Source organism: Aulonocara sp. 'chitande type north' Nkhata Bay, linkage group LG20 (genome assembly GCF_057382095.1).
Source record: "Aulonocara sp. 'chitande type north' Nkhata Bay isolate Kocher_YH1m ecotype deep benthic linkage group LG20, A_spYH_male_GT1.1, whole genome shotgun sequence".
Classification (NCBI taxonomy): Eukaryota; Metazoa; Chordata; class Actinopteri; order Cichliformes; family Cichlidae; genus Aulonocara; species Aulonocara sp. 'chitande type north' Nkhata Bay.
In genome coordinates, this window is record NC_141363.1 from 10,762,745 (window position 1) to 10,905,110 (window position 142,366).

Consider the following 142,366-nt stretch of genomic DNA (forward strand, 5'->3'; position numbering starts at 1 on the left):
ATAGTTGCTTTAAGAAATATACGCAGCTTGCACACACCACTGAAGCAAACGATGATCCTGTATGTCTACACTACAGCTGTTTTTAGCACTGATCTAGGATCAAAACTCCCCTGACTGATGCGTGGATTTTTTGGATGAATTGTGGGGGGGTTTCAGTTGTTGAGGAGATAAAACGTGGAATAGTGAGACGTTGAAAGTGAAGCACAAAGTTTCACCAGGTGCACAGAAAATCCCAGTCTGACACTGAAAGTCAAATCACTCTCTCCTTTGCCTGAAGCAGCTTTTTCTGCTGTCTGAGCTGCGTCATCACCGTAGCGCATCTTCGGTTGATATTTGCATCAGAGGCAAATCAGGCAGTATGTGGGAGAGCCTGGGTACACGGGCAGAGCTGTAGCAGCTTCTGAGCCACCACTTTTCATTTGGTTCTGTTTCACTGCCTGTATTTTTTTAACTAATAGAAAATGTGGGGAAAACAGCCACAAGCACAGATAAAGTAATAATATAGTCCATATTATCTACATTATATCTATCGACATTTCTTCCAACTGAATGGACCAGCGATGGTCACGCTATAACCCCTGCTCCTCCAAAGGCTTCACTTCTATTTTCCTATGCAAATAACTTTGCATCCATGGACTGCCTGCAGGAGACAAGGCTGCTCTGTCATGTTCAGGCCTCTCTTCCTGACCTCTTTTGTTCAAATCAAACCAAGATGCAAAACTGGCTTCTGCCGCAAACATAACTAACAGGCAGCGCCCTTTGTCTGCGACAGTTTCGCACAGAGACGAGCTGCGGGGGAACTGAAAACAGCCACAACCGCTCTTTTAGTGATGTGTGAAATGAATGAAAGAAATGTGATGGATTAGAATTTTTATTTTAACCTGGCTTAGAAGTAAAATCCCTATGATCTGGTTTTATTTATGGTTTCCGAACAATGTGAACGCACTACAACTCACACAAGACGTATCCTGTGGGTGTCATCAGGCCTAATTAACCTGCATCATTCTTTGTTTACCCATCTGCTGTGGTGGGGGTCCCACTACATATGGACTGTATTATCCTATAAGAAGTGTAATGACCACCTTTTTTACAAATCTGCAGCAAAGGGGGACACTCTGGGCAGCAAGGAAACAGCTGGCTGACTACAATGAGGGCAAGATGGGATGGGAGGAGTTAGGGTGGGGATGCAGAAGGGGGTGGTGGGTGCACAAGTTGCGGCATGGGCACGCTATTGAAGTGTTAAGCAGTTAAGGTGTGGCAGGTAGTGTGGGGAGATGGCTATGCACTAAAATGCTGTTCAAATGGCTTTGAGGCAACTGTGGAGTCGCATCAATGATCAGCTGTACCTGGGACACACACACACACACACAAAGAAACGAGCTCCTGTGTGGGGTATTGTGAGCACAAACACCGAAATTACACAAGGCTCTCGTGTGCCCAGAGAGTTGAGCCAAGCTCGGCTGGTGTTGCATCAGTGGGAATCTCATCATAGCAACAGATGCCCACAGTCAGCCTGGGAGGAAGGCGAGAACAGGAGCACAAAGGGGAAAACAAGGTGCTCGCCTCCTGAAAGGAGCAGGTGCATCATTTCCATCGTGTATCAAAAAGCCTATAAAACATATTCAACATATAGTTTTCTTGGATTTTATCAGCACTTTGATAAGAATACACCCAAATCATCACAAATTGGAGCATCAGTTATCATTTACCACCAATGCACAACCGACCCCTTGCTGTTACTGAGATTGTAAAGATCATTTCTGTATCCTCAGATAATCGTCTTGTGAGACATTAGCAGTAAAATAACAGGATTTCTGCTTCTTTGTTTAAAGCAAGGGATGCTGTCTTAGTAACAAAGGTATTGTCTTGTTTGGGGATTTAAATGTTCCCATTAAAAGCAAAATCTGAGGGTGACACTATATGTTTATTAGCCTGTGCTACTTATTTATCATGTGTTTATTATTTATTAATTATTTGTGACCGAGAAGAGACACTGAGACTTCCAGGAAACTTTAAGTCATTGTTGTTAAAGAGAAGCTTTAATCCCATGGGTCACAGTTATCACGATCTGTGCCATTAAAACTAAACGCAGGATCTTTCCTTTTTCCCCAGGAGGACTAACTATACCGTGACAGTCAGTAAACCTGTGCAGCTCTGGAGCAGCTTCATCAGGTTTGATAAGACTAGACTAGATAAGACTAAGACTAAAACAATCCTAGAAGCCTGGATATTTTGGCCTTTGCTGCTACTACTACTATCTTTGAGCTCTTGAAACTAAGTGGGAGTGCAGCCGTGAAAAGCTTGAATCCCCCTTCAGCACTGCGAAGCTATGAACTTATACATGAACTTAATAAATTGTTTCAGGAATGCTCTGAAGCTTTCTTTGCAAATATTGGGCAAAATGCCTCAAATTAAAAGGAAAACAAGTCTATGTGTAATAATTATTTTTTAATTATCCTCCATCCTCTAAACTTTTCCCTTTTCTCATTCCCTTCCTTGTACCTGACCATTTTCGGAGGAATGTTCCTCAGTAATTAATTTCTCTATCACAACAAAGCATGCTCAATCCTTCTTATATCATCTCTCCTTGTTGAAATATCATCTACCTGGATAGAAAAGCTCACAAAACAGAACACTATCAGTCATGGATTTGCCTCCCCAGAGCCCAGACCTCGACATTATTGAAGAAGTGTGGAATCATCTCAACAGAGAACAGAACAAAACGCAGAAACATCTAAAGAAGAGCTTTGAATGTATTGGAGAAATATTCCTGAAAACTACTTAAAGGAATGACTAGAAAGCTGACTAAGGCTGTGTTACAGAGTAAACATGCTCATAACAAAAATACTGACTTTCAAGCTCGTTAGAGCTGCACAAGCACTGTTTTTACCTTATATGCTATATATAAATAAGAATTTTGCACAGCACTGTATATTTGTGCTAATACAATCCTAAAGTTTCTTCAGTGAAGAAACAGGAATGACCGACTGGGGGACGTCTGACAATAAAAACCTCATCTGCTCTGTTTTGTAGCCTGAACTTCTAGCAGAGGATCTCAGGCTACATTCAGGCTCACACGAGGTTTTGTAGGTCAGAGCTGCAGGACATTATGAGGAAAATCCCCATGTTTACTTAAATACTCTTGTTAATAAATGACAGTGTTATTCATTTTTATTGAATTGTTTTTGAGGTCTTTCTGTAGCATTTTGGGCCTGTAAGGTTTGTTAACTGTTTTGTTTTGGGGGGATTTAAAGAAGAAGTATTACTGGTGAAAACATGCTAAATGTTTTTACAATGTATTTGAAATGATGCAAACAAAGCTGCATCTCAGGAGTCGAATAGCCAGAATTATTTGTGCCAAACATCATTCCAAATTTGGGATGGTTCGTAGGTCTTTCACAGGCTCCAAAGATGAACTTAAAGTTGTCCACTGTGTTTGTGAGACATTTAGAGAAGGTAAAGGGAGCCCTCCTGCCGCATTTTCTTTCCCTTTATCTCCCGCTTTATTTCAGCGAGTGAGCAAAACTTGCAGGTGTGGACGTTTTAAAGTTATGTCCCAAAACAAAGCAACCGATGCAGTGCAACTTGTTGATGGGACAACAGTTGTTTAGTGACAGTGTAAACAAAGCCAGGTTGAATACTGGTTTCTTTCCCCAGTGGGCGAGTTGCGTCACTAAACCTTAGCATGAAAAACTCGCAGCATCTTTTTGGTTAACTTCCATCAAAGCATCAAAACTGGACCGCGCAGAGTTCGGAGGGCAAAGCTGCCACAAAGACTGAAGAGTTGAGAGGAAGTGTTGGGTCGGATTTCTCTGTGACTACAAACACATTCTGGTTTTTTGGTGTTTGTTTTACACTTCATCAATGAAACAGGACACAGAGGAATATGTGGACTTCCTGACTCAGGGTGCCACACCTTGTAACAAACAGCTGACTCTCAGGGGATTGTGGATGTGGCAAACAGGTAAACAGTGCTGAAAACACACCTCTGTAGGAAGAGTCACACTGTGATAACGCCACAGATAAACTGTGTTTTAAAGCAGAAAAAGTGACAGAAGACTGAATCATGCTAAATGCTAAAAGAGGCATAATCTGCATTTATTCCTGATCTGTCCAAAATCTGATGGAGCATCAAATAAAAGTTAGTCTAGAACCAAATGATGTGAGGCTGAGAGCTTTGAATCATATGACACTTCCTTCCCCGGGCTCGTTATATCAGACACGTGAAAGTGTACGCACAAACCTATTGTGCTTTCACCTGTTCTTTTCTTTCCCCCCCACAGTTACCAGGCAATACAGTAAACACAGTGAGCGTCTGAGCAAACCTGTAAGACAACTTAAAAACTGGAATATGAAGCAGCGTGCGTCATGTCAGCCATTGGATCCCTACTTAGTCATGCTGATACAGTTCATACACAGGTTCATGAGTTTGAAAACCCCCGGTTATATTGATCATTAGCTTTACGTTCTTCAGTAATATTGAGAGCACATTAGATTAAATAGCACATTTCAAAGAACCCAAGTCAAAGGCCTCAGTGAGTACATGACAGTTTTTTATCAACTGCTTTTTAAAAATGTAGTCGAGGCATTTTAGAGCGGAAAGGGGAGTGTGTTTCCAGAGTGTGCGGGCAACAGCGCCGAGGACTCAAAAGGAGAGTAGACGTTTAGCTGAGAAGGTCTGAAAAGTACCAGGAGTAATGGCATATAGAGATTTGTAGGTGAGGAGGATTTTATTGGCGATTCAGGTGGGGATGATGTGTTGCCAGGTGTGCACTCTGGCAGGTGAGTCCTGAACATACTGTAGCCTGTCCAGGCCTCTGTTAGGGAGATCGAACAGGTGTGAATGGTGGTTTCAGCGTAATGGCCAGAGTCTGAATGGATTTGGTATATGATAACAACAGGAGGGTAGCGTACAAGATGACATCCAGGTTGTGGATAGTTCCTCCATCTTACTGGAGCTGGAAAGATCCTTCCACATCAAGACCAATATAGCAACCACTCGGGAGCCACAGCCAAGAGTTCAGTTTGAGAAAGCTGATGACATCCAGTTTTTGATGTCTTAGAGGAAGTGGAAAAGAGAGGTAACTGGAGAAGCTGGTGCTGAGATACATTATCAGTATAGCTCAGTTTATGGTGGTGGATGATCTGACCTAGTGGAAGCATATAAATTATCAAAAGGAGAGGTTCCAGCACAAATCCTTGAGGTACTCTTTGGCTGACTGGAGCAGAGGAGAAACACGAGTTTCTGCAGTTGAGTTAATGTGCCCCATGACACCGGCAGAGTGCTACACCTGCACTGGGAAACTGTATGAAAAGCTCCTGAAAGGTTCAGGACACAGCGGACAAATTTCAAACCCCTAAATTAACCAGTGTCTTTAATAATTAGTGTCTTTATGTAGGAGTTTTTCTCAGACAGAACACAAGCAGCTATTTAACACTCACAAAAGCTTTAAATCCAACTATCAGTCTCCTTCTGTAACATTGTGAGCACTAATGTTGGATAGATGGTTGGATAGACCTTTAAGTATAACCTAAATACTCTAGCAAGAACTCTTCACCTCACTGGATGGATGGAAAGGAGAGAGAGCTTCAGTTCACACAGGGCACGGAAAGCAGTTTGGTGAGGAAGTGCGCCCTCTGTAGGCGCCCTGAGACATCGCCCTGTGCTTGTTGCCTTCCCGTTCCACATATAGTCTGCCTGACATAATGACATGGATATAAATCATAACATCGTGTGTGTGTGTGTGTGTGTGTGTGTGTGTGTGTGTGTGTGTGTGTGTGTGTGTGTGTTTAAACGTCATTACTCTGATTTTCCAGCTGCCACTAGATGGCGATCTCACCTCATCTCTCTGGCTTTGCTGCAGGAGATGAAACACACTAATAGTGACACACTGGCTGCAAATGTTTGCATGGATGTTGTTCGTGGTCGGTGAAACGAACGAAAATCAGTAAGACAGAGTCAGATCGTCAGAGTGGTATTTATTCTAATACAGGAAAATAACGAGGAGGAGCTGGAACAGAAGCTAAAATCAGAAGGATACGAGACAGAAGAATGCACAATACACCTGAAAATGCCAGTATATTGATCATCATAATTAAAAGTGTGGAAAAGATGGATGGATGCCAGTTCCTTATTCACAAATATTCGAAGTATATATGTCTCCTAACATGTGTTTTCTGTTTATCCTGTCCTAAACATGTTTTTGTATTTTTCTTTCACCAAACCTTCCCATGATCAAAATGTAAGTGAGAAGTTTGAGTTCACATAACAGAAAGGACATCCCCTTTTGCCTTTATTTTCATGGCTACATTGGCAAATGTTAGCTGGGGCCCTTATGCCTGCAGAAGTGCCTTAATTTCATACATTCACCAAGGTACCTTTTGTTCCATATTGCCATGATATGGGTTGTAGCTCAGGTAGAGTAGGTCAGAAGGTTGGTGGTTCGATCCCTGGCTGCTCCAGTCTGCAGGCCAAATATCTTTAGACAAGACACTAACCCTAAGTCGCTCATTAGAGTATGAATATGAGTGAAGGAGGCATTTGTATAAAGCGCTTGAGTGCTCCAGGAGAGTAGAAAAGCACTATATAAGAATTTGTCCATTTACATGATAGCATCATGCAATATCTTTGTCATCTGGACACCCGGGATGTGAATCTCCTGTTCTCTATTGGATTGAAATTTGGTGACTGTGGAGGCCATCTGAGTGCAGTGAACTCACTGGTTAATGTTGAATAAACCAGTTTAAAAGGATTTCAGTTTTGGTCTGTCACCCTGCTGAAAGCAGCCATCACCATAGGTACACTGAACATGCTGCGTTGTGCAGCCAACCTCTTTTGGTCATATACTCCGGTAGGCTGTGATATTTAAATGATGCTCAGTTGGTACTAAGAGGTAAAAAGTGAACAAGAAAAATATCCCACACACCAGGAGGCTGAACCAATGATACAAGGTAGGATGCATCCATGCTTTCAAGTTGACCCTACCATCTTAATGGTAGCCAGACCAGACCAAGTCATGGGGTTAGGTTATTCACTAATCTTACTGAGCATGTGCAAACTGTAGCCTCAGTTTCCTGTTCTTAGCTGAGAGGAGTGGTACACAGCAAATCCAGCATGTCCAAATTAACACTGTCGGATTTGATTTCAACACTATTAAAGTGTCTATATGGGTCCACACCAGAGAGTGTTAATTTAACTCTTTTTGGAGAGTTGGTACGTTAACTGATTTAGTGTTAAACACCAAATCTGTCTGGAGTTGATAATTTAACACTTGGTGTTAAGAGTTTATATATTAACTCTCAAAGAGTATTTTAGTTTAACTACGTAAGAGTTATCTTCTAATTCATTCTAAAAAGCGGGAATTTTACTGTTCTGAACTTCTAGAAATTTCTTTTGGAAATAAACATTTACTAAAAAGATGCAATGGTTTTTGAAAAACATTTATTCTGAACTGTGCACCCCAATTTCAAAACATTTTCTGAAAGATGTAACAGTATACATGTTCTCACTTTCATTAGAATTTTGTTTATCAAAAGGTCTGACATGGTAAATGCAAATAACAGCATTCTCATCACTTATTTCTTCAATACAATATGCATGTCCTTCATTCATCCCTTTGTGGAACTTCAACGCACTTCTGCTCTCCCCCATATTCCATCTTCACAAGCATATCCTGTGTGGAGATTGAATAAAAATTAGTTGACACTAATTAATGGCACAAATAATCCAGTAAACAATTGCAGCACAGTAAAAAAAAAAAAAAAGGAATCCTCTTTGAGCCATTACTTGTGTAAAGTATTTTCCCAAAAGACAAGGACACAGGCAACAGGTAATACTGAACTAAATGTAAAACCTCAACCTTTTTCATTTTTACCTAAACCGTGTGCACAAAACTCTGGAGGGATCTAAATGCTAACGTAGAATCCAGTCAGGACGTCAGCTACTGCTGTTTGCTCGTTGTTGTTTTTTTTATGGGCGATCGTTTTCAGGCTTCAAGTAGCACCATTACACCAACATTTCACATTCTACACATTGTTTTAGGTGTATTTGACCAAAAGTTTGACTGAAAATTCACATGCAAGCTTTTTTTCAAGGCTGTGGTATTTGCCCCCAAACAATACCTTTCAGCTAGCTAAAACAGAATATTATGCTATCAGCGAGCAACATGGCTAATGCCTTTCACACAGCTTTGTCTCAACTCCAAAGAGCCACAGAAGTAAAAGCTAATAACAATTGAAACAATCTTTGAAAAAATAACTTACCAAGCATGGCAAACAACTCAAATATGTAGAGCAAAATGTTCTGAAACGGCTTCACTTCAGCTTCGATTGGAGCCTATGGTGCTGAGGGCGGAGTCTGTGAATTTACTCTGTTGGTGTCATAGCCCCTCTAGGAGTTCAGAGTTAAGAGGTCAAGAGTTAATGTTTCCATTTTAACACCTCCAGATTTGACAGAGAAACACTCATTTTTAACACTCGATTTTAACTACTATCATTTTACACCAGAGGTGTGGACTCGAGTCACATGACTTGGACTCGAGTCAGACTCGAGTCATTAATTTTATGACTTTAGACTTGACTTGAAAAAATGTTCTAAGACTTGTGACTTGACTTGGACTTTTACACCAATGACTTGGGACTTGAATTGGACTTGAACCGGTTTACTTGAAAAGACTTGATATTTTACCCCAAATATAAAATTTAACATGCATATTATATAGAGATTGAAAATGTGACGTCATTCACGGGTAGAACCGCAAAGGATTCTGGGAACTCGTGGCAAGCGGTACTAACGCACGCAGGCTTTCAATTGAAATCAGTCACACAGCGATAAAAAGAAACACAAAAATGTCAAGAAGCTGTTGTATTATTAACTGCAATAGCCGGTCGCATGACAGCCACGGGAAGCCGACGGGTAAAGAGATCGGTTGGTCGTTGAAGAGAAATTGTTCGAGCCATGTTTCCAAAGTAACAAAGAGCCACGGATGGCCTGGATTGCAGCCATTCAAAGACCAAATATAACGTCCCAGAACCCTCCAGCTCACAGGTTAGTCTGCTCCAAGCATTTACACGAAGGTCAGTGTTTTTTAGTAGTTAATACGTCATTTTCATAACATAATTGGTGATATAGGTTACAAGCAAGTCTGGCACTGAACAGAAATTGTCGCGCTATGCTCCTTTATTTATTGTGCATAAATAGTGAATTGTCCTGACACAATATTGCGTTTCGCTTCTGTTATTATGGTACATTGACAAAAACATATACTTTTATTCACAGGATAAAACAGGTTTTTTGTATCACTAATTGCCCAGTACGATTACAGCATACAATATTATTGTCACTGCTACATTTCTGTGATGCTACCAGAAATTATTTCCACTACTAATTAATTACCGTTGAGCTCAAAGGTCCTATTAATAAACGGTTAACGAATGTGTATTTATGACGACGATTTGTGAGACTGGTAAACTTATGATACGTACGATGGTCTTTCGTTCTACACGGTGCATTTCAAGGTCCTGCACCCATCCGTCGGTAAACTGTACCTGGGCTTGTTGCAGTGACCGGAAGTTACTAAACTTCATGAGTGTATGCACTCACTCCAAGAAGCGTATAATTATAAATATGCATATAAATATGCTACAATGAGATAGCTGACTTTATCTAACTAGCAAATGTTTTCCAGGCTACGTTGGTGATTCAGTTTTTTTTAATATGTATGATATTTTTGTCATGCGATTTTAAAGCCGGTCCTACAAGCGCATCCAAGAATAACATGCAGCGTATCTCAGAACTGTCGGTGAAAATTATTCTTGGAGCTAAGTTTAATTGAGCTGCATTTTATAGAGGTGCAATTTCACAATTTGTGTATATTTTCTAAGTTCACTATTTTGTCATGTGTTGAGAAAAACACAGATTAAAAAATTACATGGTCTAATATTTACATTTAGCATAACTGCAACATTATTTTTTCGTTTTTTTTTTTTAAAGACTCGAAAGGACTTGAAATTCAAAGTTTCAGACTTGTGACTTGACTCGGACTTTTACACCAGTGACTTGAGACTCGACTCTGACTTGCCTGACATTACTTGAGACTTGACTTGAGACTTGAGGATAAAGACTTGAGACTTACTTGAGACTTGCAAAACAATGACTTGGTCCCACCTCTGTTTTACACCTCAGAGTTACATTAAAAGAATGTGACTCTGCTTAGAGTAAAATTAACTCTACTTTTGCAAGGAGACTATTAACACCAAAAAATTTAACACTTTTGAATTTGCTGTGTACCTTTGTGCTCTTCTGTTTGTTGTAACAAATAGCTATTTGAGTTACTGTTGGCAGAGTTTGGAGGAGAAAGGCAGTCTGGCCATTCCCCTCCAACCTCTGGCATAAACAAGGCATTTTCACCCAGAAAACTGCCGCTCGATATGTGTTGTTTGTGGCCCATTCTCTGTAAACACTCAACTTGGCTGCGCAGGAAAATCCCAATAGGTCAGCCGTTTCTGAAATACCAACAACCATGACACATTCAAGGTCACTAGAGTCCCCTTTCTTCCTCATTCTGATGCTCGGTTTGAACTTCACCAGGTTGTCTTCACCATGTCTACGTGCATAAATGCACCGAGCTAGCTCCAAGGTTGAACAGTTGTCCATCCATCCATCCATCTTCATCCGCTTTGTCCGGGGCCGGGTCGTGGGGGCAGCAGCCTAAGCAAAGAGGCCCAGACCTCCCTCTCCCCAGCCACCTCCTCCAGCTTATCCGGGGGAATACCAAGGCGTTCCCAGGCCAGCCGAGAGATATAATCTCTCCAGCGTGTCCTGGGTCTGCCCCGGGGCCTCCTCCCGGTGGGACATGCCTGGAACACCTCACCCAGGAGGCGCCCAGGAGGCATCCTTGTCAGATGCCCGAACCACCTCAGCTGGCTCCTTTCGATGTGGAGCAGCAGCTGCTCTACTCTGAGCCCCTCCCGGATGGCCGAACTTCTCACCCTATCTCTAAGGGAGAGGCCAGCCACCCTTCGGAGGAAGCTCATTTCTGCCGCTTGTATCCGCGATCTCGTTCTTTCGGTCACTACCCACAGCTCGTGGCCATAGGTGAGGGTAGGGACGTAGATCGACCGGTAAATTGAGAGCTTCGCTTTTACACTCAGCTCCCTCTTCACCACGACGGACCGGTGCAGCGTCCGCATTACTGCAGCTGCAGCCCCAATCCGTCTGTCGATCTCCGGCTCCCTTCTCCCATCACTCGCGAACAAGACCCCGAGATACTTGAACTCCTCCACTTGGGGCAGGAACTCATCCCCGACCCGGAGTGGGCACTCCACCCTTTTCCGGCTGAGAACCATGGCCTCAGATTTGGAGGTGCTGATCCTCATTCCCGCTGCTTCACACTCGGCTGCGAACCGTTCCAGTGCGAGCTGGAGGCCCTCACCCGATGAAGCCAACAGAACCACATCATCTGCAAAGATCAGAGATGAGATTCTGAGGCCACCAAAGCGAAAGCCCTCCGCCACTTGGCTGCGCCTAGAAATCCTGTCCATAAAAATTATGAACAGAACCGGAGATAAAGGGCAGCCCTGGCGGAGCCCATCACCCACCAGGAACGAGTCCGACTTATTGCCGGCAATGCGAACCAAGCTCTTGCAACAGTTGTATAGGGATCGAATGGCCCGTAGCAATGGGCCAGACACCCCATACTCCCGCAACACCTCCCACAGGACACCCCGAGGGACACGGTCGAATGCCTTCTCCAAGTCCACAAAACACATGTAGACTGGTTGGGCAAACTCCCATGAACCCTCAAGTATCCTGGAGAGGATAAAGAGCTGGTCCAGTGTTCCGCGACCAGGACGAAAACCGCATTGTTCCTCCTGTATCCGAGGTTCGACTAACGGACGAACTCTCCTTTCCAGCACCCTGGCATAGACTTTCCCAGGGAGGCTGAGGAGTGTGATCCCCCTGTAGTTGGAACACACCCTCCGGTCCCCTTTCTTAAAGATGGGGACCACCACCCCGGTCTGCCAGTCCACAGGTACTGCCCCTGATCTCCACGCAACATTGCAGAGGCGTATTTGATGAAATGGCAAGAGCGGGAATATTGGGATATATCAAGTATAAAAGATGTGATGTTAACATGTGAACAAAAAGTCAAACAAATACATATTGAGTACTGAATGATTTTATGTTGTAGTCCACCTAACTAAACTGGCCGAGCTGGCGTTTATCATAGAGGATTAGACAAACCCAGTAACCTTTTTAAAAAAAATAAATATCGCCTCAGCTTTGTGATGTTCAAACAAAAACAAGAAATTCGAACATCACGGCTTGATTTTTGGTCCCACTGTTCTGTCATCCTGTCCTCAGACGTCACCAAATCACTGAGTCATATGCCAAAGCCTTCTGAGCCATAAGACAATTAGGACTAAGAGGAAGCACAAGGCAGTGTTTAACCAGAGACGCTGCTCAGAAACCAGCCACACTAAAAGGGTTACAGCGGACACAACCTGCTCACCTGCTGTTTAGCGGAACTAAGATTGGAGGATGCATCCAGGAAAGGGATCGAGGGATCCATTATTACACACACTTTAAATATTTCAGTCTTTGAACCTTTCAAATCATCTTTGATACTGCAGTGAGTGTTCTTCCATTTAATCCCCCCCCCCCCCCCCCCCCCCCCCTCCTAAATGTAGTCAGGGAGGAAAGTGTGATTGAAATAGTTTTCCTGGTATAAAAATAGTCATTTGGAGTCTTTTCATTTCTCACAGGCTGCAAAAAATCAATTTCTTTGCTGTGTGGGTGAAAACAGGAATGAAAATAGTGTCTGAAAATAAGCAGGTGTGCACTGATGAAGGTAAGGATTAGCAGGGAGACGAGGCAGCAACAAAAAGGGCTTCGAAAATCGAGAATACTAACAGGATCATTCTTAACAATAACTGAGTGCAAAACTTTCCATGATTTAATCCTTTGCTTTGATGAAGAGTCCATAATGGTTCAGGTAAGGATACTGTGGGTCATTCTGATCAAATTCATGACACAGGCCAGACTGAGACCTTGTTACAGGACATTATCATCTCTGTTGATGACACTTTACCCTGGAAATGTGTTGCTCATAAACATTCATTATCCTGAAAATAAGACCTTTAAATTGAACTCAAATTGTATTGTTGACCTATTTTTATTTCCTGCATGTAACTACAAAGATACCCCCGCTATTTCTTGATTTCATCTATATTAAAAAAATAAAACATGAAATAAAAAAGAAAACAGATAACACCATGGTATCATTCGTTCAAGGTATCCACTCTGTCACTATAACAGGATTTTCAGTAACAGGAAAGAGATTTTACCACAAAGAAAGATTATTAACACGTTATTAATCAAATTTTCACTATTATAAAAAGGAAGTGCGATGTACTGTAGGTAAGGTTTTACAGGGTTTGTGTTACTCTAGGGTGAGATCGCTGAATTATCTGGATAAAAATGGACCAAGCATTTCATAAATGACTATATACAGAGAAGATCAGTATTCCTAATGTGGAGCCCTGGAGAACTCCTTCAGATTAGGGAGAAAAAAAACTATTTGAAAACAAATCTAAAGCATTCCTGTCAATACTGTGAAGGCTATTCACCAGTGTCAAAGGGCACATAATAATAATCAGCATCATCATTTGTTTTTTATATAGGCAGCTGAAATTGAGCTACATGTTTGGAGATATGACAGGTGTAAATCGTGGGACTGTCCTCGGGGTGCAATTTCACATCTTTGTACTGTGAGAGGAAACCCAGACAAAAAGTTCTACCCATACACACGGTTCAAACCCAAAACCGCTTTGCTGTGAGGGGATAGTGCTAAGAACTGCACCATCGATCAATCCGAAGGACAAAGTGATGATGCTATATAATAATTTGAATACATGTACAATGTTCCTGAAGAAGTCATTTGTTTTTTTAATCACAAACATATGATCAAAAGCTTTTTTTCAGAGTACTTCTTGTCCAACAATGTGAGTTTGCACTATGGCTAGCACAGCGGTGCAGTGATTAGCATCATCACCTCACAGCAAGAAGGTCCTGGTTCAAATCCTGGCTGGGGCCTTCCTGTGGGGACTTCACATGTTCTCCTTGTGTCTGCGTGGGTTGTCTCAGAGTACTCAGACTTTCTCCCACATTTCAAAGACATGCATGGGGTTAGGTTACCTGGTCAAGTCATCTTTATTTATATAGAACATTTAAAAGACATCAAGCGTCGGCCAAAGTGCTGAACAGAGGAATATAATAAAAATAATAAAAATAGCTAAAAACATTATAGAAACATTGTAAGACATCCATATATGTTTGTAAAAAATAGTGGTGACTATAAACTCAGGTAAGCACAGCTGGGATAGATTCAAGCCTCCATCCATGAGAAGAACCGACGGATATCTGGTCAGCTGAGAGGTTTCCTTTGTTAAAAACAGCATCTTGTCACATCATTTTAAACAAGATGTGTCGATATGACTGGACACATTATTCTACAAATAAAATTTTGACAAACATGCAGCTTAATCTGTGAAATTTGAAAGAATGAGCTACCTTTTCAATCTAAAATATAATTAATAAGTTAACCATTCATTCACAGAGGTTAGCATCTGATTCTGTTGCTGCTGACTCTTGATTTCTGCAAGCATGCTTCAAGTCAAGGGGAAAATGCAGCACACTCAACTGAGGTAAGGAAATCTCATTGTTTAAATTAAGAAATGAAGCATAGGAGAAGCCCAAGTCCTTAGAAAACAGTTCCATATTTATTGCAAAATATTTTTGTACAGAATACAACTGAAAAAACATCAACAGAGGAGGAATGGACAGTAAGGCCAACATCAGAACTCCAAGAGCTGAAATGTACAAACACCAATAGTAACAACTGCTGCTTTAATATAATTTTTATACATAAATTGTTTCCTGCCCTCACAGCGACCTCCTTAAAAAAACAAAAACAAACAAAAAACCACAAACATCTTCCCCTTTTTTTCTAGAACATTATTGCCTTTGCCTGTAAACCCATCACCTTAAAACACCAACAATCCTTAAAATGCTGAAATTTCTGTAAGAAACGTGTCCCTTGATTGACAATGTCTCACAAAATATAAATATATATATATATACTTGTAAAAAGCTCCAAACGATATGGGACTGATAATATTTCAGAAGTGTGTAACATCACGTTTCTTTGAGAACACGAGGAGGTTCAAAACAGTAAGCTAAAGTTAAAAGGCTAACACCATTAGCTCAGCTGCTAACATCAGTAACCGAGTGTGCTGTGATAATATTTCTGATTCTAACCTAAAAAAAAACATGAAAATTAGCTTCTTTTTTTTTTTTAGATCACTTCACACAGCTGGAATAACCGAACGCTCGCTTGAGCTTAGAGGGGTTTAGCATAGTGCGTCTAGGTAATTTCGGGCGTGCATGCCCATGCACATCCTCATGCGATTTGGCACTGATAAAAAAAAGAAAAGAAAAATTCTTTCCTCAAAGCAAATCTCGTGGTACCCCTTGGTTTCTCCAGCTCCTTCTCTGTTACCTTTTTTTTTTTCTTTATACATAAGAAAGGCAGAGTGAGACCGGATATACCCCCTCCCAAAAAAAAAAAAACATTCAAATGTACATCTTTTTAACATTGCCTCTCCCAAAATTTGGGATCTAATGAAGAAAAAAAAAAAGTCTCTGGAAGCTTATGTCCGAAAATAAAAATTAAATTAATATATATATATATATATATATATATATATATATATATATATATATATATATATCTATATATATATATATATCTATATATATATATATATATATATATATATATATATATATATATATATATATATATATATATATATATATATATATCTGCATAAGCCCTTCAAGTTAACACACCAAGAACAGATATCAGGATGATATACAATCCAGAACTCCAGAGGAGAAAGGGAGGCTTTCTTCTGAAAAGACTGGACTACAAAGGTAGACGTGGAAGGAAATACACAAGTGACACGACTACGCAATGTTTTTGCCCTTCTGATTCTAGATCTTACAATACATCTGGTGGGTTTGGTAACAAAATAGCTGTTAAAGTGTGTGCTCGCTGGGTTCTCCGCACCAGCCGTGTGACAGACAGACCGAGTGGTCGCCACACACAAAGTGAAACACAGAAACGAAGCCGACTGGTTCTTCTGGGAAGCTTGGTGGACTTTTTTTTTTTTTTCTCGTATTTTCAGAGGAAAACATCAGCTTTGTTGCAAACATTCGTTTAACTAATGAGAATGAAACTGTGACTTTAGACAAAGTGTTTCTACTTCAGTTCTTAGTCAGTATGCCCAACTCTCCATCCTTTCGTTTCAGTAACCTGTTGCTTTATAATGCTGTGTGTGTGTGTGTGTGTGTGTGTGTGTGTGTGTGTGTGTGTGTGTGTGTGTGTGTGTGTGTGTGTGTGTCTGTCTGGGGGTGGCTCTTTAATTCTGTATGGATATTCCAAGTGCTTTCAATGATTTGATACCCTGAGTAGAGGACATAGGCTTGGGGGTGAACTTCAGTAGAAACCAAAAACCTTTTGGCCGAAAAAGGACATTACTAAGTAATACCACCTTTCACACATAAATACACACCTGTACTCGTAGGTACGTTATAAACCACAAATGTAAGCAGAGAGAAAGAAAACGACAACAAATCACCCATGACGACACGGTCCTTTTCAGCTTTGCAATATGCATATGTTCATGCATATACAGTGTGTATTTCCCCTTGCATACAGACAATTGGTTGGGGATTATATAGAGAGCCTTTAGTTATACCAACTCCCTCTGCAGAGACTAACACTGATTATTAAGAGACTGATACAAATGAGAGCAAACATAATTCACAGGACAGGCTGAGGAGCAAGATGAGAAGTGATTTCTGCGCAGCCTTGTAAACAGATGTGGCCAGAGAGCCAGAGAGGATGATGGGACAAACATCCACTTAAAGCAGCAAAGAGAGGACAGATTACACGAGGCAGAGGCTGGGTGGGAGTGAGGAAAAGAAGTAGTGAGTGAGGGGAGGGGCGTTTTTTTACCCTCCCAGCTTGCCAATCAAAGCAGCGGCGTCGTCTCGTGACTTTGACTGTCGTACTCAGCTAAACATCTGTCCTGGAGCTGAAAATCGAATTAAATTAATAAACACGTTCCTGCCTGCGCTGCTCGATGAAAGCTACTCCGAACACAAGGTGGCCTCTCAGTGATTTAATACAGCATCTGATAGTCAAGCAGCCTGTGGGCTGATCCAAGGGGATGGTTGGGGTTACTGGGGGTGTCCAAAATAACAGCTGCCCACTGCCCATCCCCAGCCTCGCTTCTCTCCGATGCCCCCCTCCACTATTCTCTGGACTGAGCGGAGAGAGAAGCTCAGACAAACAGCTGGATCCGCTCGCGGATGGTCTGCCGGCAGATCGGGCAGGTCTTAAGCGCGGCGCTGCAGTCGATGCAGGAGGCGTGCCCGCACTGGAAGACCAGCTTGATGTGGTTATCGATGCAGATGGGACAGGTCATCCTCTCCTCCATCTGACGGTAGCGGGACTGCAGTTGTTCGAGCAGGTTGTGCTGCTCTGAGTTCTCGGTGCCGGGGCTGCAGTCCACCTCCGTTTGGTCTGTGGAAAGAGGTCATTGTTATTAAACGAGTTCATTTTATGCAGACTGTGCAGTGCTGTGCAAGATGAGACCGTCCTGCTGTACTAATGGCTCAAAATAATAAGGTTAACACGGAGACAGCAGTGTCCAGAACACACAGCTGCTTGCATTTACCATTCAAGGCTGCGTCTGAGTGACCAGACAGCACCACGAATACGGAGACGTCGTCTTTAGGACATCATAAATGAATAAATAATTTCATGAATAAACATTAAGATAACAAGAAACATTTAAGGCTTAAGATTTCGGACAGTAAAGCAGCTAGAACTTACCTTGCCTAATTTTCTTGGTGATTGTGACCTGGCATTTGATGCACTTCTTCATGCGATGGGCACATTCTGTTTAGACAAGCACCGCATTAGCCAAGGATCAATTAGACTCAAAGTCTATTTTTGTCTGTATCAATAACAATACTGTTTGACATTCAATAATGAAAGTAGAGCAAACAACACAGAGAGAAAAAAGGCATAGCCCACCTTCACAGGCCACACTGTGCTGGCAGGGGCAGAAGAGAACCAGAAGAGCCAGCTCGGAGCAGATGAGGCATTCGCTGGGCCCGGGCGGCGTTGGTAGAACCAGGTTGGTCATGGTGTTGGGTGTTGTGTGGACCCGCCGCAGGCTGGCGCTGCTCAGGCCCTGTCCGCATGTGATGGCCTGCAGGCGCTGCAACCTGACACACAACACACAGCTATAACGCCCCACTAAACCAAGGCTTCCTTTTTTAACCTCAGCTGACTCCCACACACCAGCGCTTATTCCTTAGCAACTGTTTTCTGTTTGTCATTTCAATGAAAAATAGCACATAAGAGTGTAAATATGACCGTCAGAATGTTTTATGAACTATGCATCATAAAAATATCAGCCACCGCTTCGTGTACTTCAACCCTAATTTTGCAAACGGCTACCTGTGCTTCTCAGAGAAGCTCTTGATGAGCTGCAGCATGGTGCTGTCTGCCACCAAGTCCAGAGGACTCTTGCCCTTGTGGTTGGCGTAGCTGATGTCAGCACCTTCCATCGCTAGAAAACAGGCGACAGCTGTGCCTATGCTCAGCTCCGTACTCCCCAGAAGACCTGTCGCGTTCAGCTGTGGACAGAGAAGATAAGGGAGGGGAGAGAAATTTTAGACCGTTTTAGAGACGCACTCTTTAAAAACCTAACAGCTGATCCGAACGGTGAGAGCTGAGAACAACTTAAAAACCTCCAGGAGCTGAATTTAAGCAACACCAGGTAACTGAAGTAAAAACAGTGCAACCCAGCTAAGGCTGATATATAATTGCACTCCTAATCAGCACGGAAGAACTCCTAATAACTCATCTGCTGACAGTGGCCAGAACAGCCCTGAGCACTTAAGTCTAGCCACCTTCATGGCTGTGTATGTGTGTGTATTAGTGTGCGCTTGGCAGGTGTCCAGGATGCTGAGAGGAGCTGCAGTGTTTGCGGTCATGTATACTAGAAAGGACGTTCTTCTTCACTGGTGCAATGATACCAACACGAACTGGTGGAACAGCAATTAAAGTGCTGCTCAAAGCAAAGAGTCAAGGTCTGTGTAAAATGAATATTAGGCCACTTCTCGTGAGTAAAAGATTCAGCCAAGTATCAAACAACAGATAAACAAAGTTAGCATCTATCTAATTACCGGAACCTCTCTTTTCCCAGTGTAGGAATACGTGGAAATCATGTGACCTAAATCCATCTATTTCCCATTTTGATGATGTCAGAGCAGTCCTAACGGCTCAGCAAAGCATGTTTGTATTAACAACGTACAATTTGGATTAACTACAAGTAGTAGAATTAGCCGTTCTCTCATTCATTACAAAGTCTCTGCCAGTATTTTCTTTTAAAGCCACAGAACGAGATTAGAGTCAAAGACACAGTCATCTTACGAAATCCTAAATGTTGAGGGCTTATTGTTCAAATGTCTATAGCTTCACTGGGCATGCAGCCCCTGCTTTAAACTATATATGGTATCATTTCACTGCACTCCTCATTACTTTGTCCGCAGTTAACCCCACTCTTCTGCCATGTTTATACAACCTGCCAAAGTCCTTACTCCTTATTTAACGCCGTCTTTAAGGTCATGCCACCTGAGTCCTTCCAACTCCTTCTCACACTCATCCTGCTGTTTACCTGGTAAAGTCAACTAACTCTCTTACACTAAATTAACCCCTAGAACTAAGGGTAAATAGTGTAACACTTATTCATCTATGTCCATCATTTTATCCTCGACCCTTATTAGCCTTTATTTACCCTACTATGAGCCTGCACTTACACTCTAAAGCCCGCAATAATCTTTCTCCAGCTCTAAAGTAATGTTCTGATCGCCATTTACTCTCTTATCCAGTCTATATTTACATCTCTTAGTAGTCTTAGTAACCTTGTCTTTGTCCTATATTTACCTTGTTGCCAGGTTTTATTTAGCCACCATTTCATCCTGTCAAACAGCATCTTTTCTCTTGCTCTCTTTTCATTTGATCCACTTCCAGCAACACCAAGAATTCAACAGTAGAGGATCTGTTAAATGCCAATCTCATGTTTTAAATCTATCCCATCATAACGGGAATCGCAAAAGTTAAAAAGTGGTGAACTTTGGTGTAGCAGTAAAACAGTTTCATCAAACCAGGCGCTCCCCTCGAAGGAATCTTTTAAAAATGAAAAGAACAAATTTAACAACATGCCACCTCCCCCTCCCCGTCAGTTCTCACCCTGCAGTACAGAGACGTGGAGGAACATCCGTCGCTGCTCTCCTCGCTGCTGCTGGTACCTACGGATGGGCTGAGCATAACGTTGGCCAGCTGCGGGCGGAGGAGGGCCACGTGCATGGCCGTGTCACCGTCCTCGTCCTCCATGTTGACGTCGGCGCCCTCGTCCACCAGCAGCTGCACCAACTCTGTGTGGCCCTGCGTCACCGCCAGCTGAAGCGGCGTCTGGTTCCGGTTGTTTCGGATGTTGATGTCACAGCGCCCCTGTAGAAGAAGAAGAGCAAAAACAAATACATTTTTTTTTAAGTTTTACAACAAAAGCATCGGTTTAAACAGGTAAATATGCAAACGTATGGTCAACTCGCCTCCTTGATGAGGATTTCTGCGACATCTTTGTGGTTGTTGAGAGCCGCCAGATGCAGCGCAGAGAAGCCGTCCTCTTTTTTAACATCGACCAGCTGCCGTGCTCGGGCCAGGATCTTTTCTGTGGCCCTGCCAGCAGGACAGAAACACAACACTCAATTAGCCACATCGTTCCTGACTCCTTAAATTAAGTGCTGTATTAGCTGTCTTCGAGCTTGTTGCCCCATCAAACACTCACAGAAACGGCTGAATATTGATATAATGGTAACACTTGAATTGAATGGAATATCAATGTATTTTATTTGATGTTGTTTTATTTATCTACAAATACTTAAACGTAGGGACACTGGAACAAAGGGACAACAAGTCAGGCTTTTACAGGAAACAAAAAAATAGTTATTCAACTGTCCTTTTATTTTACTCAAATATATGTAATAAGGCCTGTTCTCCCTTCCTAAGGTAAAATAAAATAAAATACTATATCAGCAATAACTATGTGACCTTAAAATGAGAAAACAATCAAGCAGGATTACAAATAAGCTGTTCTAAATCTCTACTAAATACCAAGTATAAAGTGAACATCCATCATGCACATCAGCATAATGAATATTAAATAGAGAAGTAAAAAAAAAGGGCCCAAAAAGTGCAATGTATTTATGATGTCAGCTGGGGAAATACTATTTGTTTTTCCACTGAATTTTAATGAAATTACGCACTTACAGTATAAATAAAACGACAACAGCCTAAATGTACAACATTGAGTACTTCCTTAACCATATATTGATGTAGGCTTATCATTATGTGTCTGAATCTGACCAGACAGCGACAAGTGTCTACAACACCACCTTGAGCTGAAGAAAAGGCACAAAGCATAAACCTCTCAGAAATGGAAATATGATCAAGTTTCCTGGTCTCTGAAATGAGCTTGGACTGAGACGCAGCTGCTGTAAAGCCGCTAACAAGCCAATCTGACAAGAACGCTCACCATCATCATCAGTATTCAAACAAACAGTGCACTACATCAAGGACAAATACCACAACCTCCGCCTCATTTACACAGTGCTCAACTCAGCTGAGGACAGCCAAGCTCAAGTTTTCTAACGTGAAAAATTTAAGAGCAAGTTTGGTCAGATTAGAGATTAGAGCAAGTCGTCTTAACTGTGAGAGGTTAACAAAAGTGAAGTTGAAATTCGGCTGCATTCGGTGAAGTGACAATATGGGAACTATTTTTTTATCTTTACCACACTGGACTAATTCTGCAGTTTAAGGATGGACTGCACTGTTGAGTTGCCCTCTGGTCTGTAGCCGAGTTTGCTTTATGACGTGTGAAATTGAAGTCGACAGCCTTCACGAACGCCCGGGAAGCTAGCGTGTCTGTGAAGGCCTCCGTGTGAGGTGAAGCAAACTTTCCAGTGATCGTAACTTAATTTTAATGTCAATCCTGCTGGGTCTCACTGAAAAACACCAGTGGTGCACACATCGATAGCTGGTGTCGAGCAATCATAGTGAAGCTGAAGCAGATTAACAGATGGCATATAAGGAACACCCATCATTATTTTTTTTTAACTCATCCCTTTTTTTTGTTAGGGGAGTGGACACTTTAACCAACATGGCCCTGTATCCAATCACTGTCTACATTGCCTTGAGATGACGCATTATAATTGAGACTGTAGTCTGTCTGATAATAATAAATAAATGTAATTCATATTCTGGAAATAATACTCTTCCAATTCGAATAATGGTTTTCAAAGTTGTGCTTTTTCTTTTAACCCGACTGGATGCAACTGTATGACATCAGAGTAACAGGGACAACTTTAATGCAGGTTTCACTGACCTAACTAAAATTTTACAGTGATTACAGGACTCTTAGCAGCAGAGCGCTAATACATGAGGTCCTGGACTGCTATAAGTAAGCGGCATGTATAGGCACGATTGATGGATGAAGGCTGTTAGGGAGACACTGTGTTAGAGGTCATTGGTATCTGCAATGCAGCTCTATACGTGTGTGTCAGCGTGTGTGTGGTTGAGCTATAAAAGTTAGCTCCAGACCACCTTTTATTAGCTTCACTCAGGACGGGTAGCAGCCGCCTCAGCTGTGTCACCTCTATATCTGCTGTGCCTTTCTTCTCTGCATTTCTTCCATAAGCCTTACTCCTGTGTGTGTTCACGAATATTCAGACTTGAGCTGGCGTTTTGAGGCAGTTTTGTACAAACATGCACTCACGCGCAAGAGCTGGAGGGCATCTTAGGCACGCTGGTAATGACTTTCCTGGGGACTGAAGTCATCATTAGGTTATTTTTGGGAGTTTCCATCATGCTTGTTTGTAGCTTGCTTTTCAATCAAAGCTTGATAAAAGCAGGAGGACTGCTTGATGTACACGAGACGACAAAACAAAACATAAAACGTGGCGGTATTATTAGCTATAAGAGTGACTAAGTTGTGAAATCTAGCTGTGTCAGAGAGTTTACACAGTACTGTCAAGATGAACACTAAAAATGAAGACAAGGGTTTGAAGAAAAAGGGGAAAAAAACTTGCTGCAGACGTGGTGAAAGTGAGGAGAAAACAATAAAGCTATGTTGAGGTGAAATAGAGGCAAGCAGTTTTCATTTTCAAGTAAATACAGTTAGCATCGTCTCTCCTATCGAGCTGAAACCTCTAAAAGGAAATCCGGCAACAAGCCTTGTTTCTTTTCTTTCCCAGGACTGTTTGTGAACTTGGCCTCAAGCCCCTATTTTTCCATTTCCTTATAATAAATAAATATTCTAATAAACAGAACATTCTTGTCTTTTGGTCACAAAAAAGAAGGTCACAGCTGCTCTTGAGAACTCAATCCTCAGGATAGTAAAGCAGCCATCAATTAAGCAGTGGAAATATCCTAATGGACAAATGGACTGAAAACAGACAATGAGGGAAACAAAAGAAGCAGTTTTAGTCTGCTATGTGTATTGGACAATATAGAAACACAAAAAGTAGACAGTCACTGTCCTGCATTAGTATAGTGTAGGCCTGCTGATGATAAATGAAGGACCTGGTGAACCGAGTTGATCCTGAACACTGTAAATCCTGTGTCTCTGTTTTTGGTGCAGCAGCTGATGTCAGGCTAAATGAATGCTGGGGAGAGCAGCCTAAATTCCCAGAGGTGCACATATGACACTTGCCAGAACAGATCGGACATTTATTAAATGACTGTCTACTGCGGCCTCCACTTGCAGGTGTTGCTTGCCAAAAGTCTTTTCCCCGCTCAGTCCACATTTGTCCACACACCGCTCATGTGCAGGGATGTCCTGAGATACTATTTTTCAAGGTCAGTAGATTATAAGACACGTAGGAGGAGCCTGGCTGTGGGAGTGCTGAGGATATGTGGGTCACTGGGAGGAAGTCAGAATTTGAGGCTTTAAAGCCTTTTTTGAGGAGAAAGCCTCATTAACTTGCAGCATTTTTTAAGTAAATTTATAGCAATAAATAAATAGAGGAGAGTCTTCAGGAAAAACAGCCAGCGGACTATAGTAAGCTAGAGTAATGCATTTGTTCTTTACTGACCATACAGATTCATGGACTTTAGATATAAGATACACTTTTAAAGTCTTGAACTAAAGCCTTGAATGAATGAATTGCTTCGGGGGGAATTTACGGTGATTCTGGTATTTTTAACTACTTGCCTTATTGCCTTATTGACCCACCCCTTAAAAAGCCGGGGAAAATCTTCCATGACAAATTTGTGCTATTTGTAATGGAAAATTCCCAAAAGGTTGTTAAGGCCTCAAAGCAAATGTTCAGTCAGATTTGTTGCATTTAGGGAAACAGCAACCTTTTAAAAGTCACTTGAATCTTTAATGCAATATTTCTTTACCTTATCAAAATAATCCAATTTCCACCTAAAGAAAATACAGATTTATACATATAGAACTGCACTCAATCATTTCAAGCAATATATTGTTAATACTCCGGAAATTAATGAAGAAAAAAAAATCATACTACAGACCACATTAAGCAACAGGCAACGCATTACTGAGAAGAATGATGATTGTTGACTTTTCCCTCTACCTTTACATGTTCCTGGAGGTGTGGAGAACAGAGGGAGATACCGGCACACCAACAAAAATCCAGGGAACATTTATATGAAACCCTATCATTGTGAGAAAACTCAGTTATCAACTGCATTTCTGTGTCAAGACTCAGCTTAAGATTAAGAACCTCCAGTGTTGATCAGCCTCAAACCAACAGACAGAAAATAATGGAGCCTTTGTGGCACGTACCACTGAGGCAACTTTGAAGGCTGGCCTTAAGCACTTCAGTGTTGAGTAAAATGGCTGAGCTGATCCTTTTCCAGCTTCCGAACGGTGTCACTTGTACCTCTTTCCCATCCGGACAGTGTCTGTGTTGGTGCAGAGCCGCTTTCAGAATGGGCTTGAATTTCGACAGCGTTGCAAAGTGAAGTTTATGTAACACAGTGTACAGTATCTTCTCTCTGTGCCTCTAAAACAGTGTTACACAGCAGTGACAAAGTCTACAGCCGAATCGTGACAGCTTTGCTGTGTTAATAAAGTCTTTCCTGGGAAAACATGTCTGGCTCATTGTTTAGCTTTTGTTTGGATTTTGGGAATTTTTACGCACTCATGAATCTCAAAACTGCATTGCTGAGAAATGACTAGACTGCATACAGTCCAGGGAAAAGAGAAATAAAAACAACTGAGTGTGTACAGAAAGAAGTGACGCAAAAGTAAATGTTGTTGCATTTTTGCCTCATATTGACAGTCAGCCTGCTGACAGCAGCAGAAGCTGTGTGGGAGATGAGATCTATCTGTAACAGATAGCGCTGAGAGAGCCGACCTTTGAATCCTTATTTGAACCCACAGAAGAGACCCACACATAAGCACACAAGCCTATACACGCACACTTCCAACGCTCACAGATACATGCGTTTAAACTAACAATACACGGTGAAAAACTGAGCAAGGACTGAAAGCTGAATGACGCTAAAGGTTTTTTACTTTGCAGCTGAATTTGTTTGGTGTACATAAAGCTAGATTTGGGGAAACCAAAGCTTTTGATTGATTTTTCATCAACGTGGTGCGAGGTTTAATCCAGAACCAGTTTCCCAAATTCTGAAACATAGTATAGTATCATTAATTTGCTCAGCCCAAAGCAGAACCACTGCAAGAAATTCAGCAACGATTGGCACATGAAACCCACTATGATTTTCTTCCTAAAGAAACTACCAGTAACAATAGTCAATAATAGTCTTTTATTGCTTTGGCACATTCAATTTTGTGATATTTTAAGGCACATGCCCAATACTTCTTAATCTCAAAGTGACAACTGCAAGACTACAAGGCAAAATCTTTTCAAAAGTCCTAAAATCCTCTAATGACACTAAATGGTAACCCCTAGAAACCCCAATTGCATGTTAGAGCTCAAGAAAATGCCTCAAGTGCCTAAAAAAACATTTAAAGTCAAAAAATCTTTTCCAACAAGTTTTGGGGATATTTCCTAATTTCACTTCTGTGTATGACATGTGACTGCGCATGCAGATATGATTACGTCATCCCCACTCACAGTTTGTTTCCTTTGAGGGCAGCATGGTGCAGCAGGTTGAAGCCTCTGTGGTTCTGCTGGGTGAAATCAATGTTGGGCACCACGGACAGGATCTCAATGATATTGCGGAAATCTTTAGCAATGGCGTCGTGGAGCGGCGTGTCCCCGTATGAATCCTGTTAAAGACAGGAAGCAAACAGGGTCAAACTAGCTTTTCAAATTCAGGTTTTTAAATATTTTCTTGAGACTTTAGAAAATAACATTGACATGGTCTATTAAACATCTTCTATACAAAATATTCCGGTGATCTGTCGACTGAACATGATTTCTGTTCACTACAATTTGTTGATCCAGGGAGGCAAAAGTTCCTGATTGCCTATATGCTTCCCCGCCTTTATGAAATGGTCAAAAAAAGCAGATGTACGCTCAGATCACGTGCACATTTATCACACGGAAACGCTGAAAAAACTCTGGGCTGGCATGTTTTTAGCTGAGTAGCCACACCATTGAAGCAGAAAAAAATAAATTAGGAAATTGTTGGCCTGGTTGCAGGCGTGTTAGACCATGTGAAAAATCCCCTATGGGCAGTATGACTGAAAGCCAGAGAAGATTACTTACTGGCTATCTAAACACTTACTCAAGGGTCTCTCTCCACCCCCCTAAACTGACTAGTTTGATAATTAATAATAAGCTCATTCACTCCTAACCAGTAACTGCACCAGAGTGAGTCAAATAGTTGAGTTAATTTAGTTCAAATAAAAGATAAGGAGTAAAAAGCAACACTGGAAAAACGATCAAGCATAAAAAAAACTAACATGTTGGATCATTTTTATTTATGGCTGGGGTCAGGACTGAGCACACAGCCACCTCTCACCTGGAGATTGACATCAGCAGAATGTTCAGTTAGCACCCGCACCACGTCAGTGAAGCCCTTGTTGACGGCGATGTGGAGCGCCGTGCACATGGAGTTGTTCAGGAGGTTGACATTTGCCCCCTTACTCAACAGCAGCCGCGCGATCTCCGCCTGATTACTGGACCAAAACAGACACAAATTAACCCGCACTTGATTGTTCACATTTCTGTAAACTATATTAATTCAAAACTAGGAGACAACAAATGAAAAGAAAAAGAAAAAGCTACCTGCATCTTCAAAAAGCCCAAGAGTTTCTTACCACGACACACAAATATCCCATCTGACTTTTTTATAATTTGGATTATATGAAATCTTTCCTGATCACATTAACGCAGGACGTTAACTGGGTGCCTTATTATGGTTATTATGCAACAGTTCAAGGCAGTCACTTCTGTGAACAGGTGATCACATTACAAGGAAAGGGATTAGCTTGAGCTCAAGTCATTTATCTGTCAGTCACAAGCTCCTGTTTTGGACTTGCAATATGCTAGTCTTTTCTTGTTTGTATTTGGCAAATTGTCTCTGTATATATATATATATATATATATATATTTATGTGTGTGTGTGTCCTTACCCAAAAGCAGTGTAGTGCAATGCCGTGTCTCCATCTTCATCTTTGACCTCAACTGAGCTGTTTGCCTGCAGCAGGGCCTTCACCACCTCCATGTGGCCTTGGTGAGCAGCAACCTGCAGCGCAGTCTTGCCTTGGTTCTTGATATCCACCTGCCATGGGCACACACATCGTTGCAGATTCATCAGAGCTGATGCTAGTCTGGACAATAACTGAGCTCAACACAGAGTGGTTGGAAATAATCTGCACATGAATAACAACCACACTCGTCATACACTTGAACACATAATCCAAATAAGTAGTGTCGTCACAGCAGAGCTGAATGCAGAGATAAATATTTACTCCGACTTCACAGTGTGACTTTTTTTTCCTTTTTTCTTGAACAAAAGAAAAACATCTTAGGAAATTTCAAACATCAATTTAAGTAGTCTAGATCAACACTGAATGAAAAGTGAGTGCGACACAGCTACACTAACACACAGTGGCCAAACTGCAAGGTTTCAAAAGTATTTCGACACTTCGGTGTGTCACTGATGCACAAAAGGAGCCACATGTGACTCAGAGGTGTTTGAGGGATGCCATTTAGAGAAAAAACTCAATACGATAATGAGGTTGTAAAACCCACAGCCTATCTGAGGTCTATCTATAGCAGCTGGGTTTCCCAAAATGACCAGTTGGGTATTTTCTAAAAAAAAAAAAGCACATGTGAACAGGAAAACTTGAAAATTGCAAAAGACAGTGTAAACAATGAATCTCAGGTTTGACAGATGCCGAGAAAATCTGGTTCATGATGAAGACAAACTGCACACAGTGATGCACAGCAAGTCTAGAACCTCACTAAAACACAGGCAATGATCAAAGGGTGAAAAATGATGCCAACATTTTATTCTACTTTTAAACAACTGATCACTTATTGCTTTTTTTTACCCATATTGTTTGACAGCTTTTAGATTATGCCTTATTCTTCACCTGTAATCAGTTAGGAGTGACTTAAGCACTGTTACAAATACCTTCATAAAGAAAATATATTCTATATACAGCATGCCTGGATCAATCACTGATCTGTCCTTTCAAAACCAGTTTTACGTTCTGTCATTCAAACATGCAATTAATGCCTGGAATTATTTGATTCTTTGGCTAAGGTAGCCCATCTGGTTGTGTTGGAGATTTTTCCTCCAAACCATGGGGGAATTGTTGGTTTTCTCTATAATAATGTAAGGTCTCAGCCCTCTTGTGTGTGACCTGAAGATACATATGTCATGCTTTGGGGTTACATCAATAAATTATTGGACAGTGTTTCCACTGCCTGTGTCAGTGGGTGAGGGTGGAGGGGAAACCTTGTAAATCTGTTAACAAGTGAGTCCTATAGTTGAGTTTGAGTTGCATTTTTACATAATAGCACTGACAGACTGGAAAATGTCAGCCTATAATATTGCTGTATCTGGCTCAATAAGTCAATCAGACTTCAACCCAAGGCCTGGAGCCCTGATGTAAAGAGCTCTTGGAACAGACAGTGGACTGCAGCAAAGAGAAGGAGTGCTGCACTAACCTTGTCAGGATACTTCTGCACCAGCTCCCGCACCTTGCTGGCACTGCCATGCGCTGCCTCAATGACTAGCCGACTGGGATTGTCTTGCTCTGTGGACTGAGAGAGCAGCTTCTCCAGCACTGAGATGACAGTACCTGAACAGAGACAGAGTCAGAAAGAGAGGGAGAAGAGGAGGTGTAGGGGTAGGATGTGAAAAGGGAACAGAGGACAAAAGAATTACATTAGTTTTTTCCACTTCAATTCTAATGTCGCACAAGCCTTGCAAAAAAAAAAAAAAAAAAAAAAAATAAGCCATTTGAACTGGTTAACGAATGCTAGAATGAGTCAAAATGTCCCAGCATGCACTGGAATCTGACCACACACATTTGCAAACACACATCAGTCTGTTGTTAGCCTCCCATAATCTGAACTGAACACATAAACAGAGAAGATTTTGTCATGATTAAGAGACTGCTGAGAACTTGTGACATGATGACAAACGTGTCCACCTGCTGTCAAAGTGCAGGATCAGGAGATGCTACAGAGAAAATTTCAGAAAGAAGCATACTTTACACACTGCTGAAAAAAAACAAACAAACTTGATGCCACTGATGCCGCATGGATGAGAAAGGATGCGTAGCAAAGCTGAAATGAGGGAGAGTAGGGGGATAACTGAAAGCCTGCAGGAGATAAAGCTGGAGCTGGTGTGTTAGAGATGAGCCCCCTCTTCCCGGCAGAGGCCTTACTTCCAGATTCGTTGGGGTTCTCGGCCGTCATGAGGTTGGCATCCACCTCCACGGGTTGGGCTGAGAGGCACGCTGGGTTAAATGTCCATGTCTGGCCTCCAAATGCTACCCGTAGGTCACCATCTGCATATACTTTCAACACCTTGCCGACCTGGCCCAGCACCTATGAGAATAACACAATGAATAGGTGAGAAAGAATTGACAATGACAAATAAATGATCCTTACTAAACACCCATGTACAACCTAATTTTCATGAAGTAGGTCAGTCGTAATGTGATGACGTTAAACAACTGGATCCTTTACTTTTGCAAGTAGCACAGTAAACATTGTGCACATAAACAGGGAGAAACCTGAAACCCGGAATATAGAGAATGGAGTAAAAGGGCACTGGCATTTGCCAAAATGCATCGGAAAAGCATTAACTAACATCTAAAATGATGCCATGTTCCAACGTATCTGTATTAGTAAACAATACACAGCAAACTGACACATAAATCCTGACTAGGATATTCGCTGGCTACAGCGGAAGCCATGGAAAACTGGCTGTTGCCCCCGGAGGGTAAATCAACAGATTAGCTGGGTTGCTGGACTAAGTTATGAAACACTGGGTTCAAGTCAAAGTCATTCTTCAAAGCGATCATTACTTCACCAATTTATGTGACTCAAGTCTTCACTTCTGCACACAAGGTGAGGATTTTCAATCCAATTCTGAAAAACCACAGTAAGTTAGCATTAGGAGGCTACGAATATTATCAGGTAAAATGAGCATACAGGAGTCATGCTGTCTGTCCATTCTCCATGGCCAGCCTGCAGTCTCTTCACGCTCTCCATGTCCTCCAATACTCTCACTAATTCCCCAACTCCAAACGTGTTCACCTAAGGGGGAAAAAAAGCAGCCGAAGTCTAAACAAAGTAATTTAGCTGTAATAAACTGTGATATTAAAATAACAAAATAAGTAACGCAGTACCTTGGTGAGTGCCCCAGGATGGAAAGTCCAGCGGATATTGTTGCTGTACTGGACTCTGACATCTCCTCGGTCAGTGATTCTGTGAACCGTCCCAATCCGGCAAATGTACTGAAAACACAAATATGCTATTTAACCCTGGGTCTTCCTCTACATGGCTGTGACCTTAATGTCCCTTTTAGCAGCTGTGATATGAGAGTTGGATGCTCCATTTCTTTCTCCTCTGTTGCAACCTCCATCTGAGCCACTTATATAAATCTTCTGTATGCTGTGTTCTAGAGCCACGTGCATTTGAGGACATGTTTGTGTAAAACATGAAGCAGTTCATATGGTTACAATGGAAACCTGCTGGAAAAACCCAAGGAAGAGCACTATGTACGTCTGTATTGTATTAGAACTCAATAGGGAGTTATTTAAAGCTGCCTATAGTCAACCGGTATTATGTTTTTACTTTTTCTAGCGGAAGGCATTTGTACCTCTGCCATTTTGGGGTTCCACCCTCCGTGGCCCTCCTGCATCTGCCGTAGGATGTCTACCTCCAACAGACATTTGACCTTGTCACCCTGCTGGAAAGAATGGCCGTCTGCACTCTCCTGACGCTGCAGCTCTGCGTGCTCTCCTGGATGAACAGGTGTCAGCGTCAACAAACAGAAACTGACTCGAATTTTTTTTCCTAAGCTAATGATAAAAATAGCTTGGGTTTAAAGCCAGTATGTAATCAGTTTCTCAGTGTTACAGTATTACAATGCCACACAGAAGTACTGATAAGCACTGATATACGACATACAAGACATAAGTTGTTTACATCAAGTTAAATCAAGTTTCTGAGCCACTAAATAACTTTAAACTTTCTAAGGAATGCATACTTGAATAAAGAAAGTCTGTCTTACCAAGTTTTGGTAGGTGATCTTTGTAATAGAAGCCTCCCTGGCCATCTGTCACATATTTCAGGTCTACCTTGCCCTTGTGGCCCATTCGGTAAACATTAGTGGTGCCATTAGACCAGGTGACACTGGCCACGCTGCGACCAGACTCGTTGTCCCAGCCACGAATGTCCACTACCTTCCCAACCTTACCCTCCCCACCTACACACACACACACAAAAGTGCAGAAACAAACACAGATATAATGCAAGAAACACCAGTGCATCAGTTTATGGGAAAAATGGGAAACAAATGCAGTGAAAAGAAAACAAGCTCAATAAAAGAAGGAAAGGTGGTTAGTTAGACGACCGTGGTGTGATGCAATGATCAAAAAATAAATAAATAAACATGAGTGCAAACAAAGTGAGAGACAAACATTTCATTGTAGGGGCTGCCAAGTATCACAGACATTCATTATGATTTTCTACAATCACCGTCAAACACCTGACAATTTCCTCTTTTTGATTTGAGTGAAACCAAAGGACCAAATAATCAAACAATAAACACAAACCACATTATTAATGCACGTGTTGTGTCACAGGATAATTTCAGATCCATACATCCAGCTGTATGATGTAAATAAATCCTTGCTATGCCATTTAAGTCATCAAGCTGCTTCAGCGCCTAAACACACCAACTAAACCAGTGACCTGTAAGACAACACGGTAGGCTGGGAAGACACAGAGCATGCTCAGTGTGTCTTTTATGCACTTAGAGCATACACCATTTAGGCCTGATGAGTGACTTAACCGAACCCCAGGGCACTGATTTCAAAGGCACCAAAAGGACATTTTGACTCATTCTCCTTAGAAAGAAAAGGGAGCGTTGCTATTCTCACAACCCTGGACCAAAAAAAAAAAGAAGAAGTCTAAGGACACGTTGCCATTCTCTATTTCTTTAAAGGGAACGTTTACAGACTTGAATTTAGCCCATCGATGTGGAAGATTACTTTGAATTAAGATTTTAACTAAACATCAGCCAGCGTAGGCTGTTTGGATCTGAAAAAAAAAAAGAACATGCAACAGCGAAGTCAGTATACAGTATATGACAGAGTTAAACTTCAGCCATTCGTGGAGGCAATAAAACACAATTCAATGTCTCATATATTCTTAACTCTCTACTTTATCTAAACTAATCTTTTTTATCTAAACTATGACCACAGACTTCAGGTGCAGGGTCTTTCTCAGTTTATGCCACTACACAATGATGGAAAAGAAAAGGCAAACATTCAAACAACGAGGACTCAACTGGGACTCTCAGAGACGCAAACAGTCAGGCACATCTGTGAGACAGACTTATATGAGTCACCCGCAAAATAAGTACACACAGACACATGCTAACACAACATCTTACAGGTTAATGAGTTGTGAGGTTACAATGTTATTATGGGCTGTTGATGGTAAAACACTTTGAAGAGGAACATTTCCACACTCAAGCATGCACAGAGTTTGCTGAGTTGCCAGGTTATTGGTATCATTAGCCCACACATCACTCACCATCTTGGTTGCCCCAGTCCCAGTCTGGTCCACGAACCACTTTAACCCCCTGGAAGATTCCTTTGAGGATGATTCGTGGGAGGTTCTGCCTCGGTGCCAAGCTCACCCTGTGACAAGAGCATGAAGACGCAGCTGAACAAACAATCATAGAAAATGCTGAAGGGTGCTAAGCAACCCCAAAACCTTCTCCAAATATGCACATTAGAAGTTCTAAAAATTAAAAATTAACTCTCTTACATATTTGTAAGAGTTTGGAATTAGTGGCAAGGCAAGTAAGAAAAAAATGTAACACTTGCAGCCAATACATTTACTCGTGACAAGAAAACATTTGAAGTTACACAAGATATGACAGTGCAGTAAAGAACACATCTGCCTGACATATCAAACAAATGCTACTCAAGGCTGTCTGTTCTGAGAAATGATATCTTACTTAGCAAAGGCCATTTTGTAAAAGGAATTCAAGGACTGTGAATAGCTATGCTTAATAATAACACACACACACACACACACACACACACACACACACACACACACACACACACACACACTATTAAAGCCACAATATTCTCAACACCATTAACCTTGAACACAATCTGACATAGGTGAGCTAGCCGTATCTACAAAATCAAACATACTTTATGGTAAAAATTTGATCAGATCTTGGTGCAAAAGAGCTGCCTATTCCCATACTTCTCGACGAGATCAAAGCCCAGCTTCCTTTCCAAGCAAACAGCTAATGGGATAAACTCCAAATCATATTAAATCCAGTGTGTTGAAAAGAAAAAAGAGCCTTGTGAGAGCCGTCATCCTCAGGGAGTCTCATAGAGACTCTCGTGCTGGGGTTTCGCTCAAAGTTAGGCTTGACTAACTTCACCCCCATCGCTAGCCAGATTTTCAGGATCCCATATGTGCCACAGCAGAAAATAGCAGTGCATTTTCCTCTTAAAGCTAACCAACAGTGAGTGTGGTCTGAGCTTAGACAGGTCTGTGCCGAGAATGATGTGTATCTGAGCACAGAGCTTTCAGCCTAATCCTAGACAGCAGAGCTATCAGAAAGCAGGGCACCACAGGGCAAATCATAGACAGTGCACGTGCTAGCATCCAGTACTATGTGCATCTAGATAGTTATGCACATGCATATACAGCTTCAAACCATGAAGCTGCTAATAACAAATGCCCATTTCCTGATGGCACCATTCAGATTTAGTTTAGAAAGACTGGACAAACTTAAGTATCATGAGCACCTCTACTTATGACAACAATAAGTCAGCTCATTAAGACAAACAAACCTATTATGAAAACATGACCCATGGTTTTTTGAGAGCAGAGAAGATATAAACTGACAGATGTCCCCGTTTTCATGGACAGTGAAACACACGACCTCAGTGTTTCACATGTTTGTTTTTTCAGTACAGCTTCTCTTTCAAGGGATCAAGATTTCTAATCCAGCTTGACCAAATGTCAGCGCTGCTCACAGACAAGATGAGGATCAGGGCAAGAGACCTAAACCTACGGACACAAAAGCTGGATCAACAGTCATCCAAGCAATAGCCTTTGGTATTAAAGCAGTGTAATACACACAAGGATCTACCAAGCAAAGAGAAGTCACATCTGTCAGAAAGACAAAGCTAAACTACGTGTATGTGAAAATACCAGGAGTGTGTCATGCAAATGCATTCAGAGCTTGTATCTCAAAGCAAGTTTAAAATGTCTGTCTTGTTTGCATTTAGAGCCTTTAATGTGTGAGTTGCCCCTTTACAACTGTAAAAACAGCATTAGGTTCCAGACTTATTGGTGATATCTTTAGAAATAACATGTTTTGTCATTATCTAGTACGATACTTGTTTTAATCCATACTTCACCTAGTAACGTACTAATCTTAACACATTTGAGGAGCGTTTTAAACGCTATTTTGATAAGACTGGAAAGAAAAAAAAAATCATTACACATAGTGCTTAGATCCCTAACAAAAAAATGAGAAGGAGAGACAGCTATTTTTCCACCAGAGCTACAACTCTATTCAGTTCTGTCTGGAAGAGGGAAAGCAGCAGAAATCCCTGCAGGACAATAATGAGGATAGTTTGGTTGTAGCTTAAACATGAACACACAGCAGAAAACTGAGAAGTCAGGTGGGGCGGTGAAGGATTAGGCACTGATTTGACCCAATAGGTTCGCATGTGTGGTGCTTGCGTTGGGAGAGCCGATTAACCAGCTGCATACCGACCATCTCCTCGTAAACATATGGCACGGCACGCACATATGCTGCTGTGAGCATGTAAACACATGCCTCTTTGTACCATGTAACATATGAATCTTAACTAAATGCAGGACTCGGCAGGCTTTTCAGCGCATTCGGTACATTGCAAAATTATTCCAAAACAACAGCCAGAGGCTAATAACGACCAGGCTTCATGGCTTGTGAGCATAAAACTTCGCCCTGACTCGCTCCACATCTGAGACCTGTTAAAACATGTCTTCAAGGAAGTTGAAAATGTTAACATGCTAATCCTCACAGCTGAGAATGGTAACCATGCTAATCCAGCTAAATCTGTGTAATTACAATGGAACACTCATGTACAGTACATCCGGCTCAGCTCTCACACCACGTTTGTGACGCCGCTATTATATTGTCAGCATTCTGCAGCCGTTTATTACGCTGACCACCGATTGTCCCCTCAGGCCGCCGATAAGGTTTCTGCCAACGGTATGACAGTAAACTACAAATAGATCAAGCTTGCTTAAGTTGCATTTAAAGCCTTGCACATGTTTGACCCACATGAAAGGAGTCCCTCTTAACTAGCCAGAGCCCCAACTTGAGCTTCCTAACAAAAATCACAGCTGGCACTGCATGAAGTCACAAACATTATGAAGGCAAGTTAAATTTGTCCTTCCAGGCAAATATCAGTGTGTCCCATGACTGCCAGATTATAAATTCATCTTTTGAAATGCTGTCAGTGAAATATGGGTCAGTGTGGTCCGGAAATAAAGAAGTGCTGTGTGTCTGGCATCACATATTGTCGGCTGCTCTTCTACTTCATTCATTGGATGAGAAAAGAAGTGACTTTCATGTGATGATCTTCCAAATCTGTATCAGTGAGAGACAACAATTGCAATTTAATTTTTCCTCCGATTATACAAATCTCCCTTTGATAAGACTCCAAGATATAAATAGATAGCATTATAATGATATGAGAGAAAAACTGTTACTTATATCAAATGATTAAATGATCTTGGTTGTCTTGTATAATTTGCATTCACTACACTGGCTGTGTGCTGACATTATGAGTAAGCTTGCACTGACCAAAAAGACTCCTCTATAAAAATGCTTCTGACATACATAAACAAAAGTTATTTCTAACTTCAAATCCAACCCAATTTATCACCACTGTGAAAAACACAACTGAATAACAAACAATAACATCTCAAAATTTGTTTTCTAAAAGCTAAAATTTCACTTTAAGGGGGCAGGGCATAATTATAAGCCAGTACATAGTTTTCAGAAGTTAAAGGAATGACTGGAATATTTATTGGGGCAACATAAATATATCTTGTAGTCAAACAACTGAAAATATGTTGAGTCACACTGAAGTTCACCGCCATCGAGAACAATACGTGGAACATTGTGCACTCACTCGCTGTGAGAGCCGTCAATGATAAACACCGAACCACTCAAAAGACAAAGAGCTTCGACCGGTTGGAGATTTCATCCACATCGTGACAGGATAAGGTTGGCTGACTCTGATAGGCATCAATATACCATTTGTATTTTTGATTCTTTAAAAGTCATCTCCCTGAGAGCCAGAATTGAGAGAGGCTCATTGTGTTATCACTCCATTCAAAAAGGTTGCAGAAAAGAGCTACAATTTCTAAATCTCATTCATATTATAGAGCCTAGTATTTATGAAAGGCCATTTCAAACATCTTTCAAATGGAGATATTAATCCCACAACATCCTATTTTAGTCTTTGAAATCTCTGTATTTTAAGATTCTGTATTTCTATTCTTCTACACCGCTTTAAATTAGCATCTACGTAATGTGCCATGATCTCAAAGAACCCACACATAAAAGGTTTCTACAGTATAAATAGTAACTAACAACAATGCAAAACTGTAACATTTAGGTTGACGAATCGCAAATGCTACTTACATTTAATAGCTCAAACAATTTAAAGGTGTTTCTCGTCTCAATAAAGTACAGCCTTATTTTCGGCTTTCTAAGTTTAGCCTTGTCTCACTTTGATGTTATGCACCCTGTATGAGATTGCAGCAATGCCTGTTTGGTAGATTTCAATAACAAAGGCAGGTTGCTACTTGAAATATATCACTACTATATATTTCCTAAAATCATTATCTTTGTTAATGTGTCTAAAGAAATCCCCAACTCAATGAAATAAAAAAATGAACTGTCAGTGAGTATTAGTATTTACTTGCCCAGTACTGACAAAAGGAAGGCGCTGATGTTTTAACCCACATGGAGGTTCACAGAAAGGTTTTTATTCTGTTATCTCAATGCTGTTCACAGCTGAGCCAAACAAAATTTTGACCTTAATGAAAATCAATAGTTTTGGGGAGAAACTGAGGAAGGAAAAGAAATGAGTTCCAGCTGGTGTCAGAATGCTAAATGATTACTGCAAAGGCCAGATTTCACTCAGATGTGCAATTGATGTGCTGCTCTGGTACCATACCACCTATCCATAGCAGACGAGTACAGACCTGACCAAAATCTAAAATTCCACTTTATTAACAATACGTCTCATATTTAATTAATTAAAACAGGATTTCACAGATCAATGCAGGAAAAATCAAGCTGCACATTCATAAGCAAAGGTGTAAGAATGCATCTGTTCATCCCATTTTAAAATAATGTGCTGATTGTGAGACTTAATTTTTTTTAATTTTTTTTTTAAAGGGTTTTAATAGAAATCAAGATTACCAAATTCTTGGGCCAAAAAACAAACAAACAAAAAAAAAAAAACTTTTGAGAGGAAGCCATTTGTAAGAAGCCATGATTCATGCACCTATTCTGAGCATTTTTCGGGCAACAGACTCAGAGGAATTAAATGGAACTGTGTTGGACCTGGACGGGACTAAACTATAGAAGAAATCTGGGTCATACATATCACCTTGTTAAAATGAGAACAGGCCATCCAGCTGACATTCAGACAGTGCCTGGAGCAGTTTGGAGCTCTACTGTGAACTGATGCAGAAGAGTGAATTCTGAAGGGAGAACTCACTCCAGTAAATCTGGATACGTAGGACACTTGGAATCAGCTCACTAAACATTTATCCCCAGCAAGGAGGCGTGCAGTTTGCACGATGCCCACTTTTATACCACAGGTGTCTTGTGATGACATTCGTTAGAGTTCGTGCGGGACCAGCCATGCTCTGCTGAGGTCATTAGAATTGTGGCTGTGACACATCCATTTTTTAATGGTTGTGTCACCCTCAAATACTAACATCTTAACACATAGCACAGTAGACTAACTACAGCCGCAGCCAAAGCCCAAACAATAACAATAACAATAACGCTGAGGTACAACATCACAATCACAAGCAATAGTGGCCGCATGATGTTGTTCAGAAGACTCCAACCAGACCTACAGGAATGTATGAATTCCAGATTAAGATTAAGATTTGAGGAAGCCATTATGAGGCCAACACAATTTGAAAACAGCAAAGTAGCAAAGACACCATCATTAGAATTAAATAAGGATCAGCTGTGCTGGAGAGCGAGCAGAGTTGTACTCACGGCTGGGAGTGTGCTGTCTCGTAACGCTCGAAAGCGTGGCTCAGGTCATGCTTGTTGTTCATGTAACACTGGGTGCACAGGTCGTAATCGAAGCACACCTTGCACTTCCATCGCATTCCCATGATTCCATGCTTCTTGCAGCTGTCACAGATGATATTGGAATGACGCACCCCTGGAGTGGAAAGTGAGATGTTGAGTGGGCACAACAGGCTTGATGTTTCTTTTTGTATTTTTGTTACAAAGAAACATATGTTTTGACAGAACATGTCATAACCTTCACAGCAAAGAGGACACTACCATTCATTCCCCCGTGTCTAAGTCAGTGAAACGTTTAAGGCATACGTCACATCCTTGATGATGTTACTTATTGCAGAGGGTAACATCATGAGATGTGCAAAAACTGAGGCACAAACAGCATGTGCCTCAGGCCCCCCACCCCCTTGGCTCCTCATCTCTTCTCCTCCTCTTCTTTCGCTCCATTAATTGAAGGGCAAGTTTTGTGAGGCAGAAAAATGTTGCTTGAAATGGAGCAAAAATGCTAATGAGTCCTGCATTAATGTGTGTGTCATTCAAGTTCAAAACTGAGCTGGATGGCTGATGGCTGAAGATAAGAGATGACTTACTGTACCCCGCTTTCTTTAAAAAAAATAAATAAATAAATAAAAAATACTACATGGATCAACTACATGGATACATTTTTCACTTTTTATCAGAGCCTTTCAAGCTAGTGCTCGGCTTTAAAAATGCTGAATTATCAGGATAAGATCGAGTTCAAGCATTTACATAATTATAAAACGAATCCTGATCAAATGTTTTTTTTTTAATTTAAAAGAAGTATTAGGATTATAATAACACTATAATTCGTAGCAAACAATAACTACCTACACAAATTTGAACCTATTAAAAGCTTGGAAAGTAATCTAACCAAAGGCAACATTTTATTTTGAAGGCGCTCTTGAACATCAAAGCTTCTAGCATTTTCCTAAGCTGGAAAAAGCAGAAATAACCATTTTAACTATGAATTACTGAAAGGACTGAAAACAATACAATAGCATAGTATCGTTTGGTATAATAACAAAACTACAATCACACTGGTGCCATGACTCAAAAGTTTCACAGCAGTTTCATATGACTCTAATGTAATCGCTTACCAATCTGAGCATTATCATAAAGCAGCAGGTCATAGGCACCCTGGTAGCCAGTACGGTAGTTGGTTCTCGTGCCGCTGTCCCACTGCACCACCACCGTCTTGTCTGGAGTTGTAGTGCTGCCCTGACGCCCGATCTCCACCACAGTACCCACATGGCCCTCACCATCATCTTGGTTTCCCCATTTCCAGTCCAGGCCGCGCACAACACGCATGCCTACCTCCATGCTGCCTCTTTTGGGGCCTGGCCGACAGGCTGAGGGCAACGTCTGAGGCCTGGCAACGCTGTCACGTCCGCTGCTGCTGCGCCTCCGGGGCTTCTGAGGTGCAGAGCCGGCTCGTGCCGATGGTACTGCTGGTAAGGACGGCACAAGGGTTGTTTCCGGGAACAGATCAGGGGTGACTGAAGGAAAAAAAGGATAAAAAGCATTGAAAGAGCAGTCACAGTAAAATGCTCCAAGTACAAAAGAAGTTGATACATTCCACTCCTGCACCAGTGTGTTTTACTACATGCCTATCAGTGTTTGCTTGGGGACTTGAATAGCAGCATGCCATACGTCCTATTAATTTCTTAGCAGTGTTTTACTCTTAGTGGTGGATCATTCACTGGAGGTCTTGCTGTGCATGATGGCACACTTGTGGAGAAAGCAGCTGGACATCAATGCTATGCCCTCCTGCGCTAATCAAGCCCTGGCCGGATATGTGCACATGTACACACACACACACACTTAATTCCTTAGCAGGACAACATATTGGCCTCATTCTTGTCCTGAACGTCAACTCATAAGACTGAGCTAGTAATCATGGGGCAAAAACTGAAAACACATAAGGTGAGATCTCTGAAACAAACAAAACAGGCATCTTTTAAGTGACATAAACAAAGTTACAATTTAACAATGAACAAAACTCTGAGTTTATGTAATTGCTAATGAGATAAGTATTTTGTCTCACAAAGACTGGCGCTACTGGTCCAGATACGATCAGGGGTTAAGCCATCAAGTTGAACTTCCTTATACGGGGGTTTCTTAAACACAGAGTTAATCACAAGAAAAATCTTACCCACACTCCCCTAGCCTGGGCTTGTTGTCATATTCTTCATGAACAAGTGAACACTAAGCTATAACAGCAAAAAAATCAAATGCAAAAAAAAAAAAAAATCTCACAGTATTCCTCAGTAAGTAGGGAGTAATCTGCCTAAATCTCCTTAATTAAAAAGAAACAAACTTTTGCCGTAGGCGAATAAATTAATTTAGGTTGTTTTTTCAAAAGAAACCAAAAAGATTAAATTTTGTCTGAAGGAGAAAACATTTCACACAGCTGACTGAGTACACCAGTGGTTTAAACTGATGCTGCTGGGTGTTGGAGACTACAACTACAAGTAAAAGGAAGTGGCATTTACAGTAAGGGAAAGCTTGAGTCAGCAGCACAGAAAGAAACTTCTGCTGGAGACCATGATCATCAGCACACATCTAATTACATCCATTAATCACATGTGGCACATCAGATCTACTCTTTTATACACCACATCATTACATCTCCATCACAATTTAAAGTATTCCTTGTTTATTAAAGCAATGCTATTTAAACATAGTGTGTCTCAAATAATTACCAGGTCCTTTCCTACAACATGCAATTCAATAAAGAAGAATTTGAAGATGTCATATCTTCAGTTCTTTGGAAGTACACATTCTTTTGGTTGCCATTATTCACTGTAAAGCCAGGCTTATACACACACACACACACACGCACACACACACACACACACACACACACACACACGGCCTGCCTCCACATACAGCACTACCAAAGAGGCCTCTTGTCTTGCTGTAATGGAGAGGAAGGAAATTTACTTAGACAATGCAGGCATTGTAACTTGATTGCTTTGGATTTCCAGGAATACCAGTGAGACAACAGCCCTGGACTTACCAATAATGGTGGTAGACCCTAAATCAGTCATTATTTTATACCCCTACAGTTACTGACACAAACAGAGACACTAGTAACAGCAGTCACTAGTAGTGACTGGTTAAACTGGAAGTCAGAACAATAAACAACGCAATAACAGCTTATCTGTGGCATATCAGGCATGATATCTGACGACAATCTCTAAAAGATGATGTGGGTAGTCCATAACTTCCCTGTTCAAAGAAACTATTATTTTAAATTAAGCAGATGATGAGATTTAAGCTTTTTCTATGAACAGCTCAAACAGAGAAAAAATAAATAAATAAATGATCTTTAAATCCACAAGTCTGTGCATATTTGTGGGGAAAAAATCCTTAAACTTTCCAAATACCCTCCATTATTTGTTCATGTTTACACCCAACATGTCTTTTAATATTGAGCCTAATAATACACCCATAGTGTTTATTAAAAGATAAACAAAAACCTTTATATAAGAGGGCGGACAGATGTTTGTAAGAAGCTGAGATTACACTTGCACGCTTATTGAGATTACAATGTCATTTAGGTGGTGACTGCTTAAACATAAAACATATGGGATGTAGGGGATAAAAGGAGGAAAAGCAGGCTGCTTATACTCCATTTTCTGTCCAACGTGACAGCTTAGCCTCTTTTGTGCACTGAAACAACATCCCAGTTATCTAATATTTCAGCGTGCACAGAGAGGAGCTGTGAGGGGCAGTGGACAGCCTTCATGAAGCTTCCCAGCATTCTGCACATGGATGCAAGTAAGAAAAGTGCTGGACGACAACACAATCCTAACTTATTCAGAGCAACAGAGTCAAACTGAAACCCTGGAGGTCAGTATATTTATACCACAGTTAAATCTGCAGTGAAGCTGAGTAAAGAAAAAGCAGTCAGCTGTCTTAGCATTCAGTGTTAGAAGCTCTGTATAATAATAATAATAAAAATACCAACCTATCACCTACATTTAAAACTGTTCTGCTATCCACACATACCCCCCCCCCCCTCCAATACCACCCACTCCACAGCCCCCTCAGTGTTCCAGAGAACCCAGCGTGACTACTGATATCTTATCATTATTAAATAGTGCAGTACTGAGAAGTAGACTAAAACATAGTGAATTCGCTGGATCGCTTTACCTACGCAACTAGGTCATTTCCAGTTTCACAATTTAGTGCTGAGGAAGGTGGTGTTTTTGCCTGTGGAAAAGCTTCATGAAGATATGCACAGTGTGCACAAACGGTGAACACACAGCTAAAAGCTGTACTTGGCAAACATAATTAATAAAATATCGCCATATTCTTTAATCCCAAAGTATTTTTTTTTCTTTTATGTTGGCAGACGGTAGCTTCCAGCCTTCTTCTCAACACACCAACTGCAAAAAAAAAAAAAAAGATCACAGAATCCCAACATCTTAGGCAACAAAGCTGCTGTTTAAGAATCCTGAAAATAAGAGTGAATCCTGTTGAAAACGAATCACCAGCCCTCAAGTGAAGAGCACACTTTTACCTCATGGAAACATTTCAGAAAACGGTGACTACCACCTTATGCTTGACAGCAAAGCGGTACGGATGTAAAAACAATTCAGCATGCTCTTCTATTAACAGCTTCATGCAACTTCAACTTTAAAATTTACTCTATGTTTTCATGTATTACTACATCTCATATGTAATGTTGCAAGGCAAATACAAGACCGTGCCAACAGACTTAATGATGAAATTTACTGTCAGACTTTACTACTTCATTAGTGCTCCACCAGCCAAAATTCTGCTCAGGGACATACAGACAACAGCAATTAGTAGTTGCACAGTACCAATACTGTGTTTACATTTATAGACATATTTTTTAAAAATCACCCACAAATACATTTAAATAAATACCAGACAGACAGTTCTTTCAAACCTAATCAGCGCCTGTAGTGTCGTTTATGATAACAGCAAAAAAAAAAAGGAGTGAGCTCATGGCATGACTTTATGCATAATGTAGGACAGAACAATAAGCTTCTCAATGGTGGTCTAGGTTTGAGAACACACAAAAGATTGTAGCCACAGTCTACGAGTTTTACAAAGCATTACAACCAATAACAATGTGAGATATTCTGAATCATAGTTTCCAGATGTCAAACTCTGGAGTGTCACCACATTTCGACAACTGCAAGCGTATATCTAATTAGAGCGAACAGGTGCAGGTGCAGCATGAGCTCTTTTATTCCAGAGGTCGGCTCTCCAGCGCGCATTCCTTGTACGTCTCTCTATGAGAGGCGGGGGTGAAGGCAGTCATGACAAGGCTACCTGTGTTGCTGAAATGTCACTGCCAATCTGCGACAGAGGGCTAAGACGGCCTGGATTACAGATCTCTGCCTGCAACAACAGATGGCCTAGCTTCCGTCATACACGCTGCTGAGGGCCAATCTGGGAGAGTAAGGTCCGTCACACAAACAACAGGCAGACATGCCAAAATTACACACAGCAAAAACAAACACACACATTTAAAAAAAAAAGTAACAAAAAAAAAAAACAAAAACAAAGAAAAAATCCTCATTGAATTATTATGTGTAGCAGCTGATCACAAAGCAAACAGCAACACTATGTCTAATTTATTTGTGCATGTATGTTGTTTGTAAAAGTAACTCAATGCTAATAGCACCCTTAATTGATTTCTTTATCTCATACAATAAATACAGAAGTTGCAAAGAAGAAAGATGTATATATTACTCACTGGTGATATTTCTTCTGCTAAAAATAGGAAATGCTAGTCAGTTCTTCTGTATTTGTACCATTTTTATTAACTTATTGTTTACTGAAATAAAGTTAAATGCAATACAGCATAAAAAAATTAAATAGGAGAAATGATACTGATAGATACTCTGAGATTTTTTGCTGTTTGTGAATATTAACATTCACCTAAATGTATCATTAAATGAAGTGCAGCTGGGAGCAGGCAGCGATGGTCATAAATCGCACTGAAAAATAGTCCATGATTAGAGAAGCATTTCAGAATCAGTATTAATAGTAAACACATGTCCCCACTTTAACTTAAACAAAGACTGTTACATAATCTTCAGAGATGTAGGCCCACAGCCTGATAAGCTATCTGAAGACATCGATGAAGCAGATACTACATATTTACACTTCTTTATCCAACCATCAGAAAGACCCAGTCCTGCCCTCTACTCACTGAGCAGCTTCAAAATGGAAAATGAGTCAGGAGTATTATTATTGGCAGAGCCAGCACCATCAGATACGTGCTACTGTGCAAAGCTGCAAAGGCCCAGTTTGGCTGCGCGCCCAGAGACACATGTTCAAATTGGCTTATATCCTCGATTTCATTTCTAATAACAAGAGCCCGTTTGCCTGTACTGATATTCCTTTCATCACTGTCACCGGACCAAAATGCTTACCAAAGTGTAATCTATACACAAGAGTTTAATATCAGCTTTAATATCAGAAGTGAGTAAAAGCCTGCTGGAACTAGTTTACGTCAGAAACATCTGGAGGCCAGAGGAGTTGCGGGAAAATCAATAAGGACCGTGAGTAAATAATACCTGTACAAAAAGATTTCTCCAGCTTAGGTGTCGAGATTAAAAGAGAACTCTCAGTTCACCGTTTCAGGTTTCTGCTTGCCCTAGCTTACTTGACATAATCAAATGAGAGCAGGTCATATAGACTTAACAGATACACCAATCTCACAGCCTCGCTACAGATATGAGATATAATATTGCTCATTTTCTTCTAACAGCATTTCCTGACCACTGCGGGCTTCCTCAGAAGGACAACGATCCTTGCTACACAGCAAAAACAGATCTGCAGCAGAGTGCGAAACACTACAAAGAGCACAAGGTGTTGATCCAGACTGACTGAGCATCCACAACAACAAGCCCAACCCACAAAAGACCCCAGCCCAAAATGAACAGGATCCATTATTGTTTGAAAATGTTTAGTTTTACAGAGGGCATATGCCTCAACAAACAGATACTAAAAGTAAGTATTTCCTCTATATTTATACATTTAATCATTTCAGCTGTACATTTTTTTAAAGGTGTAGTTTTTATTTTAATTTTAGGTAACTAAATGTTTTTAGTTACCGGTCTTCACTCATCACTATTCTCCTTGTGGCAGTCACACAGGACATTACCTAAGGTCCTGTATCCATCCCCTCATATGTCAGAGCTATCGCCCTGCACAAGAGGAGCCCACTATATTATATTATTAGGCAGGCGATTTTAATATTGTGGCTCATCTGTGAAGATCTTCAGTTCCACAATTCCAATATATGATGACCATGCACCTCTTAAAACAAATTCACACTAAACTCTTTGTTCAAAAGCATACTTAGAAAGCTTAATGGCTACAGCTTGACTCTCACAGACGTTTCCAGATAAGAAAACTTCAACCCTAGAAACTTTTATAAAAGACATCAAAAAACTCTATGACAGCACTGTACTAATCATATTATACCGCACGATAATGATAGTCATACTCACTTCCCATGATCTTTAGTCCACTTTTGAACATGTCAGCAGCTGTAGGATTCCAGTTTGCTGTGACACCTCAAGCTTCAACTACTTTTATCCAGGATCTACTAGCAAGACCATGTGAAAGCTCCAGTCACCCCACTACCCCACCTTTCTAGCACAGTCTCAGTATTTGGTTTGCTGTGAACTTTGATCTTTGTTTTGGAACATGCAGTTTCTCTCTCTCTCCCTCTTTTTTTTTGGGACAGATGACAGATGTTGCTCAAGAACTACATGCGCCTGACGCCTTATCTGGGGTGAAAAACATACTGATTCGGTAAAGAAATAACTTAAAAAACAAACAGTGCAAATCCCACAAGAAGACTGTTTTTTTTAGGTAAACACATTACTTTGTGCTATAATGAGCACTGTCACATCAGAGGTACGCGAAAGCTTTGATCAGTTCATGTGTTTGCCAAGGGTGATCTTTCATACAATGAGCTGAACTCACACAAGTGCAAGTCCAATCAGGGCAGGCATAGACCTTAAATACATCATTTTAAAAGTCAATAGAGAGTCACATGTGACTACTTGCATTTGATAATTTGATTTTGTATTAATGTCACCTACAAAAACAGGGGGACATTAAGTCTTACCCACTGGCTATACCTGGCTCGCTCCATTCTCGTCTTAAAAGCTAAAAATCTATGCAGTATTCTCCGCATCACAAAAATCCTCTCTAAAAGAGTCTACTTATTCGACATTTTTGACAGCACTCCCTACAGCTCTGTAGTCATTGCCTATACTAATACTGTTGAAGAACTGTGATTGGCTTCCCTGTAACTAAAATTAAAATTACTTACTCAACGTTGACACCTCATACTGAGATTATTGCAAGATCATTGCATCTGCAGGTCAGGACAAACATTTTTCGTATTGTGATTGTCACCCAGCTGTTACACAAAGAAAGAAAAACATACTGGCTGAGTGAGGTAAAGAAAAAACCTACACATAATCAGCGCAATTGACGACAGGCCTAAAGTACAGAATCAATGTGACTCAGCATTGATTCTGTACTTTAGGTATTTGTATATCAAAACATCCAGGCTGTACTAACCTCACCTGAAACATATGAACTTTTAAGTCTTATCTAGGCCAGTGTCCATTTATTTGATCGAGTTTAGTTCGCTTCACCAAGCACGCAGTGTTGTGACAGCTACTTCTAATAAACGCAAATGCCTGTGAGATGGGGAGAACAGTGATTAAACAACCGGCATTTGTGAATCGACACACTAAAATCCAAAAGCACTTGCATTACTTTGACAACACGTACATTAGCGTGATGCAGTGCCTGCAGGCCAGGACAAACATGTTTAGCCATTTATGTGACAGATTGGTTATAATCAAACAAAGATAGCAGCAGCCAAGCGGCCAGATGTCTGCCTCAGCACGACTGCTAGCTTTACTACAGATTGCAAAGACATGTGGCACAATTGTAGTAGCATGGCCGTGGACACATGCTGGCTGCATGTATGTTGCACATGATCAGTTTCTCTGTCTGGGAGCTAAACTATGAAATCAGGAAATATGTCTACCATATATTGCTGGGGTTTGAAATATGAACAGAATGACAGAATGGATTTCAATATTTTACACAAAAGGCAGGTAGCATTGCTTAAATGGACATCACTGAAGCTGCATCACTTGCTACATAATGCATACCCCATTTAGCTGGTTTACCTGTTGGTATAGTGATGTGCAGCAGGGTGAACACAGAGACCGACAAAAACAGGAAGGAGAGGAAGCAGCTCCTACATCCTGCTACATAAAAACATCAGAGAATGAAAAATAAGCTACCAGTGGTCCCACCAGCTTCCAGCAAGGAAAATATAAAACGCCTCTTCAGCACTGACGCCTCGTTCTGATGCACTCCCTGAATGAACCGGAGGAAGGAGGAGGAGGGTATACTGGGGGGCGGAGGAGTAGGACAGCCAGCATGTCTTTCAAGAGATATCATATGCACTTGCAAGCAGACTTACAGAACCAGCATCCTTCTGTAGTGTACAGACAAACAGGCTGTAGAGGATCAGAGCTGAAGGAAGAGGAGAGTGCCTTGCTGCTGGAGGATGCAGCCAGCATTTAGTCCTTTGTGCGTTGTGTCAGCAAGGATTACCGCCGTGGAGGAGGAGGAGGAGGAGGTGAGAGGGAGGAGGAAGGCCAGGAAAAGCGGCTGCCTGATGAGCGCTGCATTCAGCTTGACGTTCCCGTGGTCTCACATAAAAAACAGGCCAATGGGCTTTGCTCTGTAAAGGCTTCCTCTGATGCTATACTCCATCACTGAGGGACGTGAGCATCGGCAGCACGCATGTGAAGCTGACACGCTGTGTTTACAGAAACAAAAAAAAAATAAATGCAAAAACACATGCGCATCAAGCTCTGCATAAGGATGCACAGCCCTCTCTTTCATAGCCCGTGGGGACAACATTCGCTCTACTGCCAATAAGCAGACAAGCAAAGGACACAGAGCAGGGGGGAGGGGCATATGCTTCAGGGGGAGGGTCTGGATATTGTGTTTTGTGTTGGGAGATTGCTCAGGGAAATGGAAAGGGGTGGGGCTGGTTATGGTTTCTGATGAATGGGCATCTGCCACAATCCTCGTTTTTTGTTTTTTTTTTGAGTCGCAAACAGGTTTGTGCAACCACTGCTAGTCAGATAGCAACACCAGCCCAGAGATTCCTCCAAGCTCACACTGAGAAGAGACGGGCATTTGTGTGTGTGTGTGTGTGTGTGTGTGTGTGTGTGTGTGTGTGTGTGTGTGTGTGTGTGTGTGTGTGTGTGTGAGAGAGAGAGAGAGAGAGATTCCCAACCAATGCTTTCCTAGCTTTGAACAATTATCTTCCAATGTGGCTACAGCTGTAGGAGACATCACCAATATGGATCCAAAAGTGAGCCAATGACACTCTGTCCATGCTAGCACACACATGAATGTACAGATAGTAATGCCAAGATGCGAAAAGACAAGTGCAAGCTTAGGAAGTACTTGAGACCCAGCCATATAATGAAGTTTATTACACCACTCTTGTAAACAAAGCTCCTGCTGTCTGTGTAATAGACATATATATATAAAAGGAAGCATTCAGTCACCCAGTTCCTCTTCCAGCAGACGCAAACACACACAAACATGTCATCAGATGTCACCAGACTGGGAGGACTGCTGAAATAAAAGCCTCGTTAGAGGCTGTGAAAAAAGATGTTTTAATATAGCTGCAAGACATGTCTGATCAACCAACTGTCCCAGCAGGTACACTGGCTTTATTTAGAACCTTGATTTTATTACAAAAGACAACAGGGAACAGCAAACACATTTAGCACTGCAAAGAATCAAACGCTCACTTCTATTTATGTCCTGGGTACTCAGGCCTGGAGTATGAGACCAAGGCGTCCTCACTGCTCAGTCCAAATGCGTGCCATGAATGCAAACATACTACAGATGAAACGGTATGGAAATTTAGTGTGATGATGAAAAATTATGAATGTTTGTTTTTCCACAGAGTGAAAACATTCATTCACTGTAATCATTTAAAGCTCCAGCACATCAGCCAAGTCTGATACTAGGTTATATCCAGTGACCCCCACCCCCCAGGAGTAATTCACAAAGCTACAAATTAGTCTTTAGAAAACTGTAGAAACTGCAATGAGCCCAACAAGTGGCATAAATACAGAGGAGGCTGTATCTGATTTTAACCCGTTTCTCCAGTTGCAACCCCTTTACAAGCGTAAAAACAAACAAATGCCAGGTTTGAAATAATAATATTTTGGTCAGATGACTTAACTATGCAACATGTTATGGTAATCAAAAGCTAAATAGAGCATGCAGACATGCAATTAATCTGGCAGCAGAAGAATCATGTGTAATTACAAGAGTGGGTTAAAAAAAGCCTTCTCAGCAATGCTCTCTGTGTTTCTGGACACCACAACCAAATCTGATTAAGTTTCCCCTTACACCCTTAAATGCAAATATAGCCACACTTTACTTTTTAGTGACACCCATCAATCAATTTCTTGACAGATCACAATGGCAGCAGGAAAGCTACCACAACACACAGACCACAAACACCCAGAGGTGGTCCAAGACCAGATGAGATCTAATAGCAGCAGTGTGTTCTTTGTCCAACCCAGGGTTTCCCCAAATTTGATGTGCCCAAAAAACTCAAATGCAAGGCAGTAGGGGCAATCCTGATCAGACACAGAAATCACTTAAAATGGTAACACAGGACACAATGGAGAAGCAACTCCTTCCACAAATTGGAGCTCTTTATCTTGGCTCACACTCAGCCCAGCCACTCCACAAAAAAACAGTCATTTTGGCAATTTACATTAGCAAATACAAGTACACTTTTAGCTCAGGATAACAGAAATAGTGACAGTTCAAACCTTCAACCTCAACCTCACGCTCCATTTCACCATCACTAGCTGTAAAAAAAAAGATTCAGAAACACTGGAACGCCTTGGACCAGCTGATCCTGGCAGCTGTGGTTTTGGAAATGACAGAAAGCTGTTCCCAAAGGGAGAGCCAAAAGAAGATTTAGAAGACCGAGTGAGGGAGGTATTACCACGTGCTACCTTGTGAGGATTCAGGAAGCCACAACCAGACCTGGGAGGGTAACATCCTAGGTCAGGTCATTGTCCAAATTCGTCCATTCTCACATGCAGCACACAATGGGTAATGTCCAATTTCAACCACAATGTTTAATGTGCTCCAAACAGCACATCCACTGGGTAATGGTTAGCGAAGTTCTGGGCTGCAGTTTTCTTCACCTGAGGCGCTGTTCCATCCCAAGAAAAATTCTATTTTCTGGCACAAATGCTGCACTCTAAAACATCAGCAAAATTAGACTGTTTTTGACCTGTGGATTGCTACACTTTGTTAAACCCATTACTGCACTCGTGACACTAACATCAAGCTCTGCTATGCGATATTATGCATGCTTGTCAGCCAAAAATCCCCTTTTTTAGCTTAGTTAGAAAATCTACTTAAAAAGACAAGAAATGACAAGAGATGTGGAAACACTCAAAAGGTCACCATATTTTCCATCATTTACAGAATGTATCATTCCAGCCAACAATGATGGAAACACAAACCATAACAGGGTCACTGAAATCATTAATTCTAATAATTGCTATTTTAAAAAGGCCATGTGTTGAAGAAAGTTTCAAGCTTCTTCCAAAAGTTAAATCAAAGAGCATAATACCTTACCTTGGGTATTTCCACATAATATTTTCCCCATTTGTTCTCAAACGCAGTCAAGTGAACTGTTTCTCTAAAACACTAGCCACAACCGTGATGTAGGAAAGCGAGCAGGCGCTTCAGGTTATTACTGTAATGTAGATTTGTGGAACCAATAAGAGACAGAGACACAGCAGAGGGCTGAAACTATGCTGCCGAGTAGGTGTGGCTGTCCAGTTATATGACCAGTTGCTGCTCCAGTGTGAGGCAGCTGCAACTGAGCTCTGATTCATCACTAACAAATGACCAGAAAGATGACAGGTGTTAAAAAAAACAAAAAACAGTGCCACAGTCTTAGCACCTATCAGGATAACCAGACACTGCAACATCAATGACAAAATAATTTCTCTAACAGTGCCCATCATTCATTCTAATAGTTTTTATTCTTATGCTCCCACAGTTCTGTCTTTTTCAGCATTTTCAGTCAGGTGACAGTGAATATAAAGTTTGACCAATGCTGATGGATACAGTAAAACAACCATGACACCCAACAAACTGAAAGTAAGCCTCCTTGTTATCGACTCCCTGACCTCTCATGTGATGAAGGCGTGACACTAAACACCTCTCACAATTTGCCGGCTTAATTATAGCAAATGTTATACAGATTGTTACACTTTAAAGGCAGTCCAAAACTATTCGCTCTAGCTTAAGTGTGGCTTTTTTGAATTGACAACTGAAGTTCAAGCAGCTTCACCACAGTATAAAGATGCTGTGATTATAACAGGAAAATTAACGTAAGCCTTTCATCTTAAAGGCAGCTGGACAGACTCACATCTGTGTTCTTATTTAGTCAAAACTGTGCCGTGACACACACACAGAGACCTTTTTTCCTCGGTAAAACAGTGACCAGAAATCAGCGTCGCTTTTTTAGGGATGGCTGGATTCTGCGTATTACTAGCTTCTCTAACGTTAATGCTAGCTAGCTAATTCATGTTTGCCCAACCTGTACTGGTATATTAAAAAAAAGAGGCAGCTTATTTTATAGGTGGAGCTACTCACCGGGTCTTTTCCACGAATTTATTTTGCAGTGAAATAAAATTCCATATTGCTGCCTGCTATCAACGCTGACATGGCTTGCTTCAAGGCAAATAAGTATTTACAATACTGAAAGCTTTTGCTGCACACAGCCATGACAACACGCCCATGCGTTGCGTCACTGGTGCTACCTTCACGTGCTCCTCGTGAAAAAGGAAACAAATCTTCATTCAAATACAAACTGTGTATACGATCATCGGCCACTTTATTGGGTATACCGGTTCAACAGTCACGTTAATTAAGATATCTGGACAGCCAACCCATCTTATATTATCAGCTATGGCAGCAACTCGAGGTGTTTGGGTAGATAGACATGGTCAAGACGAAGTTCAAACCAAGGATCAGAATAGGGACGAGTTATGATTTAAGTGACTTTGAACGTGCCATGTCTAGTGGTGCCAGGATCTGAGTACTTCACACTGTTGATCTTCTTGGATTTTTCTGCACAACATGTTGTCTGATTAAAAATGTCTTGTTGATGACAGAGGTCAGGGCACAGTGACTGTAACTCGAGTAACCACTCGTTACAACCAATATATACAGAAGAGCATCTCTGAATGCAAAACAGCACAAACCGGCAACAGCAGCAGAAGACCACACTGGGTTCCCTTCCTGCCAGCTACAAAGAAGAGACTGAGGCCACAGTTCACAGAGGTCAAATTGGACAATAGGCGACAACTCCGCAGCAAGTGTGGGATACTGCCATGTAAACATGAACCTAAATCTCTGAGGTATGTTGTCAGCAACCTGCTGAATTTATGCCACAAAGAATTAAGGTACTTCTGAAGGCAATAGGAAGGTGTAACTAATGAAGTGGCCAGTAAGTGTGTTTTATAACGTTTGACTTCAAATAATAACCAATCACATTTGTCACCTGTGTAGCTTCAGTGCAAAGAAACAAGAACATTTGAAGTGATAATGCTATTTTTTAAAAAACAAAACAAACAAACTTGCTTTAGAAACACAATAAATGGGTTAAAGGGAAAGCAGAACTATTTGAAACAAGGTTATTTAACAGTCGTTCACTGAGCTGACTTATATTTCACGTGTCCTTCTCGTCACCTAAATGAAGTACAACGAGTCACACAAGCTAAATGTACCTTACAGTTCATCAGTATTTATAGGATGCCAACATTTCAATAGCATTTTCAATGCATAATGTTATGGTGCTCCACTGTTTACAGCATTTACCAGATGGGAGTGGCAGTTGTCAACATCCAGTTCATTTGCCCCTCATGTCTCTGGGCTATGGGTGGAAACTGCAGAATGCAGTATGGAGCCATGTAATTATTAAAGTAAAGCTCGGGACAGCCTTCCTAATGAAATTCAATTAAAGCACTCGACTCTTAACTGCACTGTAACTAAGGTTAAAGTGTAAAACTATCAGCTATGTTTAAGGACAAAGAAAAAGGAATACTGCAAACACGTCCAGTAAATAAAAAGTATTCAATTAAAAGAATAAAAATAAAGCTCCTTCTGCGATCTTTTATTTAAAATAACTTTCCACAGAGGCTGTGTTTTATCATCGGTCTTCTGCTAATATTCAAATTAGTGATACTCATAGAGTTTGATCATATAAGACATATAATATGTAAACAATTAGTCTAACACCGAGTCGTTACACCAAAACGTCAGAGAGCGCGTGAAATGTTTAATAACGCAAAGCCTGTGACAGCTTTCTGTGCCGGTTGTCCTAACACCTGTTCAATACTGCCCCCTGCTGGCCAGCTATGACCATGGTTTTTGTTGGGGGACAATATGCACTTGTTAATGAAACTTCAACATTATTGTATTAGAATCATATTTAGTGCCTGCTGTTAGAAATGTAATTTAGTGGAGTTATAGTGGCGTGGAGGAACAACTAGATGTGTCTGTGGGGGTTTTCAGTCATCCGAGTCATATTAAGAAGGCGACTTGTCTTCTTTATGGTGTTTTTGTTCTTTAGGAAATGTTTGACCACTGTGCCTTGTCATGTTAGCCAAGGCACAGAGTTGAAAGAAGAGCCACTTTGACATGATAAGACATCTGCTCTTAACCTCCTAGGACCTGGCGTCCATATATGTGGACATCACATTTTGGGTTATTTAGACCAAAATACTCAATCTTGCTCTACAAGAGCCTGATATCCACTTACGAGGACATTATACTGCTACTGTCCTATCGAAATTTTAAATGAATATCCTTATATGTTGCTCTCATTTTTCTTAGAAACAAAAATAAGGTAATTCTTTGTTTTTACATTCATCAGGTCCCAATCAGCCCAAATATCAAAGAGAAATTAAAACTGCATGCCATGAAAGAGTTCAGGTCTTAGGAGGTTAAAGGTTAAAGGTCCCTCCGTTGAGGATGCCAATGCTCAAGTTTTGAAGCAAGACCACAGATGGTTTGAAAGAGGAATAAGAGGTCAGCTATGTCCATCATTGAACAGAGGGAGCGGCTGCCCCCCTTCCCAAGCGCATTGTGTCATGTGATCTCAATAGATCACATGATAGGGTAAGGCAAGTTCTTCCAATGGTTTCACCTGAAACCTGTGGGTGGTGGTAACGACTCACACCTTGGCTCATGTGATGACAGTGGGTCAATGACCACCTCCTAAGCATAAAAAAAACACTAGAATTTAAATACCTTCGTGTCTCCACCTTTTGGTTTTAGAACTGAGGAAGCCCCTTGGAAGAGAGGTGAAACATCATCATCCCCAAAAAAAGAAACCCTAAAGAAGTTCAGTCACTTTTCTAAGTTCCTTCGACATGTAAATGATCTTTCCCCGTGGTATGAATAAGACTGTGCTACTAGTCATGCCAACTTTGTATCGCTCCAAGAACATGAGAGAAGTGTCCATATTATGAAGCATTAGTTGCTCTGTCATTATGTGTGATGCATTTTCTTTTTCATATTTGGAGGTTGTTTTTTTTCCCCCACCCAATGTAAAACTAAGGATTTCTAAGTGTTTAGTGATGTTTACTTATCTCAACCGATCTGGATTAAAGATGAGTAAGCAATCTTACCATTGATTCAAAGTGAAGACATGGCACATCAGTATGAGTAACTTTTATTACTGACAAAATACTATTAGGCTCTCCAAAATAAAAACCACAATGAACAAATTAAGAGTATGTACCATAATGAGAGGACAGCAATGGTTTACTGATGTTTGTAGGATCATGTTATATGTCATGTCTAGAAATATGGCAACAGTAGGTTTACTTTTAGTCTTTATATTATGAAAATGTTGCCCGCCCCTACAAATCAACACCAACACTTCGTACTTTTACCAACACATTACAGCAGGCTTAATACTCGATAAAAGCATCTTGATTATGTTTTCAGCATCCCGAAGGAGGAGCTAAGTCTGTTCAGGTCATAAATTAAACAATAAATTAAAGCCAGCGAGAGCCTTTAGACAGTTTTGTATGAATACAAATACAAATCAGTACGTAAACTAGTCAGTATTAAATCGACAAAATTTGAATTTTATACTAAATCACAGTAATGGCAGGCTGCCAGAAGGAGCCAGAATGATCCCGAATACATAGAAAAGTCCCATCAGGAGGTTGAGCTTGGCTGTTTTCTGGGGGATCTTGGCGTAGCATCGGCTCCTGAACTGCTTCTCCAGGGAGAAGGCCATGGGCAGCGTGAGCAGAGGCAGTGCCATGCTGATGGTGTAACGGGTGGCGAGGATGCAAAAGAGCACGTAAGGGACAAAGAGCAGGAGGTTGTAGAGGATGTAAGACAGCATAGGTCCAATGAGGATGGCCAGGGTGACGATCCCCGCTTGCTTGTCAGAGTCCATGTCTCGTGTGTTGTTGCTGTGGAGGATAGCTTCTGTGTTGAGGGCCAGCGGGACGGCATACACCAACGGGAGCACGGAGAGGTACCCGACCTGCACCGCGTGGGCAAACATGACTGCCAGTGGGCCGAAGGTAATGAGGATGACTACATCTCCCAGGGCCACATACTTGAGGCCAATGCCTGGAGAAGAAGAGAAAACAGGATCGGTCAAAAACAGCAAATTGAGTTCCACCGAGTCTCACAGTCAAAACTTTGGCAGTACATTTAAAAGAGTATTCCAGCAGTCTGGGTACTGCATTGTTAAAAAGTTTGGGTTAGTCTTAGTTTGGTCAGAATCATCACGATTTTTTTAAGCCTTTCATTAGTGCCTCACTGCCATGTAAAGTCTTTCAAGCCAGTTTGAAAAACTGACCAACTATTATCACACACTCACCAGTACCTACCACAGCCAGTAAACTGCTGTTTTTATATCAGTGATGTTCCCCAACACCAACTTTTTTCCCCTTAGCAGTGATCAAATTCCTAAAAACACATCACCGTTCATTCAAATGATGCATTTTACTTTATTATTTGTAATGGTAAAGTCTTTCAGGAATAAATGTAACCCTACACCTCTGCCTACTTCAGCCTGAGTGGATCTATGAATACCCGACCCCTCCACCACCTCACTGCAACTGACTCTACTTAAACACAATGTTAGAAATTTAAGTGATAGATAAAGTGATCCCTTAGCCTGACTATGTTATCAAACAGCCAATCTAGGAACCCACCAGCTAGTGTGCATACTGAAGCGTAATTTATCATCTGGACATATGGTGACTGGCTGAAAAGTGGAAGGGAATAGTGAAGAGAGTGACAGTGGAATACACATGGAACAGCAGAACTGCAAATAAATACAGAAAGAAAAGCACAGACAGTGGCTGCTTCACAGAGAAAACTTCGCTTTTCGCTGTGGCTCACTGACCAACACCACAAGCTGGAGTAACCCTTAGACCAGTTGTACGACATACTTTGTACATCGCCTCCATCTGACAACAGAAGCTCTCTGCAGGCATCCAGGCCATCCCTGAAGTGCCAGCAGTCAGCGAATGTGCCACCTCTCCTGGACCATAAATTCTGCCTGCAGTCCAACAGAGGCAACATGTGCACTGTCCACTAACACAGTGGTAAAAACAGTTACAAAAGTCCACTGCAGCTACTGTCTGCGTTTTTATTGCGGTTTCTTGGGTGCTTTTCCCCATTCCAACTGAACTTTGCTGTCAGTCCCTTCCTACTCCGGCCTACTTGATGCTTACATCCGCCATTTTCAGCAACGTGACGACGGGAGATGCACATCATGTTACATGGAAGGTTATGGTGTAGGCATCACTGTCCGAATGGAAACACGTACACAGATCCAACACATTTGCAGGCCCATAAATTCTGCTTAAGCTCAACAATCTTATAAGCACTCTGGTATAATCATAGTAAATTCAGGCCAATACTTTGTGTTGCATCTACCGCTCATTATTTAGCAAGGCAGAAATATTTTCAAAAGCCAATAAATAGTTACACTGTCATGAGATGATCTGGTTTTCAGACTGCATTAAAGCAAATCCAGTCCTTGTATGAAGTGTTTACCTTCATACGATTACATAAGACTACAAACAGAAACCAGAAAGCTTCTCATACCAAAACTCGTGTCCTTTGCATTTGCAGATATCTGGTAATAGAAGTTATTCAACATCTTGTGCTGGTAGACAAACATTTTTCCTGAAAATCAGCTCTGATAGGTTGACAGAAATGTTTTGTTACATATGAATCCTGATCACCTGAACTTTTTTTCCTAAAACAAAATAATATCACACTTAAAAAAAAAAAAAGTCCTGATGAAAATGCTTTCTGTTGGAAAGCATAAACGTCACCTCATGAAAAAATGTGACACATCTCTGTCATGTTTTTAAAGAAATGCTTTCTTAAAGGGCCAGTTCACCCAAATTCAACAAACAGGTAACTGTGGGGATGGGTTTTTTTGCCAGTTTTCAGTCATCTGTCTCTTAAACATCTGCCACCAGATTGTGAAATATATTTTTTCAGCGTTGAATCGCACCTCAATGATTTTAGGGTAGATGCACAGTACAAATTATCTGCAAAGCTATGAACCAAAAGTGACCCTCCAACAAATTGCATAGGACAGCTTAAATTTAAGATGTGTGTTGACAAACAGCTAAGCAGTGATTAATACTCAATTTAACGTTTCACTCACCACCGGTGTATAAGAAGGAGCTGGAGAGACCCCCAAAGTAAATTAGGGCTAGGTGCTCCAGCCTCAGCGTAGACAGGAAGAAAAGCAGAGTGGCACACAAGCACCCCAGAGAATATAACAAAGCGCCAAACATAACAACATCCTGTGGTGCCAGGATTTCGTCTACAAGAGTCCTATCATCACTCTTCTTGTGGTCAATCCCTTTGGAGAAGTCATAGTAGGTGTTTACAAGGTTACCCGCCCCGTGAACCACGAGGACGGCCACAGCACACACCATCAGAACGACCAAGTCCACGGAGCCATCCAGTTTGTACGCCAAGGCGCTGCCAAGGGCCACGGGCGTTAGTGAGGCGCTGAAGCTCCATGGCCTCAATGCTAGCACGTAGGCCGCACACTTGTGCCTTACATCCGAGGCAACGCGAGCCATCCTTGACATTTTGTTAGCAGGTGCAGGATGATTTTGCACAGAGTTACTCATACCAGTCGCCCATTGCTGGCCATTATGACCATTCGACCCTGCAAGTAAAAACGTTTCCGCCCTGCTTTGTTTCTGCTCTTTGGCCATTGTCCTTCAAGGCGGTCTGCAACACGAGCAATGTTCCTAAATGTTCCGAGTCTGGGATTTCTGCAAGAAACAAAAAACACAAAATATAAATTTACAAAATAGACACCTGACAGTGTTTACAAGACCACAGCCATCATATGAGCATGTCATTTCCAATACGCTAAACAAAGCCAGGTAGTAAACTTTAGTACTTTGAGGAAATACGTGCCTTTACCTTACACACAAAAGATCCCCAGTTTTAAGAAAGAAATGAATGCCAGCTTCAAGAGGTCACAACTTAGTACTCTTAGCTGTTTGAGTCTGACACATGTATTGGGTACATGGAGATTAAAAGCAGAAGCAAATATAACATATTGAAAAATAATCACCCAAAAGAGATCACATTATACAACAGTAACTCAACACTGAGAAAGCCCAATTATTAAAAAAAAATGTCTATAAGAGAGATTTAAAAAGACAGGGATGGCTAACAGAGTCTTGACTTGAAACCACAAGTTTATGGTATCATATGATTTCAATTATACTTTGACGGAAGTCCAGAGAGGGCCTTAAAAGTCATCATAAAAACAATCCAAAAGTTAAGCTAAACTAAAACAGGAGTGACATGCTATCCTGTTTTGGTTTTGGCGAAGAACTAAAAACTTTTACGCATTTTTTTCTAAAAGTTTCACACAGACTTTGTTACTGACGTCCACAACCACGTCACATCCTCCATCTTCTGGCAAATGTTCACACAGTTTAAGGCTGTTTGTAGACATGTACACACCATGTTGAGTTTGTTTGTTAAACTGCCATGAATTAATAAATACGAATTGCGTGAGAAATAGTCTCACTGAGTTCCGCGAAAGTAACGCCAGGGAATTTATTTTTAAGTGGGTACTTTAAAAGCCAAACTCCGGCTTACTGCCAATGCAAACTTCATTTGAAATTTGGGTGAAACTACCCTCGGGAGAAAAACGGCTCAGGTGCTACCCAGACAAGGACACGGCACTCAAAAGGGGGTAAACAACATGAGGCTAACGACTGAGATTATGGGATTAAAGCTAAGTGCTAGCCATCCGAGCTAATAGCTGTATGTACAGGGACGGAGGGGAGGAAATGTCTGACAGCAGTTCTTACCTGCTATGTTTTCAATATCCCACACACACCTGCACTCTCTCCACTTAAAACCATATTTCTCTTCAAGGTGAGCTCTGTGTTGCAGGAGGCAGTTAGAAAGCTTACGTGTCAGCTTCGACAGTACCCGACTGGCTGGCCACTGTAAAGCCTGCGAGACCAGACGGGTGCCATTTCCTCCGCCACGAGTGTAACCGCGTACAAAGGTCGAAGAAAACAAGCGTCGTAAAAAGGGTTCCGCCCTCCTTTTTTTATTCTTAGATATAAACCCGGATATGAGGCAGAAAATAAGTGGACGGATGGATGGATACAGCACTGGAAAAGTATTTTTATATGTTGTTAGGAAAATGGGAAATAGTTTATTGGAACATAAGCAAAGACACAGAATATAGGGCACAAAAATGTAAAAAACAAAAACAAAATGTGTTTGTAAAATTCTATCCAGCTTGAACGACAATATTTGATGTGAACGCCTTTGTTCTTCAACGCAGCATGAACTGTCTTCCATTTATTTCTTTAAGTCATCTTCATGAATAGTTCAGGCTTCTTGAACATTCACAGCTCTTCTTTGGACGTTGGCTGTCATTTGATGATCCGACAGTACAGCAGTAGTGTTGAGGTCCGGGCTCCGTGGAGGCCTATCCATGACTGATGGTGTTCCCAAACACATTGTCAATGCTTTTACTCCACTGACAGTGTGTTTGTGATCACTGCTATGCTTAAAAAATATATAGCTAACCCGAATACAGATAGCAGATCAATGGTGGTGGAGGATCAAAATCTGACAGGACTTTTTAAAAAATTCCATCTGTTTTAAGAAGGTCTCCAGCACCACTGGCTGAAATGCAGCCCCACTGCAACAGATCCTCCACCATGTTTTACGGGTGGCTGCAGACACTCACTGTACCTCTCTCCAGACCTCCAACTTGTCCAGTTTCCTCAAATATTTAAGGAGACACTGGACATCAAACCAAGCTATGAAACTTCTTTAGCTAATAGCCCTTTGGGAGTCACCATGTTAGGGTGAAAACACTATTTTATGTTTGTCAGACTCTGTTATTTCATCGTTTGTAGATTCAACTAAAGAAAGAAAAAAAGATTTTTGTGTTTTGTTTTGGGGGGTTTTTTGTGAGAAGCAGATGGTAATAAAATGCCTAAAGATACATTTTAAAAATGGTTCTTTGCTAAACTGTGTTATGTGTGAACACAGCACTGGTTCACCCCTTGAGCTAGATGCATTTTTGTGTGCTTGAATGATGTATAGGTCAGTGTTAAGTGGCTTAACAACATTTCTCTGACAATGGTCAGGTACAAGGACTGGACTGAAAATAAGTGAAAAAGCAGCCAATATAAAAAACAACAACAACAACAAAAATAACCAACAACTCATGAAGTCCTTCAGAAAGCCTGGAGAACTATTGTTCAAGACCATTTAAAAAATCCCAAGAAGGCCTGACTCATTGGAAGCAAAATGTAAAGAAATGAGCGTGGCTCAAGACTTTTGCACAGTATTGTATATATATTTATTATGTCATCATCAAACACACACAATGATGTAATCAGGCAAAATGTCAACCCTCCAATGACATATACAATTTAAAGGAAAAAGTGGTTATAGCCATAGTTATCATATGCATACTGAGGTCACAAGAAGCTGTTTGTGCTCATAGCCATGAAAACAATCCAAAACAGATGACTGGAAGAAACAAACAAACTGACAAACACAGGGAAAGAAATCTAACTATCACATGTGGCTTGGCCATATAACAAAGAGTGATTTACTCACCTCAGTTAATCACAGTTAAGCTACTTAAAAAAGAAAATCAGTGTGTAAGTAGAGTGGTTTGTGGTTGGATGAGTGACGCATGAGTTCAAGCGGTCTAGCTTCCAGCCATTTAAGGGAAAAAAGATTAGCCAGGTCTGGCCAGAGATGACAGTCAGCTGGCTGAGGACCTTTCCCAGCTTCACCCAAGGGTGTACTAGAACAACAAACTCAGGGGAAGGTCATCAGACCAGGGGAAAAAGAAAATCTCCCCCTTCGAGCAGTTGGGCTGCACACGATATACTCGGTAAGAAAATGTAAAAAAAAAAAGAGAGAGAAAAAGTTGTAACATTTTACACAAATGTATACTACAAAAATGGATTGGTCGCTCCAGCTACTGGGTTATCTAAGACAAATAATGTGGGAGTGCATTCAGCTACATCACTTTAGAAAAGGATCCAGTGGAATCATTTCTATGAAATAACTTCTGGGTTTGGTCACTGTACCAAATCAAACAGATAAAGCATTTTAATGCTGCAGTAATGCTTCTAGTTTGTTGAAAGTTAAGTTCAGGAAAAAAAAATGTTGATTACCTTCTACTTTTGTTGATCTGTCTTCTTTAGAGCATCTTGGCTTGTCACGGGAAGGAAAAACACGGACAGAATCATTATTAAATATCATTTATGTGTCCTCGGGGCCAAGCATGCGAGTCAGCATGCATAATACTAGAACCCTGAAACTGGCATGACATTATGAAGTATTTACTAATTCGAGAAATTCCACCAATTTTCCTGTCAGTCAGACTGTGTGTCGGGGGAAAAAGCAACTATTTACCAACCGGAGTCAGAGACACTCAAACAAGATTTGACCTAAAAGCCACAAAAATGATCACATGATAGAAATACATCTACGCTATTTAAATACAGAGTCATAACAGGGTCACACAGAGGGTGCAAATGTAAACTGCCATTTAAGTGTCACTACGTCTTGTAGGGGAACAACTTCATGGAACATTTTTGTGATTAGACTCAACCTTATTTTTGACTCACTGCTTATGGTTTGACTTTCATCCCAGAAGCAGCAGGTTTCTCTCAAGTTTAAATTTCTGACACATCCTTTCCTGCATTTTGGTGGATTTTTTTCTGCACCATTTTCCACCTTTTATGCATCATGGTTGGAAGTGTCTTTATGTATGAAAAGGGAAAGTTTAATATCATCAGTACTAAATCAACACCTGTACAGATTTACTCTTCTGTGTTATTTTGTGTCAGCTCAGATTGACAGTGTAATGAACTGACTGTTTACCAAGCTATTAGTGGCATCTTTAATCTATTTAAATGGGAACCTCTGAAGTAAATAAAAAACGAATTTATTTTCATTAATCAACGTCTGAACAACAACAGTTAATTTAAAATGTCGCGTGTCTGTGTTTTGTGATGATTTCTGGGAATCGACTATGCATTTTGAGTCTGGCTGAAAAAGGAAGAACAGACAACAAGTTCAGTTGATAAACTAGGAAGACTTCCAAACTTGGGGTGGGAAAAAAGTGGGTTTTGGACTTTTTGAATATAAAACAAATCTCAGTGATGAACATCCTGGTTTCTTTGCATGACAAGGACAAGCACGAAATGTGCCCGGACATTTTGTTGTTGGTTTCACCCAAGGGTGTACTAGAAAAAACTAAATCTGCAGTTTTTCTGCTTTGGTGTTAACAAAGGGGAATCAGCAGAAGTTGCTGATGAGCAGAGAGAGAAACGAAGCAGCAGTGAGGTCGACCGGAGAGTGACAGAGTAACAGAGTAAGAGTAAGGTTCCAACAAACAGATCCCTCCTTAAAACTGGACACAAATAAACCCCCAATGCAGAGAGGCCTGATACAAATTCAGTCTAGCAAGCACATTTTTTTCCTTTCTAAAAAACACAAACGTGATAAGTGAAGGACTTGCAGATCGCCTCTGGAAACTGTACCTTCGAGAGATTTTAAGCAGTAGTTTTGTTTGCACTTGTCCTCACCGGTTTGGTTTCTTTTCATGACGAAGACAAGCACAACGTGTGCATGGACATTTGCCTGCATGTTGCCTGCTCCAGCACTCCATCTTGGAAAAAAAGGTCACACTTTTGGAGAAAGTGTCAGGAAAAACTGCTGTTGCATGGTAGGGCTCTCTCTTCTCTGAGTCCAGGGACACAGTTTTATCTGAGGCCAAAGGTCTAGAGTATTCAGTTGATGTCCCTGCAGCTAGCTGGACTGATTTCATGTTAATGGATTAGACAAGCACAAACCAGAACCATAAAGGGTTGCCTGTGTCACTGTGCCCAGCTTTAGACAGTATCTGGAGGTGGATAGTACAGAGGAGGGTGGCTTAGTTAACCCACTTCCTGTGGCTCCCTCACAAAAGCTCAACTCTTCTCTCCAAGCGCTGCAGATTCTCCACATCCCAGCTGGACAAAGTTTATCAGACTCAGATGGGCACTGCCCTGCCATACTGAACTTGAAAAATAGAAACTAAATATTGATCCTATCGCACTAGTATCGATCCACTATAGCAGGTTGGTATCATCAATATTTTTGTGACCACCTCAGTTCAGTTCAGTTCATTTTTATTTCAAACATTTCAAACATGTGCCTTCACAATCATTACAAAATATCATTACATCATTTGTTTGAAAAGGAGTTGTCCATACCCCCTCAAGTTTCACCATGTACACGATATTAGTGTCACCTCTGGAGCTGGAAAACTACAAGTAAAATCTATTATCTGTGGTACATTCATTGTTCATATCATACTCTTCTTCCTGGACATGCAAGCTGTAAAACTAAAATAAAATGTTTAAAATAAACACTTAAAACTGTCTCTTATAGAGTAATTTAAACAAAACAGCCGACTAAATAAAGCCCCGATTTTATTCTGACCTAAAAATATCTGCCACGCTGTAAGGAGGAGAAGAATAAACTCAGCAGCGTTACATAAACGTGCAAAAACTAATCTTGCCCAAAAAATAAAAAATCAGCCTTTGACTCCGCTTTGGCTGCATCTCCGGCGGTTGCAACAAGTGGTTTGACGGACGTTTGGTTTTCATTAGGTCGTCTCGACACTGACCCCCTGCCCCGTCTACAGTAACGTGAAACCAGCCCGCTGGCAGGCGCTCTGTGCGGAAGAGAGGCGAGCAGAGCTGATGCAGTCTGCACTGCTTTCACAACCCGGTCGGTCCGCGGGGCTGGACTGCGCTGCCTGCTGCGCACAGCGACCACAAGCTCCCCAAGTAGTGACCCACCAGCAGCGATGCGTGCTATGGCCACGCAGTAGCATTCACTGGAATAGATGGTGAAGCAGTCTTTTGCAGAAGGGATTCTTCTTGTTTTTGTCTCCCCTGGAGGTGCGCTATGGCAGCCATGGTGAGCTGTCAGAGTGGCAGAAGTTTACGAAACGGCGACTGGGGCTTCGCACCTCTGCTGGCTGCTGTGCTGCTCAGCTTTCTGCTTGCAGGGATGCAGCAGACCACAGCGTTTCCCACCTGGAGATTAGAGGTATGCTGTGACCACTTTTTCCTTGCAGCTGCAGAGTCCGGCACATAGTTGTGCTTATGAAGTTATTAAGATGCTGGTTACCTTTTGAAGTCACATAACGCCAAACTCCATTCAGAATTCTGCCCCATTTGCAAAACTGTTTATGTAACAGGAGACTACATACGGGGGTAGAAAAGTAAGGCTTATTGAAAGTTCATGGTGAAAGTGGCAGTAATGGTGAACCCAGCAATGAAACGCTGTTTTATATTGAGAGTAAGAGGTAAGGTAAAAGCAACGCACCATATATTTACCACAAATCCACAAAGGTTATTATCGGCTTTATTATTAGTTGTGCTGGCGGTGCCCACTTGACAATCAGCAAAACAGAGCAGCGGGTATCAGGAAAATACCAGATCATTTAGGAACGATGCACATCATTTTCTTTCACTGTTACATTATGCAAGAATCCGTGCAATTTCAAGCCATTCGTCTGGATCTTCAAAGATATTTTTAGCTGGAAATCCTCACATGAAATCAGTGAGTGATGGTAATAGGCATCAGATTCAATTATGTGAAGTTAGATGAATGCTGCTATTAGGTTATGTCTATGGAATGGGTCTCTGTGCAGTAATATCTTCAGCGAATTGGATAAATGTGTTTCTCCACACATTTCACTCAGTGCCACCCACCCGCTGTGACATAGAGCCTGAGGGATCGCTTTATGTCACTGCCTTTGCCACACGCTCTCATTATGTGTCAGTCAAGAAGCCCGCTGGTGGGGATTACACAACTTCATGAAGTTAAGTAACAGAACAACCAAAGAGCATTTCTCATTGATTTATACTGAAATGAATCGGCAATTATCCACTGTAACATACTTATTATTTCTATATTACTAAACGAGATTAACAATATTTGTTTTGACAATGTTCAGCCTCACTCTGTTTCATTTTAACATGAATATGTGCGTGTTGACAAAAAGTGCGACAGACAGTCTATGTTTTGATTTGTGTACAGAAAATCGCTTTTGTTGACTAGAACCCTCAAAGTCTCTGAGGTTCAGATGAAAATCATAATCCCTTGTTTAGAAATTTCTGGAAACGAGGTTAAACTCTTCCAGACTCCCCAAACGATCCATGTGGGATTTGTCCTCAGATGTTTCGCCCTCTGTCAGCTCTCACCGCCGGCTCTGAGGTTTAGTCTAGAGGACTAGTGGGTTTGCGGTTCATCTTTATTTGTGGCAAACATGCCAGATGAGCTTTGTGGTGAATATAACAAGACGTGACACATTAAGAAACGCGCTTGCTTTAACACCTCATAAGTCACTGAACGCATGACTCCAGCATGTCAGCTGAGGTCGGGAAAAGCAACTTTTGTATAAAACAGTGACCTATGCCTTTAATCTGGTAGTGAAATGTTATATTTAACACCAAACCACGAGAGATCGTGAAGTTTAATAACGGTGTGGGACAGTCTGGCCACCCAAAGTACTATTTTGGAAAGGAAATGAAGGAAGTACTGCATCTGTTTGTCTTGACTGGGTGAAGCAGGAACAGGAACTGGAGGACTGGGCGTAGATTCCAAAATGAAGGGAGAGACTTTGATATTTTCTCTCCATCTTCAGTGTTTTTCCTCAGCAAGAAACTTATATTTATAAAAGAAAATTATATTTGTACTGGGTTTTAGTGTCAGAGATATTATATAAAAAAAGAGGCATGGTACTCAAAGAATCCTGGAGTTGTGGTTTTACAGTAGAATCCAGCTTTATATCCAAGTGACTTCTGAAGGTTTTTCTCTGATTGGCTGCCCCTCACAAACAGATGATGCAAACAGCCAATGGTTTGGGGCTTCGGTGGTTACAATCAGAGCAGAGTGCCTGATATGACCATATTAAAGATATCCACGCTTAATGACATCATAGAGAGGCAAGAGAAGGAAAAATTGTCTGAAACTGAATGGCTCACGGGGACAACTTGTGCATAATCTGACCTTTTTATTTGAACCTTTAGCCATTTTTAATCAGCGCATCCACGATTTAACAGAGGTTGTGTCATTTCTTGCCTGAAAAAATCTAAATGTATCAGTATTTATGCATGTTCTGAATGCTCGTGAAAAAGAATCCCAATACTCTTAAGAATTTGTGGTGTCTTGCTCTCTGTTTTTCACTCAGACGATGATTGCAGTCACATGGAGACACTGGTTAGTTTCACACCCAAAGAGACTTGGCGAGCATGACCCATAGCCTCGTGTTGGCTGCATGTTAGACCCTGAAAGGACATTTCTAATCTTGTTGTCAGACCACAGAAGAAACACTTAGTCTGAAGCATACTGAAAACTTTCACTTTGCTCCGCTCTCTACTATAAAATCTTGTTCATCCCCTTGCATTTCACCTGACACACGGTATTCCTGCTCATCAGTCAGGCTCTTGTAAAGAGCCAGGTATAACAGACCAAGTGGTACTTTTCAACAAAGTCAGGTTTAAGCCTATATTCACCCAGCGCCTTCAAAAGCGTGTGCTGTGCACGTGTCTCCCAATGACTGCCAGTTGTGTACCCTCAGCAGTTTCTCTTTTTAAATGTCTGCCTCCTTAAAACCCCATTAAAGCCATCAGGCAGTGCGAGAAACATTCCTGTTGTCAAGCACAGGAATGGGCTCCTCAACTGAGAAATCGCAGCCTCTCTTCTAGTGCTGAAAAGCGGATTTATTGCTCAAACCCATTTCCATAGAAAGTTATAGATTTATTGCGAGGTGTGATCACTATTATGGAATATCTCTGCAACTCAACATCAGCCGCAGAATATTTATGAAAGCATTAAAACTCAAAGCACCCATAGGCAGCATTTCAGTGTTATAACAGAGTCCAGACTCCAGCTGTCATCCCCCCGAAGAGATATCAGACTCAACATACTGGTGAAAAGTATCAAACTTAATGCAACTTTTTTCTTACTTCTTTCCTGAGATGGAAAGTTGAAAATATAATATTCACTAATGTGACCAGTTGAATCTCATTGAATTCTTAGGAAAGCCAAATGAGTCTTTAGGATTCAGTTACTCCTGTCACAGTGTGAGGTCATTCATTCAAAGTTTCTCTTTGTCCAAGGAAGAAGCTCACACCACTGTGCTGCTCATCGGGATCCGCAAAGAGGCCCGGTCACAAGTACTTCACCTCTCCAGGAACAAGCGCTACACCCTCACCCCGGAGAAGCTCAAATGGGACAAGTTCAAGCTCACATACAAGTATTTATTTACAGCCTGCGATGCACAAAAGCAATACAAATTAGGCAAAGGGAGAGCGAATGTTTGTGCTAAAAGAAACCGAGATGAGAGACCGAGGCTCCAGATTTCAGACAATCGTGCACTATAACTACTGTTGATGTGGGTCAGCTGCTACATTTTCTAATCTTAAGTCACTGTTTGCACTGAACCTTGTCCACCAAAAGTTTGTCGAAGCACCAAAAAGTGGTCTGAATTATCATCTGACTGTGAACACTGTAAAATAGTGAGCACATAGGGGATTCTGAAAGTCACGCCACAGTTGCTTGGCTTCCAAAGAGTTGGATTGAGCTGTGTTAACTGTCAGGAGAAGATCCAGTAACTTTATTCATCCTGGAGCTGTAAAATGATCCGCTAACGGGAAGATTAGATTGAGCTAGAGGAGCTCCAAAAACCGTTGGTTGGTGGTAGACAAACTTTTTTTTTTTAAAACAGCTTAATTTAAGTAATTTTCGCACTAGTAAAATGGATGGTATCAACAATTTATTAAGTTACTGTCTAACTGTGATATTAGAAACTATCTGGTCTCACTAAAACAGAGCGGTGCTGAGGAATGTGGGAATTCTTTTGTGTCTGAACAGTAGCTATTGTGTTTTGGCAGATTCCTCAGCTGTAGAGGAATGTGTTGAGGGACAACTATTAACCACACCGTGCTGTTGTTTCCGAGCAGGTTGCTCTCCTTCCCTACAAACTTGATGAACGCCAGCGATACACGTCGGGGAATCGCCAAGGCTTTTGGCATGTGGAGCGACGTCTCGCCGTTCACCTTCAGAGAGGTGCCGGCCGACCAAGAGGCGGACATCAAGATCGGTGGGTGCATCTCTCCCTCAAAAGATGTTGCTTGGTTAGTTCTGAGTGCCAGACTTTTCTGTTTCTCCCTGCTGTTGTCGCCGCAATTTCTTTGCCTCATTAAATCGCAGCACTGCAATGACATTACCAAGCTTATATTCAACACATATTCATAATTCTTAATGAAAAAAAATGTCTAACAACTTCCAGACATATCAGCTCATGGCAAAAGTCCCCAAATTCTGCTTTATCTGCCCCCTTTGGGTGCAAACTCGAGAGTCCTGCATAAATTCTCAGAGTGAGTGAGAGGAATGGTCGTCATCCTCTGAGTTTGTCATTTGTGATCCATCATCTCCCCACTCCAGTCTCCACGGAGCAGGAATAATGGAGGGAGGGCTTCCCTCCTTGGCTCTGAGCTATTTCTCTCCGTTTCTCTGTTTTGGCAGGCTTCTATCCAGTCAACCACACAGACTGTTGGCAGTCCCACTTGCACCATTGTTTCGATGGCATCACAGGAGAACTGGCTCACGCGTTCTTCCCGCCAACAGGAGAGATCCACTTTGACGACCACGAATATTGGATTCTGGGAAACATGCGCTTCAGCTGGAAGAAAGGCACGCATCTTTATTGTGTTTGCTGAAACTTTTAATATTTCATGCGTGAAGTAATGAATGCAGCAGACACCGAGCTGAGCTGTCTCTGTTGCAGGGGTTTGGCTGACGGATCTCGTCCACGTGGCGGCTCACGAAATCGGTCACGTCCTGGGACTCATGCACTCCATGGATCCCAAAGCTTTGATGCACCTGAATGCAACTCTGACAGGGCGCAAGCTCATCACACAGGATGAGGTGTGGGGTTTGCACCGGCTCTACGGTTTGTTCACAGTCCTTATGTTTTCTCTCACACAAACATTAAAGGTCTTCTTTTTGTACTTTCATAACACATCTGAGGATTTGGGGGGACGTATGTGGTCTAGATGACACATTGAAAGGCATCCCAAAGCCTCTTGATTGAATGAATGAGGCCCATAAAGAGCTGGGATCAAGACACATGATGAGGCTGATGACACATATGGCAGCATCAGGATTGAAAATGAGCATTGAGTGTCGACTGGTATTTCACAAGGGCAGAAAACTGACGGTGCATCTGGGAAGCCTCTCAACAGCCTGACAGAAGAACCTGCAGGAGAATTCATTCCCTCGGGCAGTTTGACAGGTTCAAGAATTCCTTAACGTTGTTGTTAAACATGGCTGAGGGAAAACAAGATTGATGCTGCCGCTGTCAGATGAGATGACGAATTGGGTCTAGACTCCAACTGGCCTTCAAACTGCATATGTCCTGTAAAGGACGCTGTCCAACATCCCACCGGGATGATTTAAGGCATTGCCCGGATCGGACGCTTTCTCAGAATGTAGTCTGATGCTGGTATTAGAAGCATCTAGATATTCCTGTAAAGGAGTATTGCTGCGCGCTTGTGATCAAAACCAATCATAATGTAGAGCACAATGTTTGCGTTTGATGACTGAAAGCGAAACATTAATGAATACTGTAAAAAATACTCACGAGTGGTCTTTAGCGTGTGTCATAGTGAGTCATTTTCACTGGCACAAAAAGCAGATTGTGTGTTCGTGTTTGGAGGGTTGGAGGTGTTCCAATTCTTTTGCCTGACTAAGAGCTGCCATCTGACCCTCCTCCTCACTTCATCTCTCCCCCCTCCTCCAGGATGTTTGGATCGTCTATTTATCTGTCCGGCCTGGGCTCGGAAAGGCTACTGCGAGAGCAAGCGCAGACTGATGCAGAAGCACTGCCCCTCCAGCTGTGATTTCTGTTACGGTAAGAAGCAGCAGTGGCAACGGCAGCAGGAGTCCAGGGGGAAGGAAAAAAAAAGAAGACAGAGAAAGTTTTCTCTCAATTGAGCAGCATAAGGAGCTGCTGTGAACCGTTTGCCAATGGAGCAACGGGAGCCAACAGGTCCAGCCATGCAGAGCTGCGCTGGAGGTTTTCAAGGGTCTGATTTGTAGGGAGATTACACTTGGCGCTGGGAGAGTCTGTGTTTTATTTCTGGAGAGTGGCAGCGTTTCAGAACGCTCACACAGCAGGGCCGCTACCTGTCGATTGCTCTCTCAGTGAGGGCTGCTTTACACAAGTGTCACTCATCAGACAACTGCCTCTGTAGGTTTATTGTGGGATGCTGTGGTGCAGAGATCTCCTTTTTTTTGCACAACAAGAAGTGGCTCAGTTTTAACTATCACAGCCCCACAGACTGTGGCTTTCTGAGATTTTTTTGTCAGCAACAGGGGGACAGTGTGGAGAGAGGCAAGAGGATACGATTCCTGGCTCACAGTAATCTGTTCCTCATTGCTGATTGGGAGACGTTGTACGGCTGTGGAAAATTCCTGAGTGACTCCAAACCGCTGGAATTTCAGACTGTGGCTTGAGGGTTAGAGACACACAAGGTCAATTTGGATTTTTGCAGCATTAACGAGAGCGACTGTTTTTTAGGCAGACTCTGAGTTGATCACGAGGCGGCCTGTTGCGCTTGTCACCAGATGGGAGAGATTACACTGATAACACAGGCACACCGCCAGCAGGTTAGCAGCATGGATGCCTGACGTGATAACGCTGCTATCAATGATTTTGACAGTAATCAGCATTTTGGCGAGGCGTTTGTGAAAGCATGGGCGTTTCTGGGATTTAAAAACAAACAAAACATGGGGAACGCACGGGGGCTCAAATCAAGAAATTTATATATTTGGTGAAAAATAAATAAACAGAGTGAAGAAACCTGGCGTAGAAAACACTGATAAAAATCTCTCATGTGCAGCCCGACGCCCAGATAGACTATTATATCAAAAGTCTGTGTAGTGCCCACACAGAATATCTTTCAAGTACTAAAGGAAAATGACTCATCAGGCAGGAACATGCATTCATTCATCTGTGTTTCTCTTTAATGTTGCTGCTAGAGAGGATATTATTTACTTATGTACTCTCGGGTAGTTTTACCTACAGTAATTCTACATTAATACAGCGTTTCAGCAGATTAAAACAATAACTAATAAGTAACTAAACCTTAAAAAATATGGAGTACAAATGACACTATGTGCATCCAAAATATAGTGGAAAGCAGAAAGCAGGATAACTTAATTTCTTAATTTTTTGCTCCAATAAACAAGACTTTCTTGTACTTTTTTAAAAAAGTTTTCTTGATGAATGGCTCGCCAGGCTTTCTGAAGATTTTTCACAGCTTCTCTTTGGACATTGGCTGCTTTTTCACTCGTTTGTTTGTTTGTTAAGTCTCATAAGACTGACCTATCAATCATTCAATCATAAAAAAGATGCTTAACTCAAGGGATGAATCAGTGTTGTGTCTACACATAACAGACAATCTTAGAATTACTGCCAGTATGTAAAAAAAAAAAGCATCATCTTTTCCATTTCTTTAGTCAAATCTATGAAAAATACCAAAGATAACACAATTTGACAGGCATGGAATCGTATTTTTGCACCAACAAGATGATTCCCAAAGAGCTATTAGACAAAAACTTGGCATATCTCGGACCTCGACATTATTGAAGCAGTGTGGGATTATCTTGACAAAAGGCAGCCAAAATCCAAAGAAGAGCTTTGAATGCCCTTTAAGAACCCTGGAGAACTATTCCTGATGACTACTTAAAGAAATGACAAGAGAGTTCAGGCTGTGCGGAAGAATAAAGGTGGTCATAACAATAATGACTTTCAAGCTCACTAGAATTGCACACAAACTCTGTTTTTGCCGTATATACAGTATTTCCATGTATGATTGCATAATTTCAATAAACTGTTGCACCTAGTTCACATTTTCCTTTCAGGCACTGCTGTGTGAGGAAAGGCTGTGACAGCTGGAGACAGTGAAAGAAACTGAGGTTTATGGTTATCACAAATCTTTTAGTTCCTTTTTGATCACGGGTGGGAAACATTTATTTCATACAGCCACACTGACTAAGTTAGATAAAGTCAGCCAAGAGCCACACACCGGCTATATGAATGGAAACACAGCTACAAACGTTGTATTATCGTTTAAATTAGCCCACATCTTGCAAGTTGTCACACTGCACATGTGTATCTTAAGATAATCATTTTATGGTTAAGAACACCAAGTTATGACCTTTGCATTTCCTGTTGTGGTGCACCAGCTCACCAGTGTTTTCTTTTCTATCCTCTTCAGAATTCCCTTTCCCCACCGTAGCTCCCACCCCGGCTCCCCCAAGGACCAAACACAAGCTGGTGGTCGAGGGCAAGAAACTGACATTTCGTTGCGGGAAGAAAATAGCATCAAAGAAAGGCAAAGTACAGTGAGTGTCTCTCTCTCTCTCCCTCCAATATGTTATCAGTTTACCTGGTTACAGTGATGCTACAGTATTGCAGTTGCTGAGCGCCGTCTCTAACGTGCGAATCCTGTTTCAGCTGGTACAAGGACGGGGAGCTGCTGGAGTTCTCTCACCCAAACTACATCTCACTGAAAGACGACCACATTACTATAGTGGCCAACGCCATCAACGAAGGCACGTACACCTGCATCGTTAAGAAGAAGAACAAAATTCTCACTAACTACTCGTGGAGGGTACGCGTGCGCTTCTGAGGCAGAACAGCCCAGCTCCTCTGCACACTGAACAGGACATATTCACAGATGGTCACCAGGAGACCTCACTCACTAGGGCACATACTAGTATTTTTTGTTTTGTTTTTTAAACGTTCTTCCTGTATCCACGTAAAATTGTTGACCGTCTTTGTGTAAATGCGTTTACATCTGTGCAAAGAATAAATGCTCTGTGACAGATATTTTTTACATTTTTTTGTGGAAAACACTACCTGACTGTAAAAAGCTGTTTGTGGCAGATGCTGTGGTTTGCATTTTATTTGGTGATGAAAGTTCTGTGCAGCTCTCATCAGCTGTTCGGGACGATGACGTCAGTCTGGATTCATCAAGCCTGGACTTCTTCAAAGCTCTTTCAGCTAAGGCAGCTGAAGGAGTCCAAGGCCACCCACGGGATTCCTCTGAAAAATAGGGACTAATTAGTTGCACAGAAACCCAGAAGATATTAGTACTGTTGGGAGAACTCACCATAGCCTTCTACAAAATGTCCCAAATGTCTTTTTTTTTTTTTTAATGGACCTGAAAAACTTACAGAAGCCCTTGCTTTAGATGCATAGCATTCAAATAATTTACACACTGCCCCAAGTAAGCTACTAAAGCCAGAATAAACAATGTTGTCTACAGCCTTTGGAACCATTTGGACCTTAAACCGCATATGGAACACCTCAGACGTCTAGCTTACTTTACTAGTCGCACGCTGAGGCCAATAGTCTGCCTCCAGGGACTGAGCAGTCAGTTCCACTCGCAGCTCTCTGTCCAAGCTTATTCAACACATCAGGTGTAATAATCTGCAGAAAGGCCTACGGTGGGTCCAGGGGATAGATAAAATTGATTAATGAATATTTCCATTTAGTGCTGGCTCTGCGAGCCCCAGGACAGGAGGGGCCTTTTTTCAGTACCTGTTCCAGTCCTGCAGGGACCAGAGCTGCACTGTTTATTTTTCTTTGGCTCGAAATCAAAGAATTTATTGGTTTCATTCTGAAGTCAGAGTCATTTAAAAACAAAAGCAAAGCAAGCCGGGGCCTTTTTTTCCCCCTGAAAGAACAAAGTACTGAGACAAAGTGGTGCAGCACAAGGAATGACATCACTTTTGGACAGCAGCTACCAAGCTGGTTTGAAGGCTGCATTTCTTTCAGGCTCGACTTCCCTTCATTTTTTTCCCCCTCCTTTGGCAGTGTGCGGTTGTGTTTGCATAGCTTGGACAGAGTTTATAAATATGGGAAAAAAGGCAGACAAAACAAAGTTTCAAACTTTATTTCTAGCAAAAACATCAGTTCCCTGTCATCAGGAGAGCTGACATTCCCATTTAAATTTTAACATTATGCTGGATGGAACACACAGCAAATGCTGCATCATTATACAGTAGCTCAGGCAGCCAGGAAATACCAACCATTTATAAAACCTGGTCCTCTCTCATGAAATATAAAAGGGAAAATAAAAGTCAAACATGAGAGAAACACTTTCGAATAGATTTATGGTTGTTTCTCCTCTTTAAGAGCTACAAAGGTCACATTTCAGTTAGTTAAATGGCTTAATATTTAAAAAAAAAAAAAAAAAAAAAAACCCAAACAGGAAGAGTGGAAATTCAACAGGTTTGAGCCATCAGTCTTGCTGTGAGACAGTCTTGACTATGTGGTAACAGTTGTAAATGATCAGATACTGATCTGCTCTAAAGCTGTAAACCAGTGATACGATCCGGTTCCAAACAAAAAACAAAACAAAACAAGAAGTCCCACGAGTCTTTGCTGGATCTTTTCCTGTTTTCCAGCTGGGCGTCCTGAAGCTTGAGGCTCAGAACTTGAGGCTGAATCCTGGACCGACTGCAGATGCCCCCTGATAGCTGGTTGTCAGGTGGAAGCCAGTATCTCTCAGGTCATCATCGCCCTACAGAGACAATGGAAACATTCACAACTTGTAATATTAACAAAAACTTTTGAAATCTTGCACTTCTTACATGCTTATTACAAAACTGACCAATATTATTTTATGACTCTAGTTACCTTTGGAAACTCCTAACCTGAATTTAATGACGGATTTGATTACAACTAACAGTTTGTATTAAGACTATTATTATTAACACTCCAAATACTTAATCACAAGCTCAAGCTTTTTTTTCACCCTGACGAGAAGAAAAGTGAGACAAAAATACACTTGTCATGGTCTAATTGGCGTGTAAGGCAGCAAATACCAACACTTAATTCCACTGAAAAATCTCAGTAGTGGCCTTAAGCTGCTGGGTGAGCCGGACCACTGCTGAAAACATTAGGAACTAAAAAGTGCTCATCATGGAAAACACGAGGAGGAAATACGCGGACACAAAGCAGAAGCCTGTAGGTCTGTAATCTATTTAACACAGGCAGCGTTCAGAAAGCCTGGTAGCTGTGTGTAATGGAGAAAAGTCAGGCCTAATGCTCTTACCAGGTGACTGTAGCCCAGGCCTCCCTCGGGTGGACGAGGACTGGTGCCTCGCTTCACCCTCTGCTGCTCGCTCTTAGCCGGCCAGGTGGGGAACATCGAGGAGTCAATGGGGAGAGGAGACTCCCTGAAGTACTCATGTTTGAGAGCCTCATCTGATGAAATCCTCTTACTGGGGCAGTAGGTGAGGAACCTGGAAAACAATCAATAATAATTTTAAACTTATGTTTTAGCAGCGTTTCATCAGAGATGCCAAACTGCCTCGGAGAACTCAGGCTTCTTGTGTGGACAAAACTGCCAGACCTGCTCTCACCTCAGGTTTTTTTTTTCTCTGCTATTCAAACGGGTCTGCCTTTTAGCTCAATGAAGGCCAGTTCCACAGTTGGAAAACCAATCAGGGCTCTGTAGGTAGGATTAACCATGAAGGAGCGATCTTTCTGTGCCATGGCCAAAAAATAGTGACGAGAAATGGCCAGCAGAATGACGCATGCATGGATGGGATTGACGCAGCTTTACAGGTTGCTGTAAGTTAACAGCGCCTAACAGCTAATTAATGGTTTCTGTGTAATCAAAGTCCTGCTGATGGTTGTGTCTGATGCGAACATTTGAAGATTACACATGTGCCAGCTGACTTTTACTTTATTGGGTCACAGTCACACTGAGTAACGCTGGCATATAACTGGCATCAAAATGCTCGAAAAGCTCCATTTCACCGTTGTTTTCCCTACTTTTTCTACTCTAAATGATGTCAAAAAATTCATATTCACAATATGGTTGTCTACAGAAGGACTACCCACCTAATCTTCAACGTCCCCAAATAATATTAACAAGGATCACTCTGATTATTCTGCAAAGTTACTCTTACATAGTCAAAGAACAAAAATGTTTAGTGTTTAGTGTATAACAGTGTATAACAGGCCCTGTAGTGACACAGTCTGAACACAAGGTGTGGTGCTGATGCCAAAGGCCAGAGAGTTTCTGCAAACAGTCGGAATTATACATGACAGGAGCAACACAGACTCAGACTGTGTCTGAGGGGAACCCTCCGTAAGTGAGTGCAGACATTAAACATAAAAGATTTTACAAAACAAATGATCTCTAATTTAACGTGAGAGGATATCTACAGGAGGATTAATGGCTGGGATTAGACAGACACCAGGTCTAGAAGACAAGAGCACTATACTAGCAACATAAGACAAAACCTGCTACTTGTGTCCAATGCACCATTTTGTTATGGAATTACAAAAATGTGCACTCTTCCTGTCCTGTAAGCTTGTTCCTTTTCTTGACTGAGGACCCAGCTGCTTTTCATTTGAGGACTACGGTCCTATTTATGCACGGGACACCAGGTAATGGAAACTCATTATCTAACAGGATAGAAACAGGACAGAAAACAGGCAGGATTCTGGCTCTCTAGGAGGATTAAAATTGGGATCTCTTAACTACTACATGTTGAAATGGTAAACGTATAACAGGTTAAAGAGTTGTGAATTGAAACCTCCTTCAGTTAGACACTGAATCTGGGTCTTCAAATGCTTTCACACACAGGAGAGGTGTGATATTGCAAACAACAACCAAAAAAACCATTGCTCTGCAATGTCAACCTGCCAGATACACCTCCAAAGTTTCTCTGTACTGCTCCGTTGTGAAGCTTTTCTAACAGCACTTCCCTACGTGTTGTACACTGACAGCTGAAGTTTCAGCAATTTTGGAAATGAACCAAATTTCCACCAAATTGTGGTTCCTCACACAGCAGCACAGCAAACATGTTGTTACCATCCTCTGCAGCTGGGAGCTAGCTGACCAGCATGGTTTTGTCATTTACAGGTGTAGAGAAAAGTTTCTGTGGCTGGTTAAAGACCTGAGAGGAGAGTTGAGAAGCTCATCTGCGCAGTGCAGAACAATGCTGATCTTTGGAATGTGAGAGAAAGAATTATGAAGCCATCACTGATTTTCCCTATTAAATGTGTGTTTTCTAAAACATTTTCCTGTACTGTGGAGCGTCACCATGGTGAGTGCGTGTGTGTGAAACGGAACAAGGGGGATGGAACTGGACTCCTGCTGGGATATATCCACTACTGCTGTCATGTTTTAAGAAAGCTTGCCAGAAGTGCACCGACTAAATAAAAAGCTGTGGAAAGAGTAACAGAATTTGACAGGGTAGAAAAGGGTTCGTCCAAGTAAGGCAATTTCCACTGCAGGAGCCATGCTGATTGTTACCTAATACATGCTCTTCATCACTGTATACCAGTGATATGTGTTCTCTCGACACTGAAAATTTGCCATCAAATATTTACACAAGTCTATGGGACTTATTCTCTATTCCTTAAAAATGGCTAATTTATAATGTATTTGACCTTTCTTTTCAAATGGTGTCTTTATGGTTTATAACCTCTTTAGTATCTTTTGAAAACACAGAATCTACAGACACATGAAAACAGACAATAGCTGCAATACTACAACCTGACTGCAGTGCAGTGAAAGGAGTTATGTTTCTTATGCAAGAGTAAAAAAAAGTCTCTAAAAATCCTACTTGTTCATGAGGTCAAAGCCTTGGTCTGACAGCAGTGCTCCAAAGCGCTTTCGCAGGTTGTTGTAGGGGTATTCTGTGAAAGTCATCTTCTTCACAGCGGGCAGCTCGCTGTAGCCGGGCCAGATCTTCTCGCTGGGCGACCCTAGATCCTAGAGTCAACACAGACAAGTCAGCAGACATACTTTTAGTCCACTCCCCCAAAAAAACAAAACAAAAACAAAAAGTGGACACGAGAGATTCCCAGTTTGGCTGATGTGCTCATTAACTGCAGAAGTGGCAAGTAGCCAGTCCTTGGTGCATTTCAAAACTGATCACTGGTAACAACAACATGGGAGGCCCAGGTAACATCGCTTCATATTGCTGTTATGCCTAATTTAGATCATTTAGTGTAAGGTATAACAACATCATCTGGGGTGACAGCTACCAGCAGCTCCACCCTGTGGTTCACTGCAGAACTGCACTCTGACAGAAAACCTTACAAGCAGTAAAAAGAAAAGCTTTAATATTTATAGTGACAATACCCCACCTTTTATAAGCACAAATGAAAGCATTTACCTTGAAAATCTTGTTAATTTGGTCAATTTCAGATTTTCCAGGGAAGAGAGGCTTCTGGGTGAGAAGCTCGCCAAATATGCAGCCCACTGACCACATGTCCACAGCTGTGGAGTATTCCTGCGGAGAGAAGAACAAACACAGTGGCAGTCCACAGAAACATAAAGTAGACTGTCTGCCTGGCACGTTCCTCCTGGAGTTTATGTGAAAGTGGATTCACACTGATGGGTCGCTAGGCCTCTGCCGTCTGACGGCATAAATCATGCAATGTAAAACTCTAATAGCATTTTGTGGTATTTGGTGTGTTACAAGCCAAATGCTCAACAGATGTTGTCTTCTATTGGAGAGATATGCCTTTGTGTAAAACAATCAGTCAGGATGATGTAACTATTATCTATGAAAGGCCATCACTTTACTGTCTGTAGTTTCAGCTATTGTATTCAGGATTCATCAGACTCCTGCAGTGTGTGAATTTGAATTCTCACCTTGGCTCCAAGCAGCAGCTCAGGCGATCTGTACCACAGGGTAACCACCACCGGGGTGTAAGGCTTCAGGGGGGAACCGTACTCCCGGGCCAAACCAAAGTCACCAATCTACAATCCAAGACGGATGAGGAGACCTTTGAAATGCTCTAGTTTGGGCTAAATAACAGTATTTCAGCATTAAAGATGTTTATATCAAAATCATCTGACCATTAAAGAAGAAATCAAATGACTGCAAATCCTGGCAGCAGGGAGTCATATTCAATTTGAAAAAAAATTACACAATCGAGTGTAATTCACATTATCTACTGCCAATTTGCATAAAATTCACGCCAACAAGTGTCTGTAAAAATTTTGTTTATTTACACATGGACCCAGTCTTCACTACACTTTGCCAGAAATTCATGCTCTAATTGAATTCTACTAATCATGTGTTGTTTATGCAACTGTGTTCACGCTGCTAGCTTGTTGGAAAGACAGATTAATGAAATCACCTTTTGGATTTCCTCCATTACTATGCTTTAAAAACAAATGTGAAAGATAAAAAAAAAATGTAAAAAAAGTGAGACAGTATTTAAGAGTCAAACCAGGACTTTTAAGTGTTGTCATCTAGTGACTGTTCTTAATGAAGACTAGTGATAAACCAACTATCAGTGTCTCAGGTTTCGTTCACACTGCAGGTCAATTCCGATTTTTTGATCAAATCCGATTTTTTTTGTCTGCTTGTTGACACTACAAATAAAATGCGACAGCAAACGCACTCTAGTGTGAACCCTCAAAGCATGTGCAAAAGAAGACGTCACACACAACGCGCTCTATTTAGACCCAGAGCAAACAGTATTGTTTGACTGATGGCCCTTAATATAAAGACTTGTTTCTGACTTTACATTTAGAATTTTGCTTTAAGTTATAAAGTTATTTTGTTATTTACATATGGCCTAATAATTATCCTTATTGCTGTTTTAGAGGAGCGGTGCTTCAAAGGATAGTTGCTGATTTCTGTCAGAATCTGCAGATTATACAGTACAAATAACATGTTCACGTTTCTCCAACATCGTCTTCCCAACAGTTTCACTGGATGGCCAAGAAGCGTTCACGATGTCTTCTCGGGCGCTTTTCCGGCACTGATAATTGGCGTCTGTCTTGTGTCAGTGACGTAAAAGACTGATTTAATGCGACCTGACCATTCAAACAGCAGTTGCGTTCTAAAACATCAGATATGTATCTGATTCAGTACCACATACGAAAGTGACCCAGATCGGTTTTTAAAATGTTGGATTTGTGCTGTTCACACTGTCATACCATGATCGGATATAGGTCGCACAGGGTCAAAAAAGTCGGACTTGATGCGCTTTCGCCTGCAGTGTGAACGTAGCCTAACGTTACCACACCATTAGTCCCTCAGAGTTAGAATTGCTCTCCTGGTATACCTTGAGAATACCCTTGTGGCTCAGCAGCAAATTGGACGTCTTCAGATCACGGTGAAGAATCCAATTATCGTGGAGGTGTCGGACTCCTCGGAGCAACTGAATCATCAGAGTCTTTACTTCTCCTGGAAGAGAAGGTGGCACATTGTACAGTTAACTACCTTCAGAGGTAAACCCAGAAGCAAAGAAACATCTATGAGATCTTACATTCTACTGAAGTCAGAAGATCTTTTTTCAACCTTTCTCTCACACAGACATACACGAAAATGGATTCAAGCAATGTATCCATTCTACCTGGCAGGAAGGGCTGCTTCATTGTTTCCATCAGACTCTTCAGATCATGTTCTACATAGTTCATCACAATGTAGATCTTGTCCATATTGCTTCCAACAACTATTTCCTGATAGGAAAGGATTAGTTGTATGTACAAATCATTAGTAGAAGCTGTAAATGGTGAAATGTTAATCGCTAAGCAAATATCAAAATGTTTTCTTACCCTTACTGTGACAATGTTTGGATGTTGAGCTTTGAGAATTGTATTGATTTCTCTTAAAGATGTGATGGGAAAGCCCTCCTTCTCCTTCTCCATCTTCAGCCTTTTCAGCGCAACAATCTCATCTGTGAACATGATACTATAGTCAGTTTTACTAAAAACAATAAACCCAGCTGAAGAGCACAAAAGCAAATAGATGAGTATCTTTCTTTTCATACCGGTCTTTTTGTCCTTGGCTCTGTACACCACGCCGTAGGTTCCCTCCTCTATGCGATTCAAACACTGAAATTCCTCAACACTGCGGCAACCCTGAACACAAAATGCAAGTCAAGATTATAACATACAGAAAATGGGCCAAAAATAATAACATACATCCATAATTTGCGCTCATATGGATGATGCGCAACATTTGTGACCCTAACCTGAAAAGCCGGCAGATATTTGGGCAGCTCCTTCTTCAGCTCCACAGGTGAGACTGGGGGAGACTCTGGGATGTAGTTCCCTTCTGGAGTGGCTGAACGGGAATGAGTTTGAGAGTGAGGGGTGGGTTCCCCCTCTCCTGCTTCTTCTTCCTCCTCATCTTCCTCCTCCTCCTCCTCCTCCTCCATGTCCTCACCACTCTCTTCTGAGTCATGGTCAAAACGGGACTCTGGTACTGTGTGGTAAACGGTTACATGTTATAAATAAGGTATGCATTTTAAATGAATACATTACAATTTAGTATTACAAAATCTTGTTTTACAAGATTTTGAAAAACTCCTGCCAGGTTGGAGATTTTCGAAAACTCTGTTTTTGCGTTTACATGTGGATGAGGAATACGGAGTTTGTCACGCAACATCAAAGGTGTGTGCCTTTTTTGACGTCACGCTGTGCGCCATGTTATTGTTTACATGAGATGAATTTCTACAATAACAGATAGACAAAATACTGCTACTGTTAATCTGACTATCTTCAGTTTTTACACGCTTACATATACACACGCAGTTACTGTCCCTCCATTTAGAAAGGCAGAGACGTCACGGCGTAATTTTACATGTAGTTGTTTTTCTGTGTAATAATATTCAACATTGCTATCAATACATTTTTCAAAAAAATGCCTCCATGTGCAAAATGGGTTCAAAAACAAACAGCTGCGGGATACTGTTTGTCCGTGATTTGAACCGGGGGAACAAATGGTGGCAGGATCAGCCTGATATTATTTGTATCCCACTGTAACTTTACTGTATAAACAGCTAACATCGCCAAAATTTCAGGAGCAGTTAGTCATTATAAGAAGTGTTTGTGAACTAAAAATCAAGAATGTGGGATACTGTTTGTCTGTAAGGAAAACAAACTCTGCAGGGGAGACCTACCTTGGCACTTTTGCATGTAAAGCCAAAGGGAAGATATGCTTCATCATATTTTCTAGTCTTTGGCTTGGAAGCATTCATCCAAGCATTCATTTTTTTCCCCCTTTCTTTTCATACTGCCCCCCCCCCCGCAATGGCTCTGCGCCCCACACTTTGGGAACCTCTACTTTAGGAGTAGCAGCAATTTTGGGGAATCATTTAGGGATAGCAAGACAACACCCACTTCGCTCATCGGTTGGATGAGATAAAGAATAGTTTCCCAGTAACATGGTTCATAAATGTGACACAGCACAGGAAAAGCTGTCCAAAAGCAGGACAAGAATCCCAACTCTGCACAAAAACAGCCATGTGATGGAGCAATCAAGAAGACATTCCAATATGTACAATATTCGTTTTCCATGAAATTAAGATAAGATCTCTCAAAATTATGTCAGAAAATTTAAATTACTGGAATTTTCAGATGAATAAACTCCAAACAATGTGTGATTTGTACACAAATGCTCATTCAGCAAACTTCTCAGATATGAGAGGAACATCCACAGCACAGTCACACACACCTGAGGTGTGACCCATCAGCCACCAAAACGTGCCTCATTAGTGATGCTGATGACTTTTCCATTTTTAGCTTGTGGCGATAATGTTGTGTAGATTGTGATCGAGGGGAGTTTTTATCAGAAGTTTAGTCATTTATGAATGTGCTACAGAGAGTATTTATTTTGCATCATTACTAAAGCACAGTAGTTAAAAACAAAAAACAGCCATAGTTTGAGTTAAAAATGATGACTTTAAAGATTCTTTTCTTTTGCCATGCTAATGTTGTAATTAATTTAGTGACATAAGGTCAAAACAATCAAATAAAAAAATCTATACACATCTTCAAAACACCATCAGAAAATGTGTTCTCTTAAATGTGAAAATCCTGTACATTTTTAACAGTACTGAATTTTTTGCACAGTAACATTTGGCTGATAAAATCTAGCTATACAGATGCCTTGATGTCATCTAATTACCGAATATAAAACTAAAGTAAAGTAAAGGGCTTAATTTAAGGAACTTTTTTTTCATTCTTGCCTGAATACTATTTCATACTATTTCTGTGTTTTGCCCTTATGGTGGTGCGATTGTTTCTTAAAGGCACAGTCTGCAGTGTTAGAGTCCTGGCTGGGTATAAAAAGCTAAGAAAAAAAAACAACTCTCTACTTCTCCAAATATGATTTCTACTCTCTTTGATATCTGAGGTTTACTCACCTGCAGGTATGTGATTTCCATTTTCCCTCTCCTGTTCAAAATCTTCCCCAGACTGCTCGTCCTCACTCACGTCTTCTGAGAGGAAGAAAGCCACTTTGATAAGCATCTGATGGCAGTGATAGAACCGTATGGGCCACAAATATTTGTACCTGCACTCTGCTCAGACCGCCCTGAGCCTGAAGCAGATTCCTCCTCTTCTTCTTCTTCACCCTCACTCTGGCTGCTGGACTCTTCTTCATCTTCCTCCTCATCTTCCTCTTCCTCAGAAACAGACGCTGATGCTAAATGAAATAAGGAAAGATAAAAAAACTGTTTAAAAACTGGAAATTAACTGCAAATTAGGGCTGCACGATTAATCGTTAGAAAATCGCGATCTCGATTCATACCTATGTGCGATCTCATTTCTAAATGACAACGATTAATATAAAAATAAAAAAAAAGACGACGACCACGATTGTACCGCATTTTGATCTGGGACGTAATCTGCATGAAAACAAGCGCTCACTCTTCCTGCTCAACAAATGACAAGGGCGGAGCCTTATACCACGTGACACAGAAGCTGTGCCGTGTGATGCTAAAATTAGCAGGGAAAAAACAACGGCGAGCACGTGACAGGAGAAAATCCGTCCCGGTCAACCACCCAAACATCAATAACGGGAACCTTATTCAGCGCTTCCCTATACCCGTCAAACTCCCGCAGGCACAAAGAAATTACGGAGGCTATCACTTATCACCTGACCAAAGATTATGGCTCCCATCAACACTGTGCAAAACGAGGGATTTAGGAAAATGATCAACACCCTAGACAAATGCTACACAGTGCCGTCCCGCAACTATTTTTCTATTGTTGCACTACCTGCTCTATACACGCAGTGTCGAGCAACGGTGGAGACGGAATTTCAAGCAGTACAACATTTTGCGGCAACAGCAAAACGTGAGACATTTGTTGTTTTTATGTTTATTTATTGTTTTTATGTTCATTCTCAACTGTTACGAAGTTGATGTGCAGTTGATAAGTGCAATAAATATTTATACTGGAAAAGAAAATCGTGAGAGAATCGTGATCTCAATTCTAAGCCAAAAAATCGTGATTCTCATTTTATGCAAAATCGTGCAGCCCTATTGCAAATCTACAGAGCCTTCCTAACACAGTGAGCTGTGGTAGATATTTGTTGTCATCCTATTCTTCTGATGATGATCAGAAGTCTTACCAAGTTTGACCAATCAACGAACATCCCTATCAATATTAATCGTCTGCTGTAGTGGAGTCTTTGACATCCATTAAGTTTAACTTTCTTAAACTTAATGGCAATAAAACAGAATTCATTTTAATAGGCACCAGATCAAAACTGACTACAATTCCAACCAGTCTTTCGTTATCCATTGATAACTCTGTTGTCACACCACCCCCTCAGGTTAAGAGTCTTGGTGTCATCCTCGATAGCACTCTGTCTTTCACAGCACATATAAATAATATCACTCGGTCTTCCTACTTTCATCTCCGTAATAACCGTCTTCGTCCCTCACTCACACTACACAGTACCGCCATATTTGTCAATGCTCTTGTCACATCTCGTCTGGATTACTGTAATTCTCTTCTCTATGGTCTACCTCATAAATCCCTCCATAAATTGCAGTTGGTTCAAAATACAGCTGCTCATATTATTTCCAGAACTAGATCCACTGAACATATAACACCTGTTCTTAAACAGCTCCATTGGCTCCCAATTCACCTCCGTGTCAATTTCAAGATCCTGCTTCTCACTTTCAAAGCACTTCATAACCTTGCTCCTCCATATCTATCCGATCTTCTCCATACATACTCACCCCTTCGTACACTCCGCTCTTCTTCAGCCTCCCTTCTGTCAGTTCCACCTGCTCACCTGACTACCATGGGACTCAGAGCCTTTAGTTGTTCTGCCCCGAGACTTTGGAATGCACTTCCACTTGCTCTACGGACCACACACTGTCTCCCCACTTTTAAATCACTACTCAAAACTCATCTATTTAGAATTGCATACACCTGATCTGTCTTAGGCCATTTTTACCTTGCTCAGTTTTTATATTTGCTTTTATACTTTTATGACTGTTTATGTCTAAATTTTATCTACCATGTTTGCTATATATGCATTTTTCTTATGTTTTTTATGGTATTGTTTACGTGTTACTGTAAGGTGACCTTGAGGGTCTGAAAGGCGCCTATAAATAAAATGTATTATTATTATTATTATTATTATTATTATTATCATCTGCTAATTGCTAAATCTGTAGGTTACAATTTAACTCACCCAGGGAGGATTCTGCAGTGCTAGTCTTCCTTTCATTATCACTGATATCCTGCAGATCAGCAAGCAGATCCTTGCTCTCAGGCTTCTCTTCTTTTGATGCTGCAGAAAAGAAAAAAATTAAAATTAGTATGAGTTACGTTGGAGCCACAATAATCTCTTAATAGTCTCAACAATAACCATTGATTAAAAAAAAAAAAACAAGAACAATTTAAAACTCACATCCGCTTTTCCGTGTTTCACTGTGATCAGACCTTTCTCTGGGAACACGTACTGGACTACGGCTGCGGTGACTTTGTTTTGGCTTGTCATCATATTCCTCAGGTAGCATCCGAGATGGCACTTTAGATGAGAAAAATTAATTAGGTAATCACTGATGCAGGTTTGCCTGACAGGCTGCAGGGTCTAAAAATCCCAATCCATCAAGTCACAGTTTAGCATTTTGAGACATTTGCTTACTTGCTTAAATACATTTGCTTCCCCAGTTACATGAGAATAAAATTATGACTCTTCTTCTGTGTTGAAATTACACAGCTGGGAAAGGACACCATGTTTAGTTACACTCACTGACCTTCTCGTCGAGTCCCTCTTTCTTTGCGTCGCTCTTCAGCCCTCCTCTCCCGGTCTTTTAGCTCTCGTTGTTCTTTCTGCTGTTCCCAGAGCTTTCGGTCACGCTCCCGCTGGCGCTCGAGCTGCTCCAGTCGGTCCCTGTGATCCAAAAAAAACCCAGCAGAGTCCACTGGAGGTCTGTTTGGATAATCCAAAGTTCACTCTTGTCACTGCTTTCTTTGGTTTCTTTAAATGGACAGTAGTTAAGTATTAACTTGAATTATTTATGTTTCATGTCTTTATTTAATTAAAAAAAAAACATCACATATAAAATTAGTGTTTTTTTAAAGGATCAAACACATTAGCGCTGACAGGATTTAACATTCTGACATGCAATCAACAAAAGTTCAACAAAACAGATTTTCAAACAAGTTAGCGTTGACAATATCAAAGAGGCAAAATTATCAGAAATTATCTGAACTGACATGAGATTATTTACTTCTGGCCAAAGTTGGTGCTCACCTCTCTCTACGTGAATGAGCTCTGGCCTGTTCCCTTCTTTTCTGCCTTTCCCAGTCTCGCCGGGCTTTGTCCTCTTCCCAGTGACGTTTCCTGCGATCGCTTTCGCGCTCTTTTTCTTTATCTTTGAGTCGTGCATGTTTTCCTGCTGTTTAAGTAACAAACAGACATGAAAAAACAGCCCTAAAAATAAAAATATGTATCTGTAAAACATGTGAAGCAGAGTCTCTGAACCTCCTTCAGCTGAGTGACTGCGATGACGTCTTTTATCTTTTCGCTTCTCCTCTTTTCTGTGGTGAGATTTGTCCTTTCTTGCTATTTGCTGTGGAGGCTTAATTGCTAGTGATTCGTCTTCTTCCCCTCTAAAAGAAACAAAGAAAACATTGTGTGGAGAGTTGCACCAATTCAGAACCAATATCTGTCTAATACCCTTATGGATCATTCCACTAAAAAAATAAAATAAAATAAATCTGTTCAGAATTGGCTTTATAACCACTTATAAGCAATAGCAGACTACTTAAAAGTCAATAATCTGCTACTATTTATATTAATTATATTATTTATAGTACTCTGTACTGTATTGTACTATATTTTGCATGTTCATAATTTTTTGCCCTTATGTTGTAATTTTGCATTGCATGTTTAGTGTGTCCTCTGTATTGTTGTGCTGTCCCAACTGATACAGCAAATTTGCTTTGCCGCACAATAACAAAAAAAGCCCAACAACAACAACAACAAAAAAACGTGACCTGAATTAACATTATACAGCAGCTTTAAGCTCTTATAACTTTGTAATAAGTTATTGCTGCTAACCTGCATGCTAGCTGTATGTTATAGTAGCTTCTGCTGGTTATGTATACTAATTTCCACATTTAAAAAAAAGAAGAAAAAGTCATGGATCAGTTTACCCACTCATAATTTCCCCCAACTTCCAAGTACCTGTCCTCCATTGAGTCTTGACGTGCATATGGCGAGTTACGAATTGTTATTTCCATTCTTTGATCCCGAAGTTCTCCTTCCTCCGGAGTGTCTCGTTTGGCTTCCCGATCATCCGCCTGTGAAGCAAGGCCCTTTGAGAACTGGCCAAGACAAGAAATCCAGAATTTGGGGTTAAAGCCTACAAGAAGACAGTGAGTACAAGAGGGCTAACATACAAAAAAAGACCACAACATTTTTGTATTTAGCAACTTCACTAATGTTTAGACAAAATTAATTAGGCTATGTTTCTTAATAAATTCTATATTCCAATCCTAAATTAACATCTGGGTTTTAAGATAAAAATGCTAACATGACAATAACTGAGACCTAAGACATTAATTCACAAATCTGTTTGTTGCATTCTGTGTCAGCATGCATGTGTAACATAGAGTGTATATTAGCTTTTAGATACTTTACATTTTTCTGGCGTTTCGGATCAGTTTTCTCTTGTAATTCTTTTCTGCGTTTCTTCTCTAGTAAGATTTCATCAAGAGTTTTAACTTTCCAGGTGTCTTTTTCGTCCCCCATCGGCGTCTGCTCTCCACCGCCTGCTTTGCAACACAAACACACAGAGGGTTCAGTACTGTCTCCTTAGCTTAGCTTTGTTTGAATCAGAGAAAGGGGCTTACCATTTGTTAATTACTGATTTAATTTACCATTCAACTGAATTAGGATCAACGCTTCAGAATCCCACCCCCGTCTTTGCTTTGGACAACTACTAATAAAAAACTGATTACGGCTTTTGAAATAATTAAATAAAGTAACGGAAGACAATGAAAGACTTGCGGATTTCCAATTTTAGCCGGTGGACATAACATACACTGTGTACACGCTGTTTAATGCCCTGGTGCAGTGTGTCGGAGAGTTCAAGTGTTGCTCAGCCGTCAGTCATTTTTACCACTTTCATATATCAGAGACGCCAACCAAGTGTAGTTAGACACGTACAGGTCGCCACCAAAAATAAAATACCCAATATTAAGTTTATATATATACATAGAGCAACAGTCGAAAAGCGACTTCTTGCTAAATCGGCTGACTAAAGCGGTGGATGCTAACAAGCTAGCTACTAAACGTTAGTTAGCGAAAGCTAACATGGGGAATCACTGCTAAACAACTTCAACAGCTAATAAGATGGTGTTGAAAGAAACTACTCATATTGCCAATAATGTTAATCAATTACACACATATAGGCGTGTGCATATCTAAAACTGAAAGCATAAATGCAGTTAACTTTAAAATTATTGACCGAGCGAATGAAATGGTCAAACAAACCTGAAATATGCGCAGCGGTATTATGGCACACCGGAAGTTACAACGCGCTGGTAACGTATGTAATACTTCCGGTGTAAAACAACAAGGTCAAATATAATATAATATAATATAATATAATATAATATAATATAATATAATATAATATAATATAATATAATATAATATCACAAATCTTTATTGTAAGAATTAAATGTAAAAACTAAAGAAAGAATTCTGGTGGCTTATTTCCCAGGCTGTCTTGCAATTATAAAACAAAGTTGTATTTCAATAATAGATAGTGAAAAACAGGTGTCATTTTAAATGTCTATAAATAGCGTAAAACTAATGAAAATACAGTTAAAAGTCCAAAATGCATGCCCTCCTTCACTTTTTACAGTGCTGTACAGTGGGCCAGAAGGGAGGGAATGCAGGTCTTTTTTGATTATAAGTGCAGATATAACATCTATTTGTGCACGGAAGATCTTAGCATCTTACCAAACTACAGTCACAGAGGGTCGGGGAGGGGGCTTAAAAGCACCTTGCTGATGTAAGGTCATCGGCAGAGTAGAGCATAGAGAAGTTAACATATAATATTTGTCAAAGAAAACTACATTAAACGCTGTCTTCTCAGAGTGGAGTACATGCCTCAAAATGAGTGATTGCTGAATTTATTCATACTACAGACACCAGAGGGAGCTGTTATTCCAACTCCATCAAACTGGATCACTAACATTCTTTGCAGTGTAGCCAAAGAAAAGACAACAAAAGACATCAAATCGAGTTTTCACTGGCACAGGGGAGTATCATGAGCATCATCATTAACATTTTTAGTTCATATGTAGCCTACTATCTGCACAGGATGAAACCATAATGAACCACACTGGGGTTTATAACTGAGATAGAGTCATATAATGAGGTGAAAAAAGAAGAGCAAGATTACAGCAGAATTTATGACAGACTGACATGTACTATGGCCAAGTTATCATAGGACGCAGGGCTTTTGATCTCTGGCTTAAATTTAAAAGTGCCAGCACAGGATAGACACCTTACCTTTTGGTGGTATTGCATTCTGGGCAAAAGGGATTTTTGTGGGTTACAACAAAAACAGTCCAAATGTTTAGGCTGGTTAAGTTTTTGACTCAAAACAGTGAGGAAAGGCAAATGCAAACTGATAAGACACATGTGGATGATGACATACAGGTGAGGGGGTGATCAAAGGTTAACAGGGGAAAGTCACAGTTCACAAAAATAGTATATAGCTTTGCTGCTTATTGAATAAAAACAAAGAACTTAGAGTGCTTTTATTTTTATTTTAGTAGAGACTCAAAACTTAGAACAGAAAGCTGCTGGGGTTTGGAAAAGAATTGAATAAATATTTAAAATATACTTTGACACATGCAAAGGGGGGGCTTGAACACCTGTCCCTTTCCTGGTAGGTGCCCAAAGTGCCCTTTTGTTGACGCAATTTTTTTAAATGTGTGTGCGTGCAGAGTCCTGTCTGTGCCCCTCAACAATAATATTTAACTATTAATCAGTTTTGCTAAATAAAACAATCTGGCTTGTACTACTCATATGGGCGATTGTGGCTCAAGAGTTGGCAGTTCGTCTTGTAATCGGAAGATTGCCAGTTCGAGCCCAGGTTGTTGGTGCCAGGTTAAAATTGCCTCCAGTTATTACCTGGGTAGAACTAGCCATCCTCATTACTCCAGTTTGCAATTAATTTACTTAAGTTTGACATCATGTTTCTATTTAGAGACCTGTTATTGTATCCATTCACGTTGATAAGAATAATTTTCTGTTCACAGACTTCTATCAACACCATGATCCAATGTCCCATTCCATCGCTTTTATGATCAATAACCTTCCCTGCAAATTTGTTAATTAAAATCATCACTCCTGCTGAGTGAGTAGTACCATGCGAATAAAGAATACTTTCTGATGTTTCCAAAATGTTTCCTCTTCCTTACTAGAATGTGTTTCTTGTAAAAAAAAAAAAAAGAATGTTTATATATACATATATATATATATATATATAGACACACACACATATATATATATATATATATATAGACACACACACACACACATATATATATATACACACACACACACACACACACACACACACACACATATATACATACATACATTTTTTTAGTTAACTTGCAGTGACTTTTTCAAGTGCATCTCACGGATCAATTTTTTTACTGTCTATTATTGCATAACCCTCCTTCAGGAATGCTCTTCTGCCGTTGTTTCGAGCTTCCTGCACCTTGGGCCACAGCTTGATCCGAGCTTCACGGTCTTCTTTGGAGAAGTCCTCTTTAAATTTTATGTTCAGTTCTTTGCAGACCCTGGCCTCTTTGGATTTCTTCCATACTTCATCCCTAGCTGTCCTCATGCTGAACTGTATGATGATTGGTCTTGGCACCTTGTTGCTCACAGCATTGTCTTTCTTCCCCAGTCGGTGTACTGTATCAACCATAAGCTGCAGTTTTTCCACTGACACAGGAACCACTCTTGTTAGAATGCCGATCACTGTTTCATGTGTATTCTCGTTTTCTTTCTCTGTCAGACCCAGTATTCTGAGGTCCCATCTTCTGCGGTACCGTGCACTCTCCAGACAGCTCTCCTTTAATTCTTTGTTTTCCTTTACCAGCGACTCCACCTTTTTCTTTAGCTTGTCAATTTCCTCTCTGTTTTTTTGGGTTGCCTGTGTGTTTACTTCAATGCGTTGTTCAAAGGCTTCCAACTTCTTGTCAAGCGAATCAAACCTTTCCTCGCATCTTTTTGTGAAGCCAAGTAAAACTTCATATACAGGGAGTGCAGAATTATTAGGCAAGTTGTATTTTTGAGGAATAATTTTATTATTGAACAACAACCATGTTCTCAATGAACCCAAAAAACTCATTAATATCAAAGCTGAATGTTCTTGGAAGTAGTTTTTAGTTTGTTTTTAGTTTTAGCTATTTTAGGGGGATATCTGTGTGTGCAGGTGACTATTACTGTGCATAATTATTAGGCAACTTAACAAAAAACAAATATATACCCATTTCAATTATTTATTTTTACCAGTGAAACCAATATAACATCTCCACATTCACAAATATACATTTCTGACATTCAAAAACAAAACAAAAACAAATCAGCGACCAATATAGCCACCTTTCTTTGCAAGGACACTCAAAAGCCTGCCATCCATGGATTCTGTCAGTGTTTTGATCTGTTCACCATCAACATTGCGTGCAGCAGCAACCACAGCCTCCCAGACACTGTTCAGAGAGGTGTACTGTTTTCCCTCCTTGTAAATCTCACATTTGATGATGGACCACAGGTTCTCAATGGGGTTCAGATCAGGTGAACAAGGAGGCCATGTCATTAGTTTTTCTTCTTTTATACCCTTTCTTGCCAGCCACGCTGTGGAGTACTTGGACGCGTGTAATGGAGCATTGTCCTGCATGAAAATCATGTTTTTCTTGAAGGATGCAGACTTCTTCCTGTACCACTGCTTGAAGAAGGTGTCTTCCAGAAACTGGCAGTAGGACTGGGAGTTGAGCTTGACTCCATCCTCAACCCGAAAAGGCCCCACAAGCTCATCTTTGATGATACCAGCCCAAACCAGTACTCCACCTCCACCTTGCTGGCGTCTGAGTCGGACTGGAGCTCTCTGCCCTTTACCAATCCAGCCACGGGCCCATCCATCTGGCCCATCAAGACTCACTCTCATTTCATCAGTCCATAAAACCTTAGAAAAATCAGTCTTGAGATATTTCTTGGCCCCGTCTTGACGTTTCAGCTTGTGTGTCTTGTTCAGTGGTGGTCGTCTTTCAGCCTTTCTTACCTTGGCCATGTCTCTGAGTATTGCACACCTTGTGCTTTTGGGCACTCCAGTGATGTTGCAGCTCTGAAATATGGCCAAACTGGTGGCAAGTGGCATCTTGGCAGCTGCACGCTTGACTTTTCTCAGTTCATGGGCAGTTATTTTGCGCCTTGGTTTTTCCACACGCTTCTTGCGACCCTGTTGACTATTTTGAATGAAACGCTTGATTGTTCGATGATCACGCTTCAGAAGCTTTGCAATTTTGAGACTGCTGCATCCCTCTGCAAGATATCTCACTATTTTTGACTTTTCTGAGCCTGTCAAGTCCTTCTTTTGACCCATTTTGCCAAAGGAAAGGACGTTGCCTAATAATTATGCACACCTGATATAGGGTGTTGATGTCATTAGACCACACCCCTTCTCATTACAGAGATGCACATCACCTAATATGCTTAATTGGTAGTAGGCTTTCGAGCCTATACAGCTTGGAGTAAGACAACATGCATGAAGAGGATGATGTGGACAAAATACTCATTTGCCTAATAATTCTGCACTCCCTGTATATTCTCGATGCTCACCTGCTTCCCGGTAGTTTTGCTTTTCATTTTCTTGGGATTGGGACTTGGTAATGGAGTGTGGTCACCCATGGGTCTTGCGATTTCTTGTTGAAGTTCCATCTCTTCTATATCTTCCTCCTCACATGCTTCTTGCATAGCAGCAAGGTTTAAATCGTGATCGGAAAGGCTACCTGCTAGCTTGGGGTTAGCCATTTTTATTGCTCTAAGTTTATCTTTGTGTCCGTCTGAGGGTCTTTCAAAGTAGCTTCCGGGGGGTTTCGATTGCGTTCTACTTCCTTTTGGAGTAACTGTTTGTCAGTAAAGTATTTTTCAGGACATCAAAATCCCGTTTCCTAATCAGACCCGCAGATTGTACAACCGCTTATTCCGCCATCTTGGCCCCCCCGACAAATGCGTCCTTCATTTCCCCGAATTTGAAGGATGGGTCGGGTGTGTCCTTCGTGGCTCACCATATCCCAGAATTCATATCCCAGCCAAATTTCAGCTGCCAACAATGGTGGCTGCTACTGAGTTTTAAAATTAGTCTTATTAATCTTTCTGGGTCACAAAATAAACTTTTAACATATCTTCAGGCGAGAAAGTAGCTGTGTAAATTTCAAATATCTGCTTGGTTTATCAAGACATCGCATATTCGGATAGACCCGATTTGTACGGTCCAACTTTGCACATGCGCAGTAAGGATCGGGGAGTCCTGATCCATAACTATCTTTTTATTTTTCGTTTTTGTCTACATTACATTGAAATGTTTCATTATTGGAAACATTTTAAGAGATTTGTCTGTGAAGGTTCTCAGTCATTCAGGTCATCGTAGTCAAAGGAGCTTGCCAAGAACTGTAGAACTGAACTGTGTGTGTACACTTTAGTTTTTGACAATATATACAATATAGTACTTAAAGGAACACACTCCACTTTTTTAGAAATAGGCTCATTCTCCATCTCCCTCAGAGTTAAAAGTGCAGCATCTTCTTTGTAGATCCGTAGGTTAACAGGACTTTGGAGAGGGATCTTAAGGGATGGGGCGTGGCCAGGATTTTTGCTCGAGGCGCCATATTAGCAGGCCAAACAAATGCTTGCTGTGTGGTCCGTTGTACATTCACAGACACGCATACACATTTCCACACACATACCATCATATAGAAGAGAGATTTCTGAATAGGGATTTTTTTTGTTAAAGAAACATGAAAGACCTCAACTTAAGGTTAAGTGTATAAACTTGAACTTGAAACATCTTTATGATGCAACCGAAAGAATCATGAATCTGAAAAGCGACATGATTTTTCTGGATTTTATTTTTGTCGACTTATGAAGTTATATATATTGTTTTGTATATTTTTGAAATTTCTTGAGGAGAAGATTGCTGTTTGGCTGATTGGTCCTAACCAATTACTGTATAAAAAGATGAACGATGCGACAGCACTTCCTCCCATTCTGCGAAAATGAAGCCAAAATATCCCGCTTGTGGGCGCTGCCATGTTCCACTTTTGGAGCCAGAGTCTGCTCAGTAGTAACTCGTGGTGGAGCGTCTCTGGACATGACTGCTCCGTCTCTAATTCTGCAGGGTATGATGACTGTTATTTAAAGCTACTAATTAAAGTGCTTATTTAGATTAAAACTTATCATACAAAACATGCACTCAAAAAAGGTGCATCTAAACAAACCTGTTTGAATCAACAGGCCTCTGTACCCTATGTTGCAAACAGTTTTGTTAAACTATATAAAAAACATGAATTTATCTTGCTGGAGAGCACATAATACACACGACAGATTACACATCCAAGCTTTAATCATCATGTCATGCCTGTGGGAGTTACCTGGAAAAAATGCAAAGACTGACTTAACATTAGAGGAAGGCATGTTGTCCAACATCGGTCTAAGGTGTGAGTGAACCAGTTTTTTGGTTGTCACTATGCAGTTTAATAATTCCTACACAAACTAATGGGAACATATCTGATAAAAAATATCATACTGTAAACAATCCTTAGTTTTTAATTTTTGTTATAGGAGGGAACATATGTGGTATTTTAGCATCAGACACTTTCACGGCTGCGCAGCAGTCGTGTGGTGAATTGAGAAAAGGATCCAAAATGCAGGCACTGGCTGGGGTGCGAGTGAATGTTTATTTACAGAGGTGATAAGGTGACAAAAACAGGAGGAGCAGAGCGGGGAGCAAACAAACCTAAACTGGGGAAACCTAAAGAACTCAACTTAAACCAAACACTAGTGATGTGACGTTCTGTATCGAGGCTTCGAAGCTTGTGTCGAGTAATTGAGGGGGCGTTTCCGCGATGCGCGTATCGAGGCTTGCTTCATTTATGGGAAGACCTGAAAATGATGACGTCCGAAGCCTCGCTGCCCGGCTGTACCACGTGACTGGTTCATGAAGTGGTTCGAACTTTGTCGCGAGATATGACAGCAATATAAACCCCTCAGACTTCATTCAAAATGTAGGTGTTTGATGGAGAGTTGCGGTTAGTGAGAGTTTGGAGACAGTTTGGAGGTTTATGAGAGTGAGGAGAGAAAGTCAGGAGAGAATGGAGCCAGCTAAGAAGAGGAGGATGTCCTCCCCTGTGTGGGAACATTTTGATTTTATTCCTCCCAACAAGGTATGTAAATTTCTACAGAAGATGTATTTTCATAATAATGATGGTGCAATACAATTTATGTTAAGCGGCTTTACTTTTGTACAAGGTGAAGTGTTTGCTATGTGCCAGGGAGCTGGGATATAACAACAACACCTCATCCATGCTTAGGCACTACAGAGCTTTGCATGAGAATAAGGGGAACACCAATTGTGGAGCAAGACCAGGTGAGCCATCAAATGCAATGATAATATAGGATGCAGTAATGTTACTAAATGATATAACAATATTATACAACTGTAATACGTTCCGTGTGTGATATTTATATTTGTGCTTTGTCTTTATTGTCTTTCCTCAGGAGAACAATCTCCAATAGATGAAGACCTGGTTAGCATGGTGATTGAGGACTCCCAGCCATTTAGCATTGTGGAGGACAAAGGATTCAAAAGATTTGTGAAATCATTAAATCCTAGCTATGTTCTCCCCACTAAAAGGTCATAAAAGCAGTGAAAATTTAGTTTTTACAGAATAAAACGTGGGCAGGACTGAGGCTCAAAGCCTCAGTGTGTAGCTGTCCATACCTCAACGTTACAAAAGCACAACCACTGTCCACACCCCCAACCACACCTCACCTCACAGTAAATGATCATTTCCATTTTAAGCATTTCCAAATGATCATTTTCCATACTGCCAGTATAAATATACACAGTATGCTGCCATCAATACAATATAGATGTTTTACACACTCCTTTTGTTGTTGACATTTACAGGCTGTGTGCAAAAGGCCACACTCTTCAAATTCATGCCAACTAATATTTTTACGTCCAGTAGGTGTCCTAATAGAGCAAATGAAGCTTCAAGAAGCTTTGCACTGGAGTGAACCAATTGGATGAAAAGCTTCAGTGCTTCATGAAGCTTCATCTGCCCATCACTACCAAACACGCACGGGAGGAGGGACAAAATGCACAAAGAAAGATGGCGGAGAGACGCAGACTGAACACCAGGTTACACAGAATTATGCAGACGGACATGGCGTTAAACAGACGACGCAACAGAGAGCACAGGAAAACACAGGGCTTAAATACACGGGGAGTAATCAGGGAATGGGCCACAGGAGGGAGACACAGCTGGGAGAAATTAGGCTAACGAGACAGGGGAGTGGTAAAACTGAACACACTGACATGAAACATGAACTTTCAGAATAAAACAGGACAGAGAACCAGACAGGGCACTGAACTTGACAGGCGGACTCATAAGTAGACACAATAACACCGAGGACAGACAGAGGGAACACAGAAGTGGGAGCAGGCAGGTAAAGAACAGAAACCTAACAAATGGCAAAATCACAGCAGAATACATACTCGGAATGAACAAAAGCATAAGGCAACACAGACTCAGGACCATGACAGACACTTAGTTTTCTGTTTTCTGATGAAGTGGTTCATTTGTGCAGATGATGCCTTAATTTAACGAAAACACAAATCAGACACCAGCTCACAACCTTAAACATGATTATTGTGCTAGCAATTGGGTGTGATCCAGTGATGGATTCATGATTAGCTAACAATGAGGAATGGCAGGGATATTTTTCTTTAGCAAAAGAAACAATAAAACAATGAAAAGACCTCAGGAGACATAAAACTGTTTTACTGGCAAAATATCAAAACTAAAGCCAATAACTTTGCTGATTTTCTCTATCTGTGCAATATTGATTAAGGTTACTGCTCTTTAAGGTAAATATCAAAACTATTACACTGTTTAATCCACACCAATGCATCATATTCTGTAAAATCATATTTTTGTATATGTTGTCCTGTGAGGACATCTGATCTCTGAAAAAACAACTGTTAACAAAGCTGGAAAAACAAACCCACATCTTGATCCTTAAAAAAACATATTAATATGTATCTTAATAACAAAAACAATCACAGCTCAAATAAAAGGCTTCAGCCTACTAATATTAGTTCATAAAATACATTCTCTGCGCCAAAAGTGATGAGTTAAGGTGCCCATGGAGGCAAGGGTGCCACCAGGCATTTGGCCCCGGGGCAGACCCAAGACAGGCTGGAGAGATTATATCTCTCGGCTGGCCTGGGAACGCCTTGGTGTTCATATTTATATTAATATTCTTATTCTTCTATGACAAAAAGTACAAGTGTTCATTTAAGGAAATAAACAGAGCAGTAAGAGATATTTTTCAATTTTTTTTATTTTATTTTTGATTTGCCACCAATTACATGTTTTTATTTGTAATTTTTGTAGTGCTCCATGCTATGTGAACCCCTCACCTGATGTTTTATGTTTATTAGTTTAGTTTAGATTCTAAACTATCAACCCCAACAATCGAATGATCTCCTTTAATAGCAAGCGCTGGGCAACGGTGGAAAGGAAAAACTCCCTTATAAAAAGGGAGAAACCTTTGACAGAACCAGGCTAAGAAAGGGGCAGCCATCTGTCATGACTGGTTGGGGGGTGAGAGGCAGAGGAAAAGAAAAAAGAGAGCACACGTTAGCTATATGTTGCTCACATTGCCTAAAATGAACAACGTATGGTTTTCTGGACTGTGAAAGAAATGTCTCAAGTCAGTTTTCAGTGACGTGACTGAAGACTTTTCTGGATGGCCGTGCGGATGCTTGTCAGAAACAGTTCATTTCCTTTCTTGGAGAAACGAACTCCGTTGTGTAAAAAAATGGAGTTGTCAAAAAACCTGATGTGCGGATGCTCAATAATCACTCCATCGAAGCGGTCGACAGCCTTTCTAATGCTGGCATTCACAGTCTTCCTGTCCTTATTGATTTCGCCTGGATTTCCATATATCCACACTTGACGCTCATTGATGGATGAATATGCAATTGTCATTGAGGGGAACTCTGTGTGCAATTGCATCAATTCCTTCTCAATGACAGAAGAAAGTTCATAAGCAGAAAAGAGTCCCAAATCATTGCCCCCAGCATGGATTACCAGTATGTCAGGTGGGCTCTGTGTGGATAGCTCCTTATAAAAACAAGGAAGGACTCCCCCCCAGCGCATTCCTCGTTTGCCAAACCACTGGACTTTGGTATTAAGTCCGAAATTTTCTCCGAAAATCTCTTTTGCTTCACCCTTGGCTCGTCTAATGTAACTGGACCCAATGATCCACACGTTTGTTTCTCTCTGGTCTTCTGGGCTCTCTTTCTTTTTCGGTGTGTTTTCACAGGTGTTGGTATCGCTCAAGGCCGTATCGTTTGTTTTCTGACCTGGGAGTCGGATAGTCCTGGACCAGGGACTTTTTTGGATGCTCTGTGTCACTACTGATTGTTCTGGCCTCTTGTTGTCTTTCAGTGTGTTTTCAGATGTTTTGGTATCACCCAAGGTCATATCGTTCATTGTTTTAACTAGGTGTTGGATATTCTTTGGCGGAAAACTTTTTCGGATGCTCTGTGTCACTACTGATTGTTCTGGCCTCTTGTTGTCTTTCAGTGTGTTTTCAGAGGTTTTGGTATCACTCAAGGTCATATTGTCCATTTTCTCAACTACGTGTTGGATAGTCCTTGACGAAGAACTTTTCTGGATGCTCTGTGTCACTGCTGCTTGTTCTGGCCTCTTGTTGTCTTTCAGTGTGTTTTCAGAGGTTTTGGTATCACTCAAGGTCATATTGTCCATTTTCTCAACTACGTGTTGGATAGTCCTTGGCGAAGAACTTTTCTGGATGCTCTGTGTCACTGCTGCTTGTTCTGGCCTCTTGTTGTCTTTCAGTGTGTTTTCAGAGGTTTTGGTATCACTCAAGGTCATATTGTCCATTTTCTCAACTACGTGTTGGATAGTCCTTGGCGAAGAACTTTTCTGGATGCTCTGTGTCACTGCTGCTTGTTCTGGCCTCTTGTTGTCTTTCAGTGTGTTTTCAGAGGTTTTGGTATCACTCAAGGTCATATTGTCCATTTTCTCAACTACGTGTTGGATAGTCCTTGGCGAAGAACTTTTCTGGATGCTCTGTGTCACTGCTGCTTGTTCTGGCCTCTTGTTGTCTTTCAGTGTGTTTTCAGAGGTTTTGGTATCACTCAAGGTCATATTGTCCATTTTCTCAACTACGTGTTGGATAGTCCTTGACGAAGAACTTTTCTGGATGCTCTGTGTCACTGCTGCTTGTTCTGGCCTCTTGTTGTATTTTGGAGTGTTTTCAGAGGTTATGGTATCACTCGAGGTCGTAACGTCCATTTTCTCAACTAGTTGTTGGAAAGTCCTTGGCGCATAACTTTTCTGGATGCTCTGTGTCACTGCTGCTTGTTCTGGCCTCTTGTTGTATTTTGGAGTGTTTTCAGAGGTTATGGTATCACTCGAGGTCGTAACGTCCATTTTCTCAACTAGTTGTTGGAAAGTCCTTGGCGCATAACTTTTCTGGATGCTCTGTGTCACTGCTGCTTGTTCTGGCCTCTTGTTGTATTTTGGAGTGTTTTCAGAGGTTATGGTATCACTCGAGGTCGTAACGTCCATTTTCTCAACTAGTTGTTGGAAAGTCCTTGGCGCATAACTTTTCTGGATGCTCTGTGTCACTGCTGCTTGTTCTGGCCTCTTGTTGTATTTTGGAGTGTTTTCAGAGGTTATGGTATCACTCGAGGTCGTAACGTTAATTTTCTCAACTACGTGTCGGATATTCCTTGACAAAGAACTTTTCTGGATGCTCTGTGTCACTGCTGCTTGTTCTGGCCTCTTGTTGTATTTTGGAGTGTTTTCAGAGGTTATGGTATCACTCGAGGTCGTAACGTCCATTTTCTCAACTAGTTGTTGGAAAGTCCTTGGCGCATAACTTTTCTGGATGCTCTGTGTCACTGCTGCTTGTTCTGGACTCTTGTTGTCTTTTGGTGTGTTTTGAGAGGTTTTGGTATCACTCAAGTTCATATTGTTCTTTTTCTGAACTTGGAGTTGGATAGTCCTTGAAGAAGAACCTTTTTGGATGCTCGGAGTCACTGCTGTTTCTTTTTTCTCAGTGTCTATTCTCATCCTCTTTCTCTCTGGAGAGTAGCTCTCAGAGTTGTTTTTGCTGCCTTTTGAAATCTGACTGTATCGTCTTTTCAACACAGTTTTTTCTTCACAGATTCGTCTCTTTTTCCTTGGTGGAGAGCAGCTGTCGGGACTTCTGCAATTCTGTGCAGCATAATGCGGGCCTCGCTTCCTCTTGAGTGGAAGCTGGAAATGTGTTTCTTCAGAATTTGGCTCTGGATTTTGGTGGTCCATTGTAGTAAAGCCAGCGTAAGCTTGTTGACTTTTGCCGTGTTTACTCTGAGACATGTTAGAGTGTTGATGAAGTGACTGTGTTAAAGGTTCAACTGTTTTAAAATGTTTCTCAGGTTTACCTTTGAATGCTGCAATCTTGAGTGTTGCAAATAAACTGACTGAAAGTTTGGGATTCTTACCCCTACTTATAGATTCACTACTATGACATCATAATGATGTCATAACAAAATGTAACAGTAACATTCTTTTTTCTTCTTCTTTCTTTTAAATTTGGTGTTATTGTCTATAGGGCTTTGGAACGTGATGTCACGGGAGGGGGCGTGGCCTCCGGGCACCATTCTAGCAGGCCAAACAAAGGTACGGTGGCCCTGAGAGGCCAAACGGACTGCAACTTCAGAAAACACTTGCAAAAAGAAAAATGCTGCAAAAAGAAAAACACTTGCAAAAAGAAAAATGCTGCAAAAAGAAAAACACTTGCAAAAAGAAAAATGCTGCAAATAGAAAAACGCTGCAAAAGCACACACAACACAACGGAAATAGGAAAAAAATACAACAGAAATGTTTCTGGGGAGACAATAACCGGACGGACCAGTTGCACGAACCAAAACATGCTAACAAGTGCACTGGGACTGGGAGACACTTCAAAGAAGTGGAGTGGCCAAAGAGTAAACTTTCAAAAGTAAGTTCTGAATAATATGTCACTTATTTATGTGCTAATGTTTAATAATGAGGAACATTAGAACATTACTGTTGGCCACATGCCGGCAAAGTTATGTGACATTAGCGATGTTTGTACTTTCAGCATTTACTTTGTTTTAAAGCCTTTACTTTATACGCCAGATAGTCGACCTTAATCTTACAGAGAATCTGATGATTTTGTGGATAATTAAAGTCAGTCATATATCCACAAACACAACAGGCTGAAAGTCAGTGATGCTGCTCGGTTTGCAGTCCTGAATATTACGGAACAAGCAGGATTCACTGCACTGTTAATGTTTTGCAAGTGTTTTCTGAAGTTGCAGTCCGTTTGGCCTCTCAGGGCCACCGTAGCTTCCCGATGGTTAGGGAAAAATGCAGTGGCATGGCAGGATGCTGTAAACGGACCAAACTTCAGTCAAGAGAACAACTGAGATAATCCATCCACATACAGGTTAGTCATTAATGTGCTGCTGCATTGCCTGGGCTGTAGTTACATGGTAAGGTTTTAAAAACTGAGCTTTAAAATGAATAGTTGTAATAAAAACTGAGAGAGGCCGACAGTGATCACTTACTTTTTGTAAGGGGCTTGTTGAGATTAAATAGAACAAGTTACAAAGCATTAAAACATGTTAAAAACACAACAGCCTTATTAAACGCAGAGTAGTTTGGGCCCAGAAGTAGGATTGATCACGTCATCACTTAAAGACCGGATAGACACATGGTGGAGTTACTTTGTTGTGTTTGTGTGTGTTTTTAAGTAGTTTTAAACTTTGTGATCCACAACAGGTAACAGTAAAAGATGAACATTTTTAAGCATAATGCTGTTACCAAACTACATTAATGGCCCAAAAACAGACCATAGAAAAAACCGTGGCTATGTGAAAAAAAATGATGACAACTAGTCCTAATTCAGGCTAATTGTTTTTTTGTTTTTTTGTTTTGTTTTTTTCCGACATCCCTCCACACACACAGGCTGTGCTGGCTCACAGAAAGAGTGGGTCATCAACATTATCAGGCAGCTGGTGTTCATAGCAAGCCTCACCAGACAGCTTCAGTCCATATCGGATGTACAGGATGGAGTTAAGGCTCTGCAAGGACATCTGATTTGTAAGTTTGCTTTTTACCACACTCATCTGGGCCAAGAGTAGAGGAAACTGCCTTATCTTCTGCAGCTGGAATTCAAAACAAGTATTTGAACTCGGACACGGCCTGCAGATTAGACTGGGTTTGTTTGGTTTTTCTTTTTCGTGCTTTTCCCACTTTTCTAGCTTGTTGTGCCCTTTTTCTTTCAGGATCTGCAGTTTCCTCCCTGTCCAGTAGAGGCCTCTCTCAGAGAAAGAACAGCTTGGGGATGCAGATGATGACGATTGGAGATCAGACACACCGCCCCCACCTCTCCTTATCCATGCTTAGGTCAGAAGTGGAATGCTCTTTTGCTGTTTGTTAGTTACGGATGGAGTAACACTAACTAAGGAAATACACACAACACAGTGATTGTGAATAAGTCACTCCAAGTGTGAAAAGGTGATAGTCAGAGTGAGACTACACATGAATTATTCAGGAAATGCACACTCAGTGAGAGAATAACTATAATTCAGTGTCACTAGGGGATATAACTTGAAGATGATGTGTCTTCATTTCTGATTCATTTTGAACAGTGATGAATGTGGAAGTAAATGAGCGCGAGCTGATCAAAACGGGCGAGCTGTTTTTACATATTTCTGCAGCCTGGATGCCGTGGGCTTTGTCCAGGAGTAAAAGATGACATCGCCCATTTCGGATCTTATATATAGTTATACCTTGGTGTTTTGTAGCATCACCTGACAAACTTTTACTTTCCTGATGTTTAGACTTTCTGATCCCTCCACAGACTCTGCTTTGTCTTTCTACAAAGAGTTGACGACATTAAATACAGATGTTTTAACAGTGCTTGAATGTTTTATTTTGTTTACTCTAGCCTCCAACTCAAACTTTGGTTGCTCCTATGCCCACGTCACTTCCTCCACCAATCAGAATGAGGGTCCGGGTTCAGGAAGACGTCTTCCTGATCCCAGTTCCACAAAGGTCGGTGAAAAGTTTTAAGTTTGAGCAGTACATAAAAATAAATCCCAATCTGATTGGTATAGTGTTTTTTTGTTGTTGTTGTTGTTGTTGTTTTTAATTTCTGTTTAATCGCCGGTCATTGCTCTGCATCCCAGTGAGGCCAACTCCTGCTCTGTGTCGTGGCTGTGTGAGCAGGCAGCTCAGCGTTACTACCAGAAATGTGGCCTCCTGCCTCGTCTCTCTCTGCAGAAAGAAGGCGCTCTGCTCTCCCCGCAGGACCAGCTACTGGCCGTCCTGCACACAAATGAAGAGGTGAGGTGACACTGAGGAGAGCCAGAAGTGACCATACTTGGACCACAGACAATTTAAAAGATGCTGAAGACTACCATGATTGGTTGATGAAGTCTGATCACGAGTGTTTAAGACAAATGTTGTCACCGTTGCTATCTTGGATTTAAAAAAAACAAAACAACCCACAGTGACAAGAGGACAGCTATGACTGTGAAACAGCTTGCATGTCAGCCAGTGAGCATACTCCTTTTCTTAGGCAAAGTATGGCCCAAATTCATAAAATAGACTTTCTCATAGACACAGAGGTCTTTTCATTAAATCACTGATAGAAGGAATGGAGGTTCTAGGTCCTTCCACAATGACTTCATCTTTCTTACCCAGATGAGGCGTGCAGGTTTTAGACTGTATGATTCTGGTAAGAAGGTGAAGGGCTGATTATGTTAACAAGCTGCCTGAGAAACTACAATCTGAGAAACTGTAAAGATTAGAACCATTTCTATTACCAGACTGGATGCTGACTTGCTTTTGGAGCCAGCTTCCAGAAGACACTGAAGGAATCACAGTTTTTGGGATTGAATCCTTGGCTTCACTTTCCCGCACCAGTGCAGGATAACTGATGGGTTTGTGTTGTGGGTTCTGGCTGACGTTTGCTCGTGGGGATCTCCCTCCTCTCCCTGAGCGATACAAGAAGGCCTGTCAAAGTCTGGCAGTGGGTGAGCAACACAGAGGAAATGCATTATAAAACGGACACATGTGCATTCTTGTATTCTGTTATGAAGTACCATCTCTTTCTACCTGTAGATGAGAACAAGCGTGTCTCCCGGCTATGTGAGGTTCGGGACCGGGGTTCCTCCGTGTCAGGACTCCAAATGTCTCGGTTTGGCCGCCTCTTCCCTCAGCCCGCTCCTCCGTGCCCTAAAACTTCAGGCCAGCCTCACGGAGCTGCGAATTTCTGGAAACCGTATGTCTGACGACCTTCTCCCTGAGCTGATTGCCACAACGCTCACCATGCCTCGTCTGCAGCTGCTGGACATTTCTGCCAACTGCATTACAGGGGACGGCCTGGAGAAGGCTGTAAATGCTTTAAAGGGACAGAGTGCACCTGCATTCCCGGTAAGGGCCTCAGCTAGCCAATAGTGGCAGCTCCAGGTTTACCATCTAACCTGTATTTAAGTACCTCTGGTCTTAATAACTACCTTAGATCTTAATAACAAGCTAACCTGATTCATATCAATGATATCTGTCAGAGAGAATTGGCTCTCGTGATCATTTGCTTTTTCTGCTCGTTTCCACTCAAAGTGCCTGGAGGAGCTGGACCTCAGTATGAACCCACTGGGGGACGGCGTGTCTGAGTCTCTGTCCTGTCTGCTGTCCTGCTGCCCTGTGCTAGCCAAGCGGTCTCTGCAGGTCTCACTGCTCATTTCCTTCAGCAGCATCGACTGCTGCTAGCCAGCGCGCTCACAGGTGACTCTCTAACAAGCAGCTGACTGAAGCCTTAAGCTTCACTGAACTCCCATCCATAAGCAAAACTGCAACTAACTTTACATCTTCTGAACGTTCAGGCACAGGCCATTTGAAAGCAGTGTGCCTGTCCCTCAATCCCCTGGGCTCCACCGGCTTTGAGCTGGTGTTAAAGACTCTGCCCCTCCACTGCCTCCCACACGTGGACCTGTCAGCTGTCTGCAGAGGGCCTGCTGATTACCCGGCACTGGAACACCTCGCCAAAGTCCTGTCACAGGTGTGCACGCAAAAATCATGCAATGTCATTTATTGTCGAAAGATATAATTGTGCAATCAGGTTAAGACTTTTGTGTTTTTGCAGGACGAGTGCTCTCTGACCCACCTCAGCCTGGCTGCAAATGGGCTGACAGACAGCAGTGTAGCTACCTTGGCGAGGTGTGTGTGTGTGTGTGTGTGTGTGAGGGCGTCATTTCTACGGCTCAGTTATTACTCATGTTAGTGGGGCTTTGCCTTTGTTTAAATTGTCACTCTTTACTGGCCTGTTGGACTTTTTCTTATTATTTCACAGGTGCCTCTCGTCGTGTCCCACACTGGTGAGTCTGAATCTGTCAGGAAATCCGTCTGTTACATCAGTGGGACTTCACAACATCCTGGCGTCTGTCAGAGAGGCCCGTCGACCACTGACACTTCTAAACCTCGAAGGTATGTCTGAACTTGGAGATACTCCATGGAGTTCCTTTTTTTTTCTAAAGCTATTCTTAGATTCACCGTTTCACACTAATTCACAATTTGGATTTCTTTGATGTTTTTATCACCTGTGCAAAGTTGTACTTGGCAACAGTTTCTTTCTTGCTATCAGTGCGTTTCCTTTTGACGCATTTCTAAGTTTGAACATTTAGTATGTATGCACAGAGGTGTTACATGATGATTACACACACAGACATTACAATATAGAAGTGTGGTTTAAAGATTAAAAAAAAAGATTAGCTGTGAATTAATTTTCCATTTTATGGAGCAGAAAACATTGCTGAATGCTAGCTAACAGGCTACATTTGGATGTCAAATATTTATAGGGGGGAAAATGGAAATTATGGATATGAAATAAAATGATTCTTTGTTGCTTAACCTGCAGGTTGTCAGGTCTCTGGCCCCTGGGAGAGTCAAGACCTGGACAGTTTGTCAGAGCTGGTCCAGGATATCCGTCTTTGCTCTCAGACCCTCAACAAGCTGGACCGACAGACCTTGAAGCAGAGCTGAGACAGGACTCAGTCACACGGACACTTTCTCGACCGAAACTCCAAGTGCCTCCTCTCTGCCACCTCTACTTGAGGGTGGCAGGTGTGTTCATAATAAATAATTAATAATGAATTATTAATTTCCTAATAATTCATAATAAAAGTGGTCATTTTTATAAACATTTTGTTTAATGAGGCTACACCAAAAAGAAACAAGATAAAAACAAAATAAAGTGACATGGCGTCCACCGACAGTCTGTGGATAGCTTGTGTTTTATGCATTTTTGTCTGCCTTATTTATACATGTAAAGCTCTGTATCTGTATAAAGAGTTTGTGTTAGTGTGTGAGAGGTTTTGTGTCACAATGGTCCTGTTTTGTAGGATTTGATTTAAAAAAACAAACATAATTAAAGTAACCAACGATGCTATACGTTGACATCGTTCTTTCACTGTAAGACAAAGCAGGCTATGGTGAATAATCACAGCGATTTTCAGCTCTGAAGAAATCTATCTAGGAGCTATGACAGTGTAAAGACACCCTGCAATTTTAAATGTGTGGCGACATTTGAATGAGGCGCGTACCAGTAGAGGGAGCCAACGCACCACGAATGGTACACAGCCACAGATGCGCTTTGTGCAATGTATTTGTGACATGCAGGAGTGTCCGCAAAGAAATGTGGATAAGTTGTAAATCAAAAGCTAAAGAGCTCATTCTTGCACTGTTTTGATCAGAACACACGTGGGAATGTTCAAGTGTTGAGAATTTGTAATTATAAAGTGAATTAGGGAACGATATTAGATACTGCCACTGGCTAGATTTCAACCTGGGTCTCTCGCTCCCAAAGCGCGTTCTCTACGCCGCGGCCTGCCCTATAATATATTTCAAGCGTTTACCACAACTGAGAGGTGAAAACTGCCGTTTCTTCGTCTTACAAAATGTTCTGTAACTCCAAAAGTACACGGACTGTCGACATCATTCTTTCACTGTAACAATCAGCAGGCTTTAATAAAAAAGGGAAAAAAAATCAAGGCGGTTTTCAGGTCTCTAAAGAAAAATACATCTAGGAGATATGAGGAGTTGAAAACGCCTCTGTTACAGAATTTCAGCTGTCATTTTCACTCAAGTCTCCATAGACTTTGAATGTGGACATTTTTTAACTGTGTTGCTTCGAGGCCATTTGCGAGAAAACGGCAACTCCTACAATAATGACAGTGCCATTTTGTTAAAGGCAAGAAAAATACCTACATTTTGATGTATAATTTGTGTTAATGAAGGCAAAATTGAGCGTTTGTTCGGACATGAAGAAGAGATTGAGAAAGCGACAATGCATGGTGTGTTTGGCGTCCATAGCAACCATAACAACCAATATTGATTGATGGAAGAGATTTTGAGACAGGGGTTAAAAAAAAAAAAAAAGGCAGAGAGAGCCCATTCTGTAGGCTCGCCTGTAGGCTTCTAGCAAGCGTAGCAAGTGAATTTCAGAGCCAGGGATTTTTTTTTTTTTTTTTTTTTTTTTTTTGTGTCCCCAGCATATGGTCCGCATGGGATTCGAACCACTGCCCTCTGTCCTCAATCTCTGCCATAGGGCCTGTCACGTTCCCATGAGCCACTCGGCGGCCCGGAATGACAGGGCAAAAGTGCTATATTTAAAGTGCACACCTGCGCAGCCGCACCCCAATTTTCGGCTCTTTTTCATTAGCTGGACACCAGGCCTTATCTAGTCAGCCGTTCCAACCACATCCCTGCCAATGTGTGCCTACGTCAAGCCGCATACAAGTGTAACGCTCACAATTTTCTGCTATCACTCTAAGGCAACTTAAGTGTTAGTGACGTCACACCTATGCGCCACTGCCCTCTGTGGAGAATGGGAGAAATGTGCTTGCACCTCAACCTATGGACTCAGACGGACATTCAATCATCATCTTCCTCACTCAAGGTAACCTTATGGCTTGTAGGAACACTGCACGTGTATGATAAGACTGTAGCCGTTCAACCGGCCCTTGTAAGGTTGCTGAAGACAGTGAACACCGTGGAATTCTCAGTATCACTGTGGCCCTGGGTTTTTCCATTGTCCTGCTAAGTGCTTATGTAATTGTAACCAACATAGGAGAGAGACGTAACATCGTGGAAGAGACATAAAGTGAGTAAAAACGATCTAAATGCATTTAGAATATATTTAGAACTACAAATTACACTTTTCTTAGCAATTATTGTTTTTTATGTCAAGCTTCAAGCTAGCTTCTTTATTGGGGCTTGGGACCAGCAAAAGTGACCCGAAATTTGGTCTTTAAGTCTGGTCATTAGCGTGTCTGGACCCAAACTACACTGCAGGTCCCAAAGTCAAATGATCACTGAGAGTTAAAAATCTGTCTGAAGTTAGAAGTTAGCAGAGAGTTAGCTCACTAGTTTCCGTCTAAATATAATATACCAGGTTCTGACTGAGGGATTTCTAAAACAAATTAAAAGGCACAGCTCTGCTATCACTTCTGACATACATGAAGACAGGAAAGTAAGCAGCAGTGATGTTTGTAGGGTTACTGAAGTTTGGCTAGCTGGTATATAGTGATGTGCTATGTGACTAGCGAAACAGCTATGTTAGCATAACATTAACACAGTGATGAAGGGGAACTTTTTTCCACTGGATAAGAATTAAGGTGAGGGTTCCCGATGGTTAGGGACAAATGCAGTGGCATGGCAGGATGCTGTAAACGGACCAAACTTCAGTCAAGAGAACAACTGAGATAATCCATCCACATACAGGTTAGTCATTAATGTGCTGCTGCATTGCCTGGGCTGTAGTTACATGGTAAGGTTTTAAAAACTGAGCTTTAAAATGAATAGTTGTAATAAAAACTGAGAGAGGCCGACAGTGATCACTTACTTTTTGTAAGGGGCTTGTTGAGATTAAATAGAACAAGTTACAAAGCATTAAAACATGTTAAAAACACAACAGCCTTATTAAACGCAGAGTAGTTTGGGCCCAGAAGTAGGATTGATCACGTCATCACTTAAAGACCGGATAGACACATGGTGGAGTTACTTTGTTGTGTTTGTGTGTGTTTTTAAGTAGTTTTAAACTTTGTGATCCACAACAGGTAACAGTAAAAGATGAACATTTTTAAGCATAATGCTGTTACCAAACTACATTAATGGCCCAAAAACAGACCATAGAAAAAACCGTGGCTATGTGAAAAAAAAATGATGACAACTAGTCCTAATTCAGGCTAATTGTTTTTTTGTTTTTTTGTTTTGTTTTTTTCCCGACATCCCTCCACACACACAGGCTGTGCTGGCTCACAGAAAGAGTGGGTCATCAACATTATCAGGCAGCTGGTGTTCATAGCAAGCCTCACCAGACAGCTTCAGTCCATATCGGATGTACAGGATGGAGTTAAGGCTCTGCAAGGACATCTGATTTGTAAGTTTGCTTTTTACCACACTCATCTGGGCCAAGAGTAGAGGAAACTGCCTTATCTTCTGCAGCTGGAATTCAAAACAAGTATTTGAACTCGGACACGGCCTGCAGATTAGACTGGGTTTGTTTGGTTTTTCTTTTTCGTGCTTTTCCCACTTTTCTAGCTTGTTGTGCCCTTTTTCTTTCAGGATCTGCAGTTTCCTCCCTGTCCAGTAGAGGCCTCTCTCAGAGAAAGAACAGCTTGGGGATGCAGATGATGAGATTGGAGATCAGACACACCGCCCCCACCTCTCCTTATCCATGCTTAGGTCAGAAGTGGAATGCTCTTTTGCTGTTTGTTAGTTACGGATGGAGTAACACTAACTAAGGAAATACACACAACACAGTGATTGTGAATAAGTCACTCCAAGTGTGAAAAGGTGATAGTCAGAGTGAGACTACACATGAATTATTCAGGAAATGCACACTCAGTGAGAGAATAACTATAATTCAGTGTCACTAGGGGATATAACTTGAAGATGATGTGTCTTCATTTCTGATTCATTTTGAACAGTGATGAATGTGGAAGTAAATGAGCGCGAGCTGATCAAAACGGGCGAGCTGTTTTTACATATTTCTGCAGCCTGGATGCCGTGGGCTTTGTCCAGGAGTAAAAGATGACATCGCCCATTTCGGATCTTATATATAGTTATACCTTGGTGTTTTGTAGCATCACCTGACAAACTTTTACTTTCCTGATGTTTAGACTTTCTGATCCCTCCACAGACTCTGCTTTGTCTTTCTACAAAGAGTTGACGACATTAAATACAGATGTTTTAACAGTGCTTGAATGTTTTATTTTGTTTACTCTAGCCTCCAACTCAAACTTTGGTTGCTCCTATGCCCACGTCACTTCCTCCACCAATCAGAATGAGGGTCCGGGTTCAGGAAGACGTCTTCCTGATCCCAGTTCCACAAAGGTCGGTGAAAAGTTTTAAGTTTGAGCAGTACATAAAAATAAATCCCAATCTGATTGGTATAGTGTTTTTTTGTTGTTGTTGTTGTTTTGTTTTTAATTTCTGTTTAATCGCCGGTCATTGCTCTGCATCCCAGTGAGGCCAACTCCTGCTCTGTGTCGTGGCTGTGTGAGCAGGCAGCTCAGCGTTACTACCAGAAATGTGGCCTCCTGCCTCGTCTCTCTCTGCAGAAAGAAGGCGCTCTGCTCTCCCCGCAGGACCAGCTACTGGCCGTCCTGCACACAAATGAAGAGGTGAGGTGACACTGAGGAGAGCCAGAAGTGACCATACTTGGACCACAGACAATTTAAAAGATGCTGAAGACTACCATGATTGGTTGATGAAGTCTGATCACGAGTGTTTAAGACAAATGTTGTCACCGTTGCTATCTTGGATTTAAAAAAAACAAAACAACCCACAGTGACAAGAGGACGGCTATGACTGTGAAACAGCTTGCATGTCAGCCAGTGAGCATACTCCTTTTCTTAGGCAAAGTATGGCCCAAATTCATAAAATAGACTTTCTCATAGACACAGAGGTCTTTTCATTAAATCACTGATAGAAGGAATGGAGGTTCTAGGTCCTTCCACAATGACTTCATCTTTCTTACCCAGATGAGGCGTGCAGGTTTTAGACTGTATGATTCTGGTAAGAAGGTGAAGGGCTGATTATGTTAACAAGCTGCCTGAGAAACTACAATCTGAGAAACTGTAAAGATTAGAACCATTTCTATTACCAGACTGGATGCTGACTTGCTTTTGGAGCCAGCTTCCAGAAGACACTGAAGGAATCACAGTTTTTGGGATTGAATCCTTGGCTTCACTTTCCCGCACCAGTGCAGGATAACTGATGGGTTTGTGTTGTGGGTTCTGGCTGACGTTTGCTCGTGGGGATCTCCCTCCTCTCCCTGAGCGATACAAGAAGGCCTGTCAAAGTCTAGCAGTGGGTGAGCAACACAGAGGAAATGCATTATAAAACGGACACATGTGCATTCTTGTATTCTGTTATGAAGTACCATCTCTTTCTACCTGTAGATGAGAACAAGCGTGTCTCCCGGCTATGTGAGGTTCGGGACCGGGGTTCCTCCGTGTCAGGACTCCAAATGTCTCAGTTTGGCCGCCTCTTCCCTCAGCCCGCTCCTCCGTGCCCTAAAACTTCAGGCCAGCCTCACGGAGCTGCGAATTTCTGGAAACCGTATGTATGACGACCTTCTCCCTGAGCTGATTGCCACAACGCTCACCATGCCTCGTCTGCAGCTGCTGGACATTTCTGCCAACTGCATTACAGGGGACGGCCTGGAGAAGGCTGTAAATGCTTTAAAGGGACAGAGTGCACCTGCATTCCCGGTAAGGGCCTCAGCTAGCCAATAGTGGCAGCTCCAGGTTTACCATCTAACCTGTATTTAAGTACCTCTGGTCTTAATAACTACCTTAGATCTTAATAACAAGCTAACCTGATTCATATCAATGATATCTGTCAGAGAGAATTGGCTCTCGTGATCATTTGCTTTTTCTGCTCGTTTCCACTCAAAGTGCCTGGAGGAGCTGGACCTCAGTATGAACCCACTGGGGGACGGCGTGTCTGAGTCTCTGTCCTGTCTGCTGTCCTGCTGCCCTGTGCTAGCCAAGCGGTCTCTGCAGGTCTCACTGCTCATTTCCTTCAGCAGCATCGACTGCTGCTAGCCAGCGCGCTCACAGGTGACTCTCTAACAAGCAGCTGACTGAAGCCTTAAGCTTCACTGAACTCCCATCCATAAGCAAAACTGCAACTAACTTTACATCTTCTGAACGTTCAGGCACAGGCCATTTGAAAGCAGTGTGCCTGTCCCTCAATCCCCTGGGCTCCACCGGCTTTGAGCTGGTGTTAAAGACTCTGCCCCTCCACTGCCTCACACACGTGGACCTGTCAGCTGTCTGCAGAGGGCCTGCTGATTACCCGGCACTGGAACACCTCGCCAAAGTCCTGTCACAGGTGTGCACGCAAAAATCATGCAATGTCATTTATTGTCGAAAGATATAATTGTGCAATCAGGTTAAGACTTTTGTGTTTTTGCAGGACGAGTGCTCTCTGACCCACCTCAGCCTGGCTGCAAATGGGCTGACAGACAGCAGTGTAGCTACCTTGGCGAGGTGTGTGTGTGTGTGTGTGTGTGAGGGCGTCATTTCTACGGCTCAGTTATTACTCATGTTAGTGGGGCTTTGCCTTTGTTTAAATTGTCACTCTTTACTGGCCTGTTGGACTTTTTCTTATTATTTCACAGGTGCCTCTCGTCGTGTCCCACACTGGTGAGTCTGAATCTGTCAGGAAATCCGTCTGTTACATCAGTGGGACTTCACAACATCCTGGCGTCTGTCAGAGAGGCCCGTCGACCACTGACACTTCTAAACCTCGAAGGTATGTCTGAACTTGGAGATACTCCATGGAGTTCCTTTTTTTTTCTAAAGCTATTCTTAGATTCACCGTTTCACACTAATTCACAATTTGGATTTCTTTGATGTTTTTATCACCTGTGCAAAGTTGTACTTGGCAACAGTTTCTTTCTTGCTATCAGTGCGTTTCCTTTTGACGCATTTCTAAGTTTGAACATTTAGTATGTATGCACAGAGGTGTTACATGATGATTACACACACAGACATTACAATATAGAAGTGTGGTTTAAAGATTTAAAAAAAAGATTAGCTGTGAATTAATTTTCCATTTTATGGAGCAGAAAACATTGCTGAATGCTAGCTAACAGGCTACATTTGGATGTCAAATATTTATAGGGGGGAAAATGGAAATTATGGATATGAAATAAAATGATTCTTTGTTGCTTAACCTGCAGGTTGTCAGGTCTCTGGCCCCTGGGAGAGTCAAGACCTGGACAGTTTGTCAGAGCTGGTCCAGGATATCCGTCTTTGCTCTCAGACCCTCAACAAGCTGGACCGACAGACCTTGAAGCAGAGCTGGGACAGGACTCAGTCACACGGACACTTTCTCGACCGAAACTCCAAGTGCCTCCTCTCTGCCACCTCTACTTGAGGGTGGCAGGTGTGTTCATAATAAATAATTAATAATGAATTATTAATTTCCTAATAATTCATAATAAAAGTGGTCATTTTTATAAACATTTTGTTTAATGAGGCTACACCAAAAAGAAACAAGATAAAAACAAAATAAAGTGACATGGCGTCCACCGACAGTCTGTGGATAGCTTGTGTTTTATGCATTTTTGTCTGCCTTATTTATACATGTAAAGCTCTGTATCTGTATAAAGAGTTTGTGTTAGTGTGTGAGAGGTTTTGTGTCACAATGGTCCTGTTTTGTAGGATTTGATTTAAAAAAACAAACATAATTAAAGTAACCAACGATGCTATACGTTGACATCGTTCTTTCACTGTAAGACAAAGCAGGCTATGGTGAATAATCACAGCGATTTTCAGCTCTGAAGAAATCTATCTAGGAGCTATGACAGTGTAAAGACACCCTGCAATTTTAAATGTGTGGCGACATTTGAATGAGGCGCGTACCAGTAGAGGGAGCCAACGCACCACGAATGGTACACAGCCACAGATGCGCTTTGTGCAATGTATTTGTGACATGCAGGAGTGTCCGCAAAGAAATGTGGATAAGTTGTAAATCAAAAGCTAAAGAGCTCATTCTTGCACTGTTTTGATCAGAACACACGTGGGAATGTTCAAGTGTTGAGAATTTGTAATTATAAAGTGAATTAGGGAACGATATTAGATACTGCCACTGGCTAGATTTCAACCTGGGTCTCTCGCTCCCAAAGCGCGTTCTCTACGCCGCGGCCTGCCCTATAATATATTTCAAGCGTTTACCACAACTGAGAGGTGAAAACTGCCGTTTCTTCGTCTTACAAAATGTTCTGTAACTCCAAAAGTACACGGACTGTCGACATCATTCTTTCACTGTAACAATCAGCAGGCTTTAATAAAAAAGGAAGAAAAAAAAAATCAAGGCGGTTTTCAGGTCTCTAAAGAAAAATACATCTAGGAGATATGAGGAGTTGAAAACGCCTCTGTTACAGAATTTCAGCTGTCATTTTCACTCAAGTCTCCATAGACTTTGAATGTGGACATTTTTTAACTGTGTTGCTTCGAGGCCATTTGCGAGAAAACGGCAACTCCTACAATAATGACAGTGCCATTTTGTTAAAGGCAAGAAAAATACCTACATTTTGATGTATAATTTGTGTTAATGAAGGCAAAATTGAGCGTTTGTTCGGACATGAAGAAGAGATTGAGAAAGCGACAATGCATGGTGTGTTTGGCGTCCATAGCAACCATAACAACCAATATTGATTGATGGAAGAGATTTTGAGACAGGGGTAAAAAAAAAAAGGCAGAGAGAGCCCATTCTGTAGGCTCGCCTGTAGGCTTCTAGCAAGCGTAGCAAGTGAATTTCAGAGCCAGGGATTTTTTTTTTTTTTTTTTTTTTTTTTTTTTTGTGTCCCCAGCAGATGGTCCGCATGGGATTCGAACCACTGCCCTCTGTCCTCAATCTCTGCCATAGGGCCTGTCACGTTCCCATGAGCCACTCGGCGGCCCGGAATGACAGGGCAAAAGTGCTATATTTAAAGTGCACACCTGCGCAGCCGCACCCCAATTTTCGGCTCTTTTTCATTAGCTGGACACCAGGCCTTATCTAGTCAGCCGTTCCAACCACATCCCTGCCAATGTGTGCCTACGTCAAGCCGCATACAAGTGTAACGCTCACAATTTTCTGCTATCACTCTAAGGCAACTTAAGTGTTAGTGACGTCACACCTATGCGCCACTGCCCTCTGTGGAGAATGGGAGAAATGTGCTTGCACCTCAACCTATGGACTCAGACGGACATTCAATCATCATCTTCCTCACTCAAGGTAACCTTATGGCTTGTAGGAACACTGCACGTGTATGATAAGACTGTAGCCGTTCAACCGGCCCTCGTAAGGTTGCTGAAGACAGTGAACACCGTGGAATTCTCAGTATCACTGTGGCCCTGGGTTTTTCCACTGTCCTGCTAAGTGCTTATGTAATTGTAACCAACATAGGAGAGAGACGTAACATCGTGGAAGAGACATAAAGTGAGTAAAAACGATCTAAATGCATTTAGAATATATTTAGAACTACAAATTACACTTTTCTTAGCAATTATTGTTTTTTATGTCAAGCTTCAAGCTAGCTTCTTTATTGGGGCTTGGGACCAGCAAAAGTGACCCGAAATTTGGTCTTTAAGTCTGGTCATTAGCATGTCTGGACCCAAACTACACTGCAGGTCCCAAAGTCAAATGATCACTGAGAGTTAAAAATCTGTCTGAAGTTAGAAGTTAGCAGAGAGTTAGCTCGCTAGTTTCCGTCTAAATATAATATACCAGGTTCTGACTGAGGGATTTCTAAAACAAATTAAAAGGCACAGCTCTGCTATCACTTCTGACATACATGAAGACAGGAAAGTAAGCAGCAGTGATGTTTGTAGGGTTACTGAAGTTTGGCTAGCTGGTATATAGTGATGTGCTATGTGACTAGCGAAACAGCTATGTTAGCATAACATTAACACAGTGATGAAGGGGAACTTTTTTCCACTGGATAAGAATTAAGGTGAGGGTTCCCGATGGTTAGGGACAAATGCAGTGGCATGGCAGGATGCTGTAAACGGACCAAACTTCAGTCAAGAGAACAACTGAGATAATCCATCCACATACAGGTTAGTCATTAATGTGCTGCTGCATTGCCTGGGCTGTAGTTACATGGTAAGGTTTTAAAAACTGAGCTTTAAAATGAATAGTTGTAATAAAAACTGAGAGAGGCCGACAGTGATCACTTACTTTTTGTAAGGGGCTTGTTGAGATTAAATAGAACAAGTTACAAAGCATTAAAACATGTTAAAAACACAACAGCCTTATTAAACGCAGAGTAGTTTGGGCCCAGAAGTAGGATTGATCACGTCATCACTTAAAGACCGGATAGACACATGGTGGAGTTACTTTGTTGTGTTTGTGTGTGTTTTTAAGTAGTTTTAAACTTTGTGATCCACAACAGGTAACAGTAAAAGATGAACATTTTTAAGCATAATGCTGTTACCAAACTACATTAATGGCCCAAAAACAGACCATAGAAAAAACCGTGGCTATGTGAAAAAAAATGATGACAACTAGTCCTAATTCAGGCTAATTGTTTTTTTGTTTTTTTGTTTTGTTTTTTTCCGACATCCCTCCACACACACAGGCTGTGCTGGCTCACAGAAAGAGTGGGTCATCAACATTATCAGGCAGCTGGTGTTCATAGCAAGCCTCACCAGACAGCTTCAGTCCATATCGGATGTACAGGATGGAGTTAAGGCTCTGCAAGGACATCTGATTTGTAAGTTTGCTTTTTACCACACTCATCTGGGCCAAGAGTAGAGGAAACTGCCTTATCTTCTGCAGCTGGAATTCAAAACAAGTATTTGAACTCGGACACGGCCTGCAGATTAGACTGGGTTTGTTTGGTTTTTCTTTTTCGTGCTTTTCCCACTTTTCTAGCTTGTTGTGCCCTTTTTCTTTCAGGATCTGCAGTTTCCTCCCTGTCCAGTAGAGGCCTCTCTCAGAGAAAGAACAGCTTGGGGATGCAGATGATGACGATTGGAGATCAGACACACCGCCCCCACCTCTCCTTATCCATGCTTAGGTCAGAAGTGGAATGCTCTTTTGCTGTTTGTTAGTTACGGATGGAGTAACACTAACTAAGGAAATACACACAACACAGTGATTGTGAATAAGTCACTCCAAGTGTGAAAAGGTGATAGTCAGAGTGAGACTACACATGAATTATTCAGGAAATGCACACTCAGTGAGAGAATAACTATAATTCAGTGTCACTAGGGGATATAACTTGAAGATGATGTGTCTTCATTTCTGATTCATTTTGAACAGTGATGAATGTGGAAGTAAATGAGCGCGAGCTGATCAAAACGGGCGAGCTGTTTTTACATATTTCTGCAGCCTGGATGCCGTGGGCTTTGTCCAGGAGTAAAAGATGACATCGCCCATTTCGGATCTTATATATAGTTATACCTTGGTGTTTTGTAGCATCACCTGACAAACTTTTACTTTCCTGATGTTTAGACTTTCTGATCCCTCCACAGACTCTGCTTTGTCTTTCTACAAAGAGTTGACGACATTAAATACAGATGTTTTAACAGTGCTTGAATGTTTTATTTTGTTTACTCTAGCCTCCAACTCAAACTTTGGTTGCTCCTATGCCCACGTCACTTCCTCCACCAATCAGAATGAGGGTCCGGGTTCAGGAAGACGTCTTCCTGATCCCAGTTCCACAAAGGTCGGTGAAAAGTTTTAAGTTTGAGCAGTACATAAAAATAAATCCCAATCTGATTGGTATAGTGTTTTTTTGTTGTTGTTGTTGTTTTGTTTTTAATTTCTGTTTAATCGCCGGTCATTGCTCTGCATCCCAGTGAGGCCAACTCCTGCTCTGTGTCGTGGCTGTGTGAGCAGGCAGCTCAGCGTTACTACCAGAAATGTGGCCTCCTGCCTCGTCTCTCTCTGCAGAAAGAAGGCGCTCTGCTCTCCCCGCAGGACCAGCTACTGGCCGTCCTGCACACAAATGAAGAGGTGAGGTGACACTGAGGAGAGCCAGAAGTGACCATACTTGGACCACAGACAATTTAAAAGATGCTGAAGACTACCATGATTGGTTGATGAAGTCTGATCACGAGTGTTTAAGACAAATGTTGTCACCGTTGCTATCTTGGATTTAAAAAAAACAAAACAACCCACAGTGACAAGAGGACGGCTATGACTGTGAAACAGCTTGCATGTCAGCCAGTGAGCATACTCCTTTTCTTAGGCAAAGTATGGCCCAAATTCATAAAATAGACTTTCTCATAGACACAGAGGTCTTTTCATTAAATCACTGATAGAAGGAATGGAGGTTCTAGGTCCTTCCACAATGACTTCATCTTTCTTACCCAGATGAGGCGTGCAGGTTTTAGACTGTATGATTCTGGTAAGAAGGTGAAGGGCTGATTATGTTAACAAGCTGCCTGAGAAACTACAATCTGAGAAACTGTAAAGATTAGAACCATTTCTATTACCAGACTGGATGCTGACTTGCTTTTGGAGCCAGCTTCCAGAAGACACTGAAGGAATCACAGTTTTTGGGATTGAATCCTTGGCTTCACTTTCCCGCACCAGTGCAGGATAACTGATGGGTTTGTGTTGTGGGTTCTGGCTGACGTTTGCTCGTGGGGATCTCCCTCCTCTCCCTGAGCGATACAAGAAGGCCTGTCAAAGTCTAGCAGTGGGTGAGCAACACAGAGGAAATGCATTATAAAACGGACACATGTGCATTCTTGTATTCTGTTATGAAGTACCATCTCTTTCTACCTGTAGATGAGAACAAGCGTGTCTCCCGGCTATGTGAGGTTCGGGACCGGGGTTCCTCCGTGTCAGGACTCCAAATGTCTCAGTTTGGCCGCCTCTTCCCTCAGCCCGCTCCTCCGTGCCCTAAAACTTCAGGCCAGCCTCACGGAGCTGCGAATTTCTGGAAACCGTATGTATGACGACCTTCTCCCTGAGCTGATTGCCACAACGCTCACCATGCCTCGTCTGCAGCTGCTGGACATTTCTGCCAACTGCATTACAGGGGACGGCCTGGAGAAGGCTGTAAATGCTTTAAAGGGACAGAGTGCACCTGCATTCCCGGTAAGGGCCTCAGCTAGCCAATAGTGGCAGCTCCAGGTTTACCATCTAACCTGTATTTAAGTACCTCTGGTCTTAATAACTACCTTAGATCTTAATAACAAGCTAACCTGATTCATATCAATGATATCTGTCAGAGAGAATTGGCTCTCGTGATCATTTGCTTTTTCTGCTCGTTTCCACTCAAAGTGCCTGGAGGAGCTGGACCTCAGTATGAACCCACTGGGGGACGGCGTGTCTGAGTCTCTGTCCTGTCTGCTGTCCTGCTGCCCTGTGCTAGCCAAGCGGTCTCTGCAGGTCTCACTGCTCATTTCCTTCAGCAGCATCGACTGCTGCTAGCCAGCGCGCTCACAGGTGACTCTCTAACAAGCAGCTGACTGAAGCCTTAAGCTTCACTGAACTCCCATCCATAAGCAAAACTGCAACTAACTTTACATCTTCTGAACGTTCAGGCACAGGCCATTTGAAAGCAGTGTGCCTGTCCCTCAATCCCCTGGGCTCCACCGGCTTTGAGCTGGTGTTAAAGACTCTGCCCCTCCACTGCCTCACACACGTGGACCTGTCAGCTGTCTGCAGAGGGCCTGCTGATTACCCGGCACTGGAACACCTCGCCAAAGTCCTGTCACAGGTGTGCACGCAAAAATCATGCAATGTCATTTATTGTCGAAAGATATAATTGTGCAATCAGGTTAAGACTTTTGTGTTTTTGCAGGACGAGTGCTCTCTGACCCACCTCAGCCTGGCTGCAAATGGGCTGACAGACAGCAGTGTAGCTACCTTGGCGAGGTGTGTGTGTGTGTGTGTGTGTGAGGGCGTCATTTCTACGGCTCAGTTATTACTCATGTTAGTGGGGCTTTGCCTTTGTTTAAATTGTCACTCTTTACTGGCCTGTTGGACTTTTTCTTATTATTTCACAGGTGCCTCTCGTCGTGTCCCACACTGGTGAGTCTGAATCTGTCAGGAAATCCGTCTGTTACATCAGTGGGACTTCACAACATCCTGGCGTCTGTCAGAGAGGCCCGTCGACCACTGACACTTCTAAACCTCGAAGGTATGTCTGAACTTGGAGATACTCCATGGAGTTCCTTTTTTTTTCTAAAGCTATTCTTAGATTCACCGTTTCACACTAATTCACAATTTGGATTTCTTTGATGTTTTTATCACCTGTGCAAAGTTGTACTTGGCAACAGTTTCTTTCTTGCTATCAGTGCGTTTCCTTTTGACGCATTTCTAAGTTTGAACATTTAGTATGTATGCACAGAGGTGTTACATGATGATTACACACACAGACATTACAATATAGAAGTGTGGTTTAAAGATTTAAAAAAAAGATTAGCTGTGAATTAATTTTCCATTTTATGGAGCAGAAAACATTGCTGAATGCTAGCTAACAGGCTACATTTGGATGTCAAATATTTATAGGGGGGAAAATGGAAATTATGGATATGAAATAAAATGATTCTTTGTTGCTTAACCTGCAGGTTGTCAGGTCTCTGGCCCCTGGGAGAGTCAAGACCTGGACAGTTTGTCAGAGCTGGTCCAGGATATCCGTCTTTGCTCTCAGACCCTCAACAAGCTGGACCGACAGACCTTGAAGCAGAGCTGGGACAGGACTCAGTCACACGGACACTTTCTCGACCGAAACTCCAAGTGCCTCCTCTCTGCCACCTCTACTTGAGGGTGGCAGGTGTGTTCATAATAAATAATTAATAATGAATTATTAATTTCCTAATAATTCATAATAAAAGTGGTCATTTTTATAAACATTTTGTTTAATGAGGCTACACCAAAAAGAAACAAGATAAAAACAAAATAAAGTGACATGGCGTCCACCGACAGTCTGTGGATAGCTTGTGTTTTATGCATTTTTGTCTGCCTTATTTATACATGTAAAGCTCTGTATCTGTATAAAGAGTTTGTGTTAGTGTGTGAGAGGTTTTGTGTCACAATGGTCCTGTTTTGTAGGATTTGATTTAAAAAAACAAACATAATTAAAGTAACCAACGATGCTATACGTTGACATCGTTCTTTCACTGTAAGACAAAGCAGGCTATGGTGAATAATCACAGCGATTTTCAGCTCTGAAGAAATCTATCTAGGAGCTATGACAGTGTAAAGACACCCTGCAATTTTAAATGTGTGGCGACATTTGAATGAGGCGCGTACCAGTAGAGGGAGCCAACGCACCACGAATGGTACACAGCCACAGATGCGCTTTGTGCAATGTATTTGTGACATGCAGGAGTGTCCGCAAAGAAATGTGGATAAGTTGTAAATCAAAAGCTAAAGAGCTCATTCTTGCACTGTTTTGATCAGAACACACGTGGGAATGTTCAAGTGTTGAGAATTTGTAATTATAAAGTGAATTAGGGAACGATATTAGATACTGCCACTGGCTAGATTTCAACCTGGGTCTCTCGCTCCCAAAGCGCGTTCTCTACGCCGCGGCCTGCCCTATAATATATTTCAAGCGTTTACCACAACTGAGAGGTGAAAACTGCCGTTTCTTCGTCTTACAAAATGTTCTGTAACTCCAAAAGTACACGGACTGTCGACATCATTCTTTCACTGTAACAATCAGCAGGCTTTAATAAAAAAGGAAGAAAAAAAAAATCAAGGCGGTTTTCAGGTCTCTAAAGAAAAATACATCTAGGAGATATGAGGAGTTGAAAACGCCTCTGTTACAGAATTTCAGCTGTCATTTTCACTCAAGTCTCCATAGACTTTGAATGTGGACATTTTTTAACTGTGTTGCTTCGAGGCCATTTGCGAGAAAACGGCAACTCCTACAATAATGACAGTGCCATTTTGTTAAAGGCAAGAAAAATACCTACATTTTGATGTATAATTTGTGTTAATGAAGGCAAAATTGAGCGTTTGTTCGGACATGAAGAAGAGATTGAGAAAGCGACAATGCATGGTGTGTTTGGCGTCCATAGCAACCATAACAACCAATATTGATTGATGGAAGAGATTTTGAGACAGGGGTAAAAAAAAAAAGGCAGAGAGAGCCCATTCTGTAGGCTCGCCTGTAGGCTTCTAGCAAGCGTAGCAAGTGAATTTCAGAGCCAGGGATTTTTTTTTTTTTTTTTTTTTGTGTCCCCAGCAGATGGTCCGCATGGGATTCGAACCACTGCCCTCTGTCCTCAATCTCTGCCATAGGGCCTGTCACGTTCCCATGAGCCACTCGGCGGCCCGGAATGACAGGGCAAAAGTGCTATATTTAAAGTGCACACCTGCGCAGCCGCACCCCAATTTTCGGCTCTTTTTCATTAGCTGGACACCAGGCCTTATCTAGTCAGCCGTTCCAACCACATCCCTGCCAATGTGTGCCTACGTCAAGCCGCATACAAGTGTAACGCTCACAATTTTCTGCTATCACTCTAAGGCAACTTAAGTGTTAGTGACGTCACACCTATGCGCCACTGCCCTCTGTGGAGAATGGGAGAAATGTGCTTGCACCTCAACCTATGGACTCAGACGGACATTCAATCATCATCTTCCTCACTCAAGGTAACCTTATGGCTTGTAGGAACACTGCACGTGTATGATAAGACTGTAGCCGTTCAACCGGCCCTCGTAAGGTTGCTGAAGACAGTGAACACCGTGGAATTCTCAGTATCACTGTGGCCCTGGGTTTTTCCACTGTCCTGCTAAGTGCTTATGTAATTGTAACCAACATAGGAGAGAGACGTAACATCGTGGAAGAGACATAAAGTGAGTAAAAACGATCTAAATGCATTTAGAATATATTTAGAACTACAAATTACACTTTTCTTAGCAATTATTGTTTTTTATGTCAAGCTTCAAGCTAGCTTCTTTATTGGGGCTTGGGACCAGCAAAAGTGACCCGAAATTTGGTCTTTAAGTCTGGTCATTAGCATGTCTGGACCCAAACTACACTGCAGGTCCCAAAGTCAAATGATCACTGAGAGTTAAAAATCTGTCTGAAGTTAGAAGTTAGCAGAGAGTTAGCTCGCTAGTTTCCGTCTAAATATAATATACCAGGTTCTGACTGAGGGATTTCTAAAACAAATTAAAAGGCACAGCTCTGCTATCACTTCTGACATACATGAAGACAGGAAAGTAAGCAGCAGTGATGTTTGTAGGGTTACTGAAGTTTGGCTAGCTGGTATATAGTGATGTGCTATGTGACTAGCGAAACAGCTATGTTAGCATAACATTAACACAGTGATGAAGGGGAACTTTTTTCCACTGGATAAGAATTAAGGTGAGGGTTCCCGATGGTTAGGGACAAATGCAGTGGCATGGCAGGATGCTGTAAACGGACCAAACTTCAGTCAAGAGAACAACTGAGATAATCCATCCACATACAGGTTAGTCATTAATGTGCTGCTGCATTGCCTGGGCTGTAGTTACATGGTAAGGTTTTAAAAACTGAGCTTTAAAATGAATAGTTGTAATAAAAACTGAGAGAGGCCGACAGTGATCACTTACTTTTTGTAAGGGGCTTGTTGAGATTAAATAGAACAAGTTACAAAGCATTAAAACATGTTAAAAACACAACAGCCTTATTAAACGCAGAGTAGTTTGGGCCCAGAAGTAGGATTGATCACGTCATCACTTAAAGACCGGATAGACACATGGTGGAGTTACTTTGTTGTGTTTGTGTGTGTTTTTAAGTAGTTTTAAACTTTGTGATCCACAACAGGTAACAGTAAAAGATGAACATTTTTAAGCATAATGCTGTTACCAAACTACATTAATGGCCCAAAAACAGACCATAGAAAAAACCGTGGCTATGTGAAAAAAAATGATGACAACTAGTCCTAATTCAGGCTAATTGTTTTTTTGTTTTTTTGTTTTGTTTTTTTCCGACATCCCTCCACACACACAGGCTGTGCTGGCTCACAGAAAGAGTGGGTCATCAACATTATCAGGCAGCTGGTGTTCATAGCAAGCCTCACCAGACAGCTTCAGTCCATATCGGATGTACAGGATGGAGTTAAGGCTCTGCAAGGACATCTGATTTGTAAGTTTGCTTTTTACCACACTCATCTGGGCCAAGAGTAGAGGAAACTGCCTTATCTTCTGCAGCTGGAATTCAAAACAAGTATTTGAACTCGGACACGGCCTGCAGATTAGACTGGGTTTGTTTGGTTTTTCTTTTTCGTGCTTTTCCCACTTTTCTAGCTTGTTGTGCCCTTTTTCTTTCAGGATCTGCAGTTTCCTCCCTGTCCAGTAGAGGCCTCTCTCAGAGAAAGAACAGCTTGGGGATGCAGATGATGACGATTGGAGATCAGACACACCGCCCCCACCTCTCCTTATCCATGCTTAGGTCAGAAGTGGAATGCTCTTTTGCTGTTTGTTAGTTACGGATGGAGTAACACTAACTAAGGAAATACACACAACACAGTGATTGTGAATAAGTCACTCCAAGTGTGAAAAGGTGATAGTCAGAGTGAGACTACACATGAATTATTCAGGAAATGCACACTCAGTGAGAGAATAACTATAATTCAGTGTCACTAGGGGATATAACTTGAAGATGATGTGTCTTCATTTCTGATTCATTTTGAACAGTGATGAATGTGGAAGTAAATGAGCGCGAGCTGATCAAAACGGGCGAGCTGTTTTTACATATTTCTGCAGCCTGGATGCCGTGGGCTTTGTCCAGGAGTAAAAGATGACATCGCCCATTTCGGATCTTATATATAGTTATACCTTGGTGTTTTGTAGCATCACCTGACAAACTTTTACTTTCCTGATGTTTAGACTTTCTGATCCCTCCACAGACTCTGCTTTGTCTTTCTACAAAGAGTTGACGACATTAAATACAGATGTTTTAACAGTGCTTGAATGTTTTATTTTGTTTACTCTAGCCTCCAACTCAAACTTTGGTTGCTCCTATGCCCACGTCACTTCCTCCACCAATCAGAATGAGGGTCCGGGTTCAGGAAGACGTCTTCCTGATCCCAGTTCCACAAAGGTCGGTGAAAAGTTTTAAGTTTGAGCAGTACATAAAAATAAATCCCAATCTGATTGGTATAGTGTTTTTTTGTTGTTGTTGTTGTTTTGTTTTTAATTTCTGTTTAATCGCCGGTCATTGCTCTGCATCCCAGTGAGGCCAACTCCTGCTCTGTGTCGTGGCTGTGTGAGCAGGCAGCTCAGCGTTACTACCAGAAATGTGGCCTCCTGCCTCGTCTCTCTCTGCAGAAAGAAGGCGCTCTGCTCTCCCCGCAGGACCAGCTACTGGCCGTCCTGCACACAAATGAAGAGGTGAGGTGACACTGAGGAGAGCCAGAAGTGACCATACTTGGACCACAGACAATTTAAAAGATGCTGAAGACTACCATGATTGGTTGATGAAGTCTGATCACGAGTGTTTAAGACAAATGTTGTCACCGTTGCTATCTTGGATTTAAAAAAAACAAAACAACCCACAGTGACAAGAGGACGGCTATGACTGTGAAACAGCTTGCATGTCAGCCAGTGAGCATACTCCTTTTCTTAGGCAAAGTATGGCCCAAATTCATAAAATAGACTTTCTCATAGACACAGAGGTCTTTTCATTAAATCACTGATAGAAGGAATGGAGGTTCTAGGTCCTTCCACAATGACTTCATCTTTCTTACCCAGATGAGGCGTGCAGGTTTTAGACTGTATGATTCTGGTAAGAAGGTGAAGGGCTGATTATGTTAACAAGCTGCCTGAGAAACTACAATCTGAGAAACTGTAAAGATTAGAACCATTTCTATTACCAGACTGGATGCTGACTTGCTTTTGGAGCCAGCTTCCAGAAGACACTGAAGGAATCACAGTTTTTGGGATTGAATCCTTGGCTTCACTTTCCCGCACCAGTGCAGGATAACTGATGGGTTTGTGTTGTGGGTTCTGGCTGACGTTTGCTCGTGGGGATCTCCCTCCTCTCCCTGAGCGATACAAGAAGGCCTGTCAAAGTCTAGCAGTGGGTGAGCAACACAGAGGAAATGCATTATAAAACGGACACATGTGCATTCTTGTATTCTGTTATGAAGTACCATCTCTTTCTACCTGTAGATGAGAACAAGCGTGTCTCCCGGCTATGTGAGGTTCGGGACCGGGGTTCCTCCGTGTCAGGACTCCAAATGTCTCAGTTTGGCCGCCTCTTCCCTCAGCCCGCTCCTCCGTGCCCTAAAACTTCAGGCCAGCCTCACGGAGCTGCGAATTTCTGGAAACCGTATGTATGACGACCTTCTCCCTGAGCTGATTGCCACAACGCTCACCATGCCTCGTCTGCAGCTGCTGGACATTTCTGCCAACTGCATTACAGGGGACGGCCTGGAGAAGGCTGTAAATGCTTTAAAGGGACAGAGTGCACCTGCATTCCCGGTAAGGGCCTCAGCTAGCCAATAGTGGCAGCTCCAGGTTTACCATCTAACCTGTATTTAAGTACCTCTGGTCTTAATAACTACCTTAGATCTTAATAACAAGCTAACCTGATTCATATCAATGATATCTGTCAGAGAGAATTGGCTCTCGTGATCATTTGCTTTTTCTGCTCGTTTCCACTCAAAGTGCCTGGAGGAGCTGGACCTCAGTATGAACCCACTGGGGGACGGCGTGTCTGAGTCTCTGTCCTGTCTGCTGTCCTGCTGCCCTGTGCTAGCCAAGCGGTCTCTGCAGGTCTCACTGCTCATTTCCTTCAGCAGCATCGACTGCTGCTAGCCAGCGCGCTCACAGGTGACTCTCTAACAAGCAGCTGACTGAAGCCTTAAGCTTCACTGAACTCCCATCCATAAGCAAAACTGCAACTAACTTTACATCTTCTGAACGTTCAGGCACAGGCCATTTGAAAGCAGTGTGCCTGTCCCTCAATCCCCTGGGCTCCACCGGCTTTGAGCTGGTGTTAAAGACTCTGCCCCTCCACTGCCTCACACACGTGGACCTGTCAGCTGTCTGCAGAGGGCCTGCTGATTACCCGGCACTGGAACACCTCGCCAAAGTCCTGTCACAGGTGTGCACGCAAAAATCATGCAATGTCATTTATTGTCGAAAGATATAATTGTGCAATCAGGTTAAGACTTTTGTGTTTTTGCAGGACGAGTGCTCTCTGACCCACCTCAGCCTGGCTGCAAATGGGCTGACAGACAGCAGTGTAGCTACCTTGGCGAGGTGTGTGTGTGTGTGTGTGTGTGAGGGCGTCATTTCTACGGCTCAGTTATTACTCATGTTAGTGGGGCTTTGCCTTTGTTTAAATTGTCACTCTTTACTGGCCTGTTGGACTTTTTCTTATTATTTCACAGGTGCCTCTCGTCGTGTCCCACACTGGTGAGTCTGAATCTGTCAGGAAATCCGTCTGTTACATCAGTGGGACTTCACAACATCCTGGCGTCTGTCAGAGAGGCCCGTCGACCACTGACACTTCTAAACCTCGAAGGTATGTCTGAACTTGGAGATACTCCATGGAGTTCCTTTTTTTTTCTAAAGCTATTCTTAGATTCACCGTTTCACACTAATTCACAATTTGGATTTCTTTGATGTTTTTATCACCTGTGCAAAGTTGTACTTGGCAACAGTTTCTTTCTTGCTATCAGTGCGTTTCCTTTTGACGCATTTCTAAGTTTGAACATTTAGTATGTATGCACAGAGGTGTTACATGATGATTACACACACAGACATTACAATATAGAAGTGTGGTTTAAAGATTTAAAAAAAAGATTAGCTGTGAATTAATTTTCCATTTTATGGAGCAGAAAACATTGCTGAATGCTAGCTAACAGGCTACATTTGGATGTCAAATATTTATAGGGGGGAAAATGGAAATTATGGATATGAAATAAAATGATTCTTTGTTGCTTAACCTGCAGGTTGTCAGGTCTCTGGCCCCTGGGAGAGTCAAGACCTGGACAGTTTGTCAGAGCTGGTCCAGGATATCCGTCTTTGCTCTCAGACCCTCAACAAGCTGGACCGACAGACCTTGAAGCAGAGCTGGGACAGGACTCAGTCACACGGACACTTTCTCGACCGAAACTCCAAGTGCCTCCTCTCTGCCACCTCTACTTGAGGGTGGCAGGTGTGTTCATAATAAATAATTAATAATGAATTATTAATTTCCTAATAATTCATAATAAAAGTGGTCATTTTTATAAACATTTTGTTTAATGAGGCTACACCAAAAAGAAACAAGATAAAAACAAAATAAAGTGACATGGCGTCCACCGACAGTCTGTGGATAGCTTGTGTTTTATGCATTTTTGTCTGCCTTATTTATACATGTAAAGCTCTGTATCTGTATAAAGAGTTTGTGTTAGTGTGTGAGAGGTTTTGTGTCACAATGGTCCTGTTTTGTAGGATTTGATTTAAAAAAACAAACATAATTAAAGTAACCAACGATGCTATACGTTGACATCGTTCTTTCACTGTAAGACAAAGCAGGCTATGGTGAATAATCACAGCGATTTTCAGCTCTGAAGAAATCTATCTAGGAGCTATGACAGTGTAAAGACACCCTGCAATTTTAAATGTGTGGCGACATTTGAATGAGGCGCGTACCAGTAGAGGGAGCCAACGCACCACGAATGGTACACAGCCACAGATGCGCTTTGTGCAATGTATTTGTGACATGCAGGAGTGTCCGCAAAGAAATGTGGATAAGTTGTAAATCAAAAGCTAAAGAGCTCATTCTTGCACTGTTTTGATCAGAACACACGTGGGAATGTTCAAGTGTTGAGAATTTGTAATTATAAAGTGAATTAGGGAAGGATATTAGATACTGCCACTGGCTAGATTTCAACCTGGGTCTCTCGCTCCCAAAGCGCGTTCTCTACGCCGCGGCCTGCCCTATAATATATTTCAAGCGTTTACCACAACTGAGAGGTGAAAACTGCCGTTTCTTCGTCTTACAAAATGTTCTGTAACTCCAAAAGTACACGGACTGTCGACATCATTCTTTCACTGTAACAATCAGCAGGCTTTAATAAAAAAGGAAGAAAAAAAAAATCAAGGCGGTTTTCAGGTCTCTAAAGAAAAATACATCTAGGAGATATGAGGAGTTGAAAACGCCTCTGTTACAGAATTTCAGCTGTCATTTTCACTCAAGTCTCCATAGACTTTGAATGTGGACATTTTTTAACTGTGTTGCTTCGAGGCCATTTGCGAGAAAACGGCAACTCCTACAATAATGACAGTGCCATTTTGTTAAAGGCAAGAAAAATACCTACATTTTGATGTATAATTTGTGTTAATGAAGGCAAAATTGAGCGTTTGTTCGGACATGAAGAAGAGATTGAGAAAGCGACAATGCATGGTGTGTTTGGCGTCCATAGCAACCATAACAACCAATATTGATTGATGGAAGAGATTTTGAGACAGGGGTAAAAAAAAAAAGGCAGAGAGAGCCCATTCTGTAGGCTCGCCTGTAGGCTTCTAGCAAGCGTAGCAAGTGAATTTCAGAGCCAGGGATTTTTTTTTTTTTTTTTTTTTTTTTTTTTTTTTGTGTCCCCAGCAGATGGTCCGCATGGGATTCGAACCACTGCCCTCTGTCCTCAATCTCTGCCATAGGGCCTGTCACGTTCCCATGAGCCACTCGGCGGCCCGGAATGACAGGGCAAAAGTGCTATATTTAAAGTGCACACCTGCGCAGCCGCACCCCAATTTTCGGCTCTTTTTCATTAGCTGGACACCAGGCCTTATCTAGTCAGCCGTTCCAACCACATCCCTGCCAATGTGTGCCTACGTCAAGCCGCATACAAGTGTAACGCTCACAATTTTCTGCTATCACTCTAAGGCAACTTAAGTGTTAGTGACGTCACACCTATGCGCCACTGCCCTCTGTGGAGAATGGGAGAAATGTGCTTGCACCTCAACCTATGGACTCAGACGGACATTCAATCATCATCTTCCTCACTCAAGGTAACCTTATGGCTTGTAGGAACACTGCACGTGTATGATAAGACTGTAGCCGTTCAACCGGCCCTTGTAAGGTTGCTGAAGACAGTGAACACCGTGGAATTCTCAGTATCACTGTGGCCCTGGGTTTTTCCACTGTCCTGCTAAGTGCTTATGTAATTGTAACCAACATAGGAGAGAGACGTAACATCGTGGAAGAGACATAAAGTGAGTAAAAACGATCTAAATGCATTTAGAATATATTTAGAACTACAAATTACACTTTTCTTAGCAATTATTGTTTTTTATGTCAAGCTTCAAGCTAGCTTCTTTATTGGGGCTTGGGACCAGCAAAAGTGACCCGAAATTTGGTCTTTAAGTCTGGTCATTAGCATGTCTGGACCCAAACTACACTGCAGGTCCCAAAGTCAAATGATCACTGAGAGTTAAAAATCTGTCTGAAGTTAGAAGTTAGCAGAGAGTTAGCTCGCTAGTTTCCGTCTAAATATAATATACCAGGTTCTGACTGAGGGATTTCTAAAACAAATTAAAAGGCACAGCTCTGCTATCACTTCTGACATACATGAAGACAGGAAAGTAAGCAGCAGTGATGTTTGTAGGGTTACTGAAGTTTGGCTAGCTGGTATATAGTGATGTGCTATGTGACTAGCGAAACAGCTATGTTAGCATAACATTAACACAGTGATGAAGGGGAACTTTTTTCCACTGGATAAGAATTAAGGTGAGGGTTCCCGATGGTTAGGGACAAATGCAGTGGCATGGCAGGATGCTGTAAACGGACCAAACTTCAGTCAAGAGAACAACTGAGATAATCCATCCACATACAGGTTAGTCATTAATGTGCTGCTGCATTGCCTGGGCTGTAGTTACATGGTAAGGTTTTAAAAACTGAGCTTTAAAATGAATAGTTGTAATAAAAACTGAGAGAGGCCGACAGTGATCACTTACTTTTTGTAAGGGGCTTGTTGAGATTAAATAGAACAAGTTACAAAGCATTAAAACATGTTAAAAACACAACAGCCTTATTAAACGCAGAGTAGTTTGGGCCCAGAAGTAGGATTGATCACGTCATCACTTAAAGACCGGATAGACACATGGTGGAGTTACTTTGTTGTGTTTGTGTGTGTTTTTAAGTAGTTTTAAACTTTGTGATCCACAACAGGTAACAGTAAAAGATGAACATTTTTAAGCATAATGCTGTTACCAAACTACATTAATGGCCCAAAAACAGACCATAGAAAAAACCGTGGCTATGTGAAAAAAAATGATGACAACTAGTCCTAATTCAGGCTAATTGTTTTTTTGTTTTTTTGTTTTGTTTTTTTCCGACATCCCTCCACACACACAGGCTGTGCTGGCTCACAGAAAGAGTGGGTCATCAACATTATCAGGCAGCTGGTGTTCATAGCAAGCCTCACCAGACAGCTTCAGTCCATATCGGATGTACAGGATGGAGTTAAGGCTCTGCAAGGACATCTGATTTGTAAGTTTGCTTTTTACCACACTCATCTGGGCCAAGAGTAGAGGAAACTGCCTTATCTTCTGCAGCTGGAATTCAAAACAAGTATTTGAACTCGGACACGGCCTGCAGATTAGACTGGGTTTGTTTGGTTTTTCTTTTTCGTGCTTTTCCCACTTTTCTAGCTTGTTGTGCCCTTTTTCTTTCAGGATCTGCAGTTTCCTCCCTGTCCAGTAGAGGCCTCTCTCAGAGAAAGAACAGCTTGGGGATGCAGATGATGACGATTGGAGATCAGACACACCGCCCCCACCTCTCCTTATCCATGCTTAGGTCAGAAGTGGAATGCTCTTTTGCTGTTTGTTAGTTACGGATGGAGTAACACTAACTAAGGAAATACACACAACACAGTGATTGTGAATAAGTCACTCCAAGTGTGAAAAGGTGATAGTCAGAGTGAGACTACACATGAATTATTCAGGAAATGCACACTCAGTGAGAGAATAACTATAATTCAGTGTCACTAGGGGATATAACTTGAAGATGATGTGTCTTCATTTCTGATTCATTTTGAACAGTGATGAATGTGGAAGTAAATGAGCGCGAGCTGATCAAAACGGGCGAGCTGTTTTTACATATTTCTGCAGCCTGGATGCCGTGGGCTTTGTCCAGGAGTAAAAGATGACATCGCCCATTTCGGATCTTATATATAGTTATACCTTGGTGTTTTGTAGCATCACCTGACAAACTTTTACTTTCCTGATGTTTAGACTTTCTGATCCCTCCACAGACTCTGCTTTGTCTTTCTACAAAGAGTTGACGACATTAAATACAGATGTTTTAACAGTGCTTGAATGTTTTATTTTGTTTACTCTAGCCTCCAACTCAAACTTTGGTTGCTCCTATGCCCACGTCACTTCCTCCACCAATCAGAATGAGGGTCCGGGTTCAGGAAGACGTCTTCCTGATCCCAGTTCCACAAAGGTCGGTGAAAAGTTTTAAGTTTGAGCAGTACATAAAAATAAATCCCAATCTGATTGGTATAGTGTTTTTTTGTTGTTGTTGTTGTTTTGTTTTTAATTTCTGTTTAATCGCCGGTCATTGCTCTGCATCCCAGTGAGGCCAACTCCTGCTCTGTGTCGTGGCTGTGTGAGCAGGCAGCTCAGCGTTACTACCAGAAATGTGGCCTCCTGCCTCGTCTCTCTCTGCAGAAAGAAGGCGCTCTGCTCTCCCCGCAGGACCAGCTACTGGCCGTCCTGCACACAAATGAAGAGGTGAGGTGACACTGAGGAGAGCCAGAAGTGACCATACTTGGACCACAGACAATTTAAAAGATGCTGAAGACTACCATGATTGGTTGATGAAGTCTGATCACGAGTGTTTAAGACAAATGTTGTCACCGTTGCTATCTTGGATTTAAAAAAAACAAAACAACCCACAGTGACAAGAGGACGGCTATGACTGTGAAACAGCTTGCATGTCAGCCAGTGAGCATACTCCTTTTCTTAGGCAAAGTATGGCCCAAATTCATAAAATAGACTTTCTCATAGACACAGAGGTCTTTTCATTAAATCACTGATAGAAGGAATGGAGGTTCTAGGTCCTTCCACAATGACTTCATCTTTCTTACCCAGATGAGGCGTGCAGGTTTTAGACTGTATGATTCTGGTAAGAAGGTGAAGGGCTGATTATGTTAACAAGCTGCCTGAGAAACTACAATCTGAGAAACTGTAAAGATTAGAACCATTTCTATTACCAGACTGGATGCTGACTTGCTTTTGGAGCCAGCTTCCAGAAGACACTGAAGGAATCACAGTTTTTGGGATTGAATCCTTGGCTTCACTTTCCCGCACCAGTGCAGGATAACTGATGGGTTTGTGTTGTGGGTTCTGGCTGACGTTTGCTCGTGGGGATCTCCCTCCTCTCCCTGAGCGATACAAGAAGGCCTGTCAAAGTCTAGCAGTGGGTGAGCAACACAGAGGAAATGCATTATAAAACGGACACATGTGCATTCTTGTATTCTGTTATGAAGTACCATCTCTTTCTACCTGTAGATGAGAACAAGCGTGTCTCCCGGCTATGTGAGGTTCGGGACCGGGGTTCCTCCGTGTCAGGACTCCAAATGTCTCAGTTTGGCCGCCTCTTCCCTCAGCCCGCTCCTCCGTGCCCTAAAACTTCAGGCCAGCCTCACGGAGCTGCGAATTTCTGGAAACCGTATGTATGACGACCTTCTCCCTGAGCTGATTGCCACAACGCTCACCATGCCTCGTCTGCAGCTGCTGGACATTTCTGCCAACTGCATTACAGGGGACGGCCTGGAGAAGGCTGTAAATGCTTTAAAGGGACAGAGTGCACCTGCATTCCCGGTAAGGGCCTCAGCTAGCCAATAGTGGCAGCTCCAGGTTTACCATCTAACCTGTATTTAAGTACCTCTGGTCTTAATAACTACCTTAGATCTTAATAACAAGCTAACCTGATTCATATCAATGATATCTGTCAGAGAGAATTGGCTCTCGTGATCATTTGCTTTTTCTGCTCGTTTCCACTCAAAGTGCCTGGAGGAGCTGGACCTCAGTATGAACCCACTGGGGGACGGCGTGTCTGAGTCTCTGTCCTGTCTGCTGTCCTGCTGCCCTGTGCTAGCCAAGCGGTCTCTGCAGGTCTCACTGCTCATTTCCTTCAGCAGCATCGACTGCTGCTAGCCAGCGCGCTCACAGGTGACTCTCTAACAAGCAGCTGACTGAAGCCTTAAGCTTCACTGAACTCCCATCCATAAGCAAAACTGCAACTAACTTTACATCTTCTGAACGTTCAGGCACAGGCCATTTGAAAGCAGTGTGCCTGTCCCTCAATCCCCTGGGCTCCACCGGCTTTGAGCTGGTGTTAAAGACTCTGCCCCTCCACTGCCTCACACACGTGGACCTGTCAGCTGTCTGCAGAGGGCCTGCTGATTACCCGGCACTGGAACACCTCGCCAAAGTCCTGTCACAGGTGTGCACGCAAAAATCATGCAATGTCATTTATTGTCGAAAGATATAATTGTGCAATCAGGTTAAGACTTTTGTGTTTTTGCAGGACGAGTGCTCTCTGACCCACCTCAGCCTGGCTGCAAATGGGCTGACAGACAGCAGTGTAGCTACCTTGGCGAGGTGTGTGTGTGTGTGTGTGTGTGAGGGCGTCATTTCTACGGCTCAGTTATTACTCATGTTAGTGGGGCTTTGCCTTTGTTTAAATTGTCACTCTTTACTGGCCTGTTGGACTTTTTCTTATTATTTCACAGGTGCCTCTCGTCGTGTCCCACACTGGTGAGTCTGAATCTGTCAGGAAATCCGTCTGTTACATCAGTGGGACTTCACAACATCCTGGCGTCTGTCAGAGAGGCCCGTCGACCACTGACACTTCTAAACCTCGAAGGTATGTCTGAACTTGGAGATACTCCATGGAGTTCCTTTTTTTTTCTAAAGCTATTCTTAGATTCACCGTTTCACACTAATTCACAATTTGGATTTCTTTGATGTTTTTATCACCTGTGCAAAGTTGTACTTGGCAACAGTTTCTTTCTTGCTATCAGTGCGTTTCCTTTTGACGCATTTCTAAGTTTGAACATTTAGTATGTATGCACAGAGGTGTTACATGATGATTACACACACAGACATTACAATATAGAAGTGTGGTTTAAAGATTTAAAAAAAAGATTAGCTGTGAATTAATTTTCCATTTTATGGAGCAGAAAACATTGCTGAATGCTAGCTAACAGGCTACATTTGGATGTCAAATATTTATAGGGGGGAAAATGGAAATTATGGATATGAAATAAAATGATTCTTTGTTGCTTAACCTGCAGGTTGTCAGGTCTCTGGCCCCTGGGAGAGTCAAGACCTGGACAGTTTGTCAGAGCTGGTCCAGGATATCCGTCTTTGCTCTCAGACCCTCAACAAGCTGGACCGACAGACCTTGAAGCAGAGCTGGGACAGGACTCAGTCACACGGACACTTTCTCGACCGAAACTCCAAGTGCCTCCTCTCTGCCACCTCTACTTGAGGGTGGCAGGTGTGTTCATAATAAATAATTAATAATGAATTATTAATTTCCTAATAATTCATAATAAAAGTGGTCATTTTTATAAACATTTTGTTTAATGAGGCTACACCAAAAAGAAACAAGATAAAAACAAAATAAAGTGACATGGCGTCCACCGACAGTCTGTGGATAGCTTGTGTTTTATGCATTTTTGTCTGCCTTATTTATACATGTAAAGCTCTGTATCTGTATAAAGAGTTTGTGTTAGTGTGTGAGAGGTTTTGTGTCACAATGGTCCTGTTTTGTAGGATTTGATTTAAAAAAACAAACATAATTAAAGTAACCAACGATGCTATACGTTGACATCGTTCTTTCACTGTAAGACAAAGCAGGCTATGGTGAATAATCACAGCGATTTTCAGCTCTGAAGAAATCTATCTAGGAGCTATGACAGTGTAAAGACACCCTGCAATTTTAAATGTGTGGCGACATTTGAATGAGGCGCGTACCAGTAGAGGGAGCCAACGCACCACGAATGGTACACAGCCACAGATGCGCTTTGTGCAATGTATTTGTGACATGCAGGAGTGTCCGCAAAGAAATGTGGATAAGTTGTAAATCAAAAGCTAAAGAGCTCATTCTTGCACTGTTTTGATCAGAACACACGTGGGAATGTTCAAGTGTTGAGAATTTGTAATTATAAAGTGAATTAGGGAAGGATATTAGATACTGCCACTGGCTAGATTTCAACCTGGGTCTCTCGCTCCCAAAGCGCGTTCTCTACGCCGCGGCCTGCCCTATAATATATTTCAAGCGTTTACCACAACTGAGAGGTGAAAACTGCCGTTTCTTCGTCTTACAAAATGTTCTGTAACTCCAAAAGTACACGGACTGTCGACATCATTCTTTCACTGTAACAATCAGCAGGCTTTAATAAAAAAGGAAGAAAAAAAAAATCAAGGCGGTTTTCAGGTCTCTAAAGAAAAATACATCTAGGAGATATGAGGAGTTGAAAACGCCTCTGTTACAGAATTTCAGCTGTCATTTTCACTCAAGTCTCCATAGACTTTGAATGTGGACATTTTTTAACTGTGTTGCTTCGAGGCCATTTGCGAGAAAACGGCAACTCCTACAATAATGACAGTGCCATTTTGTTAAAGGCAAGAAAAATACCTACATTTTGATGTATAATTTGTGTTAATGAAGGCAAAATTGAGCGTTTGTTCGGACATGAAGAAGAGATTGAGAAAGCGACAATGCATGGTGTGTTTGGCGTCCATAGCAACCATAACAACCAATATTGATTGATGGAAGAGATTTTGAGACAGGGGTAAAAAAAAAAAGGCAGAGAGAGCCCATTCTGTAGGCTCGCCTGTAGGCTTCTAGCAAGCGTAGCAAGTGAATTTCAGAGCCAGGGATTTTTTTTTTTTTTTTTTTTTTTTTTTTTTTTTGTGTCCCCAGCAGATGGTCCGCATGGGATTCGAACCACTGCCCTCTGTCCTCAATCTCTGCCATAGGGCCTGTCACGTTCCCATGAGCCACTCGGCGGCCCGGAATGACAGGGCAAAAGTGCTATATTTAAAGTGCACACCTGCGCAGCCGCACCCCAATTTTCGGCTCTTTTTCATTAGCTGGACACCAGGCCTTATCTAGTCAGCCGTTCCAACCACATCCCTGCCAATGTGTGCCTACGTCAAGCCGCATACAAGTGTAACGCTCACAATTTTCTGCTATCACTCTAAGGCAACTTAAGTGTTAGTGACGTCACACCTATGCGCCACTGCCCTCTGTGGAGAATGGGAGAAATGTGCTTGCACCTCAACCTATGGACTCAGACGGACATTCAATCATCATCTTCCTCACTCAAGGTAACCTTATGGCTTGTAGGAACACTGCACGTGTATGATAAGACTGTAGCCGTTCAACCGGCCCTCGTAAGGTTGCTGAAGACAGTGAACACCGTGGAATTCTCAGTATCACTGTGGCCCTGGGTTTTTCCACTGTCCTGCTAAGTGCTTATGTAATTGTAACCAACATAGGAGAGAGACGTAACATCGTGGAAGAGACATAAAGTGAGTAAAAACGATCTAAATGCATTTAGAATATATTTAGAACTACAAATTACACTTTTCTTAGCAATTATTGTTTTTTATGTCAAGCTTCAAGCTAGCTTCTTTATTGGGGCTTGGGACCAGCAAAAGTGACCCGAAATTTGGTCTTTAAGTCTGGTCATTAGCATGTCTGGACCCAAACTACACTGCAGGTCCCAAAGTCAAATGATCACTGAGAGTTAAAAATCTGTCTGAAGTTAGAAGTTAGCAGAGAGTTAGCTCGCTAGTTTCCGTCTAAATATAATATACCAGGTTCTGACTGAGGGATTTCTAAAACAAATTAAAAGGCACAGCTCTGCTATCACTTCTGACATACATGAAGACAGGAAAGTAAGCAGCAGTGATGTTTGTAGGGTTACTGAAGTTTGGCTAGCTGGTATATAGTGATGTGCTATGTGACTAGCGAAACAGCTATGTTAGCATAACATTAACACAGTGATGAAGGGGAACTTTTTTCCACTGGATAAGAATTAAGGTGAGGGTTCCCGATGGTTAGGGACAAATGCAGTGGCATGGCAGGATGCTGTAAACGGACCAAACTTCAGTCAAGAGAACAACTGAGATAATCCATCCACATACAGGTTAGTCATTAATGTGCTGCTGCATTGCCTGGGCTGTAGTTACATGGTAAGGTTTTAAAAACTGAGCTTTAAAATGAATAGTTGTAATAAAAACTGAGAGAGGCCGACAGTGATCACTTACTTTTTGTAAGGGGCTTGTTGAGATTAAATAGAACAAGTTACAAAGCATTAAAACATGTTAAAAACACAACAGCCTTATTAAACGCAGAGTAGTTTGGGCCCAGAAGTAGGATTGATCACGTCATCACTTAAAGACCGGATAGACACATGGTGGAGTTACTTTGTTGTGTTTGTGTGTGTTTTTAAGTAGTTTTAAACTTTGTGATCCACAACAGGTAACAGTAAAAGATGAACATTTTTAAGCATAATGCTGTTACCAAACTACATTAATGGCCCAAAAACAGACCATAGAAAAAACCGTGGCTATGTGAAAAAAAATGATGACAACTAGTCCTAATTCAGGCTAATTGTTTTTTTGTTTTTTTGTTTTGTTTTTTTCCGACATCCCTCCACACACACAGGCTGTGCTGGCTCACAGAAAGAGTGGGTCATCAACATTATCAGGCAGCTGGTGTTCATAGCAAGCCTCACCAGACAGCTTCAGTCCATATCGGATGTACAGGATGGAGTTAAGGCTCTGCAAGGACATCTGATTTGTAAGTTTGCTTTTTACCACACTCATCTGGGCCAAGAGTAGAGGAAACTGCCTTATCTTCTGCAGCTGGAATTCAAAACAAGTATTTGAACTCGGACACGGCCTGCAGATTAGACTGGGTTTGTTTGGTTTTTCTTTTTCGTGCTTTTCCCACTTTTCTAGCTTGTTGTGCCCTTTTTCTTTCAGGATCTGCAGTTTCCTCCCTGTCCAGTAGAGGCCTCTCTCAGAGAAAGAACAGCTTGGGGATGCAGATGATGACGATTGGAGATCAGACACACCGCCCCCACCTCTCCTTATCCATGCTTAGGTCAGAAGTGGAATGCTCTTTTGCTGTTTGTTAGTTACGGATGGAGTAACACTAACTAAGGAAATACACACAACACAGTGATTGTGAATAAGTCACTCCAAGTGTGAAAAGGTGATAGTCAGAGTGAGACTACACATGAATTATTCAGGAAATGCACACTCAGTGAGAGAATAACTATAATTCAGTGTCACTAGGGGATATAACTTGAAGATGATGTGTCTTCATTTCTGATTCATTTTGAACAGTGATGAATGTGGAAGTAAATGAGCGCGAGCTGATCAAAACGGGCGAGCTGTTTTTACATATTTCTGCAGCCTGGATGCCGTGGGCTTTGTCCAGGAGTAAAAGATGACATCGCCCATTTCGGATCTTATATATAGTTATACCTTGGTGTTTTGTAGCATCACCTGACAAACTTTTACTTTCCTGATGTTTAGACTTTCTGATCCCTCCACAGACTCTGCTTTGTCTTTCTACAAAGAGTTGACGACATTAAATACAGATGTTTTAACAGTGCTTGAATGTTTTATTTTGTTTACTCTAGCCTCCAACTCAAACTTTGGTTGCTCCTATGCCCACGTCAC

General features: G+C 41.6%; 6 protein-coding genes and 1 pseudogene across 15 annotated transcripts; 2 read left to right on the forward strand and 5 right to left on the reverse strand.

Moving 5' to 3' along the window:
- Positions 1-15,878: 15,878 nt before the first annotated feature.
- mib2 (MIB E3 ubiquitin protein ligase 2) lies at positions 15,879-53,140 on the reverse strand. 5 transcript variants are annotated; one of them, XM_086276215.1, is made up of 20 exons: positions 48,751-49,175; positions 48,452-48,532; positions 40,337-40,735; positions 39,186-39,357; positions 33,437-33,543; positions 31,908-32,102; positions 31,494-31,636; positions 31,021-31,128; positions 30,824-30,928; positions 30,052-30,214; positions 29,327-29,460; positions 27,781-27,929; positions 27,168-27,324; positions 26,315-26,469; positions 20,759-20,885; positions 20,397-20,657; positions 18,600-18,778; positions 18,171-18,364; positions 17,967-18,032; positions 15,879-17,654 (listed from the first exon to the last, which is right to left on the reverse strand). In XM_086276215.1, exons 1-20 carry the CDS (start codon positions 48,848-48,850, stop codon positions 17,413-17,415), a joined length of 3,237 nt encoding a protein of 1,078 aa, XP_086132341.1. In that variant the 5' UTR covers positions 48,851-49,175; the 3' UTR covers positions 15,879-17,412. The 5 variants fall into 5 exon arrangements, with proteins under 5 accessions (XP_086132341.1, XP_086132344.1, XP_086132342.1 ...); XM_086276218.1 differs by lacking the exons at positions 48,452-48,532; positions 48,751-49,175 and adding an exon at positions 52,998-53,140; XM_086276216.1 differs by lacking the exon at positions 48,452-48,532 and having other exon boundaries at positions 48,751-49,174.
- Positions 53,141-56,066: 2,926 nt separating this feature from the next.
- Positions 56,067-60,963, reverse strand: ubiad1 (UbiA prenyltransferase domain containing 1). The gene is made up of 3 exons (XM_086278404.1): positions 60,752-60,963; positions 59,068-59,692; positions 56,067-57,002 (listed from the first exon to the last, which is right to left on the reverse strand). Exons 2-3 carry the CDS (start codon positions 59,630-59,632, stop codon positions 56,515-56,517), a joined length of 1,053 nt encoding a protein of 350 aa, XP_086134530.1. The 5' UTR covers positions 59,633-59,692; positions 60,752-60,963; the 3' UTR covers positions 56,067-56,514.
- A 4,735-nt stretch (positions 60,964-65,698) lies between these two features.
- On the forward strand, positions 65,699-75,394 carry mmp23ba (matrix metallopeptidase 23ba). Its single transcript, XM_086276438.1, has 8 exons — positions 65,699-66,035; positions 69,116-69,252; positions 69,959-70,098; positions 70,524-70,691; positions 70,786-70,950; positions 71,800-71,910; positions 74,282-74,408; positions 74,521-75,394. The coding sequence occupies exons 1-8, from the start codon at positions 65,892-65,894 to the stop codon at positions 74,693-74,695; spliced, it is 1,167 nt and encodes a 388-aa protein (XP_086132564.1). The 5' UTR covers positions 65,699-65,891; the 3' UTR covers positions 74,696-75,394.
- Positions 75,395-75,628: 234 nt separating this feature from the next.
- Positions 75,629-90,862, reverse strand: cdk11b (cyclin dependent kinase 11B). Of its 6 annotated transcripts, none has more exons than XM_086276434.1 (20): positions 90,813-90,862; positions 89,958-90,088; positions 89,502-89,641; positions 88,797-88,924; positions 88,566-88,707; positions 88,066-88,241; positions 87,717-87,836; positions 87,498-87,596; positions 85,359-85,490; positions 85,210-85,284; positions 83,035-83,267; positions 82,831-82,921; positions 82,616-82,737; positions 82,414-82,519; positions 82,123-82,244; positions 80,696-80,803; positions 80,214-80,330; positions 79,659-79,807; positions 77,129-77,318; positions 75,629-76,594 (listed from the first exon to the last, which is right to left on the reverse strand). In XM_086276434.1, exons 2-20 carry the CDS (start codon positions 90,066-90,068, stop codon positions 76,502-76,504), a joined length of 2,454 nt encoding a protein of 817 aa, XP_086132560.1. In that variant the 5' UTR covers positions 90,069-90,088; positions 90,813-90,862; the 3' UTR covers positions 75,629-76,501. The 6 variants fall into 6 exon arrangements, with proteins under 6 accessions (XP_086132560.1, XP_086132561.1, XP_086132563.1 ...); XM_086276435.1 differs by having other exon boundaries at positions 85,210-85,281; positions 88,566-88,710; XM_086276437.1 differs by having other exon boundaries at positions 75,631-76,594; positions 88,066-88,202.
- Positions 90,863-92,979: 2,117 nt separating this feature from the next.
- Positions 92,980-95,381, reverse strand: LOC147305216 (uncharacterized). The gene is made up of 2 exons (XM_086277962.1): positions 95,190-95,381; positions 92,980-93,543 (listed from the first exon to the last, which is right to left on the reverse strand). Exons 1-2 carry the CDS (start codon positions 95,379-95,381, stop codon positions 92,980-92,982), a joined length of 756 nt encoding a protein of 251 aa, XP_086134088.1.
- A 4,593-nt stretch (positions 95,382-99,974) lies between these two features.
- On the reverse strand, positions 99,975-103,555 carry LOC147305217 (uncharacterized). Its single transcript, XM_086278467.1, has one exon. It carries the CDS (start codon positions 103,031-103,033, stop codon positions 100,358-100,360), a length of 2,676 nt encoding a protein of 891 aa, XP_086134593.1. The 5' UTR covers positions 103,034-103,555; the 3' UTR covers positions 99,975-100,357.
- Positions 103,556-141,772: 38,217 nt separating this feature from the next.
- Positions 141,773-142,366, forward strand: part of LOC147305218 (tonsoku-like protein) — a 4,562-nt pseudogene continuing 3,968 nt past the window's right edge.

What these genes read in the sequence shown, in the direction of transcription:
- LOC147305216 (XM_086277962.1), bottom strand. Translation starts at nt 95,381, where the DNA reads ATGGCTAACCCCAAGCTAGCAGGTAGCCTTTCCGATCACGATTTAAAC. An exon ending in GCAAAACTACCGGGAAGCAG is followed by an intron (nt 93,544 to 95,189) that starts GTGAGCATCGAG and finishes CTTGACAAGAAG; the next exon opens with TTGGAAGCCTTTGAACAACG.
- LOC147305217 (XM_086278467.1), bottom strand. Translation starts at nt 103,033, where the DNA reads ATGTCTCAGAGTAAACACGGCAAAAGTCAACAAGCTTACGCTGGCTTT.
- ubiad1 (XM_086278404.1), bottom strand. Translation starts at nt 59,632, where the DNA reads ATGGCCAAAGAGCAGAAACAAAGCAGGGCGGAAACGTTTTTACTTGCA. An exon ending in CTCCTTCTTATACACCGGTG is followed by an intron (nt 57,003 to 59,067) that starts GTGAGTGAAACG and finishes CTTCTTCTCCAG; the next exon opens with GCATTGGCCTCAAGTATGTG.
- mib2 (XM_086276215.1), bottom strand. Translation starts at nt 48,850, where the DNA reads ATGCTGGCTGCATCCTCCAGCAGCAAGGCACTCTCCTCTTCCTTCAGC. An exon ending in GGACTGGGGCAACCAAGATG is followed by an intron (nt 32,103 to 33,436) that starts GTGAGTGATGTG and finishes GTGTGTGTGTAG; the next exon opens with GTGGGGAGGGTAAGGTTGGG. An exon ending in TGCAGAAGTATCCTGACAAG is followed by an intron (nt 27,930 to 29,326) that starts GTTAGTGCAGCA and finishes TGCCCATGGCAG; the next exon opens with GTGGATATCAAGAACCAAGG.
- mmp23ba (XM_086276438.1), top strand. Translation starts at nt 65,892, where the DNA reads ATGGCAGCCATGGTGAGCTGTCAGAGTGGCAGAAGTTTACGAAACGGC. An exon ending in GCGCTTCAGCTGGAAGAAAG is followed by an intron (nt 70,692 to 70,785) that starts GCACGCATCTTT and finishes TCTCTGTTGCAG; the next exon opens with GGGTTTGGCTGACGGATCTC. An exon ending in GGGTTTGCACCGGCTCTACG is followed by an intron (nt 70,951 to 71,799) that starts GTTTGTTCACAG and finishes CCCCTCCTCCAG; the next exon opens with GATGTTTGGATCGTCTATTT.
- cdk11b (XM_086276432.1), bottom strand. Translation starts at nt 90,068, where the DNA reads ATGGGGGACGAAAAAGACACCTGGAAAGTTAAAACTCTTGATGAAATC. An exon ending in TGGAAATCACATACCTGCAG is followed by an intron (nt 83,268 to 85,209) that starts GTGAGTAAACCT and finishes TTTACCACACAG; the next exon opens with TACCAGAGTCCCGTTTTGAC. An exon ending in AGCTGCTGCTTGGAGCCAAG is followed by an intron (nt 80,331 to 80,695) that starts GTGAGAATTCAA and finishes TTCTCTCCGCAG; the next exon opens with GAATACTCCACAGCTGTGGA.